We start from the raw sequence: 144,179 nt of genomic DNA, 5'->3' as shown, positions 1-144,179 counted from the left end.
AGCTGGGTAAATGGAAATCAATCACAAACTGTAGGTGTGTTCAAGGAGAGAACTTGTGTCAATTTGTGGGCAAGGTAGAGTTCCAAATCTTGAGCAACTTTACTATTATGCAAGTTATGAATCATGAAACAAGCACAGGAAATAGTAGAACAATTATTTTCAAAAAAGTTTATTTACTGATAGATTAGATTTTTAAGATAACTAAAAAAAGTCATAGTGCTGAGATCATGTAACCTACTTTATGATACAAAATATCTTACTAAATGGAGGGGAGCAAGGAGGAAGGAAAGAAGGAAGGAAGAAAGAAAAGAGTCACCTAATTTGCAGTTTCAAAGCCCCAGATGTATCAAGGCCCTTTTGTAATTATAAATACATAGGATACCAATATATTGGAGGAAACAATTGAATAAATGACTTGCAACAACATCTGAAATTGAGTTCTAAATAGATATAGTTACCATTGAAATAAAAACTAAAATGAATAATTGGCAAAATGGTATTAGACATAATTGAATAATGAAGTCTTTACTAGTTCAATAAGTTTAAATCCAATGTACTGTAAGCCAATTGATTTCACAGCTGTCTAAATTTTGTTTAATTGGTTGTGGGCAGAAAGTAATTGCTATCATGCTAATTGCACATTTCTTTGTGAAGTATGCTTGCACAAGGCAAAATTTATGACTGAAACAATTCATACCTTTATAATATAAAAAAATATATACTTAAGGGTAAGTTATTTACTTAGTATTTTTTTTTCTTCTCAAAATCAAAATGCTCTAATTATTTTTGTGACTTTCCATTCTAGTTTACCTGGAGAGTCCTCATTCAGTTTGTTGTTCTGATATAATTTTCAGGGCATACTTTCACTTATAAAAGTTTCTAAGGTGCTATTTTTTATCTTTATCTCCCATGTCCCATTACTGAAATTGAGCATCTAAAAACAAAACAAACAAACAAAAACAAAACAAAACAAAAAAAACTATACTCTCACATATTTCTAATCCTATAAATTATTTCACTTTGCTCTAAAATTTGCTTGCCACACGCTTTAGGAACTCATCATATATACTATCTTGTGTTAAAACCATATTCACGGTTTGCCTCCACCATTAAGCTTCTGGTTCCTGAATGTGTAAAAATGATCTGAATCTCCACATTATCATGTCAATATAATAAATGTTGACAATACTATAAGAATTGACTGATACAAGGTCCTCAATGTTGGAATCAGATCAACCTATCTGCACTCTTTCACTTAGGAAGTTGAAGATCGGAGAGTTTAATGAAATTGGTACTCTAAGAGAATTGTTTTAAAGATTAAATGAGGCCGGGCGCGGTGGCTCAAGCCTGTAATCCCAGCACTTTGGGAGGCCGAGGCGGGCGGATCACAAGGTCAGGAGATCGAGACCACAGTGAAACCCCGTCTCTACTAAAAATACAAAAAATTAGCCGGGCGCGGTGGCGGGCGCCTGTAGTCCTAGCTACTCAGGAGGCTGAGGCAGGAGAATGGCGTGAACCCAGGAGGCGGAGCTTGCAGTGAGCCGAGATCGCGCCACTGCACTCCAGCCTGGGCAACAGCGTGAGACTCCGTCTCAAAAAAAAAAAAAAAAAAAAAAAAAAAAAAAGATTAAATGAGATGATGAATAAAAAGTGTATATAGTGCCTGGAATCTGCATTGCCTGGCCACCTACACTGTTTACTAGATGCTGTCACAGAAGTTTTAAGAATATGTTTTCTGACCTATGAGCCTAAATACAAAGTGTATCTCAACAATAAATACTTCTTTAACTTTCAGTAGCACTTCTTTTTAATTTTTGATCATCACATCACATTTTAAAATTGTCAAATATACTATCCAATTTGATACTTTCAATAAAGCTTTGCAATATGTAGAAGAGACATTCTTATTCTCACTTTACCGATGAGATAGGTGGAAGTTCAAAGGATAACAGTGATGTATCCAAAGTCATGAGGTTAAGCAAATGGAACTTAGAATCCAGATCTCCTCCTCTCAAGTTCCTGTTTTTTGTTTTCTTTTTTTAAATACATGCTTTAAATCTAGTATCATTCCTTTAAACATTTTGTGAAATAATGTTAAAATTGGGTATTAACCATCTTAAGAAATAAACTTCAGTGCATTTATTTTACTTTAAATAACATCACTGTAAATATCACTATTCAGTCACATAACAGGACTCAGTTAATATATTATGACAATTTTAAAAGGAGAAAAGCCAAAGAATTAATACTTTCTAAAATCGTAGTCACTACCACATCATGATCACAGGTCCTGAGGGTATTGCATAAGTATTTATGTTTTTCTCTTTATTGTATTTTGAGTACATAATTTCAACTTGGTTAATTTAAAAGAGTTTCCTAAGAAAAACCGACAATTCTTGCCTATTTGGCGTATGTGCTGAAGGTTTGTTTTATCTTCTCACATAACAGGTGGCCTAAGACCTCATGTGGTGTCATTACAAGGATGAAATCCCCAGGAAAGAATGTGGCTGTATGTCAAGAGGACTGATGATGCCAAGGCTGAGTCCTACGGGGATAACATGGATGTTTTGTAGAAAAATAAAGTTCCAAGGAACAAAGTAACTACTAGTGACTAACTATCATACCTACAGGTTTACAAAGTTGAATCTGCTTCTGCACATGTCAGAGAAGCTAGTCTTTAATAGATGGGAAAACATATTTTATGTGAAGGCTTCAATCAGATTCTAAGTTTGCACCACGAAATAATTTCAGCATTTAGTGGAACCTGGCAGATATTTTCAAACTCACAGCTAGAAGCAGAGCGTTTATGGAATAAAAAAAATGCAAAGCACATACTCTATGACTTTTTGAGTGTACAATTTCTGGTAGTAAACACTTGAAAACAAGTAAGTGTGTGCCTAAAGATAGGTTAATGTATTCTTTTTTTTTTTTTTTTTTTTAAACACGTAATTCTTGTCCTTCTTTCTCTCTCTCTTTTTTTTTTTGTTGTTGTTGTTTTAAGTTTTAATAGGAAAATGCATTTTTTATTTATTTATTTTTTATTATTATTATACTTTAAGTTCTAGGGTACATATGCATAACGTGCAGGTTTGTTACATATGTATACTTGTGCCATGTTGCTGTGCTGCACCCAAGATAGGTTAATATATTCTAATTTAATCTTTTTCCTAGCATGAGAAAATCTAAATTCATTGGTGTAAAATACATTGAATACCTTTAAGGACAACTTTTCAAATCTTAAATGTTGATTTAAAGTACCAAAGCTGATAATAGAAAATAAAATAGTTTTCATTGTTAAAAAGTGGAAGAAATTCTACTCATTAATGTGCGTTGGCTCACGCCTGCAATCCCCGCACTTTGGGAGTCTGAGGCAGGTAGATCACGAGGTCAGGAAACCAAGATCATCCTGGCCAATATGGTGAAACCCCGTCTCTATTAAAAATACAAAAATTACGGCCGGGCGCAGTGGCTCAAGCCTGTAATCCCAGCACTTTGGGAGGCCGAGACGGGCGGATCACAAGGTCAGGAGATCGAGACCATCCTGGCTAACACGGTGAAACCCCGTCTCTACTAAAAAAAAAATACAAAAAACTAGCCAGGCGAGGTGGCGGGCGCCTGTAGTCCCAGCTACTCGGGAGGCTGAGGCAGGAGAATGGCGTGAACCCAGGAGGCGGAGCTTGCAGTGAGCTGAGATCCAGCCACTGCACTCCAGCCTGGGTGACAGAGCGAAACTCCGTCTCAAAAACAAAACAAACAAACAAAAAAAAAAACAAAAATTACCCAGGTGTGGCAGCATACACCTGTAGTCCCAGCTACTCAGGAGTCTGAAGCAGAATCTCTTGAACCCGGGTGGCTGAGCCTTCAGTGAGCCGAGATCTTGCCATTGCACTACAGCCCAGGTGAGACTGAGACTCAGTCTCAAAAAAAAAAAAAAAAAAAAAAAATCACTAGCTTCAAATATCTTAATAAATGTCAATTTCTAATTGCTAAGCATTCTATGTTTACCTTACCATAAATATTTATTTGTGATAAAGTATCATTCAGCAATATGTATCTTTGTTTGAATAGATTTTGTATATTAAAGCATATACGCTTCTTTGGCTATAAATTTATTAATACAAACCTAATAGTATATGCAGTTTAAAATAATATTTTCTTACAAAAATTAGTTCACTTCTTATAGAAGCAAACAGTAAAATGTTGTTTATCAGGTACTGGGAAGTGGAGGACATTAGGGGAGATTCTGGTCACAGGATAAAGTTAGACGGAAGGAAAAAGTTCAAGAGATCAACTGCATATGATCATGGCTATCATTAATAACATGAAATTGTGCACTTAAAAATTGTTGAGAGTAAATTTTAAGTGCTTTCTTCATGAAAAAGAAAACTATGCGAAGTAGGCCAGGCGCGGTGGCTCAAGCCTGTAATCCCAGCACTTTGGGAGGCCGAGACGGGCGGATCACGAGGTCAGGAGATCGAGACCATCCTGGCTAACACGGTGAAACCCCGTCTCTACTAAAAAATACAAAAAACTAGCCGGGCGAAGTGGCGGGTGCCTGTAGTCCCAGCTACTCGGGAGGCTGAGGCAGGAGAATGGCGTGAACCCGAGAGGAGGAGCTTGCAGTGAGCTGAGATCCGGCCACTGCACTCCAGCCTGGGTGACAGAGCAAGACTCCGTCTCAAAAAAAAAAAAAAAAAAAAAAAAAAAAAAGAAAACTATGCGAAGTAATGCATGTGTTAACTAGCTTGATTTACCTATTTCAAAATGTATGCATATATCAAAACATTATGTTACACAAAATAAACATACACCTTTTTATAAGTTAATTTAAAAAATTAGTTCGGGGGGGCAGAGCAAGATGGCCGAATAGGAATAGCTCCAGTCTCCAGCTCCCAGCGCAAGCGACACAGAAGACAGGTGATTTCTGCATTTTCAACTGAGGTACTGGGTTCATCTCACTGGGGAGTGCCGGACAATTGGTGCTGGTCAGCTGCTGCAGCCCGACCAGTGAGAGCTGAAGAAGGGCGAGGCATCGCCTCACCTGGAAAGCACAAGGGGGAAAGGAATTCCTTTTCCCAGCCAGGGGAACTGAGATGCACAACACCTGGAAAATCGGGTAACTCCCACCCCAATACTACGCTTTATCAAGGGTCTTAGCAAACGGGCACACTAGGAGATTATATCCCACACCTGGCCGGGGGGTCCCATGCCCATGGAGCCTCCCTCATTGCTAGCACAGCAGTCTGCGATCTAACAGCAAGGCAGCAGCAAGGCTGGGGGAGGGGCAACCACCATTGCTGAGGCTTAAGTAGGTAAACAAAGCTGTTGGGAAGCTCGAACTGGGTGGAGCTTACAGCAGCTCAAGGAGGCCTGCTTGTCTCTGTAGACTCCACCTCTCAGGACAGGGCACAGCTAAACAACAATAACAACAACAACAACAACAAAAAGCAGCAGAAACCTCTGCAGACGCAAACGACTCTGTCTGACAGCTTTGAAAAGAGCAGTTGAAATCCCAACACAGAGGTTGAGATCTGAGAACGGACAGACTGCCTGCTCAAGTGGGTCCCTGACCCCTGAGTAGCCTAACTGGGAGACATCCCCCACTAGGGGCAGACCGACACCCCACACCTCACATGGTGGAGTACACCCCTGAGAGGAAGCTTCCAAAGCAAGAATCAGACAGGTACACTTGCTGTTCAGCAATATTCTATCTTCTGCAGCCTCTGCTGCTGACACCCAGGCAAACAGGGTCTAGAGTGGACCTCAAGCAATCTCCAAGAGACCTACAGCTGAGGGTCCTGACTGTTAGAAGGAAAACTAACAAACAGGAAGGACACCCACACCAAAACCCCATCAGTATGTCACCATCATCAAAGATCAGAGGCAGATAAAACCACAAAGATGGGGAAAAAGCAGGGCAGAAAAGCTGGAAATTCAAAAAATAAGAGCACATCTCCCCCTACAAAGGAATGCAGCTCATTGCCAGCAATGGATCAAAGCTGGACGGAGAATGACTTGACGAGATGAGAGAAGAAGGCTCAGTCCATCAAACTTCTCAGAGCTAAAGGAGAAATTACATACCCAGCACAAAGAAACTAAAAATCTTGAAAAAAGAGTGGAAGAATTGTTAACTAGAATAATTAATGCAGAGAAGGCCATAAACGAACTGACAGAGATGAAAACCATGACATGAGAAATACGGGACAAATGCACAAGCTTCAATAACCAACTCGATCAACTGGAAGAAAGAGTATCAGCGATTGAGGATCAAATGAATGAAATGAAGCAAGAAGAGAAATCTAAAGAAAAAAGAAGAAAAAGAAATGAACAAAGCCTGCAAGAAGTATGGGACTATGTAAAAAGACCAAATCTACGTCTGATTGGGGTGCCTGAAAGTGAGGGGGAAAATGGAACCAAGTTGGAAAACACTCTTCAGGATATCATCCAGGAGAACTTCCCCACCTAGCAAGACAGGCCAACATTCAAATTCAGGAAACACAGAGAATGCCACAAAGATACTCTTCGAGAACAACAACTCCAAGACACATAATTGCCAGATTAACCAAAGTTGAAATGGAGGAAAAAATCTTAAGGGCAGCCAGAGAGAAAGGTCAGGTTACCCACAAAGGGAAGCCCATCAGACTAATGCAGATCTCTCAGCAGAAACTCTACAACCCAGAAGAGAGTGGGGACCAATATTCAACATTCTTAAAGAAAAGAATTTTCAACCCAGAATTTCAAATCCAGCCAAACTAAGTTTCATAATTGAAGGAGAAATACAATCCTTTACAGATAAGCAAATGCTTAGAGATTTTGTCACCACTAGGCCTGCCTTACAAGAGACCCTGAAGGAAGCACTAAATATGGAAAAGAACAACCAGTAACAGTCATTGCAAAAACATGCCAAAATGTAAAGACCATCGAGGCTAGGAAGAAACTGCATCACCTAACGAGCAAAATAAGCAGTTAATATCATAATGGCAGGATCAAGTTCACACATAACAATATTAATCTTAAATGTAAATGGACTAAATGCTCCAATTAAAAGACACAAACTGGCAAACTGCATAAAGAGTCAAGACCCATCAGTTTGCTGTATTCAGGAGACCCATCTCAGATGCAGAGACATACATAGGCTCAAAATAAAGGGATGGAGGAAGATCTAACAAGAAAATAGAGAACAAAAAAAGCAGGGGTTGCAAAACTAGTCTCTGATAAAACAGACTTTAAACCATCAAAGATCAAAAGAGACAAAGAAGGCCATTACATAATGGTAAAGAGATCAATTCAACAGGAAGAGCTAACTATCCTAAATATATATGTACCCAATACTGGAGCACCCAGATTCATAAAGCAAGTCCTTAGAGACAAAGAGACTAAGTCTTATACAAAGAGACTTAGACTCCAATACAATAATAATGGGAGACTTCAACACTCCACTGTCAACATTAGACAGATCAGCGAGACAGAAAGTTAACAAGGATATCCAGGAATTGAACTCATCTCTGCAGCAAGCAGACCTAATAGACATCTACAGAACTCTCCACCCCAAATCAATAGAATACACATTCTTCTCAGCACCACATCACACTTATTCCAAAATTGACCACATAATTGGAAGTAAAGCACTCCTCAGCAAATGTACAAGAACAGAAATTATAACAAACTGTCTCTCAGACCACAGTGCAATCAAACTAGAACTCAGGACTGAGAAATTCAGTCAAACCCACTCAACTACATGGAAACTGAATAACCTGCTCCTGAATGACTACTGGGTACATAACGAAATGAAGGCAGAAATAAAGATGTTCTTTGAAACCGATGAGAACAAAGATACAACATACCAGAATCTCTGGGACACATTTAAAGCAGTGTGTAGAGGGAAATTTATAGCACTAAATGCCCACAAGAGAAAGCTGGAAAGATCTAAAATTGACACTCTAACATCACTATTAAAAGAACTAGAGAAGCAAGAGCAAACACATTCGAAAGCTAGCAGAAGGAAAGAAATAATGAAGATCAGAGCAGAACTGAAGGATATAGAGACACAAAAAACCCTCCAAAAAATGATAAAGGGGATATCACCACCAACCCCACAGAAATACAAATTACCATTGGAGAATACTATAAACAACTCTACACAAATAAACTAGAAAACCTAGAAGAAATGGATAAATTCCTGGACACATACACACTCCCAAGACTAAACCAGGAAAAGTTGAATCCCTGAATAGACCAACAGCAGGCTCTGAAATTGAGGCAATAATTAATAGCCTACCAACAAAAAAAAGTCCAGGACCAGATGGATTCACAGCTGAATTCTACCAGAGGTACAAGGAGGAGCTGGCACTGTTCCTTCTGAAACTGTTCCAATCAATAGAAAAAGAGGGAATCCTCCCTAACACATTTTATGAGGCCAACATCATCCTGATACCAAAGCCTGGCAGAGACACAACAAAAAAAGAGAATTTTAGACCAATATCCCTGATGAACATCGATGCAAAAATCCTCAGTAAAATACTGGCAAACTGGATCCAGTAGCACATCAAAAAGCTTATCCACCATGATCAAGTGGGCTTCATCCCTGGGATGCAAGGCTGGTTCAACATACGTAAATCAATAAACGTAATCCAGCATATAAACAGAACCAAAGACAAAAAACACATGATTATCTCAATAGATGCAGAAAAGGCCTTTGACAAAATTCAACAGCCTTTCATGCTAAAAACGCTCAATAAATTCGGTATTGATGGAACTTATCTCAAAATAATAAGAGCTATTTATGGCAAACCCACAGCCAATATCATACTGAATGGGCAAAAACTGGAAAAATTCCCTTTGAAAACTGGCACAAGACAGGGATGCCCTCTCTCACCACTCCTATTCAACATAGTGTTGGAAGTTCTGGCTAGGGCAATCAGGCAAGAGAAAGAAATCAAGGGTATTCAGTTAGGAAAAGAAGAAATCAAGTTGTCCCTGTTTGCAGATGACATGATTGTATATTTAGAAAACCCCATTGTCTCAGTCCAAAATCTCCTTAAGCTGATAAGAAACTTCAGCAAAGTCTCAGGATACAAAATTAATGTGAAAAAATCACAAGCATTCTTATACACCAGTAACAGACAAACAGAGAGCCAAATCAGGAATGAACTTCCATTCACAATTGCTTCAAAGAGAATAAAATACCTAGGAATCCAGCTTACAAGGGATGTAAAGGTTCTCTTCAAGGAGAACTACAAACCACTGCTCAGTGAAATAAAAGAGGACACAAACAAATGGAAGAACATACTATGCTCATGGATAGGAAGAATCAATATCATGAAAATGGCCATACTGCCCAAGGTAATTTTAGATTCAGTGTCATCCCCATCAAGCTACCAATGAGTTTCTTCACAGAATTGGAAAAAACTGCTTTAAAGTTCATATGGAACCAAAAAAGAGCCCGCATTGCCAAGACAATCCTAAGTCAAAAGAACAAAGCTGGAAGCATCACGCTACCTGACTTCAAACTATACTACAAGGGTACAGTAACCAAAACAGCATGGTACTGGTACCACAACAGAGATATAGACTAATGGAACAGAACAGAGTCCTCAGAAATAATACCACACATCTACAGCCATCTGATCTTTGACAAACCTGAGAGAAACAAGAAATGGGGAAAGGATTCCCTATTTAATAAATGGTGCTGGAGAAATTGGCTAGCCATAAGTAGAAAGCTGAAACTGGATCCTTTCCTTACTCCTTATACGAAAATTAATTCAAGATGGATTAGAGACTTAAATGTTAGACCTAATACCATAAAAACCCTAGAAGAAAACCTAGGTAATACCATTCAGGACATAGGCATGGGCAAGGACTTCATGTCTAAAACACCAAAAGCAATGGCAACAGAAGCCAAAATTGACAAATGGGATCTCATTAAACTGAAGAGCTTCTGCACAGCAAAAGAAACTACCATCAGAGTGAACAGGCAACCTACAGAATGGGAGACAATTTTTGCAATCTACTCATATGACAAAGGGCTAATATCCAGAAACTACAAAGAACTCAAACAAATTTACAAGAAAAAAACAAACAACCCATCAAAAAGTGGGCAAAGGATATGAACAGACAGTTCTCAAAAGAAGGCATTCATACAGCCAACAGACTCACGAAAAAATGCTCATCATCACTGGCCATCAGAGAAATGCAAATCAAAACCACAATGAGATATCATCTCACACCAGTTAGAATGGCAATTATTAAAAAGTCATGAAACAACAGGTGCTGGAGACGATGTGGAGAAATAGGAACACTTTTACACTGTTGGTGGGATTGTAAACTAGTTCAACCATTGTGGAAAACAGTATGGCGATTCCTCAAGGATCTAGAACTAGATGTACCATATGACCCAGCCATCCCATTACTGGGTATATACCCAAAGGATTATAAATCATGCTGCTATAAAGACACATGCACACGTATGTTTATTGCAGCACTATTCACAATAGCAAAGACTTGGAATCAACCCAAATATCCATCAGTGACAGATTGGATTAAGAAAATGTGGCACATATACACCATGGAATACTATGCAGCCATAAAGAAGGATGAGTTTGTGTCCTTTGTAGGGACATGGATGCAGCTGGAAACCATCATTCTCAGCAAACTATCACAAGAACAGAAAACCAAACACCGCATGTTCTCACTCATAGGTGGGAACTGAACAATGAGATCACTTGGACTCGGGAAGGGGAACATCACACACTGGGGCCTATCATGGGGGGGGTGGGGGGAGGGATTGCATTGGGAGTTATACCGGATGTAAATGACGAGTTGATGGGTGCAGCACACCACCATGGCACAAGTGTACATACGTAACAAACCTGCACGTTATGCACATGTACCCTAGAACTTAAAGTATAATAATAATAATAATAATAATAATAATTAGTTCATTGTTTCCGGCAACCATTATGTATATGAAACACAAAATTTCAACCAAAACTGCCAGGTAAAAAAGAAATAATGTCTGTGAACAATAAAATAGTATTGTCATCTTTTTAGTGTCCTATAAATTGGGGGCATAGAAAAGGAAATTTTTAAAAAATGAGCTACCAAATTAAATACTTCATTCATTATTTTATTGTCTGTTAACCTATTTATACCCTTAAGTGTATATATCATCAACAAAACTACATTCATACTGAATTACAACATGAACATTACTATACTCTTAACCTCTGCAATCTTCTTGGAAATAAATGTGGAAAATCACTAAGCTCATTTAGACTGAAAATACATTTTTAAAAATATTTATTTTATTTGTAAACATTAAAAATAGAATACATGATTAAGGACCACTTTGAATAACAGTCTAAAAGTGTTAGTGTGTAAAAACATATGAGAAGATTGATATGGGTAAAATGAAAGTGAGGAGGTAGCCTAAAAACAGTAATAGCAAGGCAAAGTTGCTAAGGATTGTGAAGACTACTGCAACAACAAGAAAAGTGAAATTAAGGAATTTTGACTTCACCCTTCAAGATATTTAAGGTTGTTTGTTTCTAAGCATGGGTATAACATTGATTGTTATCCAGTAGAACATGGATTAACATAGGGTCAGCTTGGTAGCATGAAGATCATTTAGGAAGTTATTGTTTCATTACTAAGAGATTATGAGTACTACACAAAGGGAGTAATAAAGTACATCAGATTTGAGATATATTTCTGAAGCAGGCGAGAGAAGATTTGGATAATGGTTAGTAAGCAGATGAGGCAGAGTGAAGAGTGAGGAGGACTCAGTGGGCTTCACATTCACTATTGGAAAGATCATGATGCCATCAGGTAAGAGACAGATGACAATGACAGAAATAGAAGAAAATAAGATGCTACTGATGCTTAATATGTAACAACTTAAATCAAATAAATTCCATTATTTCAGATGCTATCCTACATGTATTAAAAATTGAAATACGGCGCTCTGGAAAAATGAAGGCATGCAATAAAAATTCAAGGAGCATTCTAACAAACATTACTAGGAATAGTAAGTTTAAAATTGGCCTTCTCTACTGAAATATACAATTAATTTATGAAACATATAGAATCCTCTTCATTGTGGTATTCTGCAGTATTTTTATAGAATCTTAGATACATATGTAGATTATTTGAGAAGAAACAGGCAGGAAAGAATTTTACTAGGCAAATTTGTGTAAGCATGTGGTCTGAGATAGTAAGCAAACCTTTCTTTCTGTATATTTCTTTTTTTCTTTTTTGAGATGGAGTCTCACTCTGTTGCCCAGCCTGGAGTGCAGTGGCACGATCTTGGCTCACTGCAACCTCTGCCACCCGGGTTCAAGCGATTCTCCTGCCTCAGCCTCTTGAGTAGCTGGGATTATAGGTGCCTGCCATCGCGACCAGCTAATTTTTGTATTTTTAGTAGAGACGTGATTTCACCATGTTGGCCAGGCTGGGCAAATCTTTCTTTTCTATGTTTTTTGTTTGTTTGTTTGTTTTAGGGTGAAGGGAAGTTTATGAATTCTAAATGAATTCAAGAATTTCTGTTTTAATATTAATAGAAAAATGATTTCTTCTATTAAGGTGATCAAGCCTCATTTCATGTATTTTGTCAAAAAATATAAATTCAGACATATAATTTATCCATTTATACACATAATTACAAGCCAATCATTTCAGTTGGAAGAACTATAATCTATATTTTTTATACAACATAAATTTTGATGTAAGTGAACTGTTTGGATAACTCCTTTAATTCTTTCAAATTATCTGTTTCCAATATTCTATATGATTTAATCTCCTCTGCCATGTAAGAAGACAACTGATCAATAGTCTTTTTCAGAGTTATTTAATTCAAGTTGCTTTGTAGGTCAGTGTTTCCAAAAAGAAACAATTCAAGGCTTTTGCAAGATTCAGAATATTCCTCATTTCATAGAAGAAAGCTAAAATGCCAGACAAACAGAGGTAGAGAATGCATTGGGTCAAGCCTTCAGTATATTCATGTTTAAAATCTCAGATAAATCTGATGGAACTCATGCTGTATTTTGAAGAAAACCCAGAGTTAAATACACTTGAATCTGGAACTGGAACAACAAAGCCAAACATATGCCACATACTGAGATGCAATATAGTGAGATTAGTTCCTTTTTTTTTTTTTTTTTTGTCATTGTGGTCATAATACAGAAACCATGAGAATGGGGTATTTTACTGCTCAGACAGATGAGCACAATTTAGATTTTTTTGTAGGCCTACAACAAGTCCTAAGACATTTATGTTGAAAAATGAATCTTTCAACATCATCTTGAATAAAGCTGAAAGAAAACACTTGCTCAAAAAGGCTGACTACATGATAAGATAGTTGAAGCTACTATTCTGTAAGTTTACCTGTTGAGTCAAAAAAATGACTAGTGTTATAAACATGAGTAACATGAACAATTACGTGATTTAACTTTGAACATAAACCTAATTTAAGTTACCATCTTTCATTTCTTCTATTTTATTTTGTTTTTCCTTGATTGTATGTGTGTGTAAGCAGAAAATGGATGATGAATCAGTTTCTGAGCAAGTAAGTATTACTTCTGGCTCCTGTTTTTTCCCAAAAAGGATCTTTGTGGCAAGTCAAATAAATCTGCTTTTAAATATAATGTTTTATATATTCAGATGAATTCACAGTTGCACTTTTTTCAATGCTTAAAAATTTACATAAGCATATGTCTGCGTGTGTATATGCAAGTATAATATCCATACCTATACCCACATTATATTCAAATCGTATTCAAATTATACTTGAAAATGCATATATAATCTTTCCAATACAGCTTAAAATGTATAAAAATCCTATATACCTACACATATATTTTTATTCTTTCAGGTACAATTTGAGTAGGAGGCAGAATTTTAAATACAAAAGCAGGATACAGAGTGTTACACAAGCAAAGTACTAAGATATAGAACTTAAAAAAATTTATAAACATTTTACAAAATAATTCATAAATCTGCAGCATGTCTGGTGTTTCATATCGAGAAACATTTTAAACTCCCAGTTTAATAAGCATTACACTTGGTCTCAGAAGAAAATCAACTGAGCTAGAAAAGCCAGTGGATTTTTATACATACGGAAATATTATAAGCAAAGAGGAAGCAAAGTAATCTTTGTTTTTTTTATTAGGACTGGCATTATAATAAATGCTATATCTGTTTCATACTCCTTAGAGGTAACATGTATTAAATATATATATTCTAATTACTAATCACATATACTTAGTTCTAGACTATATGCATATAACACCATTAATTCTGAAATGTAAGATAAATTCAGTTAGCCAATGTAAAAATATGCAAAAACAAACCTATTGAAAATGAACACTAACATATCTTTCCACATACAGAAATTATTATGAATCAATTTTTTAAAATTTCAAATTATAGAACATGACCTCCCTTAAAAATTTAAATAACATTCAAATTGTCTTGTACTTATTTTTTTAATAAAACAGATGGAACTACAGAAATAAATAAGGATAGAAGAGATAAGAGAGAAATGGAAAGAAAGAAAGAGAAGCAAAATAATTATATTAAAAAATGTCACTAAAGGGTCAGCTGTCTCCCAGGGGATATGTGGAAAGTTTTATATCTATGATCCTGCTCCTTGATGAGACTCTTCCTGGCACTTAGTCAATCCAGAGTCCAAGTGATATTCAAAAAGTCTTTAAAAAAATTGCTAAGCCAGAATTTCAGACTCATGGAAGGGAAAGAATAAATTCAAAGTAGAAGAGATTTATCTTTGTAAAGTATGAAGTAAAATCATCAGTGGTGCCTGTGTCTCTCTGAATCTAACTCAATGTGACAAAGAAAATTAAAAACAGAAAATAAAACTTCGTACTCAGTAAAACAGTCATCAATAATCCCAAGTCAAAGCACAAAAGAAAATGAGATGACAAATATTGTAAAAGGACCAAGGTAAGAGCAGATATGAAGGGCAGGTAGGTGCCTGCTGCTGGAGTAAGCCAGCAGACATGGCACAAAAATAGTTCTCGGAGTAGGAAACTGATGATTAAAAAAAAAAATTTAAAAAAGAACAAAAATTAAAAACAAAACAAAAAAAAACCTCGCTCGGAATAAAGGCTGGGCCAACTTTCCATCAAAGAGTGTTTGGGGCAGAAGAAAAGACACTGGCAGAATTTGGAATTTCAGAGACATGCAACCTTGAAGGCTCATGAAGGAAAATCAGCAGTCCTGTTGCTACCATTATTCACCGGGGTGACAAAAAATATATCCATTCTCCTTCTCCCCCACGTCTCTCACATACATACACATGCATATGCATACGTGTGTTCACACACAAGCAAGTGAAAAACCAGTAGCATACATTGCTTTCCTCTGAGCCACGGAAGCTTCTGCTTGTTTCTCATTGACAAGGACACTGTCTTAACTCACACGTGTTCCTGCAAATATTAAGGTTTTGAAGAACTAATTTTAAAGATAAGAAAAACTTAAAAAGGAATTAGTACAAAATAGACTGTTGTGTTTGTGTGCAAATGTAAATGTAAGAATGAGTATGGAAACAGCCAGACATCTTATATAAGAATTATTTTACCAAACATACTAAAATTATAGCCAAATAATTTTAAGATAAATAAAAAGCTAGTATAAATATTACTCTACACCAAAATATTTAAGGAGATATGAAAGACTCAGGATATAAATCAGTTAATAAAATGAGAGGAGTTCCAATGGCAGAATTCCAGAAAAAAATAGAGGATAAATTAAATGCCAGTATTAACTGACTCTTGTTTCCTCTCCATGAAAGCAGTGCACATGTACTGCTTCTAGTCTGCCATCTTGACCCAACACCCCTTTAAATGTATTTTCTAACTCATCCCCTAGCTTCTAGGGTGTCCTGGCATCTTAGCTACGGATATCCCAGTACCTGCTGGTCACAAGGCAACAGAGACTATGACAGTCATCTGGGTCTCCTGGAGCAGAGGACATAGAGCAGTGGAGATGGACCCCAAGCTCTGGCTTGAGTAAGAGACCTGCTTTGAATTCTTTATCTGGCATCCCAACATTTCATTTTGTTTAGAATTCAGGATCCAGTATTACTATGCTGATTTTTGTCTCATCTGGAGAAATTCTTCTTATTCTTGAATTTACTTTGGTTGGAGTGAGACTTTACTTTTCTTGAGGACATGCCTATGATGTATGTTGAGTAAAATCATTTGGCTTTGCTTCTGGGTATGTTTAGTGGCTGTATTAGTCTGTTTTCATGCTGCTGATAAAGACATACTAGACACTGGGAAAAATAAAAAGAGGTTTAATTGGACTTACAGTTCCACATGGCTGAGGAAGCCTCAGAATCATGATGGGAGGTGAAAGGTACGTCTTACATGGCAGTGGCAAGAGAAAAATGAGGAAGAAGCAGAAGCAAAAATCTCTGATAAACCCATCAGATCCCATGAGACGTAATCATAGCACAGGAGAGACCTGCCTCCAAAATTCAATTACCTCCCCCTGGGTATCTTCCATAACATGTAGGAATTCTGAGATGTACAATTCAAGTTGAGATTTGGATGGAGACACAGCCGAACCATATCATTTCACCCATGGCCTTTCCAAATCTCATGTCCTCACATTTCAAAACCAGTCATGCGTTCCTAACAGTCTCTCAAAGTCTTATTTCAGCATTAACTCAAAAGTCCACAGTCCAAAGTCTCATCTGAGACAAGGCAAGTCCCTTCCACCTATGAGTCTGTAAAATCAAAAGCAATCTAATTACTTCCTAGATACAGTGGGGGTACAGGTATTGGGCAAGTACAGCTGTTCCAAATGGGAAAAATTGACCAAAACAAAGGGGACACAAGGCCCATGCAAGTTCAAAATTCAGCGAGGCAATCAAATTTTAAAGCTCCAAAATGATCTCCTTTGAATCCATGTCTCACATCCAGGTCACGCTGATGCAAGAGGTAGGTTCTCATGGTGTTGGGAAGTTCTGTCCCTGTGTCTTTGCAGGGTATAGCCCCTTTCCTGGCTGCTTTCACAGGCTGGCGTTGCGTGTCTGTGACTTTTCCAGGCACGTGTTGCAAGCTGTCAGTGGACCTGTCATTCTGGGGTCTGGAGGATAGTGGCCTTCTTCTCACAGTTCCACTAGGTAGTGTCCCAGTAGGGACTCTGTGTGGGGGCTCTGACCCCATATTTCCCTTCCACACTGCCTTAGCAGAGGTTCTCTGTGAGGACCCCGCCCCTTCAGCAAACTTTGCCTTGGCATCCAGGCGTTTCCATAAATCTTCTGAAATCTAGGCAGAGGTTCCCAAACCTCAGTTCTTGACTTCTGTGCCCCCAGAGGCTCACCACCATGTGGAAGCTGCCAAGGTTTAGGGCTTCCACCCTCTGAAACCACAACCCGACCTGTACTTTGGTCACTTTCAGCTATGGATGGAGCGTCTGGAACACAGGGCACCAAGTCCCTAGGCTGCACACAGTATGGTGACCCTGGGCCCAGCCCACAAAATCATTTTTTGCTCCTGAGACTCCAGGGCTGTGATGGGAGGGGATGCTGTGAAGGTCTCTGGCATGGCCTGGAGACATTTTCCCCATGGTCTTCCACATTAACATTAGGCTTCTTGCTACTTATGCAAATTCCTGCAGCCAGCTTGAATTTCTCCCGAGAAAAAGGGTTTTTCTTTTCCATTGCATAGTCAGGCTGCAAATTTTCCAAACTTTTATGCTCTGCTTCCCTTATAAAACTGAATGCCTTTAACAGTACCCAAGTCATCTCTTACATGCTTTGCTGCTTAGAAATTTCTTCTGTCAGATACACTAAATCATCTTTCTCAAGTTCAAAGATCCACAAATCTCTAGGGCAGGGGCAAAATGCCACCAGTCTCTTTGCTAAAACATAACAAGAGTCACATTTTCTCCAGTTTCCAACAAATTCCTTATCTCCATCTGAGACCACCGCAGCCTGGACCTTATTGTCCCTATCGCTATCAGCATTTGGGGCAAAACCATTCAACAAAACTCTAGGAAGTTCAAATGCTCCCACATTTTCCTGTCTTTTTCTGAGCCCTCCAAACTCTTCCAACCTCTGTCTGTTACCCAGTTCAAAAGTCACTTCCACATTTTTGTATATCTTTTCAGAAGCACCCCATTCTACTGGTACCATTTACTGTATTAGTTCATTTTCATGCTGCTGATAAAGACATACCGGACACTGGGAAGAAAAAGAAGTTTAATTGGATTTATAGTTCCACATGGCTGGGGAGACCTAAGAATCATGGTGGGAGGTGAAAGGAACTTCTTACATGGTAGTGGCAAGAGAAAAATGAGGAAGAAGCAAAAGCAAAACCCCTGGTAAACCCATTGGAACTCATGAGAGTTAATCACTATCACAAGAATAGTGCAGGAAAGACCAGACCTCATGATTCAATTACCTCCCCCCTGGGTCCCTCCCATAATATGTGGGAATTCTGTGAGATGCAATTCAAGTTGAGATTTGGATGGGGACACAACCAAACTATATCAGTGGAATAGACTCTGTATGATTTCTTTGGTTATACATAATCTTCATATGGTGGCTTTCTCAAATGCTCATTGTGGTAGTCATGTGCCTGGTGTGTCAGCAGGCTCAAGGCCTCCTAATGAGCAAGGGTGGTGTGAATAATAGTGGTAGCAGAGGTCATATGAAGCTTGTATCCTTCCCAAATGCTGTGTACTTGTGTCAGCAGATATTGAAATGGGCTATGAAGATAGATCTTAAGGCCAGAAAGTGGTGCTTACAGGTGAGAGCCAGATGGCATGGTCACTAGCTCTCACCTATAAGATGGTCTCACCTGGTCTAGATGATCTCTCATCTATACCCAAAGGTGTAATCTAGATGAAGTTCTCAGGTTCCCAGGTGGTGGGTTGGGTTGTAGAACATTCACTGGTCCTAGTCCCCCACTTTGCCTCTGAGGGCAGAGACAACACAGCTTGGAACTGGGCCAAGTGAGGCTACATGAGGGCCCCTAATGGTGGGTGCAAGCACCAGCCCCAGTAGGGGTCAGAGTCAGTTCTCAGGCTCCTGGAAAAACTTCCCAGTGAGGAGCAGAATAATCATTGCTGGGCCTAAGACCCAGGATGGGGAATGAGAAACAGCTCAGGCTCTACAGGGTAGCAAGTGGTAGAGGGACCTGCTGTGCTCTCATACTCCCGACCTAGCAGGGCTCCCTCTGATAGTCTGACTTTGGCAGAAAGTTAGAACAGTTAGCCAAAGCACCCCCAGTTTGCCTTCAGACTGACCTATCCCAGGCCACAAAACTTTCTTCTGGGGTCAAAACCACACCCACTCAGGTCTTGTGAAGAGGGAGCACCCAAGTACTGTGCCTGTGGCTGGAGTACATACCACATATGCCTCTCAATTCTGGCCCCAGGGGCTTCTCCCCTGCTCAAGATCTTAAATCTCTGGCCTGAGACTCTCCAAACCAGGAACTGCCACTTGTGCTGGCTGGCAGGTTTCCACATAGCTCTCTATGAGCTAGGATACAGAATGGCCTCATTCTGTTGACACCCAGTTCTAGGAGTGCATGCAGGATAATTTCTAGAGCTGTTCCTACTCATAGTCTCCCTATTGCTCCCCAAGTTAGATCCAGAGCTTGGTTGGGACAAGGATCTCCATTATAGCCTGGATTGCGCAGCTTCCCAGTGAGACTGTGCATCATGGAGGCAATCACTCTCCACCTCATGCACTGGGGATTCACTCACAATTTTCTGCTGGTGTCTGCCACATGGGTTGTTACCTGCATTTTTTTTTTTTGTAAGTACCCAAAGTTTTCTTTCACTCTAATGTTGATCTCCCGTGTTCCTTTTTGAACAGAAGTTCAGAGTGTGAATCCTTACACACAGTTTTGCTATTTCTAAGTTGGTGAGGTATACTAACAAAGCCTCCAATTAGCCATCTGGTGAAAGAAAAGTGTTTAAAAACTTTGAAAAAGAGCAAATATAAAGATTATATAGGCGATATACGTCTTTTTTTTTTTTTTTTTTTTTTTTTTACAAAAGAAAGTGGAGTTATATTTTCTCATTCTGAAGTCAAGGAAGAATTTTATGGCTGAATCTTTTAGTATAGGACATTGGGAAATATAATGGACCATGACTTGATGTATGGCTTTGCAAGAGGTATAGAAATGTTCAAACACACATCTTTTAAACTGATTCTCCATGAAAACTGAAGGCAAAATGTAACATGCTTAGTGTGAAAAAAAAAAGGGGGGGTTATTAGCTTGAATAATGTGCTCTAGACACAGATCTGAGAAACACATAAAATGGATTTCTTATTTTTATGTGAGCTCTTTGTGTTTGTCAGTTGGCTTATCATTTTGAAAGCTGATAGTTCTCAGGGTATGCATTGGAAATGCCCACGGATTATTTACCAAAACAACATTGATCTGGGAAGAAAGCTCTCTACAAGAAAAGAAATATCCCTAAATCAAACTAACAATACAAAATCTTACTTACTTAGAAATACACTAAGAAAAGTTATTGATTACTTACATGATCAATTCTATAGATTGAAACAATTTAGAATAATAAATACAGAAATAAAACTTTTCACCATTAAATTTTTGCCAAAACTCCCCAGCATAAGAAAAACTCCCCAGCATTGAACAGCATATGAACAACCCCTTCATCACTGATTTGGCAAGGAATCGTAAGTGACAATAAAAAATAATGTAAAATCTTAAGGGCTCTGGTGTAAGAAGTCCTAAATTCTTTATTTCTTCTGCTAATAACATGTCATTGGAAAAGCAACTGATCTATATAATTTTTATATCCTCCTATAAGAAACATAAATAATATCAGTATATCGTCTGGCTATAGTTATAATAAAAGTCAAATTAAAAGTTTCTATGAAACTCCTTTATTAAGATAAACCTAATAACTAAATAATTTAATTTACATTTAAATATTTCTCATGTTGAAAAAAAATGTATTGATGTTTTGAGGATAGTTTATCAGAAATTACTACAGAAGGAAATTTTTCAAAAGCCCAACAAATAGCAGGGTGTAAGAGGGTGGAAATGAACTGTGAATGGGCACAAGGAAACTTTCTAGGGTGATGGATAAGTTCTATATTTTGGGTTCAGTGGTAGTTACACAAGTAAGTGCAATGACCAAAACTCCTTAAATTGTATATGCAAAATCTTGGCATTTTATTATGCATAATCACAATAAAAAATGTCCAAAACCTATTGAACACCTTATGAAAAGTCTATTTCTCTTAAAACATTGCCCCTTCCTTCCCCATAAAAAGAAAGAGTAAGAGAAAAAGTCTACTTCAAAACATAAGAAAAATGCAGGACCTTAATTAGATCATGTTTTATTCAAGAACTTAATATCAAATTTTGATTACTTTTCAAAAAAAGAAAATATAGATTTTGCAGTAAATAATATTCTCATGTACATTTTTCCTTTGTTTCCAAATGTGTATTACCTTTCTTCCACAGTTCAATAAAAATAATTTTACTCACAAATACCATAATCCTAAATGTCACATTTTGTTTTTGTTACAGTCATGGTCATTGCCCTCCCATGCAACACTGAATCTGAAACAAACAATAACTAATGGCTTTCAATTCATTTCTAATTAGCAATTTCTGAATATGTCTGCATCATTCTGGTTTTGTTTCCTAGTATTATGTTTTTACATGTTTCTTAAATTTTACAGTTTCTAGTACTTTTCATTAAAACAATTCATCATCTTTAAAAACAAATGTTAAAAAAGAAGAAAACAAGCAAAATCTATTCTTAGATATGGTACTTTTTTAAAAGTCCATTTTTAAAAATTTTAGTTTATTTTTAATTGACAAATAATAAGGCAACACTTTTAATCTGAACTTGGTATTGTGGTTCTACATGAAATAATTAGATAAGCTAATATTAAATGATTTTTTTCTAACACACTTCTAAATAATTAAAATTATCTTTGAATATGTTTCTATACAGATCTGTGAATAAAATTTAAAGAGTTTATGTATGGCTATGCTAAATTATAAACTTCTGGGCTTCACTAACCCTATGTTTTCATAACTGCACTCAGAAGACATCAGAAGGTGTTAGGGTTGAATTGTAGCTCCCCAGAAGACCTTGAACTCCTAATTGCCAGGATCTCAAAATGTGGCCTCTTTTGAAAATAGAGTCTGTACAGTGATATTCAAATGAAAGTGAATTCATTAGGGTGGAAACTAATTCAATAGGACTACTGTCTTTTAAAAAGGGGGGAAATTTTGATACAGAGATAGGCACTCATACAGGAAGAAAACTACAAACCTCGAAGGGTAAAATGAGGGTGATTCTTCAGAAGCCAAGGAATGCCAAAGATTGTCCTGACAAAGTAACACAGAAGGTATAAGGGGAGTTTTTACAATTACTATGATACCTGATAAAACTGTCTCTTCCTCTATTCTTTCAACTCAGTTTCAGTGAAATAAGAGAGTTCATCTATTCATTCAAAATAAGGTCTTTAATACTTTTTCTGTTTATCACTGCCTGTCTTCAAATAATATGCCACTTCATGTATAACGTAATAGTCTTACAACAAGATACTGTGATTTCCCCTTTTCTTCCTTTGTGCTACTGTTATCAAAAAGCAATTTTACTTAATCAGTGATTTCTAAGGCCTATTTGTACAGTTATAATTGGTTGTAGGATGTATGTATCTGTCAAAAAAATTACACTTAACTCCTGAGTTACTCCTTTTTGATAAAATTTGAACTACATGAGGTTCCAACTTTTCCAGTGAGAAAATAATAATTATTTAGTCTTCACAAATTTGTTAAACCTTGCAAACTGAGTGATATACATATCATACATACATATGTTGCCAGTGGCAACATATGTATGATTATATACTATAAGCAGCATCAGATGATGATAATCTTAAACTATGGATGTGGAATCATGCCTGTCTTGTTCTGGTATTTAGAGTTATCACTTTTTAACACTGTGATTTCTGCATAAGTTACTGAAAATATCTAAGTTTTAATTCTTTCATATATAAAATAAAATCTAAGAGATTTACTCATGAACAAAATGATACAAACTGTAAGTGTCTGCTATAGATAATTGCTTTAATTACTTATGTGAATTTATTGAATCTGTCCAAAAGATAATTTAATAAAAACTACTCAAATATTGAATGTAGACCACTTTGATCCAGCAGTTACACTTACAGTAATTTATTCTACAAATATAGTTGCATACATATATAAAGAGGCATATATAATTAATTCCCCAAGTAATAGATTATGATTGTAAAATATTAAAAATTCCATGTGTCTTTTATCTCTGTAAACCACAGTGTAGCTGTACTATAAGGGGATGAGTGATCTACCTACCCACACATATTTTGTTCAAACCTCTGGTTTTTGTGAAGGAAAAATCTTTTAACTCTTAAAGATAGACACTGTACCATAGATTGTTGTTGCCTGAACTAAAATTTTGTCATGGCTTTGCTTTTATATTAGCACTTAAGACTTCTATGCATAAATAAGGTAAAAAAAAAAAAAAAAGCTAAATAAAATCTCTGGTAACACACAACACACCAAAGTTTTCATAGTTTTTATTTGATGTGTTAAGATACACATAAATCAACATAAGTTTTTACTTAATAAATGTCAGACTTTTTCAGTTATTATACCGATTACAAATTTTAAACATATTTTTATAAGAGACATGAAAATTTTAATACATAGTGCTTCATGATCTAAGGCATCTATTTAAATACTTCTAAAATATAAACTAAGAAAGAAAATTCTTACAGTGAACTGGGAGCAAACCTTCATGTTGTCTGAAAGTCAGCTTTGTAGTGTCCATAAGAAAAGCAGGCCAAAGCATCAACACAAATGCCAACTGCACAGGCAGCAAAGAGCCAGATGCTGTTGGCAAAACATGCTCCAGAGTGTGGCATCTGGGTCCAATAACGGCCATACAGAGCCCCATCTGTAGCTAAAGCTGTTGACTCTGCTTTGGGGGAAGAAAAATCAGAAATAAAGAAGGCAGTTAAATTTTAAACCGTGCCAGGAATAGCAGAAGGCAGGTTGCAGTCAGCATTCAAATTACATCCCTAGCCCAATTTGCTTTTTAATGTCTTGAAACTGTGTAAACACTAAACTATGTTAACTCCAGTTGTTTAGAGACACGAGCACATGTAAGTAGTTCAGTAACTTAGGACACACAAATCACCTAAATAGATTTGATATTTCATCAAACATTCATTTATCTATTTTTTTTCTCAAGGAATATAAGCATATGTTCCATGAAATGCAATTCTAATTTGATGTATTAAAATACGTAATTTTAAGTGTTCATTGTGGTATATAATTTTCTTCAAATGGCATAAAATTTAAGACTCTTCTTTATAATTTTTATAATATTTCATTAGAATAACTCTTCACAAAATTAAATAGGATATTCATATATCCTTCACTGAGACTCCTTAAATTTTTGATCAGCGGAAATTTGTGGGAAAGCTACAGAGAACCTTAATCCTTAATAAAATAAAATTTTTCAAAATTATAAAGGGATGATTAAGTAATCTCTTTTTAGTGTTATTTGTTGTACATATAGATATATAAAATTGAATTAGTTGATATCTATATGATTAAAAAGTTTCATCATTTATAAAATGCCACACTAATCTTATCTATGCATATATTTTTGAAAACAAGATAAATGTTTTAAATAACAAAAACTATGACATTTAGAGTGAACTATATATCAAAAAGTTAACTAAAACTTTATGGACAGAATATTATTTATCACCATAATTCTGTGAGACATTACTATTGTTGATTCTACTTTCTAGCTAAGGAAACTGGAAGCTTGCAAATGTAATGTAAACTTACTTATCCCAATTCACATCAACCTTTAGAGACAGAATCAAACTTAATATGCAGACACTGAAGACACTGTGATTGTAGAACCCATATTTATTCTCCCTCTCCCCAATAATATAAATATAAAATATAACATGATAGAATCATTTCTGTAATAGCAGAAGAAGAACTAGTCAAAAATACACTTCCATAAAAGAAACCTGTGCATTGATAAATATAGTTGAAATAAGCTGTTTCAGAACTATGTAAATGAACTAAAGGCTTGAAACAATCTCCATGTTTATTCAAGAAAAATGATTGAGTCTCATAAGCCTAATTAGCTTTGTGGTTGTAAACAACCATCCCTCTCTCCCCAGCTCTTTAATGGACTTGAAATCCAACATCATTGCAATTAGGGTAGCTGAGAAACCAGCAACCTAATAGCCAGTGGAGGGGACAGTAAAAGTATGAATCTGATTCAAAAGACTCTTCCCAAGGAATGTCACTATTTCATTGGTTTGACAGCACTCTGGAAAACTCCATTCTCAGGGACTGACTTTATTTGACCTGACTAAAAATTCACTCTTATATAAAACCATATATCTAGAGAACTTGTTAAAAATAATCAGTGGCAATTGCTTCATATCACAGTGTTTGAGACAATAATTTGAGTTGAGGGCAACTCTAGGTTGACCAATATAATTAAAGATTTAATAACTCGGGAATTAGATGTACCTAGAAGTCTTTGAAAGCTAGAAAAAACCCTGGAAAACCAGAAAATATCACAGCATGCAAGTGTATACACAGTCCTAAGAAATATATAAACAGCCCTAATCTCTAATCTCTGACTAACCTTGAGGCTCTATACAAGCAGAAAGTAAAGAATAAAGTACAGTTATAAACTGCCTGGCTGAGCCCTGAAGACATGTCTCAGCATACACACAGAGTCCTTCAGGAAAGGTTAGAAGATGTTTTTGTTCCAAAAATTTAAGAAAAATCTCTGTCAAATTATTCATTTTAGCTGAACACTAAGTTAATCAAGCAGAGACTTCAAGGGCCACACATGGCAAAGAACAATCCCAGTGAAACACTAGACAAATAGTAGAAACAACAACATCAAAAACAGTAACTACTAGGAAAGAGCAGGATTTGACTTCCAGATGTACCAAGTTATACTATTTAACATGTCAAGTTACCAGAAAATATTATAAGTCATACAAACAAATAAAAGTATGGGCCATGCACAGAAATAAAACCAGTAAATAGAAACTGCCTTTGAGGTCACCTGAATACTGGATTTACTTGACAAATATATTAAGTCAGCTATAGTAAACTTGTTCAAAGAAATAGAAACTATATATAATCAATTAAGGAAAGTAGGAGATTGATGTCTTACCAAATCAATAATAAAAATAAAGGAATAAATTATTAATTTTTTTTAAAGTTGAAAATTATAAAAACTGAAAAACAAATGTATAAGGAAAAAATAAACAACTTCATCAAAAGCGGTGAAGGATATGAACAGACACTTCTCAAAAGGAGGCATTTATGTGGCCAACAAACATGGGAAAAAGCTCATCATTACCGGTCATTAGAGAAATGCAAATCAAAACCACAATAAGATACAATTTCACACCAGTTAGAATGGCGATCATTAAAAAGTCAGGAAACAACAGATGCTGAAGAGGATGTGGAGAAATAGGAATGCTTTTACACTGTTGGTGGGAGTGTAAATTAGTTCCACCACTATGGAAGACAGTGTGGCAATTCCTCAAATATCTAGAACTAGAAATACCATTTGAGCCATCAATCCCATTACTGGGTATATACCTGAAGGATTATAAAACTTTCTACTATAAAGACACATGCATATGTATGTTTATTGCAGCACTGTTCACAAAGCAAAGACTTGGAACCAATCCAAATGCCCATCAGTGATATACTGGATAAGGAAAATGTGGCACACATACAGCATGAAATACTCTGCAGCCTTAAAAAAGGAATGAGTTTATGCCTTTTGCAGGGACATGGATGAACAAGGAAACCATCATTCTCAGCAAACCAACACAGGAACAGAAAGCCAAATACTGTATGTTCTTACTCCTAAGTGGGAGTTGAACAATGAGCACACAGGGAGGGCAACATCACACACCAGGGCCTGTTGGGAGGTGGGGGGCCTAGGGGAGGGATAACATTAGGAGAAATACCTAATGTAGATGATGGATTGATGGATGCAGTAAACCACCATGGCATGTGTATGGCACGTGTAGACCTATGTAAAAAACCTGCACATTCTGCACATGTATCCCAGAACTTAAAGTATATTTTTAAAAAAAGTTATTGGAAAAAATAAAATAATTACTAATTGAGCACAACAAGAGACTTAATTTGGCAGAAGAAAGAAGCAGTGAACATAAAGATAAGTTTATTAAGATAATTGTTTCAGAGGATCATCAGAAAAAAATAAATGCGTAGATCCTCAGAGATCTACTCATATATGAGAGTTCCAAAAGGAAAAGGGATAAATCCTTTGAAAAAATAATGGCCAAAACTCTCTGAATTTTATGAAAAAAATTTTGATCTACACATCCATGAATCTCATCAAACTCAAAGTAGAAAAAATTCAAAGAAATCGAAAGTTAATCATGATAGTCAAACTGTCAAACACAAAGAGATAATAGTGATAGCATAGAGAAAAATGTGATTTATTACATACAAGGATCCTCATAAGAACAACAATTGATTTCCCATCAGAAGCCACCATGTAGACGAGACAGCAGCAGGATGATATATTTGAAGTGCTAAAAGAAAAAAAGACTATCAACCATGAATTCTATATCCCACAATGCTACCTTCTCAATAAAAGCAGAAATTAAGACATTTTCAGAAAATAAGAACTGGGAGAATTCATAACTAGCAGACCAACATATAAAGAATAGTAATGAAAGTCCTTTAAGCTAAAATGAAAATAAACTATACAATCTTAATTATTTACACATAAAAATAATGAGATCCAGTAATGGTAACTATATTAGTAAATATTAAAACCAGTATAAGTATGCTTTGTTCATAACTCTTTTCTCTTTCTATATGATTTAAAAGATGGATCATAAAGCCATAATTATAACAGTTTGTTGATGGGCTTATAATGTATAAGATATAATTTGTATCACAATAATAAAATAAGGGAGTAGAAAAAAGGGGGGCAATGGTGGAACAATATTTTTGCACATTATTAAAATTAAGTCACTATTAATGCTATGTAATTGCTTTATCTTAAGAGGTTACTTGCAATCTATAGGACAACCATTAATTTAAAAAAAATACAATAAATGTAACAAGGGTATTAAAGTGGTATATCAGAAAAATATCTATTTTACACAAAGTAAGGCAATAATGGAGGAATGCAGGAGCAAAACAGAAAAAGACATATAGAAAACAAATGGCGAAATAGTAGAAGTAAACTCTACCTTATCAGTAATTAAAATAAATGTAAATTGAGTAAACATTCCAATCAAAAGACAAATGGCAGAATGTGTTTAACGAAAAAATTGTTCAACTATATGCTATTTGTAATAGACACACTTTGTATTCAAGAGTGAAAACTAAATTCATAGCAAGAGGAAGGAGGACATAATGAAAATTAAAGCATAAATTAATAAAGCAGAGAATAAAAAAGCAATAGAATAAAACAATGAATTCCAAAATTGGCACTTCAGAAACTGAAAAACTATTAACTATACTGATCAAGAAAAAATAGAGAAGACTCACATTACGAGAATCAGCAATGAAAGAGAAGAAAATACTACAATCTTCCAAAAATAAAAAAAGGATTCAAAGAGAATACTAAACAATTACATGCTAACCAATTATAAAACCTAAATGAAATCGATAACTTTAAAGAAAGGCAAAACCACTGAAAGTAACCCAAAAAAGTACAGCATATCAATAAACTTACAATAAGCAAAGAGAGTGATTTAGTAATAAAAATGTGTTCCACAAAGTAAGCATGAGCAGGTTGCTCTACCAGTAAATTTTACCAAATGTTTACAGAATAACGAACACCAATCCTTCTGCAACTGTTCCAAAAGAGAAGGGGAAAATTATTAACATGTTCTATGTGGCTAATATTACCCAGATACTAAATCCAGTCAAAGATATGACAAAAAATTTAAAATACAGATCAAAATGCCTTATGAATACAGACCCCAAATTCCTTCATCAAGTACTAGCAAATGGAATTAAGCAACATATCCAAAGAAATATACATTATGACCAATTGGGATATATATTAGTACTACAAGGTTGGTTTTAAATTAGAAAATCACTGAATGCAATATACCAAATTAATATAATATAACACAAATTACACATATAAATAGCTTCATTGATAGCATTTGAAAACATTCTACACTTTTTTTTATAAAAAACAAAACACTCAACAAACCAGAAACAGAAGGGAATGTACAAAATCTGGTAAAGTGTCCTATGAAAAATCTACAGCTAACATCATACTTTTTGATGAAAGACGGCTTGATTTTCTTTTAAGCTAAGGAAAAAGACAAGGATAGTTAGTCTGTCATTTCTATTCAACATTGTACTGGAAGTTGTTGGGATAATTAAACAGAAAACGGAAAAAAGTATCAATATTGGAAAAGTAGGAGCAAAATTATCTCCATTATCAGATATTAAAAATCCTAAGGAATCGACCAAAAATTATTATAACTAATAAATAAGTTTACTAATGTTGAAAAATACATGATCAATATACAAAAATCAGTGGTGTTTCTATATACTAGCAAAGAACAATCTGAAAATGGGGTTAAGACAATTCTATTTCTAATAACATAAAAAGATTCAAATTCTTAAGAACAGATTCTAAGAAGTACAAGTATACATTGAAAAACATAAAATATTATTGAAAGAAATTAAAGAAGATTCAACAAAATCCCTATTAAAGTTATGGTTGCCATTTTCTTCAGAAAGTAACAAGCTGATACTAAAATTCATATGGAAGTACAAGGAGGCCAGTTTAGCAAAACAATGTTAAAACAAAAAAATAAGTTGGATTCATACTTCCTGACTTCAAACCTACTAAAGGCTACAATAAGAGGGTGTGGTATTAGAATAAAGATAAATAGAATATAGTGTCTAGATATCGTTACGTGTTTGTCTAATTGGTTTTAAATAAAAGTACTAAGATAATTTAATATGAAAAAATAGTATTTTTAAGAAATTATCCTGAGACACCTGGATATTCATGTGTAGAAGAATGAGGCTGGACCCTTATCTCACACCCCACACATATAAATTAACTAACTCAAAATGGATTATATCTCAATATAAGACCTAAAAATATAAAGTTTATAGAAGAAATTAAGGAATAAAATTATTATAATCTTGAGTTAGACAACAATTTCTTAGCTATGATATGAAAAGCAAAAGTGACAAAAGAAAATGAGTCAATTGGTTGTCCTCAATATTAAAATTGTTTGTGCCTCAAAGGGCACCATGAAGAAAAAGACAACTCACATAATGGAAGAAAATATTTTCAAATCATATTTGATAAGGGGATTGTATCCAAAATACATAAAACGTCTTACAACTAAAATAAAAGGTACATAACTCCATTCCCAAATAGGCAGATGATATGAGGAGATATTCTCCCAAAAAGAAATACACGAGGTCAGAAAGCACATGTTAAGATGAGCAGTATTATTAGTCCTTAGGGAGATGCATTGAAATACCACCTCACACCCACTAGAAGGGTTAAAAAGACAAAAATCAACAAATATTGGCAAGATGTGGAGAAGTTGACACTCTCATACACTGCTGGTGGTACTGCAAAAATAGTACATTCACTTTGGAAAAGAGTTTGGGAGTTCCTCTAAAAGTTAAGCATAGAGTTACTCTATGATCCAGCAATTCTACTCCTAGTTTTATATGCAAAAGAAATGAAAATGTATGTCTGGACATATATTATACATGTTTATAGCAGCATTATTCATAACAGACAAAAAAGTTGTAATAACATGTTTATCAGCTGAAAAATAAATTTGCTGTAACTTTATGATGTAATGTGTTGTTTTTTTTTTTTTTTTTTTTTTTTTTTTTTTTTTTTTTTTGAGGCGGAGTCTTCACTCTGTCGCCCAGGCTGGAGTGCAGTGGCACCATCTCGGCTCACTGCAAGCTCCGCCTCCCGGGTTCGCGCCATTCTCCTGCCTCAGCCTCCGGAGTAGCTGGGACTACAGGCGCCCGCCACCGCGCCCGGCTAATTTTTTGTATTTTAGTAGAGACGGGGTTTCACCGTGTTAGCCAGGATGGTCTCGATCTACTGACCTCGTGATCCGCCCGCCTCGGCCTCCCAAAGTGCAGGGATTACAGGCGTGAGCCACCGCGCCCGGCCGTAATGTTAATTAATCATATTAATTAGAGACAAAACAAGGAACATCACCCAAACCAAAAGAGTAACAAAACAATCATCTGTCATGGCTAATATAAGTAATTGTAATGTTATCTGGCCATAAAAAAGAAACAAAGTCCTTATACCTGCTATGACATAAATCTTGAAAACATCATGCTAAGCAAAACAAACCAGTCACAAACAACATATATTGCATGATTCCATTTATATGAAATGTCCAGAACAGAAAAATCCTAAGATAGAAAGTTGATTAGCCTGGCTAACATGGTGAAACCCTATCTCTACTACAAATATACAAAAATTAGCTAGGCATGGTGGCAGGCACTTGTAATCCCAGCTACTCAGGAAGCTGAGGCAGGAGATTAACTTGAACCCAGGAGATGGAGGTTGCAGTGAGCCAAGATCATGCCACTGCACTCCAGCCTGGGAAACAGAGTGAGACTCTGCCTCAAAAAAAATTATAAATATATATTTGATTATTAAGCTTTTGGAATAATAGCAATAGCTACTCAGAATTTCTTTTTTATTGCTCTCCACAGTAGCTGAACTAATTTGTATTCCCAACAACAATGTTTAAACTTTCTCTTTTCTCTAATGCCTTACCAGCATCTGTTGGTTTTTTAATTTTTTAATAATAGCAATGCTGGTTTGTGTGAGATGTTATCTCCTTGTGGTTTTGATTTGGATTTCTCTGATTAGTGATGTTGAACATTTTTTTTTCATATGTTTATGGGGCACTTGTTAAATCTCAAAATGTCAGAAAGATCTCAAACTAATGATCTAATATCATACTTGGAAAACCAGAAACATAAGAGCAAACTAATTCCAAACGAAGCAAAAGAAAATAACTAAAATCAGAGCAGAACTGAACAAAATTAAGACCCGAAAATCTAGGGAAAGAATAAATTTAACCAAAAGTTGTTTTTTTGAAAGCATAAACAAGATTGATAAACCACTGTCTACACTAACAAAGTAAAAAATGACAGAAAATCCAAATAAGTACAATGAGAGATCACAAAGGTGACATTAAAACTGATCCCACAGATGTAGAATGATTCTGAGAAACCCTTATGAACACTTGCATACACATAAACTAGAAAATCTAAAGGAAATGATAAATACCTGGTAACACACAACCTCCCAAGATTGAATGAGAAAAACATTGAAATCCTGAAAATACCAAGTTTTGAAATTGAATGAGTAATTTAATAAAAACAACCTACCAACAAAATAAGCTCAAGACCAGATGGATTCATGCCAAATTTCACCAGATGTAAAAAGAAAAGTTGGTACCCATTCTACTGTAACTATTCCAAAATAAAAAATAAAACAATCAAGTAGAAGGAACTCGTCCCTAACTCACTCTATGAAGCCAGTATTATCCAGATACCAAAACCTGACAAAGATACAACACAAAAACACCTTATGACCCTAGATGTAAAACTCCTCAACAAAATACTAGGAAACCAAATATGGCAGCACATCAAAAAGTTAATTCTCCAACTAAGCTTCATTCCTGGGATGCAATTGCTTCAACATACACAAATCAATAAATGTGATTCACCCCATAAACAGAATTAAAAACAAAAAACACATGATGATCCCAATAGAAGTGGAAAATTCTGCTACAAAATACATCATGTTAAAATCCTAAATGGACTAGGCATCTAAGAAACATATCTCAAAATAATAAGAATCATCTATGGTAAACCCACAGCCAACATCATACTGAATGGGCAAAGTCTATAAGCATTACCCTGGAGGACTGAAACAAGCCCAGACTCACAACTCCTATTCAACACAGTAACAGAAGTCCGAGCCAGAGCTATCAGGCAAGAGAAATAACTAAAAGGTATACAAAAATGAATAAAAGAAGTCAAACTATCTCTCTTTACTGATGATATGATTCAACACCTAGAAGATGCTGAGGACTCCACCAAAACGCTCCTGGAACTGATAAAAAAAAAAATTGGTAAAGTTTCAGGATACAAAATTATTGTGTACCAATCAGTAACATTTCTATGCACCAATAACATTCAGGCTAAGAGCCAAATCAAGAATCCATTTACAATATACAATCCCATTTACAATAGCACACACACCAAAACCAACCAACCAACCAAACAAACGAACGAAAACCAAAGAATACATCTAACCACGGATGTGAAAGATCTGTACAAAGAGAACTACAAAACACTGCTAAAAGTAATGAGTAATGACACAAACAAATGAAAAAATATCCCATGTTCATGGCTTGGAAGAATTCATATCATTAAAATGGCCATAATGCCCAAAGCAATGCACAGATTCAACCTATCAACCTACGAATGTCATTTTTCACAGAATTAGAGAAAAAATATATTAAAATGTGTGTAGAATGAAAAAAGAGGTTGAATAACCAAAGCAATGTTAGAGAGGAAACAAAAAAAGAGACAGAGGCATCATGTTATCTGACTTCAAACTATACTGTAAGTCTACAGTAACCAAAAACAGCAGGGCAGCAAGGCACTGGTAAAACAACAATAATGGACACATAGATCAGTGGAACAGAATAGCAAACCCAGAAATAAAGCAACATACAGGCAGCTATCTAATATTTGACAAATCAGCAAAAATAAGCAATGAGGGAAGTTCCCCTTATTCAATAAATGGTGCTGGGATAGTTGGCTATCCATATGCAGAGGACTGAAACTGGACCCTTACCTTTTGCTATATACAAAAAAGTAACCCAGGACGATTTAAATATATAAATATAAGACCTATAACTATAAGAATCCTAGAAGAAAATCTAGAAAACACCATCTGGACATCGGCCTTGATAAATAATTTATGAGTGAGTCCACAAAAGCAATTGCAACAAAACCAAAAATTGACAAGTGAGATTAAACCAAAGAGCTTCTGCATAGCAAATTATCAACAATTATCAACAGGGTAAACAGACAACTGACAGAATGGGAAAAATAGTCACAATCTATGCATCCAACAAATGTGTGATATGCTGAATCTATAAGGAACTTATTTAACAAGCAAAAACCAACTCCATTAGAAGGTGGACATAGACATAAACACCTACTCAGAATTTCTATTTAGAGTTTCTTCAGAATTATTATCTAAAAACTAATTAATACAATTGAATTATGGAATATGTGGATAGTTTATATTATAAAATATATTAAAAATTTTACTAAAATAATCCAAACTCACAATAATCTCTAAGTAAGAAAATGGAAGTTTTAATTTGGTGGACTCACTCCTTTCTTGGCATAGTGTGGTAGTTCTCATACTGCATGGAAAGGTTCAAAACAATGTTAAGATGGCAAAAACATGTTTTGAAGAAGTAAATGCATTTGTATCATTTACCATATCAGAAAATTGCATTTTCAAGTTAAAATTTATTTATATTTTGTTGACATCTGGCCTTCAGTATTTTCAAATTTCAAATGATTGCGATAGTATCTTGTTAGTGAATGGCTCTTCATTTCTGGGTGGTTTTTTTTTTTTTTTTTTTTTGAGACGGAGTCTCACGCTGTTGCCCAGGCTGGAGTGCAGTGGCGCGATCTCGGCTCACTGCAAGCTCCGCCTCCTGGGTTCACGCCATTCTCCTGCCTCAGCCTCCTGAGTAGCTGGGACTACAGGCGCCCGCCACTGCGCCCGGCTAATTTTTTGTATTTTTAGTAGAGACGGGGTTTCACTGTGGTCTCGATCTCCTGACCTTGTGATCCGCCCGCCTCGGCCTCCCAAAGTGCTGGGATTACAGGCTTGAGCCACCGCGCCCGGCCCTGGGTGGTTATTTTAATTAAATGTATCTAAAGTGAAAATAATGTCTGGATGTATCCGAAGGACACTGAGCACTCCAAGTAATTTCATGAAGAAAACTAAAAACGTACTCACCGATAGCTTTTGTAAAGGTCAGTACAGGTGGAATTGTTCTTGCAAGGATTCATTTTACACTCATTGGATTCTTGCTCACAAAAATTTCCTTCCCAACCAGATAGGCACACATACTGGTAGCTCTAAGGGAATATGAAATTATATATTTTTAGGCTATTTCTTACTATTAAGCCTATAATACAGATATTACTCCTGGCTATTTTGATATATCTGTCAATTTATAATTTTTTTAGTTTTATAGAATGCCAATACTCCCCCCAAATGATTTTTACCCCATTTTTAAAACTGTGTGAACAGTATTCTTTAGTATCTAATTAAATAAAGTTTTCTAGTAATTCAATAGATTCTGCAGAAGGTTTTAAAGATTTATGCATTATGCTCACAATGTACAATTATTATCTTTGTTAAATGTTTTAAAAGAAAAATAGCATGTTAGTAATATGATGGTAGATGATGAAGTATAACTAAATAACTAAATAACTCAGCAACTAGCTCACAAGTTAAAAATATAACTATAAATAAGGAAACTTTTGACAGATTTATTGTTACAGATCAATATTTAAAATAAATTAACAGAACTTTTGGCCAATCAAAATCGTAAAACTTTTCATAGTGTTTTCTTAAACAGAGAATTGCCCTATGAAGATGTAATTCAAAATACTAGAGGTAAAATTTTGCTTTCCTAGTATTGGGCAAACAAACAAACAAAAGAAACACTTTAAATTGCTCTGTAAAAATACTTTCTATGTGAAAAAAATATTTTTGAAGAATAGAGCTCTTGTCAAAAATTAGATTTGGGGCTTTTTTCTGTAGAGAATCTAGATATAGCATTATAAAAATGGTAAAATCAGCGTTAACTTATTTAAATCTGTACTTTTCAATACAGTAGCCACATGTGGCTACAAAACATTGTAACATGGCTAGTACCAATTGAGATGTGCTATAAATATAAAATACACATTGAATGTTGAAAATTTAGTATTAAAAAGGAATGCCAAGTATCTCACTATTTTTTTTTTATTATTTGCATTTGGTTAAAATGGAAATAATTTTGATATAAAGAGTTAAATGAAACGTATGATTTCAATTAATTTCATTTATTTCCTTAACTTTTTTGTAGTGGCTACTAGAAAAGTTAAAACACAAAGAGAGATCTGATTTAATTTCTACTGAACAGAGTTGTCTTAGATAATGCCAGCCCAGTTTCTCCATTTGTTGATAGAGTTAAGAAGTCTATATACTCATAAGCACAATGTGATGAGTAGGAGCCCTAAGATTACAAAACACGTCTTAGTTTAATACATCTCAACATCCTGTGCAGATCTAGCACCCTATGTTTAATTAATGTTGATTAAATAAACAGAAAAGGACAAACATGATATGACCAATAATGTAAAGGCTGAAGTTAGTACCCAAAACAAAATTCAAAATGATCCTGTATCAGTTTCCTACATTTGGACAACAATTATTTTTTTTTTTTAACAAACATAACAGTGAAACATGGTAACCATGAAGAAAAATAAATTCATGCCCCATGTATGTGCATTTAAGTTACAATAGTTTAAATGTATAAGAAGTTCTACTCAGTACTGTGCTTTGGTTGAACAGGGCCAATTGGTTTTCCATGCTAGTTATTAATAACTAGCTTAAAAGCACAAGAATGAGAGCTACCTTATCAACGTTGTGCTTTATTTCTGACACATATACTAATTCTCCACTCGGAATATTCTTTAAGAGTATTCAAGTTTTGCTGGATTTTAGCAGCATTTTTTTTCACGTATCGTGCTCCCTACATTATTAACTTCCTCCGTGAGTATGGTAACATTTACAGTTTTCATTGGTTGCATTTGGCTTATTTTTTTCTTTTTTTTGTAAACATTAAAAGAGGACTTACATAAAAATTAAATATAATGATTATATTTTGTTTTATGAATGTGCTATGTAAAATGAAAGCAATTCCACAATAGGCAAGACAACATCAGCTGTGGTGAATGGGAGAAAATCATCCCACTCAGTAGCATAAATGGCATATGCATAAAATCTTTGGAAAATGCCCATTCGTTATGTTCTGAAATTTCTCATATTAAGGGGTATAAACTATTTCTGTAAAGACAAAAGCATAAGCACACTACTGGTTTTTACTTTGATGCCTCAATAATATTTTGAAACAAATTTAGTGAGTCAAAAAGTCAATCAAATTTTTCCGTAAATTCATATATTTCTTAAAGGTTAATAACTATTGGTATTTTTAATAACTGGTAATTAGTAGAAAATTATCAATTTCAGAGGTATCATTATCATTAAAGTATCAGGTACTATAGCATTGAATTCCAGATATGATGAACTATTTACAAAAAGAAAACATAAAATGAAGAAAATAGAATTTAAAAATTAAAATTAAAAAATGTAAATGATGAGGAGAACCAAAGTGCACAGCAACTAAAAATAACCCAGAGTTTGAGGATTTTTATTCATCAGTATCTCACTTGATTCAGAAGCATTTTCCTGAATTTAGACATTCTTGCTGCAAAGCAGTTTCTCATTCAACATTGAATAATTGATTCCAGTAATTTAAAATAACTGTTATTTAAATTTCCACTGGTCAATACAGTAGCCACATATTAAAGTAAAGCACTATTTTTAGAAGCACATTTTGAGCCAATTTTGATGGAAGAGGAAAGTATTATTAAAATGTATTTACCAAAAGGAGTAAAGGTTTGCATGATTTATTAAATTAGAATCGTATCATTTTTTTACTTCTCACTACAAAGTAGGCCTTACTCTTCCCACCAAACTTAGATAAAACAGTTTATATAATTTGAAAATAGGCATGAGACAGGAACGACAGAAGATGATAAAAACACAGGTCTAGCATATTGAACTCTGCAGTCAGTGAGAAAAACCTAAAGACAAAGCTGTCAAATTTGATGGTTATAATTGCATAAACTATATAGTAATTCACTTTTTCAGGTCAACAGCCAGATATTTTAAATTTTTGTTATCAGTAACATACGTACTAAAATAAGATGGATAGCATAATTGTGAACATGACTTTTGAAATTAGAAAGATAATTTTTGAACAATATCTCTGATGCTTATTAAATCTCTAGACATCTAGTGTATTAGTTTTCTCTCACTGCCTAAAAAGTTACTACAAATTTAGTGTCTTAAAACAACATAAATGTACTGTCTCACAGTTTCAATAAGTCAGTGTGCAAGTGTCAGTTACCTAAATCCTTTGCTTTTGGTCTCACCATGCTGAAATCAAGATATTGACTGGGATGTGACCTCATCTAGGAAATGCAGTTCTCTTCCAAGTTCAATGATTGCAGCAGAATTCACTTCATTCTGCCTCTAGGACTTAGGTCTCCTTTTCTTGCTAGCTACCAGGTAAGGACTACTCTCAGCATTTAGAAGGTATTCGCAGGTCCTTGACACATGGCCTCCTCCTCTCACAGCATGCCAGTTTGTTTTTTTAAGAACAGGAGAATCTCTGCTGCTACTTCTTGTTTTGTTAAAGGCCCATCTAATTAGGGCAGCCCATCTAGGACAACCACATGTTTGATTATATAAAAGTCACTTATAGGGGGTGTTAATTACACTGTAAAGTCTCTTTCTACATATAATATAATCATGGAAGAAATATCATATTTACAGGTTTCACTCACACCCAAGGGGAGATTTTATAGGGCATGTACACCAGGAGATGGGAATCTCGAGGATCATCTTTTAATTTTGTCTTTGATATCTACTAACCTACTTAATTTTTCCAAGTAGCCTACTCAAGTCCTCTAAGCCTCAGGTGCCTTCATATGTAAAGTACTAACAATTTCTACTTCATAAATGTAGTTAAGCCTTGAAGGTAGTAATAACTATAATATTCTTAAGCCTAGCAACAAATAATTATCATTAATTAGTAGCAGCCATTGCCTCTAGGCAAAACAGTCTAGATTTAACAACATCAAGGAATAATTGACAGAAGTACCACCATTGGCTCAAACCTATTCATCTATACATTACTTATTTTTATAAACATTTAAACCATATAATAAGAGATAACCAGAATAGGAAAAACAAAGAAGGAGGAAGAACAAGAGAATCCAGCAATATGTAATTTACGAACACAGACTTATATGAAGTGGAGAAATATAAGAAAATATAAATGAGGAAAATGTATTCAAGATGAAATAGAAGATCGTACTAAACCAGTAAACATTTAAAAATATACCAAAGGAGGGAGATTTGCTAACATAGACTCAAACAAAATTACTCCCAAGTCTTTATTTCCTCTCTTATGCCACATAGGTGAGGAGAATAGAAAAACAGGAAAAACTACTCAAATTATTTTTTGAGACTATCAAAACCTCGCTACCAAATTCTGGCAAGCATATAACAACAAATAGAAATTCAGCCAATATTTTTAGGATCAAAAAGTCAATTTTTCTTCAAAAAAACATAAGTTTAGATAGTCAAAAACAGTAATGTATTTAAAATACATTATATAATTTGAGCCGGAAATATTCCAGAAGTGGAAATATGCCTCAACACAAGAAAATATTTCAGAGAAGGAAAAATGCTGTTATCATTTCAGAGCTGAAAATTATTTTATAAAATTCAATACACATGCTAAAAATTTCTTTTAGCAAATGAAAACAAAATGGGAATGTACTTATATTAACAACAACTATCTACAAAATGATAAATTAAAAAAAAAAACCTGCCAAACATCAGTTAACCAAAAACAAGTGTAGAAACTGAATTTTATATATATATATATATATAGTAATTGTTGAATTGTTACAAGAACAACTGAAGTTGACTAGATCTTCTAATCTAGAGAGGCAAAAAGCAAGCTAAGTTAAGACTACAGTGGACTCTGATTTTCAAACCAGGACATTTGTCCATTTGCTGCCAGGTAAGTAGTTGCATCTAGATAAGCAGAAAGAAGTAGCAGGAGTTTTCAGCAGCTTCTTTGAATGAAAACAAAATACTAGCATTCAGTGTGGTCAAGGAGATAGGTTCATGAAGAGAAGAACAGAGAGTGAGCCCAAAATTTGATCAGCCCTATTCTACAGAGGCACTTTTTCCCTTTCAACCTTGCATTTGTAGTATGAAATTACATAAAAGTAAAGCATTAGCAGTCTAGTAGTGCAAGGCAGATAAAAGTTGGGGTTTAGGGCCTGCAATATCTAATAGTCTTGTTAAACACTTCTAGCTTTCAATGAACACAACAGAGGGACATATCTTGAAGGACAAACCAGGAAAACAAAACAAAACAAAAACAACAGCAGCAGCAACAACAACAACAACAACAAAAAAAACAGCTTAAACTGCCTGAAAACCACACTTGCCTAAAATGTGATCGTGTATTCCTATTCTGTCTGCCAGAAAAAAAAAAAAAAAATTAAAATACTCTTTGGGAGTTGTTAACATTAGATGGAGCTTTTCAATGTTTGAAACAAAATGTCTGCCATTAATTTAAAAAGTTTCTTAAATGCTGATTACCAAATGTCAAGAGACAAATTGACAGTAGAAATATACGATTGAGATATTGTGATTATTGGATAGACATTTAAAAATACCTATGATGAATACATATAAAAATATAGAAGACAAATAGGGAATTCCACTAGAAAACTGAAATCTATAAAAGAGACAAGAACTCTGAGTTTGAAAATTATTACCTGAAATTTAATAACTTAATATATTATTTTAATAATAGACATATTAGAGAGAAGTAATAAACTTGCTAGTAAAAAATATACAGATTGAAATATTTATATAAAGGATATAACAGTCATAAAAGAAAACAAAAGAAATATGGGAACTAATGAAAATAGCCATTACTTGTTTAATTGGAGTATCAAAAAAGAAGGTAGAGAAATTGGGCAAAACCAATATTTGAAAAATCCCTGACTGAGAATTTTCAAAAGATGACAAAAAGATAATAACCACAGATTTAGAAAGTTCTCAAGACCTCTGCTGGATACATAAAAATAAAACTTTGTCTAAATTAAAATTTCTGAAAATGAAAGACAAGGAGTAAATCATACAGGCAGCCAATGAACAAAGACATTTTATCCTCAAAGGGACACAAAGATCACACCTTACTCCCCAGTATCAGAAGCAATAACTCAATGGGCCAACATCATAATGTAATCAAAGAAAATAACTGCCAACTTAAACTTCTATACCCAGTAAAAACACACTTCAATTATGAAAGCAGAACAAATTCACTTTTTACAAAAACAAAACCTGAGAACTTACTAAAGTGTTTAAGATTGTGGGAGTTTGTTGACAGATAACCTGGATTTAAATTCAGGCTCTAAGAATTATGAAATATAATTTTAAGCATGTTACTTAATTTCAAGGGACATCAGAAATAATGCTACCTGCCCAATGAGGGTGTACAAATTATAACACTTAGTATGGGACATAATATAATATCTAACATAGTAAGACAACCATAAATTTTAACTAAAATGTTCTGATGTACTGTGACTTGTCCAGGTAAGCTAAACTACTTCTCAGTCTCTATGATTTTTGTTTCCTTTAATTTCTTCCACCTGGAATGACTTTGTCTGCTTCCACCAATCCCTGACAATACTTTCCCAGTTTTACCCATCTCTAAATGTCAAAACAAGTGCTACACAGTACCTGAAGCTTTGATAATTTCCTTCAGTATACCTTCTCACATTTACTGTTTTAGATTTTATGATACATTTAAAGCACATTAGTTACTTATGTACATATAAGCTGTATTCTGCTTAGTGCTTATTGTATTTTAAAAAATCTTAGTTATATTACTGTGTATTTCTGCAGTTTCTAAAGTATAAATTCTAAGAGGGCAGAAACTTTCTTTACTCTGTTCAACAATTATCATCATAATAACATTTAGAATAGTGTCTAATGTTTGACTGAATAGGTGCTAGAACTTGGAACATCTATAATGATATTCATTGGTACCAATATAGTCATGGAAGATATTTTATTTGATTTCTAGATATTTAATAATCTTATTTTCCTAACAAGAAGAAAGACTTTTTTAAAAGAATTCATTTAAATAATTATTTCATTACAATCAACCAAAAGCAGTTCTATAAATGAAGAACTAAAATCCCCATTGAAAGAAAACTTGGATTGGTTCCATTTTGAAAAGTTTTTATACATTAGAATTATTGTATTTTATTCAGTCATAGCCACAATTTGTTACTAAAATGTGTGCTTTGTGAAACTTTCTATTAGATTCCAGAAAATGTAGATATATACTGAAAAAAAAAATAGAAATTTCAAATTATAGTCTCGTTCTGGTCATTATTTATGTAATTCTTGAAAAAAGGACAAATATTTTTTCTTTGCTTTAATAAAAAACTTTTGAGGTAAAATTTGTAATGAATTTAATCCTTGTAAAAATAAAGGGCTCTCCCTATTGACTTATTATCTGTTTTATTTAAATGTTATTTTAAGTTTTCAGTTTAATTCATAAATACTTATAGAGTTGGCTATAGACACAAAGGTTTCCAAATACTGAATTCTGATACTCAGGATTATTCATAAAAACGCCAATCTTTATTTATAAAAACAAACAGAACTATCTTAATATGATTTCTTTCAGCAAGAGAAAATGATTTATCTTGGTGCTTTAAATCTAAAGTAAAATAAGATGTATTATTCTGACAGAAAGTTACTGGAATACTTAGAAACAATTTCTATAAAATTTTATAAATGCTGAATTTGATTGAACATATTTTGAAGTAAGACAAAGAAAATACACGTTACAATGTGTGATATTTTCAAGGCAAAACTGTTGTAGAAAAACACAATTTCTTTTACTTGGGAAAATGTAATACAAATACATGAAGAATATGAAAAGCCACATGGTAGATGAAGATAATATAGAGTATAAATCAAGCTATACTGGATTTTGAAACCATTTTCTAAATAAAACATAAATCTCTAAGAAACTTAGTCATTGTTTCCATGTGATTATACTTTTTATTAGTAACAAAAAAAAGCAAATAAGCATTTTAGTGCCTAATATTCCAAATGAGAAAACAAACATTAAATATAAATTTCTACTAGTTTTATTTCCTATATCTAGTAAATCTACTATCAAAATAATTTCAGCTGTTTGTCTACTATGCTATTTTCAATCTATAGTTTTTATTAGTAATCTTTACTTATAATTTAGTTCTCTTATGGCATGCCCTACCTTCATAAACCATTTGTGATCCTTTTTAAAGGGTTCCTTTACTTTTGATGTTGGTTTAAAAAAAGCAGAATTTAAAACTAGAATAAAGAAGTTTAGACTAACAGTAATAAACCATGGCAAAAAATAACTCATCTGTCATTGATGTGCACTGCTCAAACATATTTCTTATGTTTTGAATATTACCTTCCATATTGACTCAATTTGACAATTAGAGATAAAGTCTAATACCCAAAGCTTTTCCCGTAGTACACAAACAGTAAGAATTCAGAAAATATAATCTTGTATGAGATTATCACATAAAGATGCCAGTAGATAAATGCAATTCTGCAACAGATAGTTTTGGGGAGCATTACATTTTTTTGCTCTGAAAGCCAAATGACAATAATAATGCAAGCACACCATGGAATAAAAATCACTTGTAAGTTTTGAACCACAAGTACAAAACTCATTTCCAGTATTGTGACCTCAAAGAAAATTAGCAACTGAGGAAGAGCAAGATGTTGGAATAGAAAGTTTCTCCAATTGTTCCCTCACCCCTGGCAAGGACACCAAATTAGCAACTATATATACTGAAAACACCTTCATAAGAACCAAATATCAGTACATACAAAAATCAGTAGTATTTCTATATGCCAAAAGTGAACAATCTGCAAAATAAATCAAAAACATGAGCTGGGCATGGTGGCTCCCACCTGTAATCCCAGAACTTTGGGAGGCTGAGGCAGGCAGATCACCTGAGGTCAGGAGTTTAAGACTAGCCTGGCCAACATGGTGAAACCATTTCTCTACTAAAAATACAATACAAAACAAAAAGTTAGCTGGGTGTGGTGGCAGGCACCTGTAGTCCCAGCTACTCAGAAGGCCGAGGCAGGGAAAACACTTGAACCTGAGAGGCAGAGGCAGCAGTGAGCAGTGATCACGTCATTGCACTCCAGTCCAGTCTATGTGACAGACTGAGACTCGGCACAAAAAAAAAAAAAAAAAACAAAAAACTTCTATTTACAGTAGTCAAAAATGAAATTAAATACCTAGGAATTAACCAGAGAAAGGAAAGATCACAATAATGAAAATATAAGACACTGATGAAAGAAAATGAAGAGGACATCAAAAACTGAAAGAAAAATAAAATTCCATGTTCATGGATTGGAAGAATCAATTTGTTAAAAAGTCCATGCTATTGCGAGAGGACGTAGTAAGAGGTTGGTTAGGCATATAGAGAGGAGGAGTCTTGGGAGAGAGGCAGCGCACATGGAAACATACTGCCACCACCCCTGTGGTGTAGCTAGCAGGTAAAAATATGGTTAAGAACTTCCTCTTATATCAGGATGTTTGCTCAGAAGGGACTGTCCTAACTTAGGCGCAAGCACAATAAATCAACTAAATGTCCTGAATATGACCCAGAGCTTATTGTAATATCATTAGCATTGCCGTTTTGGTCCCCTATCCCATGGGTTTTGCTTAGGCATTCTCGGGTAATAACTAAGATGGAGTCACTATGGTCTACTCCAGATATGCATAGATGTAACACCCCCCCGTGGGGGGTTGGTACTTTACTCCTCCCATTAAAACTGAACCTACAGAAGACTTTCTTGTTTCCCCCCCCACACACACACACACACAAATTCCCCAGCACTCAGACCCATTTCTGGGAAATCGGTTTGGGTCCTTTCTCGCTGCTAATAATTTTTCTGTTGCTTAATAAATTCTACTCTGTCTTAGTCACTCTCTGGTGTCCACATGCCTTATTCTTCTTTGTCCTGAGACAAGAACTCAGACCTCATTGAATTAAGAAATAGGGAAACTGCAACACTATGCAAAGCAGTCTACACATTCAGTGTAATCCCTATCAAAATATCAATGACGTCCTTTACAGAAATAGAAAAGAAAAGTCCAAAATTTATATGGAACCACAAAAGACCCAAGATAGCCAAAGCTATCCTAAGCAAAAAGAACGAAACAGAAATAATTACGTTACTTGACTTCAAATTATACTATGGAGCTACAGTAACCAAATAGCATGTTGCTGGCATAAAAACAGATACAGACCTTTGCAACAGATTAGAGAACCCAAAAACAAATCCACACACTTACAGTGAACTCATTTTTGATAAAGGTGCCAAGAACATACACTGGAGAAAAGAAAGTTTCTTCAATAAATGATGCTGGGAAAACTGGACATCCATACACAGAAGAATGAAACTGGATGCCTATCTTTCATCATGTACAAAAGTCAAATCAAAATGGATTAGGTAATTAAATCTAAGACCTCAGACTATGTAACTACCACAGAAAACTGGGGAAAATCTCCAGGACATTGGTCAAAGTATTTCTTGAGCAATACCCACAAGCACAGGCAACCAAAGCAAAAATGGACAAATGGCATCACATCAAGTTAAAAAGCTTCTGCACAGCAAGAGAAACAATCAAAGTAAAGAGACAATCCACAGAATAAGAGGAAAATATTTGTAAATTACCTATCTGACAAGGGGCTAATAACCAGAATATATAAGGACCTCAAACAATTTTATAGGAAAAAAACTCTAATAATCTGATCAATAAATGGGCAAAAAATTCAATAGACATTTATCAAAAGAAGACACACAAATGGCAAACAGGCATATGAAAAGGTGCTTAACATTATTGATTATCAGAGAAATTCACGTCAAAACTACAATGAGAAATCATCTGACTCCAGTTAATATATCCAAAAGATGCAACACCAAATGCTGGTGAAGATGTGGAGAAAAGAGAATCCACTTATACTGTTGATGTGAATGTAAATTAGTACAATCGCTATGGAAAACAATTTGAGGTTCCTCAAAAAACTAAAAATAGAGCTATCAAATGATCCAGCAATCCCACTGATGGGTGTATATCCCCCAAATGAAAATCAATATATCAAAGAGATATCTTCACTCCCATGTGTGTTGCAGCACTGTTCACAATAGCCAAGATTTGTAAGCAACCCAAGTGTCTATCAAAAGATGAATGGATTTTTTAAAATGCAGTAAATATACACAATGGAGAGATTTTGAACCATCTAGAAGAATGAGATCCTGTCATTTGCAACAACGTGGATGGAACTGGAGATTATTATGAAGTGAAATAAGTCAGGCACAGAAAGACAAATCAAATATTGCATGTTCTCACTTAGTTGTGAGACCTATAAAACAAAACAATTGAATTCATGGACATGGAGAGTAGAAGGACGGTTACCAGAGCCTGGGAAGTGTAGTGGATGGTTTCAGAGCCAGGTATTAACAAGAACAATCTCTCTATTGTGCCAAGTATCCTCATCTGATGTCTAAGGTGTTCCTAGTGATTGGTTAATCCCTGAGTAACAAAATTATATTGTAAAGTTTCAGCTGCCAACAGAGTTAAGCAGTTCACAACTCAGTGCGAACACAGTTAAGTAGCTCACAACTCAGGTTTTGTTTTTGTTTCTGTTTCTGTTTTTTTTTTTTTTTTTTTTCAGAAGAACCACTGTTAAAGTTTGTCTTTGTTGCCAATCACGTACCACAGTTCATGGGCAAATATGTGTTTAAAAACGTGCAGAGAGAAATTTATATTGTTCAGTCACAATGATTGATGTTTTATTCACCAAGCACATAAGCGCTATTAGTCTAAATGCCTTTCAATTTAATAAAATCAACGTTAACTTTTAGGTACAGAAAAAAGTGGAGTCTCTAAGGCTAAGTTTGATTTGTGATTTGAAGTTTACAAATAATTTTCCAGACATTTTCTTAATCCTGTTAACAAATATTTATAATGAGAAGAAATTACTAATATCTTCTCAATGTGAATATTAATATGAACAATAAAAGTAATCTGTGATTATGTAGAATATGGAATCAGTGGTTACATCATAATCATCTGTCATATAATCATTTTCTTGTAAAATAAGGGATAATTTTAGGCAAGTATCTTCAAATGTTAAGACAAAAATGATTTTGAATGGATTTTTCCTTTTACCTTTTTAAATTGTTGTCAACAATTTTTTAACAATGTAGAACCCAAACAATGTTTCAGTAGTCAGGTAACTGAATAGAGTTTTATATAACTTTCTTTTTTCCAATATATATTCCAAATTATTTATGTTTTCCTTTTCATTTTTTTTCTACTTTTAGAAGAGCCAATTGTGATTCAACTTATATCTACAATTCTGATTCTGTTCCCCAAATCCTTGACATCACAAACTAAATCCATGCCATCTTACATCTGGTATTATCTTTTTTTTTTTTTAATTTTTATTTTAAGTTCAGGGGTATATATTCAGGTTTGTTACAGAGGTAAACTTGTATTATGGTGGTTTCTTGTACAGAATATTCCATCATCAGGTACTAAGCCTAGTATCCATTAGTTATTTTTCCTGATCCTCTCCCTACTCGCTACTCCCACCCTGCATCCTCTGATAGGCCCGAATGTGGGTTGTTCCCCTCTATGTGTCCACGTGTTCTCATCATTTAGCTCTGACTGACACATGAAAACACGTGGTATTTGGTTTTCTGTGCCTGGGTTAGTTTGCTGAAGATAATGACCTCCAGCTCCATCCATGTTCCTGCAAAGAATGATTTCTTTCTTTACTATGGCTGCATAAACCATAGTGTATGTGTACCATATTTTCTTTATCCAGTCTATCATTGATAGTCATTTAGGTTGATTCCTTGTCTTTGCTATTGTGAATGGTACCACAGTGAATATATGTGTGCATGTGTCTTTATAAAAGAACAATCTATATTTATTTGGGCATATACCTAGGAATGGGATTGCAAGGTTGAATAGTGGTTCTGTCATTACATTGTTGAGGAATTACCACATTGTCTTCCACAATGTTTGAACTAATTGACTTTTACATGGAATGTAGCCCTTTAAAGACATGTTTCCCAAAGGAACATTTTGCTTTTGGTCAATGGTGTCATATGTATCTGTTGTTGTAAACTATTAATTATTCAAATACATTTTAATGTAAGTAAATGAAATCCTATTGTGATCATCTAACTGTAGTGAACAGGAATGAAGTGATCAGTTATCCTTTCTAATATATCATACATATATATATATATACACACACACACACACAATTTATATACACATAAATTGTATATTTGTATATACATGCATAACTGTGTGTATAATTCCTCCTTCTCTTTAAAATACTCAACAGCTATGTTGTTCACCTCACAGTCATTTATAAGCTAAGAATAATGTTTTGCAAAAAATGCATGCTTCATCAGTACAATGGAGTAAGTCCAGAGGGAATCTATAAGGCATTTTCATGTATTCTATTCATTCTATTACAACATTAATTCTCTCCCAACTCACAATCCTACTAATACCTTCACAATGCTCAGTGCACTTGTGTTGCAATTCAGTTTCCGTTTTGAGCCCTTATGGTATTAGATAGTTTACTTAGCCTATCTTTTTACTTATAAAACTGGAAAAATAATAGGAAATTTTGGGGAGATAATTTCTGAAGAGCTTTTTCATACTCATATACTAAAAATTAATTATAATTTATCTCTCATAATTAATTGATCCATTAGTATTTTAAAATTCTCAGAGTTTTCATTCTTCACCACTAGTGAAGTCACCAAAATCATAACCATAACTTCCTCATGTTTCCCCAAGACATTTTGTATCTCCAAAACGTCAAATTATGATATTCTGTTCTTTGTCACTACTTCTTCAGCTTTATCACTCCTAACCCTGCATTTCTATTCTAGCTGCTATTCTTCTCTTCTCAGTGTTTCTCAGTCAGCACCCTTGCTTTCTAACTATTAGTTCTCTCTCTTCACTTTTCAGCATAAACACCATCATAAGGGGGTTCCCAAAAACTACACCACTAGTAGTACAGTAGTCTGATAAACAGAGGTTTATTTTAAACTTTACTTCTTTATTTGTGTTAAATAAAAATAAAATAAACTGTGTTTATCTAATTTATCTATTTATCTCTTTATCACTCTATCTCTTTATCTAACAGTATTAGATAGATAAAGTGTACTATTTCTTTACTCTAAATTGTGTTACAAAAATAGAACAAGTAGGTGGGGCATGGTGGCTCATGCCTGAAACCATAGCCCTTTGGGAGGCCAAGGCGGGAGGATCACTTGAGTCCAGCAGTCTGAGACCAGCCTGGGTAACATAGGAAGACCCCTTGTCTCTACAAAAAAAAAAAAAAAAAAAAAAAGTTTGTCATGGTGTTATGTGCCTGTAGTCCCAGATACTCAGGAGGCTGAGGGGCTAAGGCTTGAGGGACGCTTGAGCCCAGGAGTTTGAGGCAGCAATGAGCTGTGAACACACCATTGCAATCCAGCCTGGGCAACAGAACAAGACCAGGTCTCCTCCCCCACAACCCTGAAAAAAAAGAGAGAGGAAAAGAGAGAAATATAGAACAAGTGCATCAAATTCTCAATAGATTACTGAAAAGTAAGTATATTTTAATTAAAAAATGATTTAAGTGGTATAAACATTTGTATCAATAACACAAATTTCTATAATTTTGATTAGCTCAATGAGACTGAAAAATGTGTGCCCTTAGTCCTGTTATCACATCTCCTTACTTCTGTATTACTGTACTCAGGACTATTTGAATAATATTTTGTATGTAGTTTAAAGTATTTTGAACTTTTATGGTAAAAGGTATGCGTACGAATGTGTGTGTACATGTATTATTCTGAGTACCACTCTACAGACAATGGTTTATCTTTGTTTAGCAGAAAATCTTTCTCTAGGTATAGGAAGCTACTGTTCTGATTAGAAAGCCCACATTCTAAAGATAGTTACTGCAAATACTTCAGCTATCTTTATCTCTGACTAACACCCAATACTTTTGCAAATAGCAAAATATTAATTTACAAATTGGATTTTATTAGTGAAATTATTATTAAAGATATATAGACTTAGAAAATATTTTACAGACATTCTTAGTTCCTTCTTGACCAGGATGTAGTGAGTCCTATAGTCATTAGCCATAGGAATGCACCCTAGGTGTGATAATTTAATTATCCTTTACTTCGCCCTTTGTTCAGAGATTTCCCATTCTTTTGCCTCTGAAAGATGTTAAGATAATCCAATGACTGGAATATTGTCAATTGTGATCTAATGTGAAACTTTTATACAAAACATTTCTGAAACCACCAAAAGATAGAGAAAAGAGATCTCATTGATGCAATAAATGTGTGCATGATAGCATAATTTGGCCTATGGCTTGTTTTTGATAACTGAGTGCTAAATTAGTGAGGAAGGAAGCAACTCACACTATTTCTAACTATTCGTAGTGATTGACACACACCAAGTGGAAAATAATAATATTATCTAAGTTCAAACTGATTTTAGTCAATTTCCAAATCCTTAAGTACATTTCTATTCATTTTTTCAGATGAGTGAAATAGGAGTCTTTTGTATACCAAAAGTTCACTGAATAATTAACAACATACAGCACATACATAAAATGCTGACCAACAGCAAAATATTTCTTTAGAAAATAAACTATCTCTTTTAAGTTATAATATATAATATAGAATTACAATATTATTATGTTGTACTTTATTAGGTAAAACACACATGAATACACTACCTACTTTTAAGCAATAGGGGTTATTATTTCCAGTTAGAGACTAGAAAGCAATGATTATCAACTGGAGTTTATAAAACCTTACATCTATAACTTCTCAATAAATTTTATCTTTTATGATTATCACCAGCATAACATATTTTTAATAAACACATACTTTTCAAACTATTTGAAAATAAGATCTATATCCTTTGGGTTTAAAATAAAATAAAAGTAACCCAAATTTTAGTGAGATTTTAATATAAGGCTCTCAATATGTATTCATGTAAATGATGAAGGAATTTTTATTTTCTCTTTAATTTGGAAATAAGCACTTTTTTACCATCTCTCTAACTTCTTTCCCTTCAACAGTTTTCAAACCATATTATTTATGATTAAGTGGATATTCAGCATTCCTTATTCCTTAAAGGAAAATCTTTCAACTTTGATAAATGATTTTATTTAATTATTAGATATTTTTGAGCTTTATGTTATTAATATACTGTGCCAATTTAAAAAGTCCTAAGTTAAATTATATTCACTTTTCTTTCCTGTCCACTGACATAATTCATATATTCTAATTTTAGTCAATATTTATTTGTTGATAAAATATTTTATGTTTTTTTAAGGTGAATATATGGGAAATTTCCTATCACAGTAGTGGCACCAGCAAGCAATTCATCAAAGTATGAGCTACATTCTTTGCTCTTTAGTGGATGCAAAAGAACATAAAATATGTCTTTTTGCCTAAAAAGCAAAAGTATGGAAAGTTTCTATTAATAACATTAATAACAATTGAGTTCATAGAAATGAATTCTATATAGGTTGGGCGCTGTTGCTTGCGCCTGTAATCCCAGCACACTGGGAGGCCAAGGCAGGCAGATCACTTGAGGTCAGGAGTTCAAGAACAGCCTGGCCAACATGGGGAAATCCCTGTCTCTACTAAAATTACAAAAATTAGCCAGGTGTGGTGGCACACACCTGTAATCCCAGCTACTTAGGAGGCTAAGGCACAAGAATCACTTGAACCTGGGAGGTGGAGGTTACAGTGTGCCGAGATCACACCATTGCACTCCTGCCTGGATGACAGAGTGAGAATCCATCTCAAAAAAAAAAAAAAAAGAAAGAAATGAATTTTATATAAAACAATTTACCCTTATGCCCAAGGGCAATAAATAAATGCTATTAAGTTATATCTTCATAATATTAATAAGCAAAACTTCAAAATTGAAGCATAGAAAATTCATGTAGTCTTTTTTGGATATCATAAATATTTGCTAAATATGTATTAAATGATCCGCATCCTAGGTGTTTGAAATACTTTAGTTAACAAAATTGATAAAATATTCCTGCTTGACTGTTTATCTGAAAATTACTATTATGTTCATGTAGGAAGATCACAGTATTGACCCTAAATGATCATAAAAAGATAATAAAAGAGCTATTGTTTATAGGTCTTTTTGTCCAATATATTATATATGTTATTACAATGTAAATATATATATACATTTTATTTTTTACATATAGGAAAAGAAATGCATTGATATATTTGTAAATGTGCTGATTAACTTGTCACTAATTGAAGAATCATATAAATGAAGATGATTCAGACTTTTGGTTCTTGGTTATAAATGAGGAAAACAAAATGACAAAATAAAAGAAAAAAACAAAAAGGCAAATTTTCTAACTCATGAGTACCCCCATGAGTTTTATACTTTTTATATAGCATCATCCCTAATTTTTTTCATTTACTTTATAGAGGTTATCAGATTTATTACAAAGTATATTGATAATTCAATTGGTTTTATATGCTCCTTGCTTGCTTGCTTTTTTATATTTTATGTGCAGATATATTTTGGATACATATATGAAGATACAGCTACCTACAAACTATTACTGAAAACAGAATGTATTTTATATATTAGGGTTATATAGATTGTGAAGCAGTTTACGGCTTGAAATTTGTTACTGAAAGTTCTGTCTTTTTTAAAAGGCAGTGACTTTAAGAAGTGTTTGGTTGCCTAATAGCTACAGAAAATTATGTGTGTGTGTGTGTGTGTGCGTGAGAGAGAGAGTGTGTGTTTGCCTGTGTATTCTGAAGTCTATTCAAAATGTTTGTTTATTTTACTGGGTTGAGAAATGGGTATAAACGGTACAGGGAATTTAATTTAATTTGATCAACTGAAAGTTACTCCATGCCTTTGAGTTGGAGAAAAGAAAAGATGATTTCTTATGAGTGAATTATTTCTTGCTAAACATATATTTTTCTGAGTTGTTGCTTTATTATTTACTTAGATAAGTATCAAAATATGATAAAAAAGATTCATTTGTCCTATATTTTAATGGATAGATTATTTTTAGCTATGAGAAAAGAGGGCCTAAATTGGTTTGTTTGTATGTTTTGTCAAAATCTAGCCAGAAACTGGTGTGGGGTTTATTGTTTAACTTGCTAAATGTTTAAGCTTGTTGATTATTAGGCAGTCTTGATGCTTTAATTTAAGGATTGAAATATGTTATATTCTATTAAAATTGCCATGGCTTAGGATTAATAACTGTTGACAAGAGAGATGTACGGTGTAAAGCCAAATATCTGCTTCTCTTTATGTGAGGATGAAAACAGGTTATGTGGTCACTCTGCTGATAAAAGATATGGTCACCCTCAAGGGGCTTTAAATCTGTTCTATTGCCTTTTCTAGTTTCTAGAACTGCCTTCTTATCACCCTTGGTTTATGCGCATCTTTTCCTTCATCTGTAAAGACAACAGTGTAACATGGTTGTTTCAATCCTCATATTGCCTTTTTCTTCTCTCTTCAAATCTCTTTCTGCCTCCCTCTGATAAAGATACTTGTGATTACATTTAGGACCCACATGGATAATCCAAGATAATGTCCTCAATATCCTTAATTTAATTGCACCTGCAAAATTCCTATTACCATATAAGGTAACTCTCACCACTTCTACAGGTTCCAAGAATTGAAACTTCATCTCTTTAGTGTCCATTAAGTCTACCTTTGATCATCTGGCTACTCTATGGCATTCTATACACAAAGGTAGTCCTACAGTTAGCACATCAAACAGTCATGGTGTTCGAATTAAATTCCATTGCATTATTAAATTATATTCCACTAATTACATGAAATTATTTTTTCTTTGAAATTCCTTTCCAATCAACTACCACCACCTTATTACTGGGATATTATCTTTAGCCTCAATTATGGCATCCATTTTCTATGTAATCTGCATGTCTCTAACCATACTCAGTCCTACTTCACAGCAGCCAGAATTAGTTTTCTAGAAATTAAATACAGCTATGCTACTCAGTTCCTTAGAAAGACTCTGCTTATTTCTACATTCATGGGACAAAATCTAAACTTACACTTTGGAATAAGCTGTCCACTGCAGTCTGAGATCAAAACTCCATTTTTTTTTTTAACACAGAGTCTCACTCCGTCCCCCATGCTGGAGTGCAGTGGCCTGATCTTGGCTCACTGCAACCTCCACCTCCTGGGTTCAAGTGATTCTCCTGTTTCAGCCTCCCGAGTAACAGGAATTAGAGCCCCACACTTGGCTAATTTTTGTATTTTTGGTAGAGATGGGGTTTCACCATGTTGGTCAGGCTGATCTCAAAGTCCCGACCTTAGGTGATCCACCTGCCTTGGCCTCCCAAAGTACTGGGATTACAGGCATGAGCCACGGTGCCCAGCCTTCATTGTCGTTCTATAACCCACATCATTCCATTCAGTACAGCATATGCTCCAACTACACGGAGAATTAACACTAGTTTATAAATCTGTATCATAAAATTAACTCCAGCATTTTGCTTGGAAAGCTCCCATTTATCATTCAGGAAGGCAGGTGCTAAATTTAATAATGATTTTTCTTCCTTCTGCAATGTATAAAAATGACTGCTCCATCTTTTGGGTTTTCACAATTCATTCTTATTTCTTTTATATTTGTTGTATGGTGTTATTTTTTTTAAGTAATGACTCTATCTCCTCAACATGAATTTGGGCATGTGAAAAGTACTATGCCCAGTTCATCTTTGTATCCCCAAAGCCTAGAACTTGGCAGAAAGAAGACTTTGGACAAATGTGATTAGTTAAATGAATGAGGCCTTCAGAGGCAAGTGAAATGAACTAGTGCCCACTATACAACCTAAAAGACAAATTTGTACAATCTCTTCAAGATTATAACCATATATAACATTCGAGTCCTCTCAAGAAATAATCTTTGATTAAATATGAAATTAACTTTGATTTTTTAAATAAATATGGGTATTTATTTCTTATTCCTTACAGAAACAGTAAGGATGTATATAAAACACATCTGTTAACACTTGACCCAAGATTTTCTTTATGGGAATTTGAAAATTACTCAGTGATGCAGTTGTTCTATAAATTCTCCACTGCCTTGAAAAGTATGGCAATTTTATATTTTCAAAACTTGTTTAAAAATTTTGCTGATCAAATGTTATTCTTTCAAAATATATTTGTATGAGTTTCTTCATTTACAAATTAAATTTTAAAATCTTTGCATTTTTTCTGATCTAAAACCTTTGCATATTCACTCAAAATACTTTTCTCCGATCGATCTCTTTCTCCTTTTGAACTGTTACCTGAGAGAGGGTCTGATTGCTTTATATAGATGCTCGAAGCAGTATTATTATTTTTTTTTTCAGAAAATAAAACCATCACATTACCTAGGACACCCAATTTGGCTTAGCAAATTCTGCTTGTCAAAAGCTGGATTGCCTACTCCATCTTTATTTTCTTTAAAGTCAGTAGCCCCACTGGCTGCTGTTGTGGTTGCTGTGGATCTGTCTTCATAGCTAAGGCTCTCTTAGCCCTAGCTTCCCAGATTGTTGGCAGCTGAAAACTCCCAGCTGAGTCTTTCTCTAGGACCTGTCCTTACTTGAAAGATGCTTTTCTCTTCCTCGAACCCCCAGACCACATCCAATCATTGCTTTATATGAAGGTACAAAGACCAAGCTCTTTTCCCTAAATTCAAGACATCTCTAATGAGGTACCCCAGCTCAAGCACTTTCTGTGGGATTGCCCAAGATCTCTGTTATAACCATATTGCTGTTCAAATTGTCTATTTCTTTTTCCTTCACTCTCTCACAGACATTGTTTTCAGAGTATTTCACAATCAACTCCTTCCATGAAAACAAAACAAAACAAAACAAAAACAAAAACAAAAAAAAAAACAAACAAAACAAACTAATTTCCTAAAACTTTTCCTGGGGAATCTCCCCTAAAAGCATTGGAGACTGGCATAGCCTAAGACATACAATGTAAAATGATGGTTTGAAACTAAACTGTCTGAAAAAAAAAATCTCTGTCAGTGGTTGCAGGTGGAGTGTGAATGGCCCATAGCATGCTGTAGTAGTGCAACTGTTAAAACTCTCTCCTATCTGGGGACTGGAGCAGGATACTAGAGAATGTCTTCGCAAATGCAGTATCACAAGCATTTGAGATAACAGTGGGAGTGGGAATCACAGTAATGTAATCAGATGGCTCTTGCTAGGTATCGTTGAGGCATTGAAAAAGACAAAGATTAAGGGTGAATAATCACCATTTTAGGAGGTCACTTTTGAAGCATTTAGACTCTCATCTTGGCAGCCACAGATCTGTAAAAAATGAGGACCTGGTCCAGGACTTACTTCCAATGACAGTAGAGCCCAAATTCCCTGGAAGCCACAAGGACTATAGAATACACTTCTTTTGTTTGAAGATGGTGCAGATATATCTACATTCCAAGATAATAACATGCAACTGCTTCCCCTAGGATTTAATCCCACATAGCTAGTGATGTTAAGATGATATGATAAGGCTTCCAAGCAAAGTCTTCCTTCACACAGAGGTTACTGGCCTATCTCCACTCATACAGAGGCAGTAAAAGGTCTAAAGAATGTTACCAACTGTGAAGTATCAAAGGCCTAGTAGAATTTCACTTTGCTACTCCTCAGTTTGTGACCCCAGATGTTATCTAAACTTTCTAATCTCATACTATGTAAAATTACTATAGATTGTCATAACAATGAATATAAAATCTGTGGCTTTAATACAGTAGCTATTTCTATAATAATAATGTAATACAGTTGTTCCACGAACAACACAGGTTTGAAATGCACATATACATTTATAAGCAGATTTTTTCCAATAAATATTGTTGGAAAATTTCAGGTAGATTTGTGACAATGTAAAAATCTCACATAAGAACTGCCAAGCCTAGAAATATGAACAAAAAAAGTTGTGAAAAAGTTAGAAATGTCATTAATGCATAAAATATATGTAGATACTAGTCTATCGTATTATTCACTACCCCATAAAATATACACAAATCCATTGTAAAAGGTTAAATTTTATCAAAATCTAAGCAAACGCAGAAAATACATGTGTCATTCATAGCTGAGACAAATGTAAACATACATAAATATGCAGTATTCATTATAAGTGCATAAAATTAACCATACTGTACTACTGTAATTTTATTTATTTATTTATTTATTTATTATTATTATTATTTTTTTTGAGATGGAGTCTCACTCTGTTACCCAGGCTGGAGTGCAGTGGCGTGATCTCAGCTCACTGCAACATCCTCCTCCTGGGTTCAAGTGATTCTCCTGCCTCAGCCTCCCAAGTATCTGAGATTATAGGCATGTGCTCCTATGCCTGGCTAATTTTTGTATTTTTAGTAGAGACGGTGTTTCGCCATGTTGGCAAGACTGGTCTTGAACCCCTGACATCAGGTAATCTGCCCACCTTGACCTCCCAAAGTGCTAGAATTACAGGTGTGAGCCACTGTGCCCACGGCCACCGTAATAATTTTATAACCACCTTCTGTAGCTATTGCAGTGATCCCAAGTGTTATGAGTATCCACTTAAAACATCATGTGATGCTAATCATCTCTGAGTGAGCCGTTATCTCTCCAGCAAATTGTGCATCCCAGTAAAAAGTGATTTTTCAAAGTTCTTATAGATTTTTCTTCCTGGTTAGTACAATACCGTAAACTTTGAATAACACCATGGAACCCATATGAAGTGCACCTAGTGATGCTGGAAGTGCCCCCAAGGAGCAGAGAAGAGTCATGACATTATAAGAAAGAGTTAAATTGCTTGATATCTACCATAGACTGAGGTCTGCACTTGCTGCCATTTTGAGACAAATGCATTCAGACTAAGAACCACTGTGATAAAGAAAAGAAAATTTGTGACGCCATCACTGCAGCTACATCAGCAGATGTGAAAACTGCACTTCTTTTTGTGAAATACATTATTTTAAATCTCATATTTAAAATGCAGCTTTTATGTAGGTTCAGGATTGTTCTAAAGAAGGCATAACTATAGACTCTGATATAATGCAAGAAAAAGCAAAATCATTATATGATAACTTACAGCAAAATGAAGGTGAAGGATTTCAAGATGGAAAATTTAATGCCAGCAAAGGATAGCTTGATAATTTTAGGAAGAGTTTTGGCTTAATAAATTTCAAGATAACAGAAGAAGCAGCTTCTGCTGCCCAAGAGGCAGCAGCAAAGTTCCCAGATGCCAATAAGAAAATCATTGAGGAAGAAATGATATTTGCCTGAACAAATGCAGATGAAAGTGTCTTGTTCTAGGAAAAAAAAAAAAAAAGCCACAAAGGACATTCATTAGCATGGATGAAAAGTGAGCATCAGGATTTAAGGTGATAGAGAGAGGCTAACTCTCCTGTTTTATACAAAACTAATTGGGTTTATGATCAGGGCTGCTCTTATCTATAAAGCTGCTACACACTAAGTTTGAAGGGAAAAAAATAAACAGCTTGTAATTTTTTGATTGTAAAACAAGGAGGCCTGGACAATGAGAACCCTTTTTCTGACTTGGTTCCATCGATGCTTTGTCCCTGAGATCAGGAAGTACTTAGCAAGTAAGGGACAACTTTTAAAAATTCTTTTGATAGTGGACACACCCCTAGCCACTGAGAACCCCTTGAGTTCAACACTGAAGGTGTCAAAGTGCTCTATTTGTCCCTAAGCACAATGCATATAATTCAGCTTCTACATCGGGGGTCATAAGAATATTTAAGGTTCATTACACGCAGTACTCTCTAGAAAGGATTGCCAGTGCTATGGAAGAGAACCCTGATAGAACATCATGAAATGATGTTCTGGAAGAATTATGGAAGAATTATACCATTGGAGATGCCTTTGTTGTTACAGAAAAGTAATGAAAGCCATTAAGCATAATACGGTAAATTTCCGCTGAAGAAAACTGTATCCAAATGTTGTACAAAACTTCACAGATTTATGATGAAGCCAGGAAATCATGAAAGAGATTGTGGATATGGAAAAAAACAAAACAAAACAAAAAATAAAAATAAACAACGTGGTCAGGGGATAAAGTTTCTAGCAATGTATCTTGGAGAAATTCAAGAGCTAACAGACACCACAACAAAAAAATTAACAGAAGACTGCTTGATGAAGATTAATTCTTATGAAGCAGTGCCAGAAGATGAGAAAGAAGACGTGGAAGAAGACATAGAAAAAGCATTGCCAGAAAATATTTTGACGTTAGACAATCTGGCAGAAGAGTTCTGATTGTTCAAGGTTGGTTTTGATTTATTTTAGGACATAGACTCTTCTATAATACTATCACTGAAACTAAAGCAAATGGCAGAAGGATTGATACTACATAGAAACATTCCTATAGAAATGAAAAAGCAAACAGTTATGACAAAGTTATGGTGTATTTTCATGAAATTACACTGAGTGTGTTTGTCTCTCCTGCCTCTCCTTCCACCTCTTCCACCTCTGCCACTCCTGAGACAGCAAAACCAATCCGTCCTCTTCCTCCTCTTCCTCACTCTACTCAATGTGAAGACAATAAGGACCTTAAAGATTACTCAATTCTGGCCGGGCGCGGTGGCTCAAGCCTGTAATCTCAGCACTTTGGGAGGTCGAGATGGGTGGATCACGAGGTCAGGAGATCAAGACCATCCTGGCTAACACGGTGAAACCCCATCTCTACCAAAAAACACAAAAAACTAGCCGGGCGAGGTGGCGGGCGCCTGTAGTCCCAGCTACTCCGGAGGCTGAGGCAGGAGAATGGCGTGAACCCGGGAGGCGGAGCTTGCAGTGAGCCGAGATTCGGTCACTGCACTGCAGTCTGGGCGAGAGAGCCAGACTCCGTCTCAAAAAAAAAAAAGAAAAAAAAGAAAAAAGTCAATTCCCTTTAACGAATAGCAGGTATATTTTCTCTTCCTTAGGATTTTCTTATAACATTATTTTCTCTAATTTACTTTATTGTAAGAGTAGAGTAATGCATATAGCACAGAAAATATGTGTTAGTAGACTACATTATCGGTAAGGCTTCCAGTCAGCAGTTGGCTATTAGTAATTGTTTGAGGAGTCATACATAATCTTGACTATTTCAGGGGTTGGTACCCCCAACATCCACATTGTTCAAATGCAATTTAACCTGTTAACTACCAATAAATATTAACACTAGGCATTATAGGTCTTACTTCAAGCCTACTTTTCAAATTCACCTCTAATGTATATGAATCCAAATTAAATTAATAATTGATTGAGAAGAATCACAGGTAGACAAATCTTTAGGCATTTTAATTTTTCAATATCTCCACTATATCAGGTATAATTTAAAGTATAATTTATAATAAATACGGATCTGACTTCAGTGTTACTTTGTACTATACAATTTATAGCCATATATACCTAAAGGACTATAAATACTGTTATTTTTATAGGAGCATAATTAAGTAAAATTGCCCAATATTCTTTGACAAAATAATATACCTAGAAGTATCTCAGCCTTTCAGAAAACAAATCTATAGGTAAGACATCTTGTTCATTCACTTAACAGATACTGACTACCCTTCTATGTTCTAGATACTAGCCACCGGGCAAATAATCAATAAGCTATATCACATCATAACTCTTATGTCATAAGACAGAGGGATGTCTTCCTTAAGTATGTATATATAAAATCATCATAGTCTGTGCCATGAAGTAAAGGTAGTGCTACAACATACATCTAACAAGAGTGCATAATTTACCTTGGTGAGTTATGTGATTTTTTTTTATCACACTTTGTGGTGAAGACAGTTTACTTTTCTCTATAAGAGTCATGAAGGGAGGGATTGTGTATGTTTACCATTCTATATTCATTTCAGAGCATAGCATTGTGAAATATTATGATTTTTGAATGAGTGCGTAAACTAATCTAGAAAAACAAACTGAGAGCACATAACGTCAGTGATTCATGAAGCATTTACTAACTGAAGATAGTGCTAAGTCTTTCCTAAGTCTTGAAGACTCAAACTATAAACTGCAGTATAATTGCAGAAACCAAATAATGAAAAAATATTATTTGGAAATATGACCTGCATTTTTCGTAAAGCAGGTATTATTTCTCATTTTTAAAATGGGCTTTACTAGAATTTCCAAGTCAAAATGGTGAAATTCCTTTTTGTTTTAGATAAACATAGATAAGTCAAATTAAAATATGAGACAAAATATATAGAAAGATAATTCCTTTTTTCCCTCAAAACCAAAGGAAGTTTTAAACAACTTAAATAAATTTAGAAAATATTCATTGAGAAAAATAATATAAACAATAGCATGAAAAAGCATTTCACAGCTGGGCGCGGTGGCTCATGCCTGCAATCCCAGCACTTTGGGAGGCCGAGGCGGGCGGATCACGAGGTCAGGAGATCGAGACAACCCTGGCTAACACGGTGAAACCCCGTCTCTACTAAAAATGCAAAAAGTTAGCCGGGCGTGGCGGCAGGCGCCTGTAGTCCCAGCTACTTGGGAGGCTGTGGCAGGAGAATGGCAGGAACCCGGGAGGCAGAGCTTGCAGTGAGCCGAGATCGCGCCACTGCACTCCAGGCTGGGCGACTGAGCAAGACTGTGTCTCACACACACACAAAAAAAAAAAGCATTTCACATTTTATTCCATCATTAAATTACATATATGAGCTTCTAAGAATTCACAGATTATAAGCACATTATCAAAGTAAGTTCTTAAAAGCATTTGTTTATATATTTATCAATTGCCTTAAGGAACAACCAGAGACATCTATTCAAAAATTGTACGTACAACATAAAGCACTAAGCAAAAGAAACAGATACTGGCTAAGTTAACCAAAATAAAGTATGAAAGGGGATATAACTTATTTGAAGACTATTGGGTTAACTTACAATAAAATAAGGGAAAATAAAAGCCTCCTCATATAAAATCCAAGGTACTTCTTATGATTCAAAAGGTCATTTTTGGCCGCTTGATCTGAATCACCTGAGGTGCTTGTTAAAAATGATGAATTCTTGAGTTCCAGCTCATAATTACTGAATCGGACTATCTAGTGATGGCCTCTAGGAATCTGCATTTTAACCCCATCAAGAAGGATAATTAAGCCTTTTAATATTTGTCCTTAGAATGACTCTACTCCAAAATTTCCAAATACAGTGTTTTTCTACAAATGTCAAATATTTGGGGAACTTAAACTACACCTTCCACTCCAAGTTGCAGAACTGTCTCTATCTTCATGTCCTTATAGGATACTTATTATATTATACTCTCAGTGGTATTATTTGTGTAGATACTTCTCTCTTAAGTCTTCCATAATTTATTAGCTTATTTAGACTAGCATCTTGATAGTCTGTGTATACTGCACAGCACAAAGAACAAGGACTTTTCACATTTATGTGCTTAAATAATTATTACTCGAATTGAATGACATTGATAACATACAAGAGTAATGACAGTTTTATGGGTAAGAATATTACATTGAGTGGACTTTTTGGTGTGTGCATAAATTTAAAATAGTAAAACTTATTCTGAGTCTTATTAGTTCATTTTATATAAAAGTAAAAAATGACAGCAGTCTCATGGTTAAATTTAATGGAAACCAGAGGTCCCCAGAGAATAAAAGTCATAATCAATCATTTCTTTTCTCACATATTTAGTAAAATATACCAAGATTCAAAATCTTTTTATTTATCTGAAAATGGCATTTGAGATTGATTAGGTCAGGAGTTGCACACATTTTTAATATCATTTAGCTGCTCATCCAGATATCTGAGTATTTCTGATATGGATTAGAAACTGCACCATTTATTGAATAAGACATAACAATGATAATTTTGATTTTGACAACACCCACCTGTATTAATGTGCAAAAAATCAGCTTTCCTTGTTAAAAAATACATTACTATAAATATAAATAATGTATAATTCAAGACTCAGAGCAAAAACTCCTTCTCTCTATGCTGTAACTTAAAAATAATTCCCCAAGAGGAAAGGGCTCTGGTTATTTGGATAGTATATGTGAGATGCAGACATCTGTTAGGATATTTTTCCCCTTAATTTTTTAAAAACAGTTTTTGTATTGTAGTTCCAGTCTCTCCAATACGTGTCATATTCACATGAATAGCTGTCTTCACAAAATTAAATAATTAAATAAAACCCTGTAGACTCATTATTAACAAGTGAACATTTGTTTCAAATATTGTTTAGCTAAAGTAGATATTCCATATAAATAAAGGGTTAATAGAATCACAGGGGCCTTTAATAAAATTCTGTAAGTACTTTTGCTGGAAAAGCTGAACCTCCTAAAAATCCCTTCTTTTGATATTTATGATTCATAAATTTTCTTTTGATTTGGTAAGCAAACATTATCATTTGGTAATACTTATTTTGAAAATAAACATTTTTATTACATTATTGAAAATATATGTTAAAGGAAATGCTTATTTAAATAAAACTAAATATTATACTAATAACTGGAGGCCTATTTTATGTGATTAGAGCTTTTTTTTTTTTTACAAAAAAAAGCTAATTTGATAAAACATTTTATACTATCTTTTCAGTAATATCTATAGAGAAAGAGCTGCAGTAATTTCAAGTAACATTTTAAAATAAACTAGTTCAACTAAAAATATTTTCCTAACTTTATTAAATGAATGTATTATGATACATATGCATTTTTAAATGTAAAGGAAATGCACTAAGAATACAATTATTACTGAAAAGCAAGTGGCAGTAAAAGAAGCTATCAAACTTTACATTGTTCGAATATATTGAGCGGCCTCTTTTTTGACTTAGGTTGTTCAAATATATTGAACAGCCTCTTTTTTGCTAAAATTTCTTTCAAGAATTCATTAATAACTATGTGATGAATATAAAATAAGAAATATTCAAAGTGCTATGCCTTATAATTTTACATATTGGCGTATTTTATAATTCAGAGTGATGTTTGGTTTATTCAGACTGCTATTAAAACAAACAAACAAACAAACAAACAAAAAACATGAACTAAGTGGTTTCTAAACAACAGAAATTTACTTCTTATAATTCTGGCAATTGGGAAGTCCAAGATCAAGTTTGCTGACAAATTCAGTATCTGTTGAGGCCTACTTCCTAAATCATAGGTGGCCAACCTTCTTCTTCTTCTTCTTTTTTTTTTTCTTTTATCTCTCTCTTTTTTTCTTTTTTATTATACTTTAAGTTCTAGGGTACATGTGCACAACGTGCAGGTTTGTTACATATGTATACATGTGCTATGTTGCTGTGCTGCACCCATTAACTCATCCTTTACGATAGGTATTTCTCTTAATGCCATCCCTCCCCACTCCTCCCACCCTACAATAGGCCCCCGTGTGTGATGTTCCCCACCCTGTGTCCAAGTGTTCTCATTGTTCAGTTCCCACCTATGAGTGAGAACATGTGGTGCTTGGTTTTCTGTCCTTGCGATAGTTTGCTCAGAATGATGGTTTTCAGCTTCATCTATGTCCCTAGAAAGGACATTAACTCATCCTTTTTTATTGCTGCGTAGTATTCCATGGTGTACATGTGTTATAAACCTTCTACCGTAACTTTACATGGAAGTAGGAAAGAGAGGACTCCCTCTTTTATAAAAGCACTAATCTCATTCATAAGGGTTCTGCCTCCATGATCTAACCACCTTCCTAATGCTCCACCTACTAATACCATTGTTTTAGGGGTAGGATTTTAATGTATGAATTTTTAAGGGGATATAAACATTTAAAACATATCAGCCATTTTTATCATCTAGCATTTATTATACATCATGAAATTCATCTCCATTCAAGAAAAAAGAGAACTGTTTCTGTCACTAATTTATAGGCATAACTTACTTTATTGCAATTCACAAATATTGAGTTTTTTTTTTTTTTTTTTTTACAAAGGAAAGGTTTGTGGGAATCCTGTATCAAATATAATTATCAGTACTATTATTTTTTATTATTGTTTTTGAGACAGAGTCTAGAGTGCACTGACATGATATTAGCTCACTGCAATCTCCACATTCTGGGTTCATGGGATTCTCCTGCCTCAGCCTCCCTAGTAGTATCTGGGATTACAGGCATACACCACCAGGCTTGACTAATTTTTGTATTTTTAATAAAGATGGGATTTTGCCATGTTGGCTAGGCTGGTCTTGAACTCCAGATCTCAAATGATCCGCCCACCTCCACCACTCAAATTATTGGGATTACAGGAATGAACCACTGCACCCAGCCTTATCACTGCCATTTTTCTAACATTATGTGCACACTTCATTTCTCTGTGATACATTTTGTTAATTCTCACAATATTTCAAATGTTTTCATTATTATATATGTTATGTTGATAAGTGATCAGTAATTTTTTATGTTATTATTGAAGTTACTTTGGGGCACTATTAATCACACCCATATGAGATGGCAAACTTAAACAATAAATGTTGTGTGCATCTGACTACTCCACCAACTGGCTGTTCTCTAGTTCTCTCCCTCTACTAAAGCTTCCCCGTCTCCTGAGACACAGCAATATTAAAATGAGGCCAATAAATAACCCTACAATGGTCTCTAAGCGTTCAAGTGAAAGGAAAAGTTGCACATTTTCTCACTTCTGGAAAATAATGAAAATTATAGATGCCATTAAGAATTTTCAGGATTTATGGACGAAGGTCAAAATATCTACATTAATTTTGGGAGTTTGGAAGAAGTTTATTCCAATGTTCATGGATGACTTTGAGGGATTCAATACTTCAGTGGAGGATGGAACTGCTGATGTGGTGGAAATAATGAGAACTAGAATTAGAAGTGGAGCTTGGATATGTGACTGAATTGCTGCCATACTGTGATCAAACTTCAGTGAATGAGGAACTGTTTCTTATGGATGAGCAAAGAAAGTGGTTTCTTGAAATGGAATCTACTTCTGGTGAAGATGTTATGAACATTGTTGAAATGACAAAAAAGGATTTAGAATATTACATAAACAGTTTAAAAACAGTAACAGGATTTCAGAATATTTACTTCAACTTAAAACAAGTTTTATTGTGGATGAAATGCTATTAAACAGCAATGCTACAGAAAAATCTTTTGTGAAAGGAAGAGTCAATTGATACATTAGGAAACCAAAAATTGTATGACTCACTTTATTGCTATTCACTTTATTGCAGTAGACTGGAACCAAAGCCACAATATCTTTGAGGTATGCCTGTATTTTAACAATTTTATGAAGTAACCAATGTGAACTTAAAAAAAGATGAAAATAAATTTTTCCTACACAGAAGCGAAACTATGTTAGTGTACCAGCTAATTAATTATATTATTAGTTAATTGCATAAATCTCAAGGTTATGAGAAACTTGACAGAACTCACCTAAGCAGAGCTAACTGCCCAAAGAGGAATCATAATGGCTTTCCTGATTACATTTAATAGCATAATTCTGACTGGGAATTACACTTTGCACTACTTTCTTTGTCTCTTTTGAGCTAGAGCAGGACTTGTACCCTGGAAGCGTCTGATTGTAGTGAAGAATGAGGAGAGAGAGCAAAGATCAGTTGTTGACAGGTAGATAAATTTATAGCTGTAATGGAATAAGAAATGATAAGGGGAATAAAGGAAAATAAATAACACATGAGAATCAAGATTTAAAAAGTCAAGCAAAACAGTTCTTGCGTATATATACACATATATAAAATATGTAATATATTTTATATATGTGTATATATACATATAATTTATATATGTGTATATATATATAAGATAAAGGATTGTTAGTTATGCAAGAGAATTGTTTAAGTGATATAGTCTCCTATTAAAATTAAAGGACTCTTAGTTACGCAAGAGAATTGTTTAAGTAATGTAGTCTCCTGAAAAATAAAGGATATTTTAAAAGATATACTCTTGTATACATTAATCAGCCAACATGATTAATATTTTTTTAAATTCTCACTAAGTTATTGTGAGTTGGCCAAATTATTTTCAGTAGATGATGAAGGAAATAATATAGTCAACATTATTCTGGGATGTCACAACAGTAAACGATGCACAATCCTTGGAGGCACTACAAAACTCTTTGTCCCATGTGATGGTGTATAATAGAAACTCCTTTCTGTAGAATAAGTGACATCCTTTTAGTCTTCTATTGCTTTTTTTTTTTTTTAAGAAAATGAAAGAAAAAAAATGAAAGAAATACAGTAAGACTTTCTACTCTGAATTGAGCAATAATAAAAAATGTACTGCAAGATTTTTCTTTCCTTCTCTACAAAAAATGGCAAAGCAAATTTTATTGTTATTTCAACATGCCACAGTAATGTACAATGATTATGAAGAAATGATCTCAGTTTAAATCCTACTTCGCCCCTTAAGGCATTAAAATAGCACAGAAAAATTTCAGAGGAATCAAGTTAAATCTAGGTCATGAACAGAATATATGGCTGGTTTTATGAAATGGACCCAAATATGTGATAAGATTGATGATTTTTTTTTTTTTTTTTTTTTTTTTTTTTTTTTGAGACGGAGTCTCGCTCCGTCACCCAGGCTGGAGTGCAGTGGCCGGATCTCAGCTCACTGCAAGCTCCGCCTCCCGGTTCACGCCATTCTCCTGCCTCAGCCTCCCGAGTAGCTGGGACTACAGGCGCCTGCCACCTCGCCCGGCTAAGTTTTTGTATTTTTAGTAAAGACGGGGTTTCACTGTGTTACCCAGGATGGTCTCGATCTCCTGACCTCGTGATCCGCCCGTCTCGGCCTCCCAAAGTGCTGGGATTACAGGCTTGAGCCACCGCGCCCGGCCTGATGATATTTTAAATTAGTCCATAGCCTGAAGATAATTCTCCAGAATGCCACAATAAATATATTTTTAAGTGCTGTATATTTATTGTACATTAATGAAACATGAATTATTAAATGCATATTTCTATAATTATCAGCTGAATTTATATTATGGCATGTCTGATATTAGCTAATATCATTGTTTTAATGTAGCTACATTAATACATATACTTTGTGTTCCTATCTTCTTCATATTGAAGAATGATGTAGGTTTATATGTTGTATATGCTTTTTTAGGTTTTATGCATGAGACAATATAAGAATATCAAAGGAAGAATATGTTTAAAATCATTAGCAATGTCAAACTAAATGAGAGGATACATTCTAGTTTTATAACTAATGATTTCTCACCAGGCCTAAGACTTTAACAGTTGGGATGTGGTTTGTCATCTTCTATATAATTTAAAAATACTTTGGAAATGGTCCATTTGAGTGAGTTAAGACAAAAAACACTTGAGGCTTAACAATACCCTTAATTTAAAACTAGATATCTTAAAAGAGAATAAGACTTTAAAGGTAGGTACTGCTCTTATTGTAAAAACAAAACAAAGTAACAAAACTGAGGCCCAGATTTGAGTTTCTGTAATTCGATGGTAAAATTCACTTAGAAAATGTTTGATGAATAAATCAATAATTATAGAATTTGCCTTAGATTATAAAGTCACTGTGGATGAGCAATTCATTCCTTTATCACACAACTATTGAGCATTGATTTTAATCCAGGCAATATACTGGGCTTTATAGATTCAGAGATAAATAATAAACATATCTGGCTTTCAAGAACTGACATGAGGAAAAAAAAAAAAAACAAAAACATGTAAACCTACTAAATTAGAATGCAGGATAATAGAGAAATCCAAGAAAACCTAAAACTTAAGTCAAATTTTCTCATACTTCTCTTTAAACTCCTTCACTGACTTCCCTTTTTTTCTGAGTCAAAATCAAAGTTTTTATGATAGCCTACCAGGTCTTCCATCAGCTGCCTCTATACCTTCTTTCTGAACAAATATACTTTTGTTCATATTTTTTCACTCTAGGCACCTTTCACCTCCATTTCAATTTCTTGCAAGATCAAACATGCCCTTCTTAACTTTTACCTTCTTCAAATCACCTTGCAAAAATCATAATTTCTCTTACTATACACATATTTTATCATATTGATCAGGTAACTGAAGCAGAGAAAGATGATGTAATTTCCTCAAAATTATAGAGCCTGTACATGGTTGAGCCATAATTTTCATACAGTAGTCTGGTTTCAGATCCAATGTCTTAACTGCTTTATTTTAAACCATTTTATCTTACTGCCTCACTAGTAGGGGAATCCGAAAAGAAAAGAAAATGCAGACCATTTTTAAAGGGTTTCTCTCAAGAGGTTTGCTCCTTGGCTTTGGGTTTGAAAGGAATGATTGGATACACAATGGAGGGAGAAGGGGTAGTAAGTGACAATATGGAATACAGAGTTTGGTCAAGCTTAGAACTACTGCTAGATGTTACCAGTGGCTGTGTCTCCAAAGAATCAAAAACCAGTCATATGAAAGTACCTCACTGTTGGAAGGGTCCCCTTTTTAAACTAGGCAACTCTAGATTTCAATAAAACCAGGCCACAACAGTACTTGCAGCAAAAGAAAGGAAATCAAAAGAGAACCATGCCAGCATTAATATCTTTCCTTTCTCTCTACAGGATTGGCTTAATTAGTGGGTGTGGCAAATGTAAATATAATGATTCAGTAAGCACAATCGATGTTACACTATTCCCCCTTTTAATTATGTATCTCTGCATGGTATCTTTTTCATGTTGGTCAGCCCTTTAAATCAAATATTTAAACAAATTGAAGTTAGAAACAAAGTTTCAAATTACTGTAGTAGAATTAATTCAAGTAAAAAAAGGGAAGACAAAGCATATTTACTTACAGCATATTCGTGAATCAATTATAATAAGTTAAATATGCCAATGCTTTAGATTACTAATAAACAATGCAACATTAAAAATCATTTATTTACTGAGTTGCTTTTTATTCTACATTTTATGTGTATGTTTTTAATTTAATAATTTCTATTAGTAGAGTCAGTCATGCACATTATTATAAATTATACATATTTTGGAAATATATGAACAAAACATTGTATTGAAAGCAGATCAAAATCAAAGAAGTTTGAAAACTGTTGGCAGAAGTCTGACTAAATAGGGACATAGAATCAATTGCAATTGACTCCTAATAGTGACAGATTCAATCGATATAGATATATATGACTTTGAAAATGATTTTGAGTGCTTTTAAAACACTTAATGTTATTATAATTTAATAATTAAAGTAGTTATATCCTTTTTTAGAGTTGATAGATACCTGAAAATTTAAAGATGTAGTTTATAATTTAAACAAAAACTGATTTTGTTGAATTGTATTTATGCTTAACCTTAATAAAGTGGCAACTTCTGAGTGAAACCCAAAATATGGTTCTAAAATAATATTTTTGTATATGATTTGTACAGAATCTTTACCCTTCAGCTGTCCAGTAGCAACATTTAAATCTATACAAGAAATCTTTGAAAATAAAATCCTTATGATGCTTGTCAATGCCTGAGAAATAGATGTCAAGCATAAATCTATTAAATAAATAGATACCATGGATTAAATGGTTCTTATTTTACAACATTATGAATTTCATGTCAGTTTTATTTTTCTTTCACATTGATATTCTCTATTTTAGGAAGATATTCATACTACATTTCATCTTTTGATTTACTTACAGAGTACCACTGAATAGGAATTAGCTTTGAAAGATGTCATCTATGGGCAAAATGTCAACAGGATTGCTACACTTCCTAAACAGAATAAGGTACAATATGAAGTAAGAGTGATTTAATTAACTGAATTTGTCTCAGTAGAGTGCACTTCTTATCTAGTGAAAACATTAAAAAGATAGATAACCACATTATGTCAATTAATCTACTCATATTTCAGGGTGAATGTAAGAAATGAGAAAGCCTATGAGCTATTTGTGTCAGGATAAATAGATAGATAATAAATATATACAGCTTCACTCATTTGAGTCTATACAACCAGTATCCCCCCCACCACACACACACAACTTATACTTTGATGTTTCTACTGAAAAATAATGATGCTTCCAACATAATATTTTTAAAAACTATTATAATTTAAATCATTATTTAAAGATATTTGGATACTATTATAAAGCCCATTTAAGGATTCTTCCTGCTTTTTACTTCTGTTGTACTAGTGTGTGTTAATGAGGTTACTGTGAAGTAGATATGCTGATTTTCCAACAGGTGATGAACATTTTCTTGGTAATTTATTTTTTTGCTAAGTTTTAAGACTCAATTTTTTGGTTATTTCTCCCTGTTTTAAACATAATGAGATAATCTCTTGTACTCTATTCTTTAACAGAAAAGTGATAAAACCATGAGTCTAAGGAAGACCAGTCTTTGGCACCAGTTTTCGTGACTTTGTAGCATTTAAACACCAAGCTCTTAAACACCTGGCGTAGAGCATCTGTATTTAGTAAACTGAGGAAGCAGCAAAGTAGAGCGCTGTCTAAAGTAGGTAGAGACTACTCAACCCCAGGAATCCTGTTTGTATTAGAATCCCATCTGGAATTAGGAGATCTGATTATTCAAAAGAAAATGAAAATCCTGATTTTTATGTGATGAAATTTGTCCATTATTAAATTTTGAAAAATGATTCAAACTTAAAACATTGTAGACCAACTAATGAAACGCAAGCTGGACTTCTGAGGTCAGATATAGTCTCTGGGCCTCCAGATAAACTACCCTTGACATCTTCCTTCCAATCATGTGGAAGCAGAGATGACCCCTTATAGACTGACTCTCCCACTGGATGGATGGCTCTTCTTCTAAAGGAGTGACAGGTTACCAAACTATCAACTGAAAACTAAAAGATATATGATAATATTTTCTGCAACATTTTTGTGAAGAAGGATATATTGATAATGACTGTCTTGGTAATAAGATTTGAAATGGCTTTTAAAAAAATCGTATTTTTCTGTATCTTTCTAAACTGTCTACAAAAGAACATGTATTAATTTTTCACTCAGATTTGTAAATGTTATTAAATAATTATGTACAGAATTAAAAAAGGAAGTTCAATGCTCTGTAATCAATTTTGGTGTACAAGCAAAACAAGACAATGACATCATTTGAAAATATGAAAGAATTAGCTAGCTATACATTATTGATAGAAGAGACTATTTTAAATTGTAAATTTATTTATGATGGGTTTGTAATATGTCCTACCCAATAAAGACAACTGATCTCCCTCTGCCTTACAGTGCAGCCAGGGACATATCTTCTTAGTGAACTTCTTTCTCTGATACGATACAGGTTTTATTCTCATCCATCCCTCCAGCAGTCTTATTGTAGCAAAATCAGTTTCTTGTAACAGAAATAAAAGTTTCTTTCTTAGCTTCTGGAAATTATTGACTTTCAAGGATTTTTGAGATTCTGCCTCCCTTTAACAAAGTACAAATAAACCTCTTTTTAACATTCAGACAATCTAAAACACTTGCTGAAAATAAGGCAATGAATACCTATTGGGGTATATTAATTTTCTTGACATAATATATATTAATTTTCTGGTATAATCTTTTGTAAATATTTAATAATTAGCTCCTATTTTATAAATATGCAGATGTAGGACAAGCCTTATATGAATAGGTCCTGGTTGTAGCAATTGAACCAATGCAATCTCATGTCATCCCTGAAAACAAAAGCAGATGCCACTGAAGACCATTTTTGTCAAAATATTTCCACAAGCCTGTGAAAGGTCTTAACCAATACAAATGTTATGACTTTGCTTAGGGCTGTAATTTCTTCTTTTTGAACTCAAGTAACAAAAAGAGAATTTGTCAGTTGAATGAATAATGAGAAGTAGCAAATTATTTGAGAATCTGACTAATTAAGCCTATCAAGAAGTACCTCAGGCAATGTCATTATTTGTTTAGCTAAATTGTCAGTCTAGACAATGAGGGAGTAATGCCTTCTTTATTTTATTCTTCCTCCTCTATGATATTTTGCTCAACTCCATATTCTAAGCTGCTCTAGAAGAATTCACTTAGAACAATTTTATCTTCTTTTATTGAAATTAAGTCAAACTGTAAGTGAGGTCTAAAAATTTAAAAAACCTTTTTTACAAAAAGATAAGAATATCATAACAGTCATACAGTGATTGAAAAATAAATATCTTTAAAATAAAGTCTGATTTAATTAGGGTTATTAGACAAACTATTGGACACAATTAATACGAGTTTCAGATAAAAATGGATTATTTTACTACAAGTATGCCCCATGCAATATTTGGATATCTGTATTTTTGTTTGCTGAATCTGGCAATCTTAGACTAAATTTATATTCCAGAGCAAGTGTAGAATACATATGTTTAAAAGAGGGTTCAGAAGATTTGTATAAAAACTAACTGCGGAAGTCGGACCCAGCTCTTTAGATATATGCCTGTTCTGCCACAACTGTCCAGCAGTCTCCTCTCCTCAGTTCCTTCTACTTACCACGTTTTCCAGAATCCAGCTATGTTCTATTACAGTGCAATCCATACTCATATCTCAATTTTTACTGAGAACAAGTTTTGATTTATCATTATCATATGGAAGACTCTACATCGGATAACTTTTTTAAACCTGTTTATTCTATTTCTCAATATTCAAGCAAATAAAGGGTTTTGCAAGCCTATGTTCCCATCCACAAAGGAATTAAAGTATACCTTTATTTTCATTATAAGAAAAGAATAATGATTTAAAAAGAATGTAGAGAAAAAAAGAAAAACATTTATCAGAAGGTGACAGGCTTATTATTCAAGGAAATCTTATTTCATTTCCTTTGCTACATCTATATTTTTTCTATAATTTTCATCTAATGTAGCAAATAAAATATACACATATGTAAATGACACAAATTCCTATCTCTATTGTATAAATATCATTCACAGCAAGGTGAATGAAAAGGCAGTACACAATAAATTCACTTTATTTCACAATTTTAACTTGACTGCCTTGAATTATTGGAAGATCCTTTAAGATGTATACTGTAAAGACAGTCCTATGAATTTTATTTTTTACTAATACTTCATGGTGTTTCCTGCAATGTTTCCCAGATATCTACACAAAAATTATAATAACACTTACTATGGTTTGTTTTTACTTTTTGTTTGAGTGTATTACATCTTTCATTCATCCAATTGTCTCCTTTTAGAAACAATTGTAAGGGCCAAATTACAGTTAGACAAATACACAGTAAATTCAAAATGTTTTGCACATTATATTTCTTCACCATTTTATAGTATTAATTTTAAATTTTAGTTTTAGTTAAAATTGATGTATTTTAGAAATGTGTTTAGTTTGTCTCAGGAGATACATATATAAACTCAGACCAAAAATTCTAGTGTAGTTGTTGATTTGTCTATTCAATTTTATTATATTGAAGCCTAAAGAAAAACTTTGGTGGCAAATGACAGAAATCTGTTGATTAGGCTAATTGAATTGGCAAACCTTAAGAAAAGAGTACTCTCTCTTTCCATTAGAACATCACCTTTCTGATGCGAAAGTGCAGTATTGATACTATTTGGGAGAAGTGACCAGAGGTCTATATTCTTAGAAAAAGATTTCAAAAGTTTGGGATTTTGTTATGTTTTATTGTCAATATATTTAGAATTCTAGTTCTAAATTCCTTTCAACTCTAGTTATTTTGGCCACAAGTAGTTTTACTTATATTTCAATCTGTGTGGCTCTTAGTAGACCATTTTCTGAATCATCAGGTTCTTGCTACACCTCTCAGTGCAAGCTTCCATGCAGATGAGCATTGGCTGGATGCAGAATGCTGAGTATAAAATGCTTAGAAACATAAATCACTGTGGCTGTGCACAGTCCAATACTTATGCACTATGGCTCTGCAACTGAATTCTCTGCGGAGGATATTAAAACACAGAGTCTCAACCTCACCTTCTATTCACTAAATCAGAACCCCCAAAGGGGGAATCCCAAATATGCATGCAGTTTATAACTGGCACAGGTGATTCTGGGGTATTGTAGAGACTCTGAAATACTGATTTGCTCTTGGAATCCTCGTCCTTCCTAGTTTTGTGAGTCCTGTGGGCAGCTGAACTCAAGGTCTGATCCTTTCAGAGGTACAGCATATGTAAGACAGAAAGGGAATGTTGGGGGAGGCATGACCTGTGCTGTACATTCCCGTCGTGTCTCTTTGTGAAACTTGCTTCACTTCTATGAACATTACATTTTTCTCTGTGAAATGTATCTTCTATGATATACGAGTGAACTATAAAAGACATCGTGGAAAGACACACCTCAGAACAAAGTGGGATTTATATGTTCTGAAAAACAAACTAGTCCTTGATTGTATATATTAATAATGATTTTAAAAATCATAGAATTGGTAATAACACTCTAAACTCACATGTATGTGTAAATTCATTTTCATATTTAATACACTTGTGTTTAATATAGTGTTATATTTAATATACTTATTGTATTAAATATATTATGTTTAACATGATATTTAATATAGTCATCCACATTTATATCCACAGCAATCCCATTGGTCTCTTTCGAGTTTTTGTTTCAGGCTTTTTTAAAGAATGTAGGGCAAAGTTTTGGTCTTAGTCTTTTAAGCACAGCAGCTACAGGAAGAGAGATTTTCTTGCTCTGAGAGGGCAAAAAAAGACCAGCGACTTAAACCAGGGAAACTGACCTAAAAGGCTGTGCCACTGATAAGATTTACGTGGGCTTAGCCAGATTAAAGGCTTGATACCTGAAGAGAGAGACAGATCAAGCTGAGGTGTTTTGCTTTGTGTCTATCAGATGCAGAGCATTTCAGCAGAAATGTAGCAATCTCACAGCAAGCCTTAAAAGGTGGCCCAAGAGCCTCAGCATCTGATATCATGTCAAACAAATGCTATCAGCATCTGGGAAATCTCTGGAATCTGGGCATAGACCTGCGAGTTTCTTACTCTATGAGAAAATCCCAAAAAAGTTAAAGAGATATAGGTAAACAACTGACCATTCAATTCTTCTTTCCTTCCTTTCTTTTTTCCTTCCTCCTTCCCTCCTTCTCTCCCTCTTTCCTTTCTCTCTCTCTCTCTCTCTCTCCTCTCTCTCTCTCTCAGCAATCTGCAGTGTTTCAGGCATTGTCATAACTCAGCCTTGAGGATATAATTTTTTTAAATATTATAAAGCATAACCTCATCTTCAGAGAATTGACATTAGTGGTTAAAATAAATAATTAAATCCTGGTAAAATATTAAGAGTAAGCAGTCTTCATAATAGGTATTTTATTTTGTACCTTCTTCAAAGTTTTTATGTAAAAATATAAGCTTATATACTATTATTTGATATGAAAATACATTAACATAGAAACCCATGATCAGTAAAGAAATTATTTTTAACACAGAAGTGACTGAATTATAGCTCACTTCCATACCCTTGAGTAAAATACCCTGGCTTGGCAAATCAATGTAAGAGCTTTAGCTCAACTCAGACAAACACTATCTGTACCATGGTTAAATCATTATAATCATCATAAAACATGGTATGTATCTATTAATGCCTTGTATGGGACAGAAATTATGTTATAGATTTAACATAAAGCAAAATACATGAAGCATTTTACATTTAATTTGTGTAACAATTCCACAGAGTACCTGCTATTAATATGTTGTTATTAAAACTGACTGAGGCTTAGAAAGGTTAAATGACTTGTTCAAGGTAACACAGCTAGTGAGGCCAAAGTTATCTATCCCAAAGGCCCTCTTCACTTCTATAAGCAGACTTTTGGTTTTAAAGAGCACACTACAAAATTTAACCCTACTGTAGTCAAGATGATGCCATAGATCATTCTCTATCAGTTCAAATCAATGTTCTTCATCAATTTACAGAAAGAGGCTCTTTACTGGCTTGCTGTAATATATATACTATATATATATAATATTATAATATATATGAGAAACATGTAATATAAAATTTTATATTATGTTATACTATATCATATATAGTTTATACTTAAGAAGTATGCAATGTATAAAAATATTTTTATACATGACATTTTATAGATTACATATTTCTTATATATAAATATTTTATTTCTTTTCTTATAAATATAAAAATATAATATAGAATATGTATTTCATACACACACACACACACACACACTCACACACACACTATAACCAAGGCTGGTTTATTGTAGGAAATAACTGGTTTCAGCTCAAGAACTTGATTTTAGAAAAGTGTTATACTCTATTTATCATAGGATGGTTGGCAGAACACTAAAGAAGAGAGATACACATATTCTCTTTTTTGTGTAGGTACACACAAATGTACATGCATACTTGCACATATGCTTGTTTACACATGTATCTATCAACTGCCAAATCTTAAATGTCCTATTTTTTACTTTTAATAAAATTCATGCAGACAAATGAGGTGGTTAGAAATAAACAGACTTAGAACACAATGGAGTTATTTACTGATCGAAATAAAGGATCTACTACCTTTTAAAAGCTATTAAGTTAATAAATTGCTAAAATCAATCTGTTCTGAAAGAAAGTGTGATTTTATGGCTCTATGATGCCCTTAAATACATGATATGAACACAATGTACACAACATAGCAGTTTTTAGAACCAATTTTTATATGGTCAACTGATTAAAAATGGTATCTATATAAATGGCATATAAAGGTTTTCCAGGAAAAAAAGTGGAATTACTGTAGAATGTAACTATTGATTGATTTCTCAGAAATAAATTTTGAAGTTCAGAGATGAGTCCCATTTATAGTTATGCAAATATCACAAGTAATAATGGTAAAGTGCAGTATTTGTTTTGAAATAAGCTTAATTTGTCTCATAATTCTTTCAAAATAAATACATTTCTTTATGTACTTTGGCTAATATTGGAAATGGAAATAGTATTCAATCAGTTCTAAATCATTTTTAAGCTAGATAATTTCTGGGAAAGTGCTGACTTTCGTTAGAAAATCTGAAAATGGAAAATTCCTCTCAGTGATCTGTTATGTCCTCACATATTATTTATAAAATTCAATACTGCTTCATGGATTTCTTAAACCTCAAAATTCAGCCATCTGTAAACCTCTCTCTCTGTAATGAATCTTGGAATAAGGAAGAAGGGAAAATACGTTTCAGCTTCCAGAGGAGATTTCTGAAGTCCAAAGCATTAAAGCTCACATACTTGTTTACTCAGGTGAATCAACAAGTCTTTTTCTCAGGTTCTGTTTGCTTTTATTTTGCATGTAATCCTGATAAATTTAATCATCAGTTTCAGAGCCATCATAAGTTCAAAACAGTAGTTTAAAAGAGAAGAAATGAGGTTGCTTCAGATAGACATAGTAACTATGATTAAAACTGACAATTGAGGGAGAACATATTAAGATAATTATACAGGTCATTAGATGAGTGAACTTAACTTCTATTTTAGTCTTATATCATACAGGGAAAATAATTCCATAATCGAGTTTATTGTAGAAATGATAGAAAGCTGACCCCTATCATAGTTAACTATAGTTATAAATGTAACATTAAATTATGCTCAATAAATTCTTAAAGGGAAGATCAGTATAATAAAAAGTAGAGATCTGAGTAATAAATTGTAGGCAGATTTTATTCTATATAAACATAGCAGGCTATTTACAATGGGCATGACCAAAAAGCTTGATTTTCTGTTACCTAGTCACTGTAGTGCCTCTTTTAACAATAGATTTGGAAGTTAGCTAATACATCAAGGTTTAGTTCAAGTTTTGGCTGCATAATAACTACTGATGATGCTGCAACAAGAGATGTAATCAACAGACTTAAGTGAACCTTTTGGATATCATTATAATTAATCAGTCATCAAATGTTTTTAATACTCTCATACTGATTTGAAACATTATATCCAGCCTCTAAGAGAAGGTATAATTTCATGTATGGATTTTCTGATTAGTAAATGTCAATACATAGGGAGACTAACACTTCACTAAGTTATTACAATAGTGAGTAGAAAACCATATATTATTATCTCCCTTACAAAAGGATTGGAATAGAAAAAATAGATTTTATTCCTTTTGTATTAAAGACAAAAACATTAAAACAGATGGAGGAATCCACAAGAAAATAGTACTTGTGAAAGAAAGATGCCATGAAATATGCTGCTAAAAACAGAGAGGATAAATCAGTTTTACCATTTTCCAGATTTTTCAGATCATCCATTATTTCTTTTTTAAGGAGATAAATAAATTGTGAATTATCAGTGTACATGAAATAGAAATCTTTGTGCTTTACTCAGAATATCACAGAAATTTAGAGCTAGAAAGTGCTATCTAGATAACTAGTTCAAAGATTTTCAAATAGAAGTACATATCAAAATCACAAGGCATTATAAATTATATAGATGCCTGGACCCACCATCTGAATCAGAATTTTAAGCATGTGTCTTTTCAAAAGCAACTCCCTGTTTTGGAACAACTGAGTCCAGCTACTACATTTTATGGAAGAAACTGATAAATTAAAATGTCTAATCTAATAAATTAATTAGAACTAAATGTGCTGTTCTCTCTCTCTCTCTTTTTTTTTTTTTTTTTTTTTTTTTGCTACGAAAATTGAATTTTTCCTTTCTCTAGGCATATTTAGATGGCTCTTTGTGTTTTGAGAATTCTGGAACTTTGAAGCTCTGATATGAGTCAGATTTTCTGTGTTAATTTCCAACAAATGTGATTAAGCAAATCTTTATGGAGAAGGAGGGTATGAAAGAAATGAAGGCTTTAGTATTTGGACAGAGTACAGTTGGATTGATTCTGCACTGATGGGGAGTTTGTATTTCTGGAGAGAGAACAGAACCTAGAGGTTTTTGTGGCTCCAACTTGGTATACTGATGACACAACTGGAACCTGACCACCGATTAGCTAAGCATCATGCCCTTGAAGGCAAGGGTATAGAGAAGGTCCTGGGAGCCACATTTGGTAGGCAAGGATTGAAACCATTTCACAGATTAATATATTTTTGAAAGGAGAATGGAGATACCATATAGGCATTTTAGTAGGAGCCAAGATGAACTGTATAGCAATGGCTGTTCCCCATTAATTCTGGATTGATCTACCCCTAGGGTTTACTCGAATCCCAAGGGAAGGAAATGAGCAACTCTCAAATAACTGACACGGATTTTCAACCATATGGTGGATGAAGGTAAAGGTAGTTTTATTTTTTTTTTAGAACACATATAAATTCAGTTTGTCTTTGCATCTGAATGTTTGGGGAGAAAGTTAAACCTGTAGTATACATGTATGTGTGTGTGTGTGATATTTATATATATGTATGTATATTTATATATTGCAGAGTTGTTCTTTCCACATTAGTTCTACTGCACTATTTTTGCTTCCTCTGATGTTATTAAAATTAAGCATTCATTATTCATGTAAGATACAGAGGAAAACAAAACTAAAATGAGAGGGGGAAATACTAGATTAATTTGATCATACATATTTAAATAACCACAAAGAAATAGTTATTCTCAAATATACCTAAGAAAGTTGCACTAGGGAATAGGTCTTACTATACACATTCTTAACATTTGTATTATATTATATGCTAGACATTCAAAAGATTATTTTTTTTCCTCCTATTGTTTTCTTAGATTTACTGAACCATAAAGAAAGGAAAAGAAGAAAACTGGCTCATTGTTACAAATCATTTCCTACTGTGGATTTGAAGTCTTCTTATTTTCTGCTTTTCATCTAAATTCAACATCATGATGCTGCAATGTAATCAAAAGAAAATGCTGTAAATATAAAAATGTTAATTTGAAGCTATACACGTGCCAGGTTCAAAGAAGATGCAAGCCACATGTCAGTGGGATTGCCTGGGTTGATCTGGACGGTCTGGCTCATACAACAATCAGGTCAGTGACTCTTTAGGCAAATGCGAATGTTTTATAGATTAAATAGATCATCTTCCTGTTTTTTAAGAGTATTAAATATTCTGCAGAAAAATCCAACTCTGTGCCCTTCTAATTTTATCTTCCAATTCAAATGCTTCAGCATTTTATGGATTTTCTTTTACCAATGAGTTACTAAAAGCAAGTAAATATGAAACTCAAAAAATTATGTATGATGTCCATTCCAGGCTTTGTCTTAAAAATATGAGTTTTGGCTCTTTTTATATGACTTAATATCTTTGTACTATTTTTGTTTTATTATTATAGCATGCATTGTTTTCCAATAATATACTATTTATTCATACACAAAAAGGTAATATTTAACAAGAAATTTGTGCAAGAAAGTGTTAACTCAAAATTGAGGGCTCAAGCCTATATATATTCCATTGAAGGGACCGGCCCTTTACTGGTTCCTGGGAGATAACCTCTGAATTTGGAATATCCTGACGGATAATAACGTCTTTGATACCTGAGACCTTGAGCTGTGCCAAATAGTTTATGCTAATTAGATGTGATTTATGCTGGCAGCCCTTTTTTTATATGCCTGGGGCTTTGGGCCATGCTGCATCAGCTTGGCGCCTGCAGGAGCTGGAGACTGATTAGCTAAGGTCAGTTACGCAGGTGCTTCATGTCATCATGACTGACCTACAAGGAAAACCATAGACAACAAGGCTTATGTGAGCTTCCTTGGTTGGTTACACTTTATATAGGTTGCCCTACATTCTGTGAAAATATTTCAAGTACTTTCATGTAACTCCAATGGGAGAATAACACCTGGAAGATTGTACCTGCTTTCTCTTAGACTTTATCTTATGTGTCTTTCCCTTTGCTAATTTTAATCTGTAACTTTTATTGTAATAAGCCCTAGCAAGAAGTAAAGAAGTTTTTCTCAGTTCTTCTTGTACATTATCAAACCTGAGGGTAGTCTTTAGGCCCCAGACACAATATCTGAAAGTTATGAAATGCTTTGAACTTTAATATTTTAAGCAATCTGTGGTCTTCATAACACCTTTTCTTGGAAGGATATCACCAGTACGATGACATTTCTGTTCTTGAAGTTGATATATGACTTACAGTTAGGAGTTAGATAATTTCAACAGTTTCCTTATGTTAAAATATATTTAAACCAGTTAATAAGATGAGAACTTTATCTCTTCTTCAACCTGTTTCTTTCTGCTTCCCCCCTACCCCATATTCTTATTATCATAATTTCTGGAAATAGGAGTCAAGATTTTAAGCTGATACTAAAGTTAGTTGGAATAGCTTTTTAGTGGCAATTCATAAAATAGATAAATGAGACAATAATATACTTGGAAGTTCTGTTATTTGGTATAAGGCAGCATCTATACTAGTACTCCTTGACTTGTCAAATGACTAGCTTAGTGTCCCACAGAATATTTGTGGCAGTGTCAGGTCTAGAAGTGAACTCTTATGATTACAGGTATGGGGTTCTTTCTTCTGTAATAAACTCATATTATTGCTGAAGTTACTGCCAAAATCACAGCCTAAAAAAAGAGCTTAATTACATTATGGATGTGTACATTAGACGATTTACCTGCAAGTAAAAGGAACTCTGATTTAAGCAATATTAAATAAGAGGCCATAAGGATCAAATATATTAGGTCCAGAGGTTGGACAGGCAACCTGAGAAGTTCAGTCAAGAATTCAACAGTTGATCACAGATCAGATTTGTTCTATCTCTAAGATCTGCTGTTTTCAGGGTACTCACTAATAATAGACTAATAGTTTATTATATTATTATTTAAATGGTTAATAGTGATAGTCTAATTGACTACACCCCCATCTTGCTTTAGGATCTCAAAATGGTAACAGTAACTACATAAATCTAGATGTTAGAAGGTATAGGAGAGGTCATGTGTACTTCTTACTTACATTCTAAGAGCAGGTGAGGAAATCTTTCCTCAGAAAGAGTGCCTCCCTTGCCTCAGAGACCAGCATAGTATCACATGTCCATTTCTAAAGGAATCCCCAATAGTGGGATGTGATTAACATGACTGCCTTAGACCTCAGAGACCAACGTAGTGTCGCATGTCCATTTCTAAAGGAATCCACAAGAATGGGATGTGATTAACATGACTGCCTTACATAAATCATGTGACATGGACAAAGACCAAGCATCCAGACAGCCACAAATACCTGAAAAGTGGCTAGACAACCTCTGGAGCAACTCTGTTTCTGTTCATGGATACCTAAATGTGAGTTACAGTTATTCCTTTAGGTATCTGCAGTCCTTGTGGGAAAAATCAGTTTGCCACAAATGTTCCTTTTATTATAAAAAAAAAAATGTCAGTTCACTGATAGTCAAAATAGGTGTTGACTGAAACCATATTTTGACTTTTCAAAGGTTTACTTTCAAAGCTTTGTTTTCTAACTTCAACAAGTATAGTCCTCTTGCAAATATCAGTTCTGTTGTTAAGTAATAAACTATAAGCCTGGATTAGTATTGTAGCACAAACAGCATTGTGTTGTATGCTCTTTATTTTCTGAAGCCAGTCAATGAGTGAGTCCACCTTGAGTAGATATTTTTTATGTCAGGCTTTCTGAGAAATGAGGAGCTGGAGGGGATCCCAAATCAATTGCCAACCGTGTCACAGATCGTTTAAGGCAGAATGGAACATGCTTGTGACAAAGGCAGTGACAAATGAATATGTACTGAAGGGACAGCACCAACCGATGAGTGAAGGAAACTAGAAATATGTTATATGAGATGGAGGTCAGAGTGAAATTTAAGATAATGATAATGAAATATATGTGTGAATGTAATACCATGAGTTAGATAAAAATAGGCAGCTGTAAGACTCACACAGTGCCTTTCAGAATAATTTCTGATATTTTATACAAATTCAATATTGCTACAAGTTGTGAATACAATAAGTGAACTATTTGTTATATAACAGTTAAGCCAAACTGTATAGAGTGGAGAATAGAACATGTTTTACTACATTAAAAAATATATATGTATATTGCCTGAGTTTCTGTTTTCTAATCTTGAGAAGTAAGCATATGTAATATATATACTAACCTAACACACAGGCAAAAGCTCACTCTATTTGTAGGTAGGGGTTAAATTATATTAGTCCACATTTAGGTATATAAAAGACCAGTGGATACTAACGAGATGCAGATCTTTGTAGGTAGAATTGTGCTCAAAGGCATTCAGGATGCAGTTATCAATGTTCTGTTCACATCTTGTTCCAACATAGCCTGGATTGCATAAGCAGGAAAAGCCATCAACCACTGGAAACAACAGAAAAGAGAAAACTCTTAACATTCCTTTAACCTCAGTACAGGTAAAGATAATTAGTCTAAAATTCTATAATCACTTATATATTTTGCTTTTAACCAAATAAAGTGTGAATTATCATATTTAATCTATTACATAGTCCTCTATAGTATTTTCTAAATAACCATCTTACTCAGTTCTATTTAACTTAATAAAAATAAATAAATAAATAAATGAAACTTCAATTAGTTGAAATAAGAACAATTACAATGGACATTTGGTAACAGTTTGCAAAGCAACAATGAAAATATGCAATTTTATTTGCTCTCTCTTGTTTTTGGCAGTATTCAATATATATGATAAATAGGTTACTCTTGTATCATTTAATCTTCCCAAGTTGTTTTAGGTTTAATAAACAAGACCTTAACTGTTCAGTTGTTAAAGTTCTATGTAAAGTGCATTGTGATCTCGAAGTTGATAATGAGCTACTTACTTAAGTCTTAGTTAAAAAGAGCTTTCACGTTTCATCAAAATCTTGTTAAAATAATGATCAAAATTTGTTCTTCATTTTACCATTAATGATGAAAAAGAATGGTGTCTGAAGCCTCTCAAGGAAGTAGTGACAGTATGAATTGCAGTTGGAGCAGGCACCAATTTATAACTACTTACAGTCAGTCCCTAAGTTCTTCATTATCCCTGAGATTTACCATGAAATCTATACTGCCATTACGCCTCTGTGAATGTACTTGCTATTACTCTCATTAATTGCTTAGGTCTTCAGTGGCAACAAAATTTTTAATGCACCGTAAGAAATTTATCTAGCTTCTAGATTTCTGCAGCCATGTTTTGTACAGCATATGTCATAGACATCCACAAGAGACTAGTGAAATACACAAGAATAGGCAGCTCCTTAGACAGGATTTTACTTCTGTTGTACTTTCTTTTTTTTTATCTAGTACCTAGTTTTTAACCTGTCATTGACTATAAATTATTAATAAATAAACAGATGTATTTGTAAATGAATTAATGTGATAAAATGATGTCAGTCTGTGCTTCTTTCTGTGTTACACATGGTATTTTGTATTTTAACAAATTAAAACCACATATTATACAATATATAATTAAGACATTGTGGAGTGTCATCAATCATAACAATATTTAAAATTACACTTATGGTTATTATTTAAGTTTGGATACTGATGTGTTCTGACAAGTAACAAACAACGAGTCAAATTAACTTTCAGCCTTGATGTTACATGTTCTATGAAGACAAATTATAAATTACATTAAAGGCAAAAGACAACAAAAGGTAACTTTGAACAAACAAAGTATCTGGAAACAGACTGTTAAAAAGATAAAAGCATGCTTTTATTGTCAATAAATGTGTTTCTAACATAGATTAATACAGACAAGGAACGTGTTTCTAATACTTTGTTCTGGAATAAAAATCACTCAATGGACTAAGTGCCAGAAGAGAACCTAGAGAACTAAATTGGATACCAAAGGGAAATTGGATACTGCAAAGAAGATAGAAATAATTTAAATATTTAAAACAAAGTAACAAAAAGTAGAGCGTTTTTCTCACATGTAATTTGTTAACTATGGGGCTATGTGATAGCCAATAACCATTTCATAGGAAAGACATGTTACACACATAGTCTTGCTCTCCATTGTTGTTGTTGTTTTTAACAGAGAATCTAGTCACTGTGATGTGGAAGTGCTGGGATGGGAGGAGTGTGGTCCTTTTAAATGATACAGAAGGGGGAAGGGAAGTGCTGGGTAGAGGAGGGCATGGTCCCTGGCTACGGCTCTACCCCCATGGACCTAGGTGAGGACTGATACTCCTGCCTTCATGCCAGAATGTTTCATTTCCCAAGACCACCCTGGCTCCCCCTACCCCCATCCTGTGCCTATAAAAACTCCAGAGACCCTAGCAGGCAGAGACACATGTGTCTGGATATAGTGAGGAACACATCAGGGGAAGAAGACACAGTACACCTGGACATTGAGAGGTGTACCATCAGCGGAGGAACACACAGGTGGCTGGACATCAAGAGGAATGCCCCGACAAGCACCGGCATGCTGGCAGGCCACCGAGTCCCAGAAGGACATGGAGTTCTGCCAGGGCAGTCAGAGGAAAGCCCAGGCCGCCGAGCAGTCTGAGGTTTTCCCTTGGAAAACCATCTCCCTTCTAGCTCCCATTGTCTGAGATTTACTTACACTCAATAAAACCTTGCACTCATTCTACAAGCCCAGGTGTGATCTGATTCTTATGGTACACCAAGGCAAGAATCTAGTATACAGAAAGCCCTCTGTCCTTGTGACAAGGTAGAGGGTCTAATTGAGCTGGTTATCACAAGCCGCCTATAGATGGCAAAACTAAAAGAGCAAAACTAAATGAGCACCCTTTAACACACGCCCACTGGGGCTTCAGGAAACATTCACCCCTACACATCCACCCCTACACATCCACCCCACATCCTCAGGATGTAGAGTCAGAGCCCCACATCCTGCCCATCTATATACTCTCCTAGAGGAATGGGGCACTGAAGAAGCAAGCCACTCCCCCTGTCACACACCCTGCAAGGGGGACAAAGGAACATTTCCTATTTCAACTGCAATGGTATTAGTCTGTGTTTATAAATATTTCATGCTACTATTTTGAGGCCAAATTTTCTTAAAATAGGCCTTCTATGAATCTGGATGTATTATTCATTTTATACTTAACTATGTACCAGACATCATATATACTGGTTGTATTGAACGAAAGTTTGAAATGTGACAAAACTTTTTGGTGGAATATACAGAGGTATTTTAAAACTGTAACAGTAGGCCGGGCATGTTGGCTCACACCTGTAATCCCAACACTTCGGGAGGTCAAGGCGGGAGGATCATTTGAGGTCAGGAGTTCAAGACCAGCCTGACCAACACAGTGAAACCCCATCTCTACTAAAAATAAAAAAAAATTAGTCAGGCTTGTGGCACATGCCTCTAGTCCCAGCTACTCGGGAGGCTGAGGCAGGAGAATTGCTTGAACATGAGAGACAGAGGTTACAGTGAGTCTAGATCATGCCACTGCACTCCAGTCTGGGAGACAGAGCAAGACTCCATCTCAAAAAAAAAAAAAAAAAAAAAAAAAAAAAAAAACCTGTAGCAACAAAATAGTGAACAACTGTATAATGGTGTTTGAGATTTACAGACTCACACACACACAAACACACATATATATATTGCTCATATATAGTCCTGTAATAAGTACTATTGACACGGTAGAGTTCCCTGATCCCTCTTGCAGGACATGCAACAGGGGTATGGCTGGCCTGTTCAGTTGTGCAGCTGCTAAAACCCCTTGCGGGAGGGAGACCACGCAGATAGGCAGGTGTAGAGTCCAGGGCGAGTGCTTTGGGCTCTGGACCTGTGGTAGTGTCTAAGGATGGGTGCCTGAAACCCCAGTGTTACAATGTTCTCTTAGCCTTGCTGTCCGCAGATGGCTTTAAGGGTTAACCAGCTCAATGGACCTTCTGTCTTTTCACAAGGGCAGAGGGTCAGTGTGACAGTTTTCTGTATCCCGAGCTCTTGCCCAGCATCCAGGAAGATTCGGGTCACACATGGGTGTGAAGGATGAATGAGAGGTCTTGAGTGGTGGAGGTGGCTCTCAGCAGGATGGATGGGGAAGTGCAAGTGGGGGATGGAGTGGGAAGATAATCTTCCCCTGGAGTTGGGCCATACAGTGGCCAAACTCCTCTCTGACCACTCCTGAACTCCTCTTTGTATTCAGATGTTCCTCCTCTTCTTTCTTTCTCTGCTGCATAGTCCGTTCGTCTGCTTGTCTTATCTCCTCATCTTCCGGTTCACTCTGGAGTCTGGGGTTCAGCATGTATATGGGTACAGGATAGGGACCATGGCAGGCAAAAGGCAACTTTTTGGGTGGAAAAACAGGAATGCCTGTTCTCATGTATGGCCATGGTTATCCAGGCTTGAGGATGTGACATTTGCCAGGGAACTTTCCCTGTCTCCTATCTGTATCACTATTAACTAGAATTCAGAAAGTTTGGCTTCCCATACTATTTTATTTTAGAGAAAGTATGAAGAATCTAGTGTCTTAGTTTCATTCTGATAACATTCTACATGTGTGATATAAATTTTAATAAATATTTTGGTTCCCTGGTACCTAAATATCCTTAGATCGGGTCCAAAATATATTATGAATGATTATATGATGAAATACATTAATATATTAGGTATTCAAATTTTACATTTCCCATAATATATTGTGGTATCAAAATTTTAATAGGCAGTATTGCATTATAAGTAACACATTATAAATTGCATTTTCTTATCTTGGAAAAATATACATTAAAATATTTACAAAGAACTTCTAAAAGTTAAATATAATACATTGTTAATCAATGTGAACAACTTAAATTTAAATTGCCTATATGTAGTCATTATAGTAGGGCTGCCTACGTATTTCAAAAACAAAAAATCTCTAACTTCTCTCTCAGCCATGCGATAGTTAAAAAGACATGAATCTTTTTTAAGTATCATTCCTCACCAGATACCTGTGGGTTTGAGCTCAGAAATGATACAATGCTGACTTATTTCAAGGTAATTTGAGAATTTCAGAAATCTTAAAATACAATCTTTGAAGTGACAAAGTCTGGAACAGAAATAATAGCTTGGTGATTTATAGCAAGAGCAGCAAACAGATGGCATATAGTCCACAGAACTGTTTTGCTTAGCTGGCACAATGTTAGAAAATTAACATGATATTAGTATCTATATAGATATTTCAGTTTGCTAGGACCCCACCACTACCTGTTGTTTTATATCTGGATGGCTTCACCCAATTTACAAAATTCAGTTGCCTTGATATTGGCTTTTATTTGCAGAGCACTTGTTTTAAGAAACAAATTTAAAATTTGAGTTAAATCCTACTATTTCTACATAAAAAGACAATAACATAACTTTCTACTGAAATGAGGTTTTAATTGTAACTATTTACTCATATACTGAGGGATCATGTAGAAATATGTTTTAAAGAAGGTGAGATAAAAACAAATAAGATACTTTTTTGCAACACCCTTCTAGACCTTTGTTTATTTCTGTTTCTCCTCTTCATGCCTCAGCCACATTCTGTGTATAATGTCATTTCATTTTCCTGCGTCTAAACAAAATTACCCCTTTTAGGCATATTCTTCCACAGAAAAATCCATGTTTCCATCTTACTTTTCCCTCTTTCCTTCTTTTCTTCCTGTCTTCTTTTTCCTCTATAAATTTATATTTCTTAGGAATATAAATTTCAGTAGGAAGAAATGTGAGTGTGTGGGGTGTATATGTATAGAATAGGCTAAACTAATATTACTTTGAATATTGTAAACAATGCTTTCTCATGCCTAAAAGTGAATATTTTTTAAAATTCTACCATTTCAAACAAATTTTCAAAGGCTAATTCTCACACAAGAAAGAAAAATTCACATTTCATCAGATTTCCTCATTTGCTGCACTCACAAAAATATGAATGGATTTGTCAGAAATTGGGGGTACTTAGTGAAGATAACTGACATTGACTTTGATGTTCAAGCCAGGCTAAAGTCAGTAAATAATCCTGGTTAAATCCTAAACTCTCCCATTACTATGTTAGATTCTACATTGGTCTGCTCTACTACAATTGCAGCCGCTGAAGGAACTCACTATCATAGCAATATCCACGCAGGCAAGGGCTGGAACTGTGCTCATTGACAATGATCTCACAGCATGGACCTGCAAAGCTGGCACACTGGCACTGGAACTCAAGGGGAAACATTTCCAAATCCATTTTCTCTTTACGCACAGCTCCATTCTCACAAGGATTACCAGCTTTGCAAGGCCCAAATTCACAGTGATGACTTGGAAAGGAAAGAATCAAAATGCCAGTGCTTATTGAATGAACCAATTCTTGCAACTGCTGTCATTCACCTGGCATATTTCAGCATAAATGCATCCAATTTATTCTCTATTCTCTTCCATATTATGCTTGTGACTCTCTCTCTTTCCCTCTACATTACAATTTAAGAAATAAATGTTATTTATGATTTCTATGCTTCATCTAACAAAGTACCAGCAGGCAGCAATGATAAGTGACAGCATTTTAAAAAATTATATTTTGTTTCTTCATACTTCCCACTTCTTGTTCAACAATGTTCTCTGAAGACATTGCAATTAAGAAAGTAGATTATTAACAATTTGATGCTCCCTATGTTTTATTTCTGGTACCCTGGAGGTTGCTACCACTGTAAGCTTTGTTTGATGGATTTCTTGCTATTCTCAAAACAAATAACTGAAAAAAGAACATTATAATAAGCATCTAATCTTAACAGAAACACTTCAGTCCTGAATTTTTAAAATATTTTACTCAGAAAATCTAATTGCATAAAGTGATTGCCAATGTGTGAAATGTACACAAGTATTTAAGAAATAGGATGGTTTGATTCAAGAGAAACCATATCAGACAAAAAGCTCAGTATAAGCAGCACCAACTTTTTCAACAAAGCAAAATTATTACTTGAGTGTCAGTTTTCAAGGCATAGTAAAAATAATTAGATGTTAGCTATTTGGAAAGTATTTAAAAATAATGTCACTTATTCACTAAAATGTATAGTGTATAGGTACAAACATAGGTTCTAAAAAGGCCTGACTGAATACTTTAAAGCAGAAAATATACAGTCATCATTAAGTCCTTGAACTGCTTGGGTTTTCTCAGTAACTTCACAAGTGCAGGGAAAAGGGTATAACACAAAGACTTAGGGTAAGGGATTAAGTTTTCAAAGTTGAGAAGTACCATAGTAGTTTGAAAAATTATAATATCCCAGTGTCCCTGTGACTCTCCCAATTCTGATCACAAGAAAAATTGTAAGAGGGCCTGCCTAGAAGCTGCTGAGGATATCAACAATGTGTAGAGTAAAGGCACCAAATTGATATCATTAGTGTCCATAAAATAAGAGCAATAAAACTGTACCAAAATGGAGATACTCAGTACTTCAATTTCCAAGTACAGCAAAAACAAACAAACAAACAAAAAAACAGTGAAAATATAAAACTACTTCCCAAGAACATAAAAATAAAAATGTCCTTCAATAAAAAAAATAAAAAAAAAAACTATTAAGTGGCTACTTTTTGCAGGAACAATGCTTAGCAGTATGGAGAATTCAAATAGAAATAAGATCTTTTTCTGAACTATTATGAGATTGAAATGTATTGCAACTAATACATTTCTCGACATTATTTTATCATAATCAAAGTTTTTTGTGAAGTAAGGGAAATTGCATTGAATAAACATCTTCTACTCATGCAGAAAAAATGAATTGTCTTTAATGAAAAGTTCCCATGCATACTCTTTCTTTCTAATTACCTACTGCTAAATATTTAATTGTGACACTAGGTGTTTTGCTTTGCTAGTGGGAAGTTAATTTAGCTGTTGCTTTGTAAATAATTTTGTACATTATAAACATTATGTAGCTGAACAACAATGTATATGAGAAAATACTCATGATATTTTCTTTTACAGAACACACATGAATTCACTGTACCCCCATATCATGTTGATTTGTATATTATTTCATTATACTAATATGTAATGAGCCCTTACTCCGTGGCAAGCACTGTGATAGATGTGGGAGGAGGGGGGCAGGTGTTTAAAAGAACAATGATAGGTTCAAATAGGCAAGTAAAGAAATGCAGTAAGTGGTAAACATGGTCAATTTCCTGTGCTAAAGAGTCATTCTGTAAGTAGAATTCCAATATGGTTTCCAAGATCTCCACCACTAGTGTACATACCCTACATAATTCCCTCGCTTTAAATGTGGGTGAGGCTGGGTGCAGTGGCTCACAACTGTATTCCCAGCACTTTGGGAGGCCGAGATGGGAGGATTGTTTGAGGCCAGAAGTTTGAGACTAGCCATGGCAATATAGTGAGGCCCCTAGAGGTGTGAAGAGGTGGTGATGTACACCTATAGTCCCAGTTACTACTTGGGAGGCTAAGATGGAAGGATCACTTGGGTTTGGGAGGTCAAGGCTGCAGCAAGCTGTGATTGAGCCACTGCACTTCAGCCTGGGAAACAAAGTGAGACTCTCTCTCTTAAATAAATAAATCAACATGGGTAAGATATGTGAATATAATTGAATGTCACTCCGTAATTATTTACGGAAGTAAATAATAATTATGGAAGAAAAGAAAAGACTGTGGATATAATTAAGTCCCAGAATCATAAGGGAGTCCATCAAAAGAGACATTATCTTGAGTGCGCCTGACTAAATCAGGTAAGACTTTAAAAGAAGTCAGAGGCATTATCCTACTTGCCTCAAAGAAGCAAATGAAAGCTGTATTTTATAAAGCTCTATGAGACAGGGAATGTCATGTGCTTTGCAGCAGCCAAGAACACTCTAAACAGCCAGTAAGGAAGAAAGATCAGAGTTCTAAAATCACAAGGAACTAAATTTTACCAACAGCCAGTGAGCTTGAAAGAGAAACATGAGCCTTAGATTAGCTCACAGTCCTGGTCAACCATTTGATTTCAGTCTTGTGAGACCATGAGTAGAGAACTCAGTTAAGCCATTCAGATTTCCGACTTGCAGAAATTGTAAAATAAAAAATGTGACTTGTATTAAATATATAAGTTTGTGATTAGTTGTTATTCAGCACAGAAAGGTAACACAGTCAAATATAAGGGCAAAAGTAACACAGTCAAATATAAGGGCAACTAAGATATCTTCAGTGCTATTGGAAAGCCTACTGAACAGGTGATATTTGGAGTGAGCCATAAGGAATCATCAGACATTATCGAGGTTAGACATGTGGGATACAGAAGGGGATGGGGAGAGCTTTCTAGAAGGATGAGGGCCAGAAGGTAAGAAAGTTCAGGAGACTGAAAACAAATCAATATGAGTGGAACACAAAATGCAGGGAATAAGGAGATGCATTACCACATTTAAGGAATTATAATATGCTACCGACTTTAAGGGAGTTTATTTTATGTGCCATTAAGGGTCGTAGAAAAACTGATGCCCTCCCACTCCCTTCACTACCTCCCCATTGAAGATATCCAGCTCCTAATTCTGGAAACCTGTGAGTGCTATCTTATGTGGCCGATAAGATTTTGCAGATGTGATTAAGTTGAGGATTTTGATGTGGTTAGCTTATCCTATTTTATCTGGGTGGGCCCTAACTGGGTCTTCCAAGGGCCTTTATAAGACAGAGGCAAGATGTTTAAAGGAGGAAGGGGAGACATGAAGATGAAAGCTGGAGTTTGGATTGATGCAAGGAAGGGGTCACGAGCCCAGGAATATAGGCAGCCTCTAGAATCTAGTAAAGGCAAGAAAATAGAAGTCTTCAGAAGCAACACAACCCTGCAACACCTACCGCATTTTAGACTTGGGCCTCCAAATATATAAAATAATAAAGTTGTGCAGTTTTAAGATTGTGAAAATTAGTTACAGCCATTATAGGAAACTAATACAGAGAGCAAAAATTGACAGTTAAATTCCGATAAAGTGTTTTAAGACATCATTATTGTGAAAAACTCATCCCAATTTCAAAGATGCTTGTGTTAATATGTAATGTGTTAGTTATCACGCTAATTTGTGATGAAAATTGGGATGTGTTAAATGAAGTTCACTAATTTGAAATAACATCTCCATAGGCTGGGATAAGATCCTAAAAGGCTTTGTGATCTATAGAACTTAAACCTGGTGCACACTGAGGAACTGTTGAAAGCCTTCCTAAAAATGCTATAAAGTATGGTTGGTCTCCTTACAGAGAATCACGTTGTATTGTATTTCTTAGTTGTATTTAAAAATATATATAATGCTTCTTTATTTCCTTGAAGTTTTATTTGCTGAAAACTATATTCTCTCAAATTAATGTTAAGAAGCTAAAGCACATTTTTTTTGCGTACATATTTGGTAGGAACAATTAAAAACCTGTTTTTTATTAGATTTTTACAATGATGTCATCAACTCAGAAAATCAAAAATGCTGAGGTTCCCACTAAATTGTACCACTGGGTACGGTGGCTCATGCCTGTAATCCCAGCACTTTGGGAGGCCGAGGTGGATGGATCATGAGGTCAAGAGATCGAGACCATCCTGGCCAACATGGTGAAAACCCACCTCTACTTTAAAAAAAAAAAAATTGGCTGACATGGTGGTGCACCCCTGTAGTCCCAGCTACTCAGGAGGCTGAAGCAGGAGAATTGCTTGAACCCCAGAGGCAGAGGTTTCAGTGAGCTGAGATTGTGCCACTGCAATCCAGGCTGGCAATAGAGCGAGACTCCACATCAAAAAAAAAAAAAAAAAAAAAAAAAAAGAAAAAGAAAAAAATAGAAAAGAAAAAAGAAAAAAAGCCAGGCACCATGGCTCGCACCTGTAATCCCAGCACTTTGGGAGGCCGAGTTGGGCAGATTACCTGAGGTCAGGAGCTCAAAGACCTGCTTGGATAACATGGTGAAACCCCCTTTCCACTTAAAAAAAAAAAAAAGGATATATATATATATATATATATAGATAGATAGATAGATAGATAGATATAGATATAGATATCTCCATATATAGATATAGATATCTCCATATATAGATATATATATATATATATCTCCATATATAGATAGATAGATAGATATATCTCCATATATCTCCTTTTTCCATTGGATGGATGGATGGACTTTCCACTGGATGGATGACGTTCGATATCAAGTTCATTATGATAAACTTCATATATTCGTATGTTAAACTTCTTAAAGAATACTGCTGTTTTAAGAGCTGTAAGTTGATATAGATGTTTACAAAAATGTGAAAATGCCAAGCATGTCTTCATGTGAGTCTAGTAGCTTGAATTTTAGTTTCTCATGATTTAGACAAACTTAAAATCTGCTGTTTAAAATGTTTAAAGTGATAACAAAAATTCAGATATTTAGAGAAACACAGTAGTTTAAAAGTGAGTAAATAATAGGGTAGAGACAATCTTTCCACACAAGAGACATCATATATGACGTGTAAATGACAGAAGGCTTAGTGACATCCACTATTAAAGTTAAGTAAAGTAGAACCAAGTCATCCAACTTCTATAATCAGCAATAAAAACATGAAAGGATTAGACTGGACAGTATAAATTCTGTTTCTGCACTAATATCAAAGGACATATAGCAGGTAAACAGTTCTTTATGGAGCATACCTCAACGTATTAAATATGAGTCCTAATTCTCTTTGTATTTTCATAAAACTCATTATTCATATACTAAAGTTTTAAGAGAAGACAGTCCTTTTTACTAGACGAAGATCTAGCTAATACTGTATATCTTTAAGGGACATTAAGTGGTAATGGACATTGTATATCTTTAAGGGACTTTAAGTGGTAGATATTCTGTGCATTGTAAAAGACCAGAGATGGTTGCTGTTATCTATCATCTAGAAATTTTATGTAAACCAAGGAAGTCTGAGTGATGAATTTTATGGGGAGACATAATTTTTCACTCTCCCTGTCCCATTCCCTCCCAGCTTCCTAGCTCCTATTTAAGTTGGACAAATTTCTTCTCAAATCTTGCAATGATTAGAGAGACAGAAAGCAATGGAAATAACCCCAGTTTCCACATAACCTTTAGAAATAAAATGCTAATGGCAAATGTTACAGATGCATTTTACAAATATTGTCATAAATTGGAATATATTATTTATTTATTTATTTATTTATTTATTTATTTATTTTACTGTGAGAAAGCAAATCCCCTTTCCAGGTTGAATGCAAACACATGAAGTCAATTATTTTCATTTTAATTTTATGATTTACTCTTTTAAATAATTTTTGTTTTAAAAAGCATACCTTCAAGTATGAATAAATAAAACATTAATACCGATGTTCATGTATGTTCTTTCTTGACCTGATTAAATAGCAAATGAATTGATTTTCTTCATGTCAGTAAAATATTTTGTGAGTAATTAAACTGAGAGTCAATGAAGCAGCCCCACCAGTATCAGCTAAGCTGGACTGGCTGCATAATATGACGCTGGTGCTTTTCTTCTGAGCATAAACAATTTTATGGAACACCAAAATCAGACAAGATCTGTGCTCATGAAGGAACATAATACAAATAATATCACTCCACACTCATTTCTGAGCACAAACAAAAACAATAAAGCTGTCTAAACTACTAAATAGCTTAGATTCATTTCTCCTATCTCTTCTATAGGTTTTTTTTTTTTTTTTTTTTCCAATTAAAGGTTTAGCTGGATCTGTTTCTTCCACCTTTTAGATAACAATTTTCAAAATACTCTCCTTTGTAACTCTCAGTGTAGAGTAGAGGCCAAACTTCCTGGAACCATCTCCAGAGTCACTAAATCCGAGCTTGAATCTCAAGCCTCTGTTGAAATCCTCTCAACAAAGTGCTCCCAAATTCCTCATGGTGTGCTGTTTCTTCATAGTATGGAGCCAATAAACTCAAGTTTGTCTAATGACAGGTGAATTTCTGGTGGTCTTTGACAGGAGAATGTCCATAAAGATACTTCTACTCTGGACTAGAAATAAGAGAGCATTTATGTCTATTTTTCTGTGACCAATAAAAAAATGCAGTATATTCCCATAGATGTATAATATACGTATATATTGGTATGCTAGGGCAACCCTATCAAAGTACCACAAACTGGGTGGCTTAAACAACAGACAGTTAGTGTTTGACAATTCTGGTGTCTAGAAGTCTATGATCAAGGTCTTGGCAGGATTGGTTCTTTCTGAGGGCTGCAAGAGAAATGTGTTCCATTTCTCTTCTCTAGCTTCCTGTGTTTTTCTGGCAATCTTTGGCATCCCATAGCTGTAGAAGCATCACCCTGATCTCTACCCTCATCTTCACATTGAGGTCTCTCGCAATATTTTTCTGTGTCTAAATTTTCCCTTTTGTTAAGCACAGCAGTTATATTGGATTAAGGGCCCACCTACTCCAGTATATCCTCACTTTAATTTAACAAATTACATCTGAAATGATCCTATTTCCAAATAAGGTCACATTATTACAATAAGGTACTAAGTGATTAGGGCAACAACATAATTTTGGTAGGAACAACTCAATGACTAACAATGTATTTTGAAGTGAAGGAAGCATAAGAGGTTTCTCTGTTTGTTGGCTTTTGTTTTTTGGTTTGTTTGTTTGTTTAGAAGCTTTTTTAAAAGACCATGTTCTTCTAATGGTTCTCTACTAAAACTGTCTCATACTTCCTCTAAGGTTACCTTTAGTAAAGCCTGTATGTATACCCTGTGTGCGTATGTTTGCTAATTGTTTAGTAGTTCTGAATTTTATTGTTGTTGTTTAAATACAGTTAAATTGTGATTTTTGCAACCTTAGCTTAAATGATATTTTAAAAATCATAGTTACAAAAAAATGAAACTTATTGTATGATATCATTTTGGATTCTAGAAATAAGAATAAAGCTTATACGATTATCTCAATGAACACAAAATGGGGAACAGAATAAGTGGCATAAATGTAGAATAAGAAGAAAGACTGGGTGTCATATTTTTTATCAATCCGATGATTTCAACACTTAGTTTTATTTTTGGGTAACCCATAGTTTGGATTAAGATAAACCCATTGATAATAATTTCAGTCTAATAGGAAAAATATTTCTTTATATTAAAATGTTTGTGAATCTAGGTACTCCCACATAAGCAAAGACTAAACATTCTTATTCTTTTTTTACATTTTTTCTGTTATGTTTCTAAAAATATTTAATTGAACATTGTATCTATTAAACCACTCTCACTGCCACTTCCGAAATCCTTGTACTGTTATTTTTCTGTCATGTCTATTTTATAAAAATTCAGCCATCCACACAAGGCAATATGTGGCTAACAATGTGGACACAACATTAAAAAGAGCTTGAATCCAAATCCTGGTTTGATCTTTAAGTAGATACATGATCTTAGGCATATGACCTTTCTATGCCTCTGATTTCGGATACCTAACATAGAGATAATAACATCACACAACTCATAGGTTTGTAGTACAAAATAAATGAGATATGTTAAGCATTTCAAAAAGTACCTGCTAAGCAGTATATTAATTTAACACATTATTACTTTTTCATTATCTCTGTCCATTTGCCTATCTTGCTGATTATTTCTAGTAAGACAACAGGAATTATTTCAAAATCAGAATTTCTAACTCCAGATAGGCACCCAACTCTTAGTAATTGTATTAATCCATTCTCAAGCTGCTAATAAAGACATCCTTGAGACTGGGCAATTTGTAAAGGAAAGAGGATTGATTCACAGTTCAACGTGGCTGGGGAGGCCTCAGGAAATGTACCATCATGGCAGAAGGGGAAACAAACATGCCCTTCTTCACATGGTGGCAGCGAGGAGAAGTGTCAAGCAAAATGGAGAAAAGTCCCTTATAAAATCATCAGCTCTTGTGAGAACTCAGTCACTATTATGAGAACAGCAAGAGAGTAACCAGCCCCATGATGCAATTACCTCACACCAGGACCCACCCACAACACATAGGGATTATGGGAACTACAATTCAAGATGAGATTTGGGTGGAGAGACAGCCAAACCATATCATTCTACCCCTGCCCCTCCCAAATCTCATATCCTCACAATTTAAAACACAATCATGCCCTTACAATCATCCCCCAACATCTTAACTCATTCCAGCACTAACTCAAAGTCCAAAGTCTCATCTGAGACAAGGCAAGTCCCTTCTACCTATGAGCCTGTAAAATCAAAAGCAAGTTAGTTACTTCCTAGATACAATGTGAATATAGGCATTCAGTTAATGCACCCATCTCAAATGGCAGAAATTAGCCAAAACATAGAGGGCACAGGTCCCATGGAAGTCTGAAATCGAATAGGGCAGTCATTAAACCTTCAAGTTCCAAAATGATCTCCTTTACTCCATGTCTCACATCCAGATCACATCCCACGACCTTGGGTAGCTCTGTCCCTATGGTTTTGCAGGCTAGCTGCTTTCACAGGCTGGCGTTGGGTGACTGCTACTTTTCCAGGTGCATAGTGCAAGCTGTCAGTGGATTTACCATTCTTGGGTCTGGAGAACTGTGGCTCTCTTCTCACAGCTCTACTAGGCAATGCTCCAGTGGGGATTCTGAGTAGGGGCTCCAACCCCACATTTCCCTTCTGCACTACCCTAGCAGAGTTTCTCTGTGAGGGCTCCACCCATGCAGCACACCTCTGCCTGGACATCCAGATGTTTCCATACATCCTCTGAAATCTAGATGGTGGTTTCCAAACCTCAATTCTTATCTTCTGAGCAGCTGCAGGACCAACACCACATGGAAGCTGCCAAGGCTTGGGACTTGCACCCTCTGAAGCTAGAGCCTGAACTGTACATTTGCCTTTTTAAGCAATGGCTGGAGCAGCTGGGAGGCAGGGCACCAAGTCCCAAGGCTGCACACAGCAGTGGGGTTTGGGACCCAGTCCAGCAAACCATTTTTCCCTTTTAGACCTCCAAGCCTATGCTGGGAAGGGCTGCCATGAAGGCCTCTGACATGTCCTGGAGACACTTTCCCCATTGTCTTGGTGATTAACATTCTGCTCCTCATTACTTTTGCAAATTTCTGCTGCTGGTTTGAATTTATCCCCAGAAAATTGGTTTTTATTTGCTGATACATCATCAGGTTGCTGCAAATTTTCCAAACTTTTATGCTCTGCTTCCTTTTGGATGCTTTGCTGCTTAGAAATTTCTTCTGCTAAATACCCTAAATCATCTCTCTCACGTTCAAACTTCCTCAGTTCTCAAGGGAAAGGGCAAAATGCCACCAGTCTCTTTGCTAAAGCATAACAAGTGTCACCTTTGCTCTAGTTCCCAACAAGTTCCTCATCTCTGTTTGAGACCACCTCAGCCTCAACTTTATTGTCCATATCACTATCAGCATTTTGGTCAAAGCCATTCAACAAGTCTCTTGGAAATTCCAAACTTTCCTACATCTTCCTCTCTTCTGATTCCTCCAGAGAAGGAAGTTCCAAATGTTCCCACATTTTCCTGTCTTCTCCTGAGCCATCCAAACTCTTCCAGCCTCTGCCTGTTAGCCAGTTCCAAACTTGGTTCCACATTTTTGGGTACCTTTACAGCAGCACTTCATTACTCAGTAGCAATTTACTGTACTACTACATTCTCATGATGCTAATAAAGACATAACTGAGACTGGGTAATTTAAAATGGAAAGAGTTTTAAGTGACTCACTAATCAGCATGGTTGGGGAGGCCTCAGGAAAGTTACAGTCATGGCAAAAGGAAAAGCAAACACATTCTTCTTTACATAGTGGCAGTAAGAAGAACTGCTGGCAAAAGACAGGAAGCCCTTTATTAAATCATCACATCTTGTGAGAACTCACTCACTGACTATTACAAGAACAGCAGCATGGGGGTAATCATACCCATGATTCAATTACCTCCACCGGGACCCTCCCACAACATATGGGAATTATGAGAACTATAATTCAAGATGAAATATGGGTGGGAACACAGTCAAACCATATCAGTAATCATTTAACATGTATTTCTTCCATTTCTATAATGGTGTGTTTTAGCTGCCTAGCATCTATCTGTTAGCATCCAGATTTTCTGATGGAGGGTTTCTTTTTTCTCCTAAGTCTATTCTTAGCTGAAAGATCATTTTTAACCTTATTTATCCCACTACCTACATCTTGCTACAGAACCCCAGCAGACTAGCTGTTTCCTCCATTTGCTCTCTGGCTTACCAAAAGAGGCATATTATGCCAGTTCATCTAATTGGATAAGAAGAAAGCTTTGGAAGGCATGCTTATTTTGATAGTAACATTAACAGCTGGTGTAGCAGTGGTGGTGTTAGGTGGATTTTAAGCAGGAAGAGGAGTACTAATGATCACATCTTGGCTAAGCTGTTATGGCTACTTCTATTCTTTCTGTAGCTCTTCCCAAATAAGCAAAAACTGAGAAAATTTATTGCCAGCATATCAGCCCTACAAGGAACACTAAAGGGAATCTTCTGGTTGAAATAAACTGTCATTAGACAGTCACTTGAATCCATAAAAGGAAATAAAGAGCACTGATAAAGGTAATATACAGGTAAATTTTTAAAGAAGTACATATATAAAACTAAATTAAACATATATATTTATATATTTTTAAACATAAATACAAATATATGTAATACAATTCTCTTTTTCTATTTAATTTAAAAGGCATCTACATAAGTATTTATAAACTTCATTATTAAATTTATAATGCATAAAGACATCACTTGTATAACAGTTCAATGAAGGGAGGGAAAGAATATAGAGATATGTTGTATCAAAGGTTTTATGTACTATTGAAATTGGTAACATTAACTTGAAAAACTTATCTTAAGATGCTTAATTGTAACCCCAGAAAAACCACTAGCAACATAACTAAAGCCAATATGGGCAAATACATAACAAAAAAGTTAATATTGTACACTAAAAATAAAAAAGTATTTTTGTACAGAAAGAATAATGGAAGATAATGGGGAAAAATATGTATAGAACAAAATAACAGACATTCATCCTATATATTCAGTAATTTTACTATGTGAAAGAAGTCGTTCACCAAAGACTACATATTGTATGATTCCATTTATATTACATGTCCAGAACGAGAAAATCTATAAAGAAAGAAAGTAGATTAGTAGGAAGAGAGGACTGCTAATGGATATAGCTTTTATTTTGGTGGTGGTGAAATGTTCTCATTAGATTATGATGATGATGATGGTTGCACAAGTTTGTGAATATGCTAAAATCAATTGAATTGTGTACTTTCAGTAAATTTTATGAATTATATCTCAACTGAATAGTGAATTATAATTCAATAAAGCTATTAACATATAGTTGGGTTTTTTTTTTTTTTTTTGAGATGTAGTCTCGCTCTGTCCCCCAGGCTGGAGTTCAGTGGTATGATCTCGGCTCACTGCAAGCTCCGCCTCCTGGGTTCACTCCATTCTCCTGCCTCAGCCTTCTGAGTATCTGGGACTACAGGCGCCTGCCACCATGCCCGGCTAATTTTTTTGTATTTTTAGTAGAGACGGGGTTTCACCATGGTCTCGAACTCCTGACCTTGTGATCTGCCCGCCTCGGCCTCCCAAAGTGCTGGGATTACAGGAGTGATAGTAGAGTAATATTATCTTTTTAATTATATTAACTGAGGTCACAGTTAAATCTTGCTTGGTCTCCGTTACCTTATTTATTGCTTGTGTCTGGAGAAGTTTAGATATCATATGCAATAAAAAAATTCAATTGAATTTCCATATGATTATTTTTCTGTATCACTGGAACAGATATAATACTCTAAATACAAAGAGATCTTTAATTTCAAAAGTTAGGCTTCAAGGGAGAAAAATTGTTGGAAGTATTTTTATTACAGTGTTTGTTTTGTGTTTTTGCTGTTGTTGAAGTGGCGATAATAGTGAATTTCCTGCCATTGAAATATGTTAATACAAAATAAGAAAAACGGGAGAAGAGAAAATAATTCATAGTTCCCATAATTTGCCATAAGAAAAAGGACTAGAATTGTGTAACAGCCTCTCTTTTATAGAACCTTCAGTTTTGAAACCAGTTGAAGCAGCACAAGTGGACGCAGAAATTTCTCAGTCTTTCAATGACAGAAGAGACTCAGGTTTGCTTGCATCATGAAATCACAAGAGCAGTCTTACAGGAAAGTACGCACCTGTAGTGCAGGACAACAATAAGGTAGCAATGGCAATAGGGTAGTCAAACAGGGACAGACGTTGATGTAACTTGCCCATGCATACACCACTGACTAAGCTATTTCCCTACTCTTCTCAGTTTCTCCTTAGCAAAAAGGCAATTCCTAATTTTTTGGAGTGAGTAGGCTAACAGACAAGTTTTCTAGGGTGATTTTCTTCAGGAAATAACGGAATGATACTCTGTCAGAGATCTGAAGGGTTGAAGCCCCAAGCTTGACAACCAAGGAGACTTGAAGGGTAAATTCAGCATCAGTGAAAGCTAAAATGATAATAGCAGAGTAGAGGAGTGAGGTGAGTTTGAGGGAATGAGAAAATCATCTTACAGTTACCAAGTAAGGAGAATAGGTTGCAGTTTACATCACACTTGGTCTCACAGCAGAGGATACTGTCATGGCAGAAACAGGCAAACCGATCAAGTACTATGAGGAATCTTGATGTAAGCCAGGGAAAACTCAGTTACAAAACAAAAATGAAACTTCTCCAAGCCATCATATTACCTAAACCACCTCCAAACCCAGATAACATTGTGAAAAACAAAATCATAGACAGGAAGAAACTTCCTCCAAAGCACAGACTATTAGCACAAAAGAAGTTATTTACCTGGAAAGAACCAACCATTTTATGTCAATCATATTAATTGGCCATATATTAATGACTATATAATAATGACCACGTTACCATTAACAGTCAAGATAAATTTTATGTTGTCAATAGTAATAGGACTTCCAATTGTATGTTGAGATCAAATATAAAAAGAGGTTGCTTGTCTACAAATTTACATTTTTCACACTATACATCCTGGTGTCAGTATACAAACTTCAATGTGCTGACTTTCAATTTAATGAGAGGCAAGAAAATTGGGGCACAACCTTCTCCACTTCCCACCACTATAATAAGTTGCACTGTATTGGTGGTGGGTAGGGATCAGTTTAAAACAATAGAAAATCTTTTGCTTCATGAGTAGAACAGTAAGTATTTATCAGGGAACCCATTCTGGAGTTCACCTAGATCCTTGCCTATTTGTTTTCCTATGGCCATGTCTTTGTTGCTAGGAAGACAGGAAATTGTTGGTTCTTAGTCGGGAGGAAGATTTCAGCCAAGTAACTAATTTAGTCAAAACAGAATTTATTGAAGAAAAATAGAGAGCAAAGACTTTATTTAGAAAGACAGTAGATTCTGAAAGATGAGGCAGAACAGGCTGCTGAAAGAGCGAGCTAGCAGTAGCCCGAGAGGTCTGTGTTTGGTTTTTATAATGTGAGATTTTTTTTTTTTTTTAAGTTCTTGCCTCTCTCTTAAGTCCCCACCCTCTTTGTCTAGTTTACCCACTCCTGCCTATGTCCCCTCATTTTCCCCACTTAGTTCCTGCTGGGTTTCTTGGACCCTCCCTTAACATGTGGGCTCCATGCTGGATATGAATTTTACCTAATGGCTGCATTGCTCATTACTGCCACCCCAGAAAGGTTGCATAGCAGTTAAATCTATACTTACTGTGCCTGCCTATCTCAGGAATTTCTCTTTTCCCCTTTTCCCTCCTTATCATCATGCATCTAGCTACATTCTGATAGGTTGACTACAGAGTGAACAATTACTGAATGTCTTTAAGGAGTGTATTTTTCTGCCTAGGTGTTTCCCGCCTTCTCTAGCATGCATGTCTTGGGTGATCTCTGGGGTGACAGATTTTCCAGACCTCCCTTTTTCTCCAGGGATCCCCCTCCTGTTCATGACTAGCTATCTGGCTACTCTAACATCTTCATTCCACTGACAGGGTTAACATTTTCAAAAAGTTTTCTTCTGAGAGAAGACATTTAATTCAAATTATAGGTTAAACATCATACCTAGCACACCAATAAATTAAATGATTTCAAGTAAACAATGGTTGGTGAGGTTAAAAGTTTGGAAAATAGAATACACCAGTTAAGATGGGAGGAGTCTCCCATTACATGCCATAGCCCTCTTTTGTAAAGCAAGAGCAAACCTCAGTCTTCTAGGTGGTCTTGTTTTGTCATCACATTTTACAAAACTAACTTTAACTTGAGAAAATAGTAGTTCATGTAAATCTGTAGCTTCTGTAAAATTCTATCATTGCAAATAAATATAGCAATGCAACGAAAATATAGCTGGTGTTCATATGTTTAGGGAGATTTATTCACTAAGGAGGCCCATGTGATTTAAGTAGTATTCATAGCAATGACATGATTTAGATAATATTCATGAAAATGGCAAGACCTTACAACTTAAAACACCTCAGGTACTATTTTAAGTGATTTCTATAGCCAAGTCATTGTATCCTCACAGAGAACCTTAGTAGGTATTATTGTCATCCCCATTCTTCCCTGAGGAAATGGAGATGCAGGGCGATGTCTGTGGGGAGCCAGGCTTCTGTCCAGGCCCTGAGTCTGTGAATTCAACCTTATTACAGGGCTGAGTGTTCTTCAGAATGCCCATGTGCTTCAGTTTTTCAAAATTCATGCTTCCTGAATATGCTTTACTTCTTCAAAATTGTAAATTCATACTTCATGAATGTGCTTTACTTCTTCAAAATTGTATTTTTAACTCAAAGATATTGTAGGCATTTTCATGTATAAAAAAATAAATTCCATTTTTGCTTTTTATTCAATCACTGAGTTTCCAAAAAGTTGGAAATAATAGGTTTTGATAAATAAGATTACATTGTTTAATTCTTCAGATTCTTTGCAAGCAATATATTCATGTAGCTTTAAAAAATACCCAAATATTATGTTCTAGAAACTAACATTTGGTATTGTTTGAAAGTGTTTCAAAATGATTTTTTTAAATAACCTTGAAAAAGGTCAGCTATACCTCTACGCTTTCACTGAGGACTACCATCAGTCAAATGATTAGTTTCAGCAATTTCATGGCATAAATCCTCAACTAGGGTGATTAAGGGTAGTGAATTTAGGTAAAAACCTAAAATTGAATCAAGTAGAAGCAGATGAATACCTCTACCTTATTCTCATATAATGAAACTCTTCTTATGTATGAAAAACATTACTATATTTTCAGAAATGCTAATTCACATTTAAATTTCCAAGAAAAACTGTTCTTCTGAATATTTTATAGATTATTCAATAGACTTTACAGAGTATATTTGTACCTATCATACAATTGAAAATCAATATGCATTGCCCACAAAAATGTAAAGTTGATAAATCGTACTTAGCTAAAGCAGATTTTAAGAGTTCTGACTTCCCTCAAATCCTTTACATTAAACACTTAAACCATTGAATGTCAAAAATGGAGCAATTGCATATCACCCCACTTAAAACAACACAGAAAAAAGCACATATCATGTCTACTAAAATCTCTGCAATAACGAAAATGAATTGATTTTAAACCAATGGATTTTAGTGAATGTATAAATCTGAATCCTTTGAGATATGCTAAATGTTTAACTCCATTTTTCTATTATATTTAATTTGCATTTATGCATTTAGAGAATATACGTTATTCAAGTAGGAAAAAGATTGAAAATAATTATGTTATTCAGTAAATACACAGTAAAGAAACATGGTGTAAGACTGGTACTCTGGTAGATCTATGCATTCATCCCAGCTACGCAGGAGGCTGAGGCGAGATAATTGCTTGGACCCAGGAGGGAGAGGTGGCAGTGAGCTGAGATCGCCCCACTGCACTCCAGCCTGGGCAAAAGTGTGAGACATCATCTCAAAAAAATAAATAATATTAAGAAAAACAATTTCTTGCTTTATGAATCTTGAATTTTAGATAACAGAACAGATGTCTGTCAGTGAGTGAAATATGTGTTTTAATGATGTTCTATAAAGGGTACATTGGGATACAAAGGACGACGATTATAAAAGATTCCCCAGGGCAGAGAAACTTCTACACAACTTTCTCAATATTAATATAGTGAGTCACTCATATACAGGGCTTATTTTAAAACTCAGTCCATAAATACAAAATTCCTAATAGTTAAACTGTCTGAAAGTACTCTAAATTGCCATATGTATTTTTTTATTCAATTCTGTGTCAGTGTCTCTCATTCTTCATCAGTTGTTACTTTTCTATGCTCTTCAAATAATTCTTCAGTCCCTCTCTTACAGATTTAAAAAGACTTCTTCAGTCACTTATTTATGAAATATTTACATAGGCTTTCTAATAAGACACAGTTTTTATTAACTCTATCCACTGTTAGTTTAATAAATGAAACAGGGTCATTATTAGGAAAACATAATTAATTCAGGTGCTCTAAATACTGTAGCCTGGAACTGCACTGCAGGTATTCTCCAGAAAACAAATAACTAAATGAAGAGTGCTTAGAATTTAACAATTAGAGTTGTTAATTGTTGAATTCTAAACTTTCTTAATAGAAGCATAAAACTAATAGGAAGGAAATGCATTCCAGGCCAAAGGGACTCATGAAAAAAGACCAGGGGTATGACCATAAGACAAACATGTAGTAAGGCATTTATGCACAGATGAATGGGCTACAAATAAGGCAGGGGATGTTATATGGGCCTGTGTTGCCTCCCTGTATTAGAAGATCCATTAGGAGAGCACAGTCCAAAGTCTACCTAGCATTTTGGGAAATACTGTCAAAAAACAAGTAAAGATTCAGATATTGGCTGGGCATAGTGGCTCACTCCTGTAATCCCAGCACTTCGGGAGGCTGAGGCAAGCAGATCATGAAGTCAGGAGATCTAGACCTTCCTGGCTAACACAGTGAAACCACATCTCTACTAAATATACAAAAAATGAGCTGGGCATGGTGGCATGCCCCTGTAATCCCAATTACCCGGGAGGCTGAGGCAGGAGAATCGCTTGAATCCGGGAGGCAGAGGTTACAGTGAGCTGAGATCTCGCCACTGCACTCCAGCCTGGGTGACAGAGTGAGACTCCGTCTCCAGAGAAAACAAACAAACAAACAAACAACAACAACAAAAAAAAACCACACCGATTTAGATATTGCTGATTCTAAACAGTCAAATAGTCACCACATGGTTTGTTCTACCCTTTTTCTCTTGCCTATTTGTAATGTGTTTTTCTCACAGTGAGAAGCTTGGCTGCCATTATTTATAATTTATTTACATACTGAACTCTACTTTTATATGTAGTTTCAGAGTTGCACATCTATACCTCTGTAAGAAACAAATTTACCCAAAAGAGTACAATGTTTTTGTACAGTTATTTTAGCTTTTACCTTACTGTAGTCAATCAAAACTCTGTTTCTAATGTTATTTAGATCGGTTCCTTTTCTTTCCACATCATTTAGTGATGTCTTAACTTCTCTAACGTCATTTTCTAATGAACTAGTTCTAATAAACTTTTCTAATAATTCTGACTTCTAATGAAGTCGGATTTATTTGTGACGGTCTGCTTTTTGTTATTGAACCCTCCAACATCCTGGCTGATATTTTTAATTCGTGTACAATAAGTTATTCTTCAGGGTAGAGTTCTATTGATTTTGACAAATGTATGTCCCATCACAGAACATTCTCTTGAATGCCTCATTAAAAACAATCCCAATCTCAACTTTCTGTCAACCACTGATCTGCTTTACGTTCTGATATTTATCTCTGCATTTTCCTGAATACTGTATAAGTGGAATCATGCAACAGGTACCTTTTGTATATGGCTTCTTTCACACAAGAAAATGCACTTAAGACTTATCAGTATTGTAGTAATCACTTTGTTCCTTTTTAGTGCCAAATAGTGTATCATTGTATTTATGTATCAGAAGTTATCTGTTCATCTGTTGTAAGTCATGTTGTTTGTTTGCATTTATTGGTGAATATGTATAAAGCTGAATATGAATATATATAAATGTACCCTATAAACATTTGCATATAAATTTTTAGGTTAACAAAATCTTTATTTCACTTGAGTAAATACTTGACTGCTGAATTGTATGGTAAGTGAATACTTAATTCACACTAAATTATTATGCCAGATTTCTTTCCAAAGTCTGCTTTACTATCCTGCATTCCCATCATCAATGAGCACACTTTGAGTTATTCTGCATCACAAGCATTTACTATTGTTATTTGCTTTGTATTTATTTAATTTTTATCTTACTAACAGGTGTGCAGTGCTCATCATGGAGGATTAAGATCAATTTCTGTTAACTTTTTATTTTTATATAGCTGAAAGCTTACAAACAAATTAAAATAGTGCAAGAAACTCCAATACTTTATTCAGAATCCCAAAATGCTCTGGGATATTTTGCTATATTTGCCTTAATATTTTATCTCTGTGTTCACTTATCTATATTATATGCATTTCTAGAATAATATAGAGTATATTATCTATATCACATACGATTCTTTTTGTGAGCCATTTTAGAGGAAGTTTGAAATATTATGAACCTTTATCCTTAATTACTGCAGTATGTGTTTTCTAAGAACAATGTTATTTCTTACATCATCAGTACAATTACAAAAATCAACACTATTGACTATAGTTAATAATAATGTACACATAAAAGATGCTGAGAGTAGATTTTTAGTATAGTTTGCCCATAATAGTCTACTAATTTTGAAAAGTGTCCTTCAATTTTGGTTTATCTGATGTCATCTTTTGATTCAAATTCAGGTTTTATATAACTTTGAAAGAAGTACAACAGAAGTGATATGGTATCCTCAGTGCATATCAGTGGACATTTTTAGTTAGGTTGTTCTAATATTTGTCATGTTATTCCATTAACAAAATCATGTAACTTATCCCCTTGGACTTAATGAATAATTTTGTCATTTAAGAACTATAAACACTTATTTTTGTTAAAGAATCTTTCACCCACTAGTTTAGCGATCATTGATAATTTTCCAATTCCACCTTACTTTCATGTATATGTTGATTTTCCACTATAAGGAAGAGTTTTGCCTTTATACTTCCCTAAGTATTTGTCTATTTTTCAATTTATTATACATTTATATAAGAATTGAATCATCAATTATATTATTCACTGAATTATAATCCATTAACTTTATTATTTATTTTATTGCTGAAATTTCCTCATACTTAGCCAGTGGAAAACCTGTAGAGCTGTCCCCTGTGTCCTTTTGATTTATTCTCATTTTTCTTTGAGTACTTCTTTATAACACAAAAAAGATATTTAAGCCTTCTCTTTTAACTTCCTTGCTCTAGGCTTGAAATTTATCTTTTCTGTAAAAAGTTATGGTTCCATTAAGTAGAGAATGATATTAAGAAATCAAGATATAGGTGATCAGAGTATTCTCTTATAAAGAGAAATAGGAAATATGTGCATGTGTGAGTATGTATGCATATGTCCATACACATATGTATATATTTATGTATATATACTGATATACATACATTTATATGCAGAAACATACTTTGTAAGAATTATATAAAATACACATGCACACATATACACACATATCAGATTCATACTGATAAACCATTGACCCTTGAACAACATGGGTTTATTTATATGCAAAGTTTTTCAATAAAATTTACATGGAGTGTGCCTGCCTCTCCTGCCTCCCCTTCTACTTCCTTGACCTCTTCTGCCTCTGCCACCCCTATGACAGCAAGACCAACTTCTCCTCTTCTCCTTCTCCTAAGCCTATTCAACTTGAAGATGATGACGATGAAGAACTTCACAAGAGGAGAAGGAGCCAAGATGGCCTACTAAATGCAGACAGAAAGAGCATCTCCCAGCAAGAAACCAGACTGTTAAGAAGACTGGCACATTATATGAAGATCTTTGGAAGAAAGCCACTCAGAGTGGATGGAAAGAAGATGAATACCCTGAGCTGAAGAGGGCGCAACCTGCAATCTCTGCATTGGCCTGCTGAGTACCAGGACTCATTCCTGGTGCCAGTGGGTCCCAGGGAAGGAGTGAGATAAATAGGCGAGGATAGCTCACTCTCACTATGGAACACCAGAATGCTAGCTTCAGGACACCCTGTGGCCACCATGGACATTTGAGCTGACAAGAAGAGCTGTTTAGAGAGGTCAGACCTCCAGCCTGTGTGGAGTCTAGAGGGTTTGGCTCAAGAACAGCTGGAGAACAGCTAGGGATGTACATCCTCCAAGTCTGGCCACACTCCCCTAAGTGTCTGTAGCCTTTGATGACTGTCAGACATGGATGAAGCAGGGTGATCTTGCCAATAATATGGAACCAGTGTGATCTGAGCTTTCCCTTCTCTGCCAGCCACTCCCAGGGTCCCTGCTTGGCTGATGCTGTTTTCAGCACAGCATCAGATGCCCAACCAGGTGCTTCCCGGTGGCCATCACCATAGGTCCTTTGTTGACAGATCCTGCCTAACCATGAGAGAGCTTCTGCAGACAGACTACCACCAGCATGCACCCACCTACCCACGGCCTCCCCACACTGCAGCCTTCCCCCACCACTATGCTGGCACACACTCACCTGTAGCACCCCCATTGATTTTCTGGCACCTGTGTAGGCAGAACTCATGGCATCCCCTGAGCACCCTGTCCACATGCATGTACTCCACTGTACCACTATTGCTGCTGGCATGCATGCACAAGCTGAGATCCCACTGCCACTGTTCCAGTGTAGCACATTGGCTGACAAATTCCATTGCGGTATTGTTGCCAGTGGACAAGGCACACCTTGATTCCTCCAACACAGCAGGTGCTTAACGTTGAGGGAGCCAGAGAAAAAGAAAGCCATGGACCTGGTAGTAGTCCTTCAGGGGCTGCTTTATAGTGTCAATCAAGTCTGCATAACAACTAACAACAAAATGACAGGATCAAATCCACATATCACTGTTAACCTTGAGTGTAAATAGGTAAATATCTTAGTCAAAAGGCAAAGAATGGCAAGGTGGATAAAGAAATAAGACCGAACTGTATGCTGCCTTTAAGAGACCCATACTGCATGCAATGTCACCCATAACCTCAAACTAAAGAGATGAAGAAAATTCTATAAGGCAAATGGAAAACAAAAAAGGGCAGAGGTTGCTATTCTAATTTCAGACAAAACAGATTTTAAACCAACAAAGATAAAAGAAGGGCATTATACATTGACAAGTGGGTCAATTCAACAAGAAGACATAACCATTCTAAACACACACACACACACACACACACATATATATAACTATAATGATCCTAGAAAAAAACTTGGAAATACCATTCTGAGTATAGGCCCTGGAAAATAAAATATTTTCATTATGATACCAAAAGCAATTGTAACAAACCCAAAACTGACAAATGGCACTTAATTAAAGAGGAAACTTCCAACCAAATAAACAGACACCCTAAAAAATGGAAGTAAATACTTGCAAACTATGCATCTGACAAATGTCTAATATCCAGAATCTATAAGGAACTTAAACACATTAGTAAGCAAAAAAAATAAATAAATAAATACATAAAAATGGGCAAAGGACATGAACATTTGTCAAAAGACAACGTACACATGACCAAATCTATAAAACATATTCAACTTCACTATTCATTAGATAAATGCAAATCAAAACCACAATGAGATACCATCTCATACCACTCAGAATGGCTATCATTAAAAGTTAAAAAAAAAAAACAAAAAACAGATGCTGGTGAGGTTTTGGGGAAAAGGGAATAATTATACACTGCTGGTGGGAATATAAGTTAGTCCTGCCATGGTTGAAAGCAGTTTGGACACTTCTCAAAGAACTTAAAACAGAATTATCATTTGACCCAGCAACCCCAGTACTGGGTATATACCCAAAGGAATATAAATTGTTCTACCATAAAGATGCATGCATATGTATGTTCATTGCAGCACTATTCCTAATAGCAAAGTCATGGAATCTACCTAAATGCCTATCAATGATGGGGTAAATAGAGAAAATGCGGTACAAATACACCATGGAATATGAAGCTGACATAAAACTGAATGAGATCATATTCTTTGTAGCAATACAGAGGGAGCTGGAGGCCATTATCCTAATTTAATTAATGCAAGAACAGGAAACCAAATATTGCACATTCTTACTTCTAACTGGGAGCTCAGCATTGAGTACACACAGATGCAAATAAGACGACATAGATACCAGGATCTACTTGAAGGTCAAGGGTGGGAGGAGGGCAAGGAACAAAAAACTACCTATCAGGTACTAAGCTTATTGCCTCAGTGATGAAACAATCTATCTGCACACCAAACCTCCATGACACACAATTTTCCCATATTATGTACCTGCACATGTAACTTCTGAACCTGAAGTAAAAAATGAAAAGAAATAAGACCTATATGATAATTTATTTTCACTTAATAAAAAGTAAATATATTTTCTCTTTCTTATGATTTTCTTAGTCTTTTCTTTTTCTTTACCCTAGGTTACTTCATTCATTGCAACAATATGATATATATACCTATAACATACAAAATACACATATGTATTAATCAACTGTTAATGTTATGGGTAAGACTCCCAATCAAGAGTTTATTAGCTGTTTAGATTTAAGGAGTCAAATGTATACATAAATTTTTGACTGTGCAGTTTTAGTACCCTTAGCTCCCACACTGTTCAAGAGTCAACTCTATGCAATCTTATCCAATCATTCAAAGTGTTAGGAATATTCCAGTATCATAGGTAAATACATGCATTTGCATATATTTATATTTATATGCCTGTATATTACAAAACATGAGTTTATACTCATATCACCAATTTATAAACAATACCTCAGGGTGCCTTTTACTTCTTCTCTCCATATTAGTAATTCTTTCTCCAACAGTGAGAAACCTAGTTTCCATTAATTTCAACAATATCTACAAATTTGCTCAAGAATGCATGACTAATAGGTTTAGAATTGCTAACCAAAACCACTGTAGAGAACAAAACTAGTCAAAAAAAAATGTATCATCCTGTTCATAGCTAAAATATACACATAAGTGCATAATCCTAAACATACGTAGATTAGATGGGTTTAAAAAATGCATATACCTTTAAAACTCACATTTTTTAAAGATAAAATACATTTTCACAAACAAAAAATTACTTCTATCCACTTCCCAATCAACATTGTTCCTTGGGGTAACAATTTTTTAAATATTTTTACTTATTTTTGAAATAAAAAGTGAAATCTTACAAAAGGTCCCTTTTCTTTTATCTTTTGTTCAGCATAATGTTTGAGATAGTCTTACATCAGTAGTTTGATCCTTCCTTCACTGAGTAATAGTCCATTATACATTGTACATACATATCACTAGATCCTTATTTATTTTCAGGTTGACAGACATTTGTTTGTTTCCAAATCTCAGTTACAATAAATAAAACTGCTATAAACATTCTTGTAAATGACTTTTTATAGAACAATACTTTCGTTTCACTTGTTTATATAAATTGTTATTCTTAGGATAGGTGTATGTTTAATTTTAAATATAATCTGCAAAATGTTTTTCAATTTTTTTAAATTTTTATTTGATTCCCTATCAACAGTGTATGAGACTTTGAGTTACTTCACATTTTCAATATTTTTTTTATTAATTTTAGACTCTGAAGGAGTATTCACTTTCGGTTAGTTTTGCATTTCTCGGATGATTAATCATAATAAGAATTTGTTACTTATCTTTCAATGAAAATGTTGTCTCCAGTTATTTGCACTTCATTTTTAGTGTTTTGTTTTATATTAGTGAATTATAAGTGCTTTCTGGATATATTCTGCTTTAAGTCCTGGGTATGTGTTTGTAAATATTTTCTCTTACGCTTATTCATTTTCTAAATAGTATCATTTGTGAGCAAATTTTTAAATTTGGTTAGTCTAAATTACCATTTTTAATGATTATTGCTCATTTTACATGTTCTAATAAAAAAAATTCCTACTACTTGATAACAAAGAACTTCTTTTACATTTTCTTCTAAAATCTTCATAGTTTTAGGTTTTACATAGAGACTGATGATCATCTAAAATTAGTGTCTTGTGTGTGATGTGAGGTAGAAGTTAATATCATTTTTTCCATAAGAATACCATTTCCACCATCATTTTTAAAAAGACTTTTATTTTCTTATTGAATTGCTTTGGATACTTTGTTGAAAATAAATTAATTGTATAAATGTGGTTCTGTTTCTGAAATTTTTCACTTTCATTGATCAAAGTGTCTTTTTATTTTTCAAATAAAACCCATTTTAAGTTGTAAAATTAGATGGTACAATTTCTCAACTTTTTCTTGTATTTAATATATTTACTGGCCACTATACATTTATACATTTCTATATCTTAAAACACATGTCAATTTTTTAAAAACACTACTTGCATTAGAAGACAGATTACATTGAATCTATGAATTATCTTAACCATATTTATTCTTCCAGTATGTGATGCGATTACATTTTTGCATTCTTATAGATATATTTAATTTCTCTTTACAATGTTTTGTATTTTTCTGCACATTTTCCTTTTTAAAAATATTAACCATAAATATTTTATGCTTCTGCAGTTTTTATAAAAATATATTTTAGAAAGTTTAATTTATAGTCTCAACCTAAGTCTTATGCTATGATGGAGGAAGACTTTTGGTATCTTAGTAAAAAAGGGTGTATTTTGCATGTAAGTTGAATATAAATAATCATTACTAGATAGCAGAGTGTAGTAAAAAGTAAATGGATAAACAGACAAACAAGCAAATAAATAAATATTACCCCATTTTTGAATCTGATGGACTCTGAAATGTTTGCATGATAGAATCTTGCAGAAGTGTTACTTTGCCAATTTTGGATGATGGATCTTAAGAGACTTGCACTTTCTGATTCTTTCCTCTTGAAATAGTTGCTTCTTACCAGGTTCTGAACTTCACCATTAATGACACTTTTATCAGATAATTTTTAGTTATATGAGACTTTGTTATTCATTGTAAGATGTATAAAGAATCCCTGACCTCTACCTTGTATTTGCGAGGCTATGCAACAAAATCAGTGGTGAAAACAACAAAAATTTATTGTTTAACAGCTCTAAAAGTTAGATGTCCAAGATTAGGGTCTTGGTAAAGTTGATTCCTTCTAAGAACTATGAGAGATAATCTCTTCCATGTTCCTCCCATGTTTTCCAGTGCTTTGATGACAATGTCTGTCATTCTGTGACTTGTAGAAGCATCACCCCAATCTCTGCTTTCATCTTCATATGGAGGTCTCCCTTTGTGTCTGTGCCTAAATTTTCCTTTTTGATAAGCACATCAGTCATACTAGGTTAGAAACCTATCCTACTCAAGTATGAGTTCACCTTAACTAATTACATATATTTGAGATGACTTTATTTACAAATAATATTACATTGATGATATATGATATGACCTGAGGGTTAGAACTTTAAAATGTGAATTTTTGGAGGAAAAATTTAGCACATAGTGTACTCACTTGGTGCCTCTTTTATTCCTCCAGTCCTGACAACCAAAAATGTCTCTACACTTTACCAAATGTCTCCTGGAAAGGCAAAGTCATTTCTAGCTTAGAACCAATGCTCTAAAAAAATGTGATTACCCCCAGGTTGCCATGTTGTAAGGAAGCCTAAGCTAGTCATACAGAAAACTACATGGACAGAAGAGTGTTTGACCAATCCCAGCTGATCAAGCGGGATGATAAGTGGTCATTTTTAGATATTATGTACCACAGCTCAATTTCTGACCACTATAACTAAGATGCCCAATAAGAAAATTATAGTCTTTTCTACCCATAAATGTCTTATCACATTGGAATTCACTTAAAATCTAGAATAGCTTTATTTAAATTAAGTCCAGATGTAGATTGCCAATGAGGCTATTTACTACAGCTTCTCTGTTTTCACTTTTGGGTACAGTTTTTCTTGATTCAGAGACTTACAAAGTTAGGACGAATTATCTGCTCATCCATATTCTCAATATGTAAAGTTAAGCAGAGACAGACATACTACAATAGACAAACATTCTAAAAAAAGGAGAGAAGAAGAAAGGTATATAGCAGAGACTGGTCCATTCTACTTCTGTGACCCTTCCTCCGCAAGCCATAAGTAGTGGCCCATGTTGCAGGTGAATAATTTTCTAAGCCAGCTTCCTGTCAGACACACAAATCTCTCAGAATTATCTCCTCTCTACCACGAGGTAAGAGTTAAGATATATCCTTAGGATTTAAAAATATTTTTATCTACATGAGGGGTCTACATTCCTCTGCCTTAGATGATTCTTGTCTTAACAAAGGGTTTAAAAACCATGTACCCTTGATCTTGACCTGAACCCTACTTTTACTGGTAATGTCCTGGATTCTATAATAGCTCTGAGTCTATTTTGAAAACTTTTTACCAGCTGGAAGTCTGAAAATAAGAATCTTGTTTATTTTTCAACACAGTACTCCTATGTTAAAAATATTTTTTCTAAATTTTGGTTAAAAACAATCCCATCGTTAACTCATCTCTTATTTCCTGTTTTATCATAGGCCAGTAGATGAAGCTATTTGGTAACTTCCATGTTTTGTCCTGAAATCTCAGCCTAGTTAATAAGGTCATGCTGTATATTTTCTATCTTTCACATTGGCACAAGCAACAGTGGTCCCATTATTTGTTCAATATATAACACGGTTTCCATTTCTCCAGCTCCAGTACAAATTTCCTCACTGATCTTCCAGACATCATTAACATTTTCTGTATTCAACCTCTTTCCAAAACAGTCTCAATGCCACAAAAGTGTTTTATTTATGGTAGCATCTCACTTCTAGGTACCAACTTGTTTCAATTGTCTCTGTCTGTAACAAACAACTGACTTACTTAGAGACTTAACAAATAAAAACCTGTTATTATTTCTCGTGAATCTTCATATTGTATGGATGGTTCTGCTGCCCCACATTTTGTTGACTGGAGTTACTGATCAACTGACCCTTTTAGTATTATGATAATCATTTTTACTTCTGGTCTGGAATCTATTTGTTCTAATATGAATATAGATCATCACATTTTTATGAGTTCTTTTTGAATAGTATATCTGTCTTTCTTACAACTTATCTATGTCTTTATATTTTACATGCATTTCTTGTAGATTTAATCAAGTTGGGCCTTTTTTATCCAGATGAACAATCTATACCTTGGTTGGATTTCTGTCTAGTTCATTGACATTCAATGGAATTATTTTGATCATTGAATTTATGTCCATCATTTGCTTTTTTTTAATTTGCCCTATTGTTTTTTGTTGTAATTTTCTTGCTTTCATTTTCTGTTTTGTGATTAAATATTTTTATTATTTCATTGGTATAGTCATCCCTTTTTACATTATTTTTTTTTAATTATACTTTAAGTTCTAGGGTACATGTGCATAACGTGCACGTTTGTTACATATGTATACTTGTGCCATGTTGCTGTGCTGCACCCATCAACTCGTCATTTACATCAGGTATAAATCCTATGCATTATTTTGTACTTATTGCTCTTTAGAATGCCATTTCCTTAATCCATTTAGAGATAATTTGCACAACTATACACAAATATAAGAATTTTACACCAGTATGGTTCAATTTACCCCATCTGCTATAATATTATCATGTTTGTTATACTTGTTATTTATAAATCCACAATTCAGCATTATAAAATTTGTCTTAAACAGTTACATGTATTTAAAAAAAAATAAAGAAATACAAATTTTGTATATTCTAGTGTTTGTTCCTACATATTTTTCATTTTCAAAGACTTCATGTCTTTCTATAAGTTTCCATTTGGTGCTACTTCCTTTTATGCTGAAGAACTTCTTTAAGATTTTATTTATCTTAATATGTATGCTATTAAAATTATTTTATATATATTTATGAGCTATTTTAAAACTACACATTTGGCTGACATTTTGATTTATTTCTTTTGAGAATCACTGGCCTCAATTATAACTATGTAAGCTTGAATGTGTATTAAATTTCTTGAGAGTCCTGTGAAAATTCAATTTCTGATTCTCCTATAGAATGGGGATGGCCTGAAAATTTAGATATCTTTTGATTGTATTCTACAGTTTAAAATTACTGTGAGTTTTAATTGTTAAATTATAAGTGTGTACATTATGGGATACAATGTGATGTTTTGATATATGTATACAAAGTTCAGTCATTAAATTGAGCTAATATATCTATTACTTCATTACTTATCTTTTTTTATGGGGAGAAATTTGAAATTTGCTCTTATTTTGAAATATACACATGCGGTAATTGTTTAAAGCAAATTTTATAACGGCAAATTGTGGCACTTATAAATAACAAGTATAATAAATATGACAATACTACAGCAAATGAAGTAAATGGAACTACAATGGTATAATATTTTTATATCTATGTGTAATAGTACAAATGAACTCTAAATAGATTATGTTAATGGCAATCTAAAGTACTTTATCATTGACTGTAGTTACACTGCTATGCAATAGATTTCAAATCTTATGCCTCTTTTTGAAGCTTTGTATCCTTTTATCAACAATTCCTAATTCCCTCCTGCACCCCTCCTTCAGTCTCTGGTAAGCATTATTCTGCTCTCTGCTACTATGAGTTTAACATTTTTAGATTTCATATGTAAGTGGTACTTTTGGTACTTTTCTTTCAGTAACTGGATTATTTTATTTAACATAATGTTCTCCCTATAGGTTAATCAATGTTGTCACAAAAGTTCTTTCTTTTTAACTAATATTTCATTATGCATATATATGACATTTTATTTATCCATTCTTCCATTGACAGATGCCTAGGTTGTTTCCATCTCTTGACCATTGTGAATAATGCTGCAATGATGTGGGCATGCAAATATCCCTTCAACATACAGATTTCATATCCTTTGCACACGTACCCAAAAATGGAATTACTTGATCATATGCTAGTTCTAGTTTTAGTTTTTCAAGGAATCTCCATACCATTTTTCATAATGATTTTAGTAACTTACATTCCCACAATGTGTAAGTTCCCTTTTTACCGCATCCTCAAAAACACTTATTGTTTTTCACATTTTAATAATAATAAAAGCCGTGCTAAGAGGAGTAAAGTGGTATTTCATTGTGGTTTTTATAATATTTGTATTTCCCTCATGCTTAGTGATACTGAGCATTTTTAAATGTATCTGCTTGCCATTTTTATGTCTGCTTTTGAGAAACATCTGTTCAGATCCTTTGCCCATTTTTCAACCAGGTTGCGTGTTTTTTGTTATAGAGTTGTTTCTGTTCCTTATATATTTTGGATATTAATTCATTATCATATGTATGGTTTGAAAATATTGTTTTCCTTTTTGTGGGTTGTCTTCATTTTGTTGTTTGCTTTGCCATGCAGAAGATTTCTTGATTCTATCCCATTTGTCTAATTTTGCCTTTGTTGCCTGTGCTTTTGGAGTCACATACAAAATATCCTTGCCCAATCCAATTTTGTGGAGATTTTCGCCTATGTTTTCTTCTGGTAATTTTACTACAGTGAAAATATTCTGAGGATGAAGTCTCTCTAGTAATAGTTAATTATATTCTTGACATCGTACTGATATGTTGCATTGTCTCTGGATTCTGTTTTCTTCCTTTAAGCAATATGTTATTTATTATAGAAAGATGTTATCACATCTGAACTCAAATGCTATATCCCACCTCAATGTGTTTGGAAGCAGCCACAACCACTCAGCTCCTCATACTTTCAGTGGTTGCTTTCACTGGGGAAAATTGAGATTCCCTACATTTGTGTCATTCAGGCATTAACAAAGGATTTGTGCAATTTGTATTTTGGTACTCTTCCTTACGTGGTGTCCTTCTTTCTTGAATTCCCCAGTCCCTTCACTTTTCTGCCATTCTGGGAGCCTTAAATTGTCCTGTGACTCTTCATACACTTAACATTGCAGCTTTCTCCTATTCTTTTCACTGCCCATACATATCAGACTGAAGGTAATCCTCAGGTGAAAAGCAATAGAAAGACACATTTTACCCAGCAGAGCTTCTTTCTTTCAAAGCTTGACTCCTCTTTAATTTCTGCCTGCTTCTGGTAACTCTTTAGTGGCTTAAAACAGTTGTTTTCATTATTTGTTTAGAGTTTACAATTGTCATCTGAAGAATGGTTTTTCTATATGCTATTCCACCATTGCCAGAAGCCTCCATGATTACTGTTTGCCTTTTTGTGTGTGTGCTCTCTTAAGTCCACAATATCTTCTGAATACTCTTATCTTTCACAAAATATGTTTTTAATAGTGCAATGTTTTCTAAATCATTTATTTCCATTTAACTCGGCGCTTCTCACTTGAATCAACATCCCACTGTGATAGTCTTCCAAAGCTTTGCCATTGTATCCTGCTGTAGTCTGAATGCTTGTGACCATCCACAGCCCCAGATTTTTATGTTGAAACCTGATTTCCAATGTGAAGGTTTAGGAGATGGAGTCTTCGGGGTATGATGACATTCTGAGAAGGAAAACCTCATGAATAATTTCTGAGTTGTGTAAGAAATTTGAGTCCTTATAAAAGACACTACAGTCCTTATAGAAGAGATCCTTCATCCCTTCTGCCATGTGAGGTTACAGTGAGAAGATAACCACCTATGAGGAAGTGAGCTGGTACCAGACACCAAAACTGTTGGTGCCTTGATACTCGACTTTGCAGCCTCCAGAACCATGACAAATATGTTTCTGTTGTTTATAAGCCACTTAGTTTATGGAATTTAAGATACGAACTCTGAAATATTTGCTAAGAGGTTTAATTGACTTAGAGGGTTTGGCTCAAGAACAGCTATAGAAGAGCTGGGGATGCAGCCGGTACATGTAGATGTGTTTAGAATTTAACAATTAGGGTTAAACAGCTAGGGATGTAGTTGGTAGATTTGTTATAGCACCACAAACAAACTCACCCTTTTGTTATTAACAACCTTTCTTATATTATATGTTGAATATACTTTTACCTTATTGCTTCATTAAAACCTGTTTCATTATGATTGCATCATATTTCTTTTGTCCCTCTTAAGCAACAGTTTTTCCTATATCAATAAAACTTCAGACTCAATAGGCGGGATTACATTCCCCTTGTTATTCACTGACACAAAGAACCTATTATTTTCTCTTTATTTCCTCAATGCTGTACTACTCTAACTTTTTAATTCTATGTGACTCCTCTTAGGCTACTGAGCAACGATAGAGGAAAACCACACAAGTTTGAAGACTGATGTCAAGAAATGTGTGAACTGGACTTCAATAGTGCTTACATTTTTATAATGGAAGACTCTTTAAGGGAAAAGAGACAGAACCTTAGTAGAATCAACACTGGTACAGTGAAATTTATTAGCTCAAGTAGCAAATTATGAGAGTAGAAGTGCATTCGGCTCAGGTACATTAAGGACTATAACTTTGCCATATCTGTTTGTCTGTCTTTTTATAGCTTTCCTTATTATTGTTATGATCCTAAACTTCTATGAACTTTTTTTTTCTTCCAACTTGAGGACTTCCTTTTGCCAGTAATTGTAAATTCATGTTTCATATGGTCAATGTCAAATAAAGTCTGAGCAACATTTTCCCAAATTCTTCGTTCAAGATCCCTAAAATAGTATTTGATCTGGTTTAGGGTAGATATTAACTCTAGCCAAAGTAGCAACTCCTAAAGAAAAATTTGCTTAGGAGAATCATTTTCAAGTGAGATAGATACTATCGCCAGCATACAGGAAAATGTACATTCATTTAAATGTGAAATGTTTTATACTCTCTGATACGGTTTGGCTCTGTGTCCCCACCCAAAACTCATGTTGAATTCTCAAAGTTGGGGAGGAACCTGATGTAATATATTATTACATATACATTAATATATGTAATAATATAATTACATTAATATATGTAATATATGTAACATTACATATACATTAATATATGTAATATATATGCATCAATATATGTAATATATATACATTAATATATGTAATAATATATCAATATATTATTATATAAAAAATAATATGTTTATATTATGGTGGCACATGCCCTATAAATGGCTTGGGCCATCCCCTTTGTGATAAGTGAGCTCTCATTTTGAGTTAATAGGAGATCTGATCATTTAAAAGTGGGTGGCACCTTCGCCCCTGCCCCACTCTCTCTATCCTCTTGCCATGAAATATGATGTTGTGCTTGCTTCCCCTTCACCTTCTGCCATGATTTTAAGTTTTCTGAGGCTTCTGCAGCCATCCCTCCTGTATAGCCTGCAGAACTGTGAGTCAATTAATCCTCTTTTTTAATAAACTACCCAGTCTCTGGTAATTCTTTATAGCATTTTGAGAATAGACTAATATACTCTCCTTGAATTATAAATTGTTATTTTTCTGGTCACTCACAGAATATAACCATACCCCTAAATTTCAGAAAACATGACTTCCATCAAAAAACTCCCTCAAATTTCTACCAGTAAAATCTCTAGTCTTACCTATATTTCCATCTATACTTTGTATTTGGTTACTTTATTATCAAATAACAACAGATTCATTCATCCCTCTCGATCTTGACAAAGTCCAATTTATTATTTTTTTTCATTTCTGGATCCTGTTTTATGTTTCAAGTCTAAGAATTCTTTGAATAGCTCTAAATCCCAAATATTTTCTCTTACGTTTTGTTCTAAAATATTTATGATCATGTTTCACATTTAAATCTATGGCCATTTATATTTAAGATGACATTTAAATTTAATGTTATCATCAGATTTGTAGTTTACCATCATACCACATTCCACTGCCCTCTATGTTAATTATCTTCTTTACATCCTGAAGATTCAGTCTCTACTTCTGTTCTAATATCTTCCTATGCATACATTAGGATTACTAAGTGTGATTGGATCCTAGCAGGCAAGAGATGATGCAATCAAACTCAGAAATGTGTGGGGAATTTAATAAGGGACTACTTACAAAGTGTGGCAGGGCATGTGGAAACCACTAGAAATAGAATGAGGTCTTTTCTGCCACTCAGGAGCTGAGTGGAGGTAGCTGGTGATAGAACCTAAGGCAGAGGAGCTGTGTGGAGACCACTGCCATAGGGAAGATGAGTTGAACAGTGGAGGGTAAAACACAGAGGAAAATGAGGTAATAAATGTATCTGCATCTGTCTCTTCCCTTCCTCTTATTTCATATTGGGGCTCCCATTTGCCAAATTCAAAAGAAAGCGGGAAAAATACAGGTCATGTAGTGTAGCTTCTTGGACATTGAGTAGATCTGAAAGGGCTAATGGAAGATAGCCATACGTCCCTTAAGCCTGTAACATTTTGATGAACAAATCTTGCTTTTGTCTCATATTTCCCCTATTTAGCCTCTTTTCTCCTTACCACTTTTCTACCAAATATTTTCAAGAAGGAATCTAGTGTTACTATCACCACTTTTTCATTTCATCTGTACAGTTCCACATATATCATTGTCAATGACTAAACTCCATTGAAACTCTTCTTGTGAAGTTTACCAAGGCCACTTTAGTAATAGTTTTATAGATCATTTTCACACCAAATCACACTACTGTCCAACACTATTTAGGACTTTCTTACTACTTCTTCCTAACTGGAGCTCTCCCATCTTTTGTGTTCACCTTTGGCTTCTCATTATGTGTCCCTTTCCCCATCCAGCCTTTCCATTTTAGTATTTCTTAGTAAACAGTCCTATGAAAAAACTTGACCATTCCATATATACTTATTTTTGACTGATGCTTTATAAAACTATAGTCCTTCCAGAACTTTCTCCTATGCTTCAGAAGCACATACTAGGATTATTTGAAGGAAACCTTGATTTTAATAATTTACAATCTGACAGATTCAGTATGCTTGAAGCTCTGCAGATCTCCCTCTTCATTAAATGTGCTTCTTCCACTCCTGTTGCCCTAAAGCAAAAATCCATTTATCTGACCTAGGAAACTGAACATAGTTTTCTTTTTTTTCTTACTTTACACATCTCAATACCACAACATTCTAACTTATTTTGTCTGTAAGCTAAATATCTCCTGAAATTATCCAACTACCTAACTCAAGCCCCGTTTCCATGCCACTGCAATAGACCACAGCTTGATTACTGCAAGCACTTAATTTTTTCTCTCTTTCCAGTGTGCCATAAGTAGATTTTAGGTAACTTGTCACAAAAAGAAAAGTAACCATGTGAGAGGATAGATGTGTTAATCTGCTTCACTATAGTAACCATTTTACTATCTATATGTATCCCATAAATCATGTTGTAAATCTCAAATACACAAAAGAAAATTCATTCAAAAGAAGAAAAAAATCAAATTCTCCTTTATAATTTAGAATAATCTCCCCAAATTTATATTTGATTAATTTTTCCCCAGATTAATAACTTCCCATTGACCCTAATATTCCTTGGGTGACAGTTCTGGTTTGAACTCTGTTTAAAACTCCAGCTTCATGCTCTCAAAGTAATTTTAGCCAAACTGAATGTCTTTGAGGTCTTTGAATTCCCACAATTTCTGTTGTCTCTGCTCCCTATTTTATTTTAAATTTATTCCAGGAACATGTGTAATACTAGGATATGCATGGCAGTTTAGAATTTATCAACATATACTTCTTTCTATTTAAAGGGAAAATACCATTTTTCACATGTTGGGAAATAGGTGGTTGACACATTTGAATAGATTTGAACAATCTGAAAAGCATATATAGTGAAAAAGTTTAAAAGTTGAGGACAGAATGCTGAATAGTATCACAGTTTAAGGGTGAGTATTGTGCTGGAAATTAAGAAAGGTACACATTTAGAAAACAATAGCATTGTTATTACTTTCCAATTTTTCAAAACTTTCAGAGTATTATGAATTCATTGCAAACAATCCTTCTCTGTGATTTTTAATTTAATTATAATTTTGTCTCATTGTCAGAGTGTCAGGAGTATATTTTCTCCTTTTGGTAATGCAAATGAAAATGATTAGTATAAAATGTACAGTATAGATAAGCATTTCTCTAAGTTTGCCAGACCTGCCATCCTATTGTTGCACATAATAGGTAACTCAGCTGGGATGGGCTGCACATTAACCTGTTGATAAAACTATATAATATGTTTATAGTTATGGTCAATTACAGTATTTTTTTTACTTGATATGCTAATTTTACAGAAAATATAGTCAAATATAATTAGCCACCCAAATGGAGCAGCCAATAGGTTATAAAGGAAGAAGGAATAAATAGGTCTGGCCCATTCACAGGAAATAAAATTAAAATAGAATTAAATACACGCTTGGCCAACATATTAAAGAGCTTTGAATCTAAAATAAAAATAAGAGAAAGGAATAAAAGAAGCAAAAAAAAAATTTGTTGTAGGGTACATGTGCATAACGTGCAGGTTTGTTACATATGTATACTTGTGCCATGTTGGTGTGCTACACCCATCATCTCGTCAGCACCCAGTATGATGTTTTGATGCATGTATACATTAAGTTAATTAATACATGTATTACCTCACACACATTTTGAGGTGGTGAGAACACAAAATCTAATCTGTAAATGATTTTTAAGTATATAATACATTGTTTTTAACTATAATCATCATGTTGTACAGGGCATCTTGAATTTATTTCTCCTATCTGACTGAAATTTTGTATCCTTTTCCCAATACCTCCTCTTGGATGAACCTGGAGTACATAACGTTAAGTCAGGCACAAAGAGACAAATACTGCATGATCCCACTTATATGTGGAATCTAAAAAAAGATAAAGTCATAGAATCAGAGAGTTTAATCATACCTTTCTGTAGGTACTAGCATTAAATTCATATAGATTACAGTATCCCTGATATATTAATAGGCAATATTAATAATAGACAATTTGAGTATTGTGGTCTTTTCTACCCACTAAGAAAGCAGTCCTATTCCAAATATACTTTGTTTCTTTAGATACTTCATTGGTAAATAGGACACTGCCTCAATTTTGTCAGGAACAACATTTACATGGTAGGCAGTTATCTTCTCTCTTTTTTTTTTTTTTTTTTTTTGAGATGGAGTCTCTTCTCTTTACTTTCATTATGTTTCTTATGTTTCTTGAACATTAGTTTTAGAATTTAAAATTGTTGATTGAGTAAGGGCTGCCTTATTGGTTGGCACTGATTATAATATTTTTTAAGGAAATAGTTATAACTAGCATTTTTCACATACTCAACTCCATTTAGTTCTGGGGGAAAGATGAGTAAGTGTGCTTAATCCCAGGTGTAGGTGTGTGTGTGTGTGTCTGTGTGTGTGTTTGTGTGTGTGCATTTATGTATGTGCTTAATAATTACTTTTCTTATGTAGAAAGACAATTTATACTTTGAGGCATTATTTAATCTCATTTACATTACACACAAAACAAAAAATCCTCTACTTAATACATTTTGTATATCAAGACAAATTTATATCACAATTCATTTTTGGAAGTATTGGGCATAGAGGGCTTTAACAAAGAGTGCCTCAGAAAGCAATCATTGGCCATGACAATAGACAGGTTAATGACAACAGTGCTTATTGGAAATGACTTCCTTGTATCGTCTTATTTTAATTAAGATAGAAAATTGTGGTATCCAAACATGGATAATATGTACGCAGTCTGTATCCTGCTTTGTTACATGAAAAGTATGAGGTTTTGTTCAGGTATATTATAATAATTTTATCAGGGAAAGTAAAAATTCATTTTTACATATTAAAATTTTTATTCATTTCTGAAGAAAAAAATTCATCCATAGTAAACAGAAAACAAAATGAAAATACCCTTTCCTTCAAAAAGAAATATATATTTGAAATTCATTTGCTAAGTTCAGTTTCTAAGACTAGAATTTGAAAGGGAGCCAGATTCAATCAAAGCTAACCACTTACGCCAGTGGATGAACACTTAGTGGAAAAAGAATTGTATTAAGGGATTTATTTTCCATATTTATTTGTCTTTTAAAAACAGAAGAAAAAAGATTCCACAGATATCAAAAAACATATATAGCATTAATAACATTTTGTATGAAAGCTATGCTATTTTTGGAGGATCTGTAATTTTAGTACTAGAAACTAACATGCATAAAAACACTGCATTATTCAGCTCTACAGAAGTAATTACACCAAGATTTTTCTAATTATTCTCTATTGTTCCCATAAATGGACTATATAAGCAAAATTCCCTTTTCAGACAAATTCCTTTTTCCAGTATGTGCTTTAAAAAGTTATAACTAGTAATAAAACATAACTTCTATCAATGAAAAATGTTTGAACTAGGGTAAATTCTCAGAAAAACACGCAAGGCACCATATCTTACAATTTCATGTATTTGCTAAACAGTAACTGTATATATTCTTTATATTTTCAAATTCATAAATGCATAAACTCATAAAATTATATATTATTATGCTACAAATTTTACTCAAAATGAAAACAGTTATGAATTTAACCTAGTACAATGGGGCAGAGTCACCTATTTCTTATATAAAAAAGAAGATGATAGACGTCATTTTACCAAAACATATGTTTGTGCAAATAAACATCTAATAGATAAAACTTGGACTCTATCAACAAACGCCACAATTAGCTTAAAAAATAGGTTATTGTTTGAGCATTTTCTACACCAGCGGTCAGCAAATGTTTTCTATAGAGGACCAGATAGTAAATAATTTAGGATTTACAAGCAAAGAGAACATATACTCTGTATCTACGGCTGAAGCAGGAAGTCACCATACATAAATTAATGAGTATAGTGGTGTTTCTGAGAGGCACAAAACAGGTAAAGGCCTGGATATTCTCCCACAGGACATATTTTGCTAACCTGTATCTATTGAATTCCAAACAAGTATACTTATCAAATTACTGAATCAACTAAAAATTTACCAACTTAATCTTGTGATTTTAATGTGTCATCCTGGAGGTACATTGTTTATGTGCATTATTTTTCTTTCTTTGGGAAAAAGACTATGAAATCACCAACAGGCTCACAGCAAATTTAAACAGAAAACAAAGAGGTACTAAGTTTTACAAAAGGAAATTATTTGTGCTTTTTGCATAGAAATTGAATTCATAAATGGATTATACACTTTTTTCAAAAATTTTATTTATTTATAACAATATAAAAATCAATTCTAGTGAGGTATTCAAGGAAAGTCTTTGCTACTAGCATTCAAAGAGTAATTCTTAACAATGCTGTTTGCTGTAAAGAACCAAGTACCTTAACCTTAGTGGTTTAGCACAATAATAACTCATAAATTAATTTGTTTTCTTATCTCTCAGTATAATAGGGGTATTCCTGGTCCATGAATATCTTTTTATGTAAGAATTAGGGACCTTCCATCTTCTGGCTTTTCTCTAGTTTTTCAGGCAACTCCCTTCCATCAAGAATGTAGAAGAAATGAAAAAGTTAAAAACTGTAAGATATTTTTATGAACCACATTGCAAGATAAAAACTACTATTGATTTTCTGTTGGTTAGAATTCATTCACATTGTCTCATCTAAATACAAGATAATTAAGCCTATGCCTAGGAGCAAAATAAAAAGATAAACACGTATCCAGCTTCTGATATACAAGGCATGTTTCCAGCTGAAAGATGTATAAGAATATAAACTGAATTAGAATATATTTATCTCTAGGATAGGGTAGCTACATTATAAATTTATGTGATGTGATTACTAGAAAAATATTATACATTATTAAGCACATGCATTTTAAAATAGTTTAACCGTGTTTTTGCTTTTTTATTTATGTACAGTTCCATTGAACATGTTAATGTACCACATAAAGCTAAGGCACTACCATTAACTGAAGAATCCTTTTCATTATAATTCATAGATTAAAATATTTAGTATTTGGTATATGAAGGTTAAAATAATCATGATTACCTAACATTTCTATTCATGCTTTACACATTCTGTTTTGTTTTAATGGAAAATATTTTGGTTTTGGTTTTAGGTTTTCTTTTGTTACTGTTTTTTATTTGTTTATTTTATAGATGGGGTCTCACTTTGTCGCCCAGGCTGGGGTACAGCGGCACAATAATAGTTCACAGAAGCCTCAAACTTATGGGCTCAACCAATCCTCCTGCTTCAGCCTCCTGAGTAGCTGGGACCACAAGCATGCCACCACAACTGGCTCATTTTTCCTTTTTTTTTTTTTTTTTTTAAATATTTTATTATTTATTTATTTTTCATTTGTTTATGTATTTATTTATTTTTGAGACGGAGTCTCGTTGTCACCCAGGCTGGAGTGCAGTGGCGCTATCTTGGCTCTCTGCAAGCTCCGCCTCCCGGGTTCTTGCTATTCTCCTGCCTCACCCTCCCGAGAGTAGCTGGGACTACAGGCGCCCGCCACCTTGCCCGGCTAATATTTTTTTTTTTTTCTTTTCTTTTTTTTTGTATTTTTAGTAGAGATGGGGTTTCACTGTGTTAGTCAGGATGATCTCAATCTCCTGACCTGGTGATCTGCCCACCTCCGCCTCCCAAAGCGCTGGGATTACAGGCGTGAGCCACACCACGCCCGTTCCTTTTTAATTTTTAGAGACAGGGATTTGCTTTTTCGCCAGACTGGTCTAGAACTTCTGGCTTTAAGCAATCCTTTTGCCTCAACCTCTCAATGTGAGGGGGCTACAGGTATGAGCCACTATGTCCAGCCTAATGTAAAATATTTTGAATCAGAAATTATTTGCAATTGTTTATTTTTTAATTAAACTTTTATTTTAGACTAGCTTTAGATTTACAGAATAGTTCCAAGGGTAGTACAGAGAGGTTCTGTATACTCTATAACAACTTTCCCCTGTATTAATATCCTATGCTACTATGGTACATTTGTCAGAACAAATGAACCAATATTGATGTTATTAACTAACATCTGTACTTTATTTTTATTCCCTTAGTTTTAAGCTAATGTCTTTTTATCTGTTCCAAGATCTCTTCCAGGATACCATATTACTTTTAGAAGTAATATTTCCTTAGGCTTCTTCTTAGTTTTTAAAGTTTCTCAGACTTTTCTTGCTTTTGATGACCTTAACAGATTTGAGAAATTCTAGTCAAGTTATTTTTTAGAATGTCTGTCAATTGGGATTTGTCTGGTAATTTTTTGATGACTGGACTTGGAAAATGCACTTTTGGGTAAGAGTCAAAAAGTGTCATTCTGATCACTTCATATCAAAAATTTAGGTTATTAACATGACTGCGAATGTTGATGTTAACCTTGATCACGTGGCTGAGGTAGCAATTGTCAGATTTCTCCATTGTAAAGCTGCTCTTCCCTCCACGACCCCCTGTTTACGTGCCATACTCTTTGAAAGCCAGTCGCTATCTGCTGTCCAAATTTAAGAGATGGGGAGTTTTGTTCCACCTCCTTACGTTCAAGTACCAAATAAGTTATTTGGTACTATAGTACAAAAAGATGTGTCTATTATTTCTCATTTATTTAATCAATCATATATTTCCATTAATATGGACTCTTACATATTTATATTTTGGGTACCGATCAATACTCCTTTATTTTGGTGCTCAAATCATTCTAACTTTGATCATTGGGAGCTCCTTCAATTGACTTAATCTCATACTTTTGTGTTTAATTACTTTCATATTTTTTAGCATTACAATATTATTCAAGCTATATTCCATGCCTTAATCCTAAAATTAGCCAGATCTCTAAGGAGATTTGATTTTTGTTTAATTGAAGAACGTATGAGAAACAAAAATCTGGGCATTAGAAAAACTGTTATTTTTAAAATGACGTCTACCAGCCTGGGCAACATGGTGAAACCCCGTCTCTACAAAAATACAAAAACTACCCTAATATGATGGCATGCACCTGTAGTCCTCTCAACTCGGGAGCTGAGGGGAGGATCACTTAAGCCCTGGATGCAGAGGTTGCAGTGAGCTATGATAGCACCACTGCACCCCAGCCTGGGTGACCAAGTGAGATCCTCCCTCAAAAAATAAAAAATGAAACCTAATATTTTTACTGAGATTATTTAGGCCATTCCCTGCGAATGTTTAAAGATGCATGATTAAATAAGTATGTATTGATATCCCACTTACCCAAACATGATAAAATATTGTCCATTATATAAATATTACATATATCTTAGAACATTATTGGAAAGTATAAGTAAACAATTATTTTTAATTTCTAGCAGACATTGTGGTATTTATATAACATTTCTCATTTAAATCACATTCAACTAAATGAGCTAGGTATATTCTTACTTTCATTTAATAGTAAGAAAGCTATAACTTAGTGTGTTTAAATAGATGCAAAATATTTGAAGTGGGGCATACAATCTTATACTTTTCATAAGTAATTATAAGATACTTTCCAAGGTAAATAGGTATAACATTAAAATATCTAAATTAATTTTACTTAGTTGAACACTTTCAAATTTCTTAGCTTAGAAAGAGATACCAAAGTTCAAGGAAGTACTCAATTAATTAGTTTCTATATACTAGTTGCAATAATATATGAACATATTTATAAGGCAAAGCAAGGATTTGTTTAGTGTATTGAGAAAAAATACAATTCCTGAACTGAAGCTAAAGAATTATCATCAAAGCTGAACACTGAAAAGTTAAACAGATGATTAGTTTAGAAAGAAAAAAAGAAAACCTGACAATTTCATGAGAAATTAAATAATATGGAAGAATATTTCAAATATAACATGATAGGCTGGTAATATATTCCTTACTTTTTTAATTGTATCTTTTGGTTTCATTGGTGACCTTTCAAATAGAAAAATAAGAAACTCAACTATTTTAGTGTGTATGCAAATAAAACTAATTTCACTGTGGTTTCTGCCTAAGGAATAATTGGTTGACCACTTTAGCAGCTGACTTTAAGAAAATGAAGGACTAATAATGTTGTCGGAAGACGAAATGAGTTCAGACAAGAGACAGAAGTGATTTTTAAAGTTAATTATGTTTGCTCTTCCTTCTCCCTCGGTGTTCATTACCTTTAAATGGAGGCCCACATTGGCAGAAGTAATTACCAGGTTGGTCAATGCAAGTGGCTCTACTTTTGCAGGGATGTAAGGCACACTCATCTAGATCTATTTCACATCTTGTACCTTTGGAAAACAGTAAAAAAAATACGTTAAGTGTTAACAAGGTAGGCATGTATCAAGTAATTTTTAAATTTGTACAAGCCTTTCATTCACTTATCTGAAACTAAATTTATTAGATAAGAATGTCACATATATTACTATCAGAACCCATTTATTTCACCTTGCTACAAACTGCAGTAACTTCTCTTAGAATTACTAAATACACACTAAACTATTCTGAGTTTGTAGGCATGCAAAGTCTCTTAAGAAGTGAACTAATTTTCTTTTGCTGAGGAGTCTAGAGATGGTGTAGATATTTCAAGTCATTGGAGTGCAGATCCAATGTTAGGCAAAAGGAAATAAAAAAGGAACGAAAAGAAAATATTGATGAAACAATAACATCCTGATGTATGTCCCCGAGGGCTGATTTTTTTTTCTTTTCTCTTTTTTTTTTTTGGCAGGGGAGACGGAATCTCACTCTGTTGCCCAGGCTGTAGTGCAGTGGCACTATCTCAGCTCACTGCAACCTCTGCCTCCCAGGTTCAAGAAATTATCCTGTCTCAGCCTCCTAAATAACTGGAATTATAGGCAAACACCACCATGCCCAACTAATTTTTGTATTTTTTGTAGAGACAGAGTTTCACTGTATTGGTCAGGCTGGTCTCAGACCCCTGACTTCAGGAGATCCACCCGACTTGGCCTCCCAAAGTGCTGGGATTATAGGCATGGGCCACTGCGCCCGGCCCTAAATCTTTACGAGGCGCAGTTATTGAATGCTATTTACCCAAGAAAGCCATGGGTAATGGGTAGATGCATTTGAATCTACTCATGAGCTTTGTAAATATTAGGGTTCCAGGGTGATGAATTACATTTTTTTCTAGTAATTTTAGAATGTAAGCCTACATGGAAAAATAAATAAATAAATATCCCTTAATTATATAGTCTTAGCATTTTCTTTAAACTGTTGTCCAATTCATATTTTTCATTCACTTAGATTGCCTGTAAATTTCCCAAGAGTTGAAAATCATAGCCTCAACTGATACTGAATTGATTTTTATGACTTATGACAGCTAATTTTCTTACCAATTTATAACAATAATAGAAAATTGACATTGACACCATGCAAATTATTAGCAAGTTATATGAATGAAAACATTCCTTCTTTAAAAAAATCTCTATAACAGTAACATGAATTTAGAAAGAAGAAAACATACATCAAATTTAATAGGAATCAACATACTAGACTAAGTAGAAAACATCACTATTATCACTGACAAAATGAAATATTTAGTGAAAAGCTGACACAAGAACATCAAGTTAAGCTAAAAAAAGTGAATATTAAAAGAATTATGTGTCAATGAATACTTTTGAAATCTTAAATATATTCATTTGTTTTTTTTAACTAGTCAACTTTTTGAAAAAAATGATGACACAATATATAAGCCTTTACAAAAGTAAAAACATGCATTGTATACTAAATATTTCAATCTTTGTGACAATATAAAAATGTAGTTAGAATCCAAGCATAAATTATGTATTATTCCACTGAAAAATAATTAATATGCATACGCATGAGACAAATTGTACTTTCTAAAACTAAAGAATAACTTTGATCTCAAGTTAACATTCAGTTATCATAGTTTTGATCAGCAAGCCTGCTTTACTTGAAATCCATTTTGATGCCGTCAGCTAAAGGCACCATGAAGGTCAACACAAGTACTACAATTTGTGTACAACACAAATACCACAATTTAAGTGATCACTTAGGAATTCATCCACCTGAATCTCACAGTTCTCACTTAAAACAAAGGATTCATTATAAATATGTCACTGATGCAACATACAACTAAGTCCAAGATTGTTTATGTAAGTATATGTAAGATATAGTATATGTAAGATATTCAACTTGGCTGCAAAAAGTCAATGCATTGCCTAATGCTATGAAGTAGGCATTTATTCTTTATTTTTATTTTTGTTTGGTTTATTTTATTTTTGTTCTGGATGCAAAAACTGTGGCTTACTCTCACCTCACGTAACCAAAGAAAATTCAAATTTCTATTATTTCCATAAAATTGAAGCATTCTATTTAATACTGTGTAGTGTTAACCAAATTTACTTTCTTTGATATCTTTTCATTCAAAAGCTGAGTATTATACACATTTGGGTATTATCTACTATTCGTGAACAAAAAACCTCTCAGCTCCTGTTTCGTCAAATAAATGTGAACAAAATTAATTCACATATTCACAAGTTATTTTAGATATTCTTTTAGAAAAACACAATGATACATTTTCAGCAAAACTGCTTAAGGAAAGAACATGTAGTAGAATTTAGCTTTTATTTATTTGTGTTACTCATCATCTGAACTTCCTTTTAAATGTAGAGAATTATCTACTTAGTGACTTTTTGATGAAAGTTAGAGACCACCTCTCAATATGAGAGGTAAAAGTACAAATTATTTTCTTTCCCAGGCTCAGGTACCCCTACATGTGGGTATGCAGGCAAAAGCTGGTTTATCTGATGGACCTACTGTGGAATTTGAAAGGATGCTGGTGATACAAAGAAGCAGAGATGGAAAATAGCTCTTTTCCCTACAGGTGGGAATGCCAGGGACATCATAACCAATTTTCAAGGGTCTCAGTGACTGCTCTGCAATAGTGTTATCTAGTGTTGGTGGCATTGCTCCCCCACTGATAGTGTCATATCATATTTGCTGTGTCCCAGTGTGCTGCCCTGGGCCCTTTTATGTCAGTTTTCCAAATCTAATTCTAGAGACTTCTACAGGTTCTACAGGTAATAATCTTTTAATAATCTGTAAATTAAATCCTTTTCTAATTAAATCTGCCTGAGTGCATTTTGAGCAACCACAATGAATAACTCTATTACTGGTATATATTACAATTTATTTTTGCCATTGTTATTACATATTTTAATTTTAGAGGTGAAGCAATCAGGTAAATTTTTTATAAAGAGTTTTCACATATATTGAATATATATTTTAAAGTTACATCATTTTTGTTAACCTATATTTATTTTCTTCTATTTTCAGTAACAGAGAGGGTTATAGCCACCAACTTCTGAAGTCAGAAATATTTTTATGTTTTCTTGGGATTTCTTTGCCTGGCTTTGCTTTCTAGGTAAAATCGGTCTCATAGAATTACTTGGAAAGAGTTATTTCTCTTTTTCTGCAGAGTTTGTTTATGGTTGATATTATTTTCTCTTTATATATTTGATCACATGCACCAGCCTAACCATCTGAGTCCTTGCCTTTTTGGTTCGTATTTATTGTAATTCAGTCTCTTTTCTTGTTGTGTTTGTTGTTTTTCTATCTGTTCTTAAGTTTCTGTAACTTGTGTCTTAGAAAGAATTTTTATATTCCTTCTAAGCAATCTAATTTGTTGGTATAAAATTGATTATAATATTTTCTTATGACATTATTAACATTTCTGTAGTGTTGTGAGATGTTTCCTTTTTGATTCCTGTTTTTGATAATGCTTGCCCTCTTGCTCTCTCCTCTTATTCTAGCTAAGTTTGTTGTTGTTTTCAAAGATCCAACTACTATTTTTTGTTTTCTATTTTATTGATTTCTGAACCTGGTCTTAGTTTCCCTTTTAACTTTTGATATAAATTGATTTTATTTTTTGAGCTTCTTAAGTTATAAACATAGATTATTAAACAGGTATTTATTTCATATTTAAGCATCAAAAGCTAAACATTTCTATCTAAGCACCTCTTTAACTCAATATACATTTTGATATATTCACAATTATCTCACAAAATAAATTTTCTTTTTTTTTTCTTTTTTTTTTTTTTTTGAGATGGAGGCTCGCTCTGTCGCCCAGGCTGGAGACCAGTGGCGCGATCCCGGCTCACTGCAAGCTCCGCCTCCCGGGTTTACGCCATTCTCCTGCCTCAGGCTCCCGAGAAGCTGGGACTACAGGTGCCCGCCACCTCGCCCGGCTAGTTTTTTTGTATTTTTAGTGGAAACGGGGTTTCACCGTGTTAGCCAGGATGGTCTCGATCTCCTGACCTCGTGATCCGCTCCCCTTGGCCTCCCAAAGTGCTGGGATTACAGGCGTGAGCCACCGCGCCCGGCACAAAAAAAAATTTCTAATATGTCTTGTGATATCTTCTGTGACCAATGGGTTATTTATAAGTGTGTTTTTTAAGTATTGGCATATTTCCCACATCTTTCAGGTATTGATTTATAATTAATTCAGTTGCAGTTTTGTTTTACATACAACATTTTGTCCACATGGAGAATGCTCTGTGTACAGTTAGAAGGAATACATATTTGGCTATTGAGTTTTCTGTAACTGCCAGTTAGGCAAGTTGGCTTATGTACAACTCTTCCATATACTCACTGATTTTTCATCCAGTTGTTATATTAATGATTGTAATAAAGTTATTGAAATCTCCAACTATAATTGATAAATTCTGTATGTCTCCTTTGAATATTGATGGGTTTTGCTTCATGTATTTTTGTGTTTTGCTGATAGATATGTATACATTTATTATTGTTATAGCTTTCTGACTAATTGATTCTTTGATCATCATGAAATTTTTACTCTTTGTTGCTAAAAAATACTTAACATTGATTTTGTCTGGTATTAATAAGCTCCCCCCCTCCACTCCCCACAACTCTCTTATGTTTACTGGTCACATGGAATATTGTTTAAAGATCACGTTACTTTTAACCTATTTGATTTTTCATCCAGTTGTTATATTAATGATTGTAATAAAGTTATTGAAATCTCCAACTATAATTGATAAATTCTGTATGTCTCCTTTGAATATTGATGGGTTTTGCTTCATGTATTTTTGTGTTTTGCTGATAGATATGTATACATTTATTATTGTTATAGCTTTCTGACTAATTGATTCTTTGATCATCATGAAATTTTTACTCTTTGTTGCTAAAAAATACTTAACATTGATTTTGTCTGGTATTAATAAGCTCCCCCCCTCCACTCCCCACAACTCTCTTATGTTTACTGGTCACATGGAATATTGTTTAAAGATCACGTTACTTTTAACCTATTTGAGTCTTCAAATATAAGCACACAGTTAGATCTTGCTTTTTTTAACCAGTCTGGCAAATGCTTTGCCTTGTGATTGGAGTAGGCCCCAATGTTATTTTTAGCAGACAAAATTTGAAATCAGCAATTACGAATATGTTAAAGGAATTAAAGGAAACTATAACTAAAGATTTAATTAAAATATGATGATGTCACAACAAATATGAAATCACAATAAAAAGTAAAGAAACTATAAAGTATTTATTATTTAATAGATAATAAAAAGGAAATATCATACTAGAAAATCAAGATAGGTGAAATAAAAGGTGGTTGTTTTTTTTTTCCAGATGGAGCCTTGCTCTGTCACCCAGGCTGGAGTGCAGTGGCAGGATCTTGGCTCACTGCAACCTCTGCCTACCGGGTTCAAGTGATTCTTCTACCTCAGCCTCTCAAATAGCTGGAACTACAGGTGCCCACCACCATGCCCAGCTAATTTTTGTAGTTTTAGTAGAAATGGGGTTTCACCATGTTGGCCAGGCTGCTCTTGAACTCCTGACCTCAGTTGATCGGCCTACCTCGGCCTCTCAAAGTGCTGGGATTACAGGCATGAGCTACTGCTCCCGGCTGAAAAGTTTTCTAACTGAGCTCAGTAGCAGATATAAAATTCCAGAAGAAAGAATCAATAAATTTGAAGATCATTCCATGGAAATTACATGTGATATCTATAACCTACTGTCAGCAACCGGAATGGGAAACAATCCCAGAAAAGTTCACTTTATTGACAAATTATTAACCATTTTGCATTAATCAGAACAGATTATAATCATAATTTAGGTTCCCACTTGTAAATTAATACATTGTTCTGTTTTTGTGCAAATATCATCTTCGATTTTACCAAGATTTAACTATTTATCCAATTTTTCTCCTTTTGCATTCAGGGTTTCTTGTACTGATGTAAGAAAGAACTCTACATCCATAGCTCAGATCCTGACTTTTTACTCAAATCCTAGTGTCATTTTAAAACTTGTCATCTGCTTACCTCAAGTTGAACATCTCATAAAACTAAATTTTTCTCCAATTAAAATGATATTATTTTCAGTGTATTATAATTCATATATTTGATAATAATTTACTGATAACTCTTCAGGTTAAAAATTTAGGATTAATTTTACATTATTTGTTCCCTTTCTGAAAATTTAGAGATGAATGTCTATTATTAATTAGAACATGTACCAGCAAATTTTATTTGCAGAGGAAGATTATTTATACGCAAATGAATTTATCATTTTTGTGTTTCATTGTCATGTTTTTCTTTATCTTCTTTATAAGGAATCATATCTGTAACTTACTTTAAGATATTTTAGCACAGTAAAAGGGCATAAGTCTTATTTAAGGGAAATGAGGCAAATGAAACAATTACATTAAGAACATGTTTATGCCATGCAAATAAACGTCATTCAGATAAATAATGATTGCTACGTATCAATGTAATCAGTTAATTTTTTGGAAAGAGTTGTTGTTTTTCTATTCTATTAAAGATAATAAAACTACTAAATCCTAGAATAATTAAAAATATGTTGTGTATTTTCTACATATACCAATACCTGAATGGAAATCCAAAATATAAATTTTTATGTATTTATAAATATATATTTTATATGTTTGGGTGTTATATATTTTACAATAAACTTCAAAATATTTTCACTGAAATTTTTCAATCCATATACATGTGTACACATGTATATTAGTTTTATACATATTCATTACATAGTAGTTTACTATTTTATTTCCTAAATACTTATCTTTCTGCTCTCTGAAAAATCCTGTAAAGAATGAGTAAGTAATTTAAAAAAGACAATATTTGAGAGCAAAAAGATTGGTAGAGAGAGAGAGCATCTAGAGCAACTGGATATGTCACAAATTTCAGTTTGATGGAAGATGATAGAGATTAAGAGGAGAAACATAAACAAAGCTAAGGTTGCATCAGAAATAGAGTGATCTTCATGATTGAGTCCTAGAAACAGATCAAGTACCCTTTTTAATTCTTAGTGAAATTCAATGGGCAATAAAGAAGTTTCAAAAATTATAATAATTTTCCTGAAAGAAATATAGACAAATATCACATCTACAAAACAAGAATGATATTATAGGTAAAGGGAAATCTTCAAAGAATAAAAAGGCACATAAGCATTAGCAGTAAAGTTGTGGAAATAAAATCCATTATAAGAATAAAGAAGTAGAGTGAGAAAAACTTCCAATAATGTATTGCAAAATCACACCAAAAGAAAATTCGTGAGAGAAATGAAATCATGCACAAGAACACGTCAAGAGGTCCATCATTCAAAGGAACTGGAAGAAATGGGTAAAAGAAACTTATCAAGTAAATGATAATCTTACCACAGCTTATATGGGACATGAGTTGTTAGATAGGATGTTAACATGTGGTTAAGAAAAAGACTTAAACCTAGTTTCATTACCATATTAATAGAAGATAGGAATAAAAATTTAAATACTTTTAGAGAAAAACAAAAAATCACACAGAGTAATGAAAGTAATAATAACAAAATTTCTCAAACATTCTTAAGAAGTTACTTTACGATATATACCAGAAAGATCAGGGAGATAAATAAAAGAGAAGTAGAATAGAAACTATTCATTTAATTGAGGAATTCGGTGATGAGGTATTGTATAATAGCTGAGACACTGATTGTCCAACTTAGAAACTAAAATCAGGGAACACTGAAAAAAATTCTCTTTTCAAGAAAGGTTTTGTGGATGGATCCATCACACATACAAAATGAGTATGAAACTGTAGTATGTTTGTTAATTTAGAGCTACATTAATAAATAATTTAATTATTAAAGATTAAAATGAGATCCTTACTAATTAATAATTAATCAAGAATTCAATGAGAAAGTTTTAAAATATTTAAAGGCGGCCCTGGTCCAAATACAAACCAAACTAAATTAAGACTTGATTTGAACAATCTATTCAGGGTATAATAAAAGAAATTATTTTGTCTCAAAGCTAAGAAATGTTGTCCTTCAAATGGACTTGTATTACAAATAATATATTCTAGTTTCACTTTGGCAGCAAATATTAATATATACATAATATTGTACACATTTATTACTGATTTCAATTTTTAAACTCAACATTTAAACAGCACAGAAGTCTTCATTATACTTAATATATTCGAGTGTAACATAGCCAAATAATGGCAATGTAAACACAAAATATAGGTGATATAATTTATTAGGTGGAAAAAGTTAATAGGGAGAGAGGTAGATAGAACAGTAAGGGCACCAATTCTCTTAATTTTAATAAAAGTCCAGATAGATTGGATTCAATTAAAACATGTAATCTTAATGTATTATTTAAGTTCATGTAGCCAACATAAGAATGAAAATAATTTTACAAAAATAATTAAAAGAATTAAAATTAATAATAGAGGCTGGGCATGGTGGCTTATGCCTGTTATCCCAGGACTTTGGGAGACTTAGGCAGCAGATCACTTGAGGTCAGGAGTTCGAGACCAGCCCCAACATAGCCAGGAGTGAAACCCCAACATAGCCAGGAATGGTGATGGGTACCTATAATCCCAGCTACTCAGGAGGCTGAGACAAGAAAATTGCTTAAACACTGGAGGTGGAAGTTGCAGTGAGCCAAGATCCCGCAACTGCACTCCAGCCTTGGCAACAGAATGAGACTATGTCAAAAAAGGGGGGAAAAAAAAAAAACAAAAAACTACTGACAGAAAGTTGGAGAAGTAGATTGTGTAATTAGTGAACAAAAGATTTATCTTTCATAATAGAAATCCAATGAATAAAATATGTAATTATATCTCAAATTTAAAAAATAGATGTATGAGCAAGTCAAAGGAATACAGAAAAAATAAAATAAGGCAGTATTTAAACTTTGTCTCTTTTAGCAGACTTAAATCCAAAATGAATTCATCTGGGAATCCATTGCTTTTTATTGGAAATTCCCTTGATTTTTATTTACCATGTGCAATACATAACATGCTTTTTCTAACTTTTTAAAATATTGCAATGGTTTCAATAATTTCTCATGAAAATATTTCACTTGTCATGAAACACTTGAATTTAAATGGACGAATATACATAGGTTAGTTTGAAGTTCATGAACATGACTAGTTCTCTGAGTATCATTAAGTAAACTAGGATTTCTGATTTTCAATTTTATAATAAAAAACACAAAGAAGTTAAAGTTACATTTAAGTCTCATTTTAAAAAATCAGTTTTTTTAAAATCATGCTGTATGTAAAGCTGTGATTTATTTACTATATTTGATTCTTATAACATTTCATGAAACTATTCAGTTATACCAAACAGGTTTTATATTCAATTCTAACAAATTCATTTCACTAGATTTTTGGGTTAATTTGTTATCAGTTCCTCTACTTGAAAAAGGGTTTTTTTCCATAATACTGATAGTCTATGAAAATAATGAATCATATGGCAGCAAAAATATTGATTTAACAAGAGAAATAAATGTAGAAAAATAAGCTCCCTTAAGAAAATTCAAAAGCTGATGATTGTGAAATATTCCTATCAATATCTAACAAATTATACACACACACACACACACACACACACACACACACAAACACACACACACATCACCTAACTATTCTAGAGCCTGAAGGGTGGCATTTCTATGCAACTCAGTTATGAATACAGTAGCTTACATGCCAGAACAGGGCATGATTTCCATCTTATGATAAAAACATTGTTTCTTAAACTATGAAAAATATTGTATTGTTCCTGTGCATCTCTTTTGCTATTATTTTAGATACCGAGGATTTTCAGAGAAAAACTTTGTTCCTCTAAACTTGCCTGTTTTAGTGTATTGTTTATGTATTTCTGTGTCAAATCAGCTGAGTCACAATTACACTATGTTTATTGTAACTTTACATCTGCTCACTTCTCTAATTCCCATAATTTTATGAGGGGGTGCTATTATCTTCATTTAAAGGTATGTGATTTAAATGAATAGAAGTTATACAACTTGCTATGTATCTAATCTGGTATATGATCGACTTTCTAAGCAATCAGCTGTTGGATGTCTTGTTGTTTATACTTCATTTTAATAGGATCTCTCACTCCATAGAATCATTTCATATATATCTGGTTATTCATATACATAGAATAATTCTTTTGGTAAAAAGTGGCATGTAACTTTCCCCTCATCTCCTGTTCTGGCTTTATCTTGCTGTCAACATGCGACCTGTTATGATGTCTCCTGCTAAGGATCTTGGGCCGATCAAATCTAACTGAAGGAGTTTTACCAAGCATCACCTCAAAGAGCTGAGAAAAGAGTTCCAGAGCAAACCAGTTCTGGAGACTTCCTTTGATTACCCCAAACCAACTGGCTATCTATTCAGCTATCTACCCTCCCATCTGTGTATGCAGGCTAGGCCTTGTCCTGAAGACAATTTGAAAACAGATGAAGTAGAACACAAGAACTTTATGTCGAAGTCGAAGCTAGAGACTAAAAGAAAAAAAAAAAAAAAAAAAAAAAGTAGGGGGTTTGTAAAATGAACTATAAATAAATAAATAAATAAATAAATAAATAAATAAAAAGGCTAAAAATGCCATACCTTAAAAACCTATGACTTTAGTTGGGCCAATATTGTGGCCTCAATATTTTTAGCAGGCATTACAGAAGAAAACCTGGCCAGTTATATAATTTTCGGTGTTCATTATGTAACAACACGTTATTGACTCAGGAGGAAGAACAATTGCTCTTGACATTATGGGCAGAAGGAAATGTCATTAGAGGATCTTCTTATAGATGATATGGGTAACTTTTCTGAACATCCTTGCAGATAACACAAGATGAATTTCAAAATAGAGCTATTTATTTATTTATTGAGATGGAATCTCGCTCTGTTACCCAGGCTGGAGTGCAGTGGCTCAATCTCAGCTCACTGCAAGCTTCGCCTCCCAGGTTCACGCCATTCTCCTGCCTCAGCCTCCCAAGTAGCTGGGACTACAGGCACCTACCACCACGCTAAGATAATTGATTTTGTATCTTTAGTAGAAACAGGATTTCACCGTGTTAGCCAGGATGGTCTCGATCTCCTGACCTCGTGATCCGCCTGCCTTGGCCTCCCAAGGTGCTGGGATTACAGGCATGTGCCACTGCACCTGGCCTATAGAGTTATTTATTAAGGTGTCCATCAATATAATCTGTTTCTTATGCACACCAAAATTTAAACAGGAAAAAAAATTCTGTATACCTTTTTCTTCTTCACATTTAGAAATGG

At 34.2% G+C, this 144,179-nt stretch overlaps 1 long non-coding RNA gene across 1 annotated transcript; it reads right to left on the bottom strand.

Moving 5' to 3' along the window:
• Positions 1 to 34,758: 34,758 nt before the first annotated feature.
• On the bottom strand, positions 34,759 to 132,991 carry LOC135970602 (uncharacterized). Its single transcript, XR_010586365.1, has 3 exons — positions 132,780 to 132,991; positions 84,169 to 84,290; positions 34,759 to 35,282 (listed from the first exon to the last, which is right to left on the bottom strand). It is a non-coding gene; the product is annotated as an uncharacterized lncRNA (long non-coding RNA).
• Between the last annotated feature and the right edge of the window lie 11,188 nt (positions 132,992 to 144,179).

The sequence above is a fragment of the Macaca fascicularis genome, chromosome 4, assembly GCF_037993035.2.
Source record: "Macaca fascicularis isolate 582-1 chromosome 4, T2T-MFA8v1.1".
In the NCBI taxonomy this organism is placed as follows: domain Eukaryota; kingdom Metazoa; phylum Chordata; class Mammalia; order Primates; family Cercopithecidae; genus Macaca; species Macaca fascicularis.
The sequence above is the reverse complement of the archived record's forward strand: the minus strand, read 5'-3'. Positions and strand labels throughout refer to the sequence as shown.